We start from the raw sequence: 113,094 nt of genomic DNA, 5'->3' as shown, positions 1-113,094 counted from the left end.
TATGGGGCGCGGAGGGGGCGGACCGCAAACCGGCATTTTAACACTGAAGCGATCCGATTGGTTAGTCTGCACAGACTAACCAATCGGATCGATTGCCGGCAAGGGGCCACTCTGATTGGTCCCTTGCCGGCATTACTGAACTGTATGTGCAGCTATCACGTATATATACGGTTTCCGGTCGTGAAGGGGTTAAACAATAAAAGCATTTTTGAAACAAAAAAACTATGTTTTTATGTCTCCATTTTCTGAAAGCCATATCTTATTTTTTGAGCGATTGTCTTGCCTCTTTGTGGGATGAGATGACGGTTTGATTGGTATCATTTTGGGGTACAAACAGTGGCATCGCCAAGGGGGAGCCACGGCCCCCCTACATCACGCTGTGCCCATCTGAAATGCCCCCCCAACTGAGCAGCCCGGGGGGGGGGGGGCGGCGGCCACTTCAGGGAGATGAGCGCTTCCATTGCGCTCATCTCCATAGTCATCTGTATCGCCGTCCTCAGGACAGCGATACAGATGCCTGTGCTAGTGCGGCTGGGCAGGGGAGGGAGAGGAGTGTCCCTTCCCCTTCCTCTCATAAGCTGCCGGCCTAGTGCCTAAGCTCTTGTTACTGGGCTGGCACATTATGCGGGGCTCTTACTGGCACATGATGGGGGCTCTTGTTACTGGCACATGATGGGGGCTCTTGTTACTGACACATGCTGGGGGTGCTCTTATTACTGGAACATGATGGGGGGCTTATTACTGGCACATGATGGGGGGGCTCTTGTTACTGGCATATGATGGGGAGGCTTATTACTGACACATGATGGGGGCTTATTACTGGCACATGAAGGGGGGCTTTTGTTACTGGCACATTATGGGGGCTCTTACTGGCACATGGGGGGCTTATTACTGGCACATGATGGGGGGCTATTGTTACTGGCACATTGGGGGGGCTATTATTACTGGTATATGATGGGGGCTTAATACTGGCACATGATTGGGGGCACTTATTACTTGCATACTATTGGGGGCACTTATTACTGGCACATGATTGGCGGCACTTATTACTGGCACATTATTTGGGGCACTTATTACTGGCAAATTATTGGTGGGCACTATAGGGGCATCTACTGAGGCCACAAAGAAGGGTATTTTATATGGTATTGATCATTTGGTATTACACCATAATGTAATATTATGTGATATAATGTGACAAAAATTCGATTTTTTGGCACGGTTTTTATTTATTTATTTTTACGATGTTGACCAGACGGGGTGGATCATGTAAAATTTTTATAGAGCAGGTTGTTATGCACACAGCGATACCTAATATGTCTGTGTTTTTGTTTACTATTTTATATGTCTCTTTTTATTTAAAAAAAATTATTGTTAAAAACACTTTTATTTAATTTTTATTATTTTTTATTCTAATAAGGGGGCACTAATATTGGCATTATTCTAACTGGAGGCACTAATGGGGGGCATTATCTTTACTGGGGGCATTATTCTAACTGGGGGCACTAATAAGGGCATTATTATAACTGGGGGCACTAATAGGGGGCATTATTCTAACTGGGGGCACTAATGGGGGCATTATTCTAACTGGGGGCACTATTCTAACTGGGGGCACTAATGGGGCATTCTAACTGGGGGCACTAATGGGGGCATTATTCTTGCGGGGGGCATAATAAATGACATTAATTCTGGGATGCACTAATGGGTGCATTTTTCTTACTGGGGGGTACTAATGGGGGCATTATTTTTACTGGGGGGGCACTAATGGGCCACCATATCCAAATCACTTTTATTATCAATTCTGCCATAAATGCCATTTCATAGTTAGCGCGACTCCACATTAGCAGTCGCGCATTTGACAGGAGCCAGCGAGAGTGTCCCGGTCACCCAGCAACCAGGTCATGAGGATCTCGCAGTAACTGATGAGATATTTGGCTGCGCATGCGTGGGCATGACCCCTAGCGTCATGCGGAGGAGGCGTGTCACCAGCCAAGCCTCATTCTAAAGCTGGCGTTTTAAATGGTGGCGGTCTTTACTGCCCCATAGACTACATCAGGTCTTTGCGCTATTACTCTTGTAGAAGGAGGGGGGCCTATATCTGTTGTCCTCTTCCCTTCCCATTGCCAATACTGTATGTCCAATTGAAGCCTTATCAGGGCTCTGGACATATCATACTGGTATCCAGGTGACACGGTTGTTATCCTTTTCTGTGTCCTAGTTAACCAAGTAGCCCTAAGCTCCCTTATGTTTCCCCTGATGAGCTTTACACTCATCTCAAAGTGAAACGTGCATGTAGGGATCAGGCAGGAGAGGGCTCAGTAGGGCGCAACAATTCTAGGGTTAAGTTCCTGATTGCACCTGGTCATGGGGCTCCGTGACTAGGACATTAGGACTAGTGCAGTTATCTTGCAGGGCATCCTTAGGGCTAGTTATCCTAACCCTTCTCTGCAACTTTTTCTAGCCTCGGTGGACTGCAATCCTCTATTATCGTCGAGGCAATCGTTGCACAAGGAACGTTTCCATTGGAGCGGTAGGACCATAGTTTTACACTTTTGGTGCCGCCGAGCACTTTCCTTATTCATCTAGAGTGTTTTTGGCCATCCAGTCTTACTATCAATTGTGGGGTGAGCTTCCTATGCTCCAATGTTGTATAATGTGGTTAAATTTTGATTATACATTTTTGGGGCCAATTGTTCTTATTAGATGATTAATAAAGGTTAAGTTTTATATTGATCGTACTTTCGCTGTACAATTAAGGTGGTCTATTTCCATTATCTAGCTATCTCTGCTGTGTATTTGTATAACATTTATATCAAAATATCCTAGTTAGATTTGATATACAGTACAGACCAAAAGTTTGGACACACCGTCTCATTCAAAGAGTTTTCTTTATTTTCATGACTATGAAAATTGTAGATTCACACTGAAGGCATCAAAACTATAGGGAGTGCAGAATTATTAGGCAAATGAGTATTTTGACCACATCATCCTCTTTATGCATGTTGTCTTACTCCAAGCTGTATAGGCTCGAAAGCCTACTACCAATTAAGCATATTAGGTGATGTGCATCTCTGTAATGAGAAGGGGTGTGGTCTAATGACATCAACACACTATATCAGGTGTGCATAATTATTAGGCAACTTCCTTTCCTTTGGCAAAATGGGTCAAAAGAAGGACTTGACAGGCTCAGAAAAGTCAAAAATAGTGAGATATCTTGCAGAGGGATGCAGCACTCTTAAAATTGCAAAGCTTCTGAAGCGTGATCATCGAACAATCAAGCGTTTCATTCAAAATAGTCAACAGGGTCGCAAGAAGCGTGTGGAAAAACCAAGGCGCAAAATAACTGCCCATGAACTGTGAAAGGTCAAGCGTGCAGCTGCCAAGATGCCACTTGCCACCAGTTTGGCCATATTTCAGAGCTGCAACATCACTGGAGTGCCCAAAAGCACAAGGTGTGCAATACTCAGAGACATGGCCAAGGTAAGAAAGGCTGAAAGACGACCACCACTGAACAAGACACACAAGCTGAAACGTCAAGACTGGGCCAAGAAATATCTCAAGGTTTTATGGACTGATGAAATGAGAGTGAGTCTTGATGGGCCCGTGGCTGGATTGGTAAAGGGCAGAGAGCTCCAGTCCGACTCAGACGCCAGCAAGGTGGAGGTGGAGTACTGGTTTGGGCTGGTATCATCAAAGATGAGCTTGTGGGGCCTTTTCGGGTTGAGGATGGAGTCAAGCTCAACTCCCAGTCCTACTGCCAGTTTCTGGAAGACACCTTCTTCAAGCAGTGGTACAGGAAGAAGTCTGCATCCTGATTTTCATGCAGGATAATGCTCCATCACACGCGTCCAAGTACTCCACAGCGTGGCTGGCAAGAAAGGGTATAAAAGAAGAAAATCTATTGACATGGCCTCCTTGTTCACCTGATCTGAACCCCATTGAGAACCTGTGGTCCATCATCAAATGTGAGATTTACAAGGAGGGAAAACAGTACACCTCTCTGAACAGTGTCTGGGAGGCTGTGGTTGCTGCTGCACGCAATGTTGATGGTGAACAGATCAAAACACTGACAGAATCCATGGATGGCAGGCTTTTGAGTGTCCTTGCAAAGAAAGGTGGCTATATTGGTCACTGATTTGTTTTTGTTTTGTTTTTGAATGTCAGAAATGTATATTTGTGAATGTTGAGATGTTATATTGGTTTCACTGGTAAAAATAAATAATTGAAATGGGTATATATTTGTTTTTTGTTAAGTTGCCTAATAATTATGCACAGTAATAGTCACCTGCACACACAGATATCCCCCTAAAATAGCTAAAACTAAAAACAAACTAAAAACTACTTCCAAAAATATTCAGCTTTGATATTAATGAGTTTTTTGGGTTCATTGAGAACATGGTTGTTGTTCAATAATAAAATTAATCCTCAAAAATACAACTTGCTTAATAATTCTGCACTCCCTGTATGAATTAAAACATGTGGAATTATATACATAACAAAAAAGTGTGAAACAACTGAAAATATGTCATATTCTAGGTTCTTCAAAGTAGCCACCTTTTGCTTTGATTACTGCTTTACACACTCTTGGCATTCTCTTGATGAGCTTCAAGAGGTAGTCCCCTGAAATGGTTTTCACTTCACAGGTGTGCCCTGTCAGGTTTAATAAGTGGGATTTACTGCCTCATAAATGGGGTTGGGACCATCAGTTGCGTTGTGGAGAAGTCAGGTGGATACACAGCTGATAGTCCTACTGAATAGACTGTTAGAATTTGTATTTGCAGCTAAGTAAAGAAAAACGAGTGGCCATCATTACTTTAAGAAATGAAGGTCAGTCAGTCCGAAAAATTGGGAAAACTTTAAAAGTGTCCCCAAGTGCAGTCACAAAAACCATCAAGCGCTACAAAGAAACTGGCTCACATGCGGACCGCCCCAGGAAAGGAAGACCAAGAGTCACCTCTGCTGCGGAGGATAAGTTCATCCGAGTCACCAGCCTCAGAAATCGCAGGTTAACAGCAGCTCAGATTAGAGACCAGGTCAATGCCACACAGAGTTCTAGCAGCAGACACATCTCTAGAACTTGATATGAAAGCACAATGAAATTCCAGCACTCACGATTTTGGTAGCTAAAATCTTCGTCTTTTATTCAGGCAGTAGACATATAAACAGGACATCCACCCACAAGTGCAGCAACCTTGACGCGTTTCGAACAGTAGTTCTTAGTCGTAACAATGAGCAGTGTCTCCTCTGGCACCTTTATACCAGTCTGTACCAAAATGTAATTGCTTTTCCCCTCCACCTGAGGGGTGGGGGAGTGTAGGAGGCAGGGAACATTTTAACCTCTTGTTTTCCAGGTGAGGCACTGCTCATATGTTTCACAATAGAAAATTCATGCATCTATACAAAGTCACTGATTATTACAAAAATTTGTGTTGAAAAATAACCATTGAATAAAAACAGTGAACATATTAAAATTGTCAAAGAATGTCAATTGTCAGGATAGCATCAGAACACCATATTGGTTATATATAGCCAACTTATTTGTATGGATCCACATATATTAGTGCTGTGTTGCTAATTCTGGCATGGATCCCTTTTCTCTATTACTGCTCTTGATTGAATTGAAAAAATGCATGCATACATAGCTATGATGAAAGGAAATGTGAAAAAACAGGAAAGTCATGAGTTAGTAGAAATACATAAGTTCATTTTTCTTATTGAGGCCATTTGGATGTCTGGTATTCAACTTAAAAATCCAAAAAGCCTCTCTGAGTCTCACTAAACGTTTAAAATCTCCTCCTCTGTTAGGTAATTTCACCTGTTCAATTGCAAAGGCTTTGAAATTGCGCACCTGGCTTTCGTGTTTACTAATAAAATGTTTAGCCGCATTGGATGTGTTCACACTATGCGGATTTTTTATGTAGTTGAGGTGCTCCAGAATTCGGACCTTAAATTTTCTAGTGGTACATCCCACATATAACATGTCACAGGCTATACATTTTATGATATATACCACCCCCATAGAATTACAATTAATATAAGATTTGATTGGATATATGTGTGAATTATTCGCATCGTGAAAAGTTTTGGTATTTACTGCGTATGTACAAGTGCGGCAGCGCAAACTTCCGCATTTAGTGAAACCCTTGTATATAAGCCAGGGATCCCGTTTATATTTGTTTCGATGTATATACATGGAGGGTGATAAATCATTCCCTATAGTTCTTGGCCGTCTTGACACAATTCTACAACCTTGTTTTAGCGCACAGTGCAATATTTCGTCATCATGAAGAATAGGTAAATATTTTTTAATAATTTGTTGAATTTTTTCAAATTGTTTACTGTACGTCAAAACAAGTGTAGGTAAATTATCTTTTTCAGTTTTTATTTACATTTATATCTGAACTCTCACTTTTTGATATCTGTTTAGAGATATTTTTATTTTTAGGAGTTGAAAAGAGTAAGGCTTCTCTATTTTTCTTTTTAGTTATAGCTAGGCCTCTGGATATCATCCAGTTTGGATATGCTCTTTGTTTTAATCTATTTATAATAGTTTGAGCCTCTATTTCAAAAGCCGCTGCGGTACTGCAGTTTCTGTAGGCACGTGTGAATTCTCCCACAGGAATTGATTTTATTGTGTGTAGGGGGTGATGGCTAGTTTGCCCGTAAGTAATGTATTTCCTGTTATTTCCTTATGGTAGGTTTTAGTTTGTATAATCTGGTTCAGTTTTCCTGTAAGTGTTAGATCAAGAAAATTGATACTTTGCGGATGTTCCGTATATGTAAATTTTAAATTATATGTGTTATTTTCCAGATATTGCATGAAGTGTTGTATGGCAGGTACATCACCACTCCAGATAAGGAGCATATCATCGATGTACCTGCCATACCACACCACATGGTCCGCAAATGGATTTTTAATATTATATACATATGCCTCCTCCCAATAGGACATTGTTAGATTGGCCAGGGAGGGTGAGTACTTCGCACCCATTGATACACCAGATATCTGTACATAGTATATAGAGTTGAATGAAAAATAATTGTGAGACATCAGAAATTGAGTAACCTCCAGAGTATAATCTATAAAATCCTCAGAAAAATTGCTGTATTTGTGCAAATGGAATTCAAGTGCTAGCATCGCCACATGATGTGGTATTGATGGATAAAGCGATACCACATCAATGGACAACCATCTGTAGTTTTCAGCCCAGGTCATGTCATAAAAAGATTGCAGAATTGATGTGGTATCTTTAATATACCCTGGGATTCTTTTGACAAGGGGCTGTAAACTACAGTCTAGCCATTCACCCAGCCTCTCTGTTAGGGATCCAATCCCGCTGACTATGGGGCGTAGAGGGGGAGGAAATTGGCCCTTGTGGACTTTAGGGAGGGCATGCATTATAGGTGTAACTGTAAATTCTACATTTAAATAATTAAATTGTTTTTGGTTAATGTGATTATATTCCAAACCTTTTCGCAAAATCTCAAGAAATTCCCCTTTATATTTGGGTAAAGGGTCAATATCTAACTTTTGATATACTGAGAGATCAGAGAGCAATTTATTCATTTGTTCACAGTACATGTCACAATCCAGGACGACGACGGAGCCTCCCTTATCGGCCATTTTTATAACAATACGTTCATTATCTGCTAGTTCCTTGATTGCTTTTTTATATTTCATAGGCAGGTTGGTATATCCCCCCTCGTCCTGGATGTGACTATGTATTTCTTTTAGCTCCCTCTCTATGATATCTTGAAAGGTGTCCATATTGGTAGTTCTGGACATGATAGGATAGAAATCCGGATTAGTGATTTTAAATTTCTGAGCATCAACACATCTATCATATTCCAGTGATTCCCCTTGAAGATCGGTGAGACATGTTAGGGCCAATTGTTCTTGGAACGATAAATGAAAATATTCATTTTCAATTCTACTTTCCGAACATGTCTGATCGATATTTCGTATGGGCTCATTCATATCCACATCACTGAAATGTCTGGTCACTGTCAGTTGTCTTATAATCTATTTATATCTAATAAAGTAGAAAATAAATCAAAATTGACAGAAGGTACAAAATTTAAACCTAATTTGAGAACTTCAATTTGTTCAGTTGAGAGGATTGTGGCAGACAAATTTATAACATCTAATTGTGCACAGTCAGCTATCTCTGTTGGTAGCGTGTTGACCTGGTTTGGGGCGTTTTTGTGTTTACGTCCCGCCCGGCGCACTCGTTTTTTGACAATTTTAATATGTTCACTGTTTTTATTCAATGGTTATTTTTCAACACAAATTTTTGTAATAATCAGTGACTTTGTATAGATGCATGAATTTTCTATTGTGAAACATATGAGCAGTGCCTCACCTGGAAAACAAGAGGTTAAAATGTTCCCTGCCTCCTACACTCCCCCACCCCTCAGGTGGAGGGGAAAAGCAATTACATTTTGTACAGACTGGTATAAAGGTGCCAGAGGAGACACTGCTCATTGTTACGACTAAGAACTACTGTTCGAAACGCGTCAAGGTTGCTGCACTTGTGGGTGGATGTCCTGTTTATATGTCTACTGCCTGAATAAAAGACGAAGATTTTAGCTACCAAAATCGTGAGTGCTGGAATTTCATTGTGCTTTCATATCAAGAATATACGGGCTTGCCGGCCTTTTCCGTGCACGCAGGTGGTGGAATAATTGGGTGAGCTGGACTTTTCTTTGTGCATATTCACACCGCTGGTGTAATCCGTGACTCACCCATACACCTGATGGTTGAAAAGCTACTTCGTATCAGGCAACACAGCATGATAGCTGTGAGGATTTAAACCCACGCAAAGTGTTATGCAACTTGTTTCACAATGGCCTTTTCTCTATTACCGGACCGCATGTCCAAAGCTGATTTGGTATTTTCTGAAAGTGATAAAAAGATGCAAGATGTCTATGATGTGAAAAACAGGATGTCCGAGTTGGAAAAGTTATTACTACAGGAAACAAGAGTATGGTGGGATCATACCACCCTGGTCAAATATCTACAAAAATCTATGATTCCTAGAGGCCTCAGGATCAAAAAAATACCTACAACGATTTATTCTGCTGATTTTATATCCCAATGGAATCAATTACTCTCAAATTGTTCATTACAACTCATGTCACTCATTGTAAAGTGTGAAAGTGAAAAGCTGCTACAACTACAAGATGAAATTGAACTTTGTAAATTATCTTTAAAACCTCTTGAATCTGGGGCAGATTTTGAAAGTTTGCAAACAGAAATGCTGAATAATATACATCATATGGAAGAATATATCACGGATATTAAACACAAAAAATTCCAGAGAGATCTATATGATTACAAACAGGATCAAGTATATGAATGGGGTAGAAGGGAAAACCTTTACTCGACCCCCAGATCCATTTTGAAAAATAAAACAAAAATAAATCAAAGCAAGATAACCGCAATTATAAATCAAAGTCCCAAAATAAATCACCAAGAGTGAGCTTTTCCTCTGAACTGGATACCGCTGACACCTCTGATGGCTCACAGGATTTACCACAAAGCCCTCAGCAAATCATGGAATATGGAGCGAAACCCAAACTGTCATACTATAGAAAATCTAAAAATATTAACCTGGAGAACAATAAAAATAAAAAGGAGGATACTGCAACAAAATCGTCAAAAAACGAGTGCGCCGGGCGGGACGTAAACACAAAAACGCCCCAAACCAGGTCAACACGCTACCAACAAAGATAGCTGACTGTGCACAATTAGATGTTATAAATTTGTCTGCCACAATCCTCTCAACTGAACAAATTGAAGTTCTCAAATTAGGTTTAAATTTTGTACCTTCTGTCAATTTTGATTTATTTTCTACTTTATTAGATATAAATAGATTTATAAGACAACTGACAGTGACTAGACATTTCAGTGATGTGGATATGAATGAGCCCATACGAAATATCGATCAGACATGTTCGGAAAGTAGAATTGAAAATGAATATTTTCATTTATCGTTCCAAGAACAATTGGCCCTAACATGTCTCACCGATCTTCAAGGGGAATCACTGGAATATGATAGATGTGTTGATGCTCAGAAATTTAAAATCACTAATCCGGATTTCTATCCTATCATGTCCAGAACTACCAATATGGACACCTTTCAAGATATCATAGAGAGGGAGCTAAAAGAAATACATAGTCACATCCAGGACGAGGGGGGATATACCAACCTGCCTATGAAATATAAAAAAGCAATCAAGGAACTAGCAGATAATGAACGTATTGTTATAAAAATGGCCGATAAGGGAGGCTCCGTCGTCGTCCTGGATTGTGACATGTACTGTGAACAAATGAATAAATTGCTCTCTGATCTCTCAGTATATCAAAGTTAGATATTGACCCTTTACCCAAATATAAAGGGGAATTTCTTGAGATTTTGCGAAAAGGTTTGGAATATAATCACATTAACCAAAAACAATTTAATTATTTAAATGTAGAATTTACAGTTACACCTATAATGCATGCCCTCCCTAAAGTCCACAAGGGCCAATTTCCTCCCCCTCTACGCCCCATAGTCAGCGGGATTGGATCCCTAACAGAGAGGCTGGGTGAATGGCTAGACTGTAGATTACAGCCCCTTGTCAAAAGAATCCCAGGGTATATTAAAGATACCACATCAATTCTGCAATCTTTTTATGACATGACCTGGGCTGAAAACTACAGATGGTTGTCCATTGATGTGGTATCGCTTTATCCATCAATACCACATCATGTGGCGATGCTAGCACTTGAATTCCATTTGCACAAATACAGCAATTTTTCTGAGGATTTTATAGATTATACTCTGGAGGTTACTCAATTTCTGATGTCTCACAATTATTTTTCATTCAACTCTATATACTATGTACAGATATCTGGTGTATCAATGGGTGCGAAGTACTCACCCTCCCTGGCCAATCTAACAATGTCCTATTGGGAGGAGGCATATGTATATAATATTAAAAATCCATTTGCGGACCATGTGGTGTGGTATGGCAGGTACATCGATGATATGCTCCTTATCTGGAGTGGTGATGTACCTGCCATACAACACTTCATGCAATATCTGGAAAATAACACATATAATTTAAAATTTACATATACGGAACATCCGCAAAGTATCAATTTTCTTGATCTAACACTTACAGGAAAACTGAACCAGATTATACAAACTAAAACCTACCGCAAGGAAATAACAGGAAATACATTACTACGGGCAAATAGCCATCACCCCCTACACACAATAAAATCAATTCCTGTGGGAGAATTCACACGTGCCTACAGAAACTGCAGTACCGCAGCGGCTTTTGAAATAGAGGCTCAAACTATTATAAATAGATTAAAACAAAGAGCATATCCAAACTGGATGATATCCAGAGGCCTAGCTATAACTAAAAAGAAAAATAGAGAAGCCTTACTCTTTTCAACTCCTAAAAATAAAAATATCTCTAAACAGATATCAAAAAGTGAGAGTTCAGATATAAATGTAAATAAAAATGAAAAAGATAATTTACCTACACTTGTTTTGACGTACAGTAAACAATTTGAAAAAATTCAACAAATTATTAAAAAATATTTACCTATTCTTCATGATGACGAAATATTGCACTGTGCGCTAAAACAAGGTTGTAGAATTGTGTCAAGACGGCCAAGAACTATAGGGAATGATTTATCACCCTCCATGTATATACATCGAAACAAATATAAACGGGATCCCTGGCTTATATACAAGGGTTTCACTAAATGCGGAAGTTTGCGCTGCCGCACTTGTACATACGCAGTAAATACCAAAACTTTTCACGATGCGAATAATTCACACATATATCCAATCAAATCTTATATTAATTGTAATTCTATGGGGGTGGTATATATCATAAAATGTATAGCCTGTGACATGTTATATGTGGGATGTACCACTAGAAAATTTAAGGTCCGAATTCTGGAGCACCTCAACTACATAAAAAATCCGCATAGTGTGAACACATCCAATGCGGCTAAACATTTTATTAGTAAACACGAAAGCCAGGTGCGCAATTTCAAAGCCTTTGCAATTGAACAGGTGAAATTACCTAACAGAGGAGGAGATTTTAAACGTTTAGTGAGACTCAGAGAGGCTTTTTGGATTTTTAAGTTGAATACCAGACATCCAAATGGCCTCAATAAGAAAAATGAACTTATGTATTTCTACTAACTCATGACTTTCCTGTTTTTTCACATTTCCTTTCATCATAGCTATGTATGCATGCATTTTTTCAATTCAATCAAGAGCAGTAATGGAGAAAAGGGATCCATGCCAGAATTAGCAACACAGCACTAATATATGTGGATCCATACAAATAAGTTGGCTATATATAACCAATATGGTGTTCTGATGCTATCCTGACAATTGACATTCTTTGACAATTTTAATATGTTCACTGTTTTTATTCAATGGTTATTTTTCAACACAAATTTTTGTAATAATCAGTGACTTTGTATAGATGCATGAATTTTCTATTGTGAAACATATGAGCAGTGCCTCACCTGGAAAACAAGAGGTTAAAATGTTCCCTGCCTCCTACACTCCCCCACCCCTCAGGTGGAGGGGAAAAGCAATTACATTTTGGTACAGACTGGTATAAAGGTGCCAGAGGAGACACTGCTCATTGTTACGACTAAGAACTACTGTTCGAAACGCGTCAAGGTTGCTGCACTTGTGGGTGGATGTCCTGTTTATATGTCTACTGCCTGAATAAAAGACGAAGATTTTAGCTACCAAAATCGTGAGTGCTGGAATTTCATTGTGCTTTCATATCAAGAATATACGGGCTTGCCGGCCTTTTCCGTGCACGCAGGTGGTGGAATAATTGGGTGAGCTGGACTTTTCTTTGTGCATATTCACATCTCTAGAACAACTGTTAAGAGGAGACTGTGTGAATCAAGCCTTCATGGTAGACTATCTGCTAGGAAACCACTGCTAAGGACAGGCAACAAGCAGAAGAGCCTTGTTTGGGCTATAGAACACAAGGAATGGACATTAGACCAGTGGAAATCTGTGCTTTGGTCTGATGAGTCCAAATTTGAGATCTTTGGTTCCAACCACCGTGTCTTTGTGCGACGCAGAAAAGGTGAACGGATGGACTCTACATGCCTGGTTCCCACCGTGGAGGAGGAGGTGTGATGGTGTGAAGGTGCTTTGCTGGTGACACTGTTGGGGATTTATTCAAAATTGAAGGCATACTGAACCAGCATGGCTACCACAGCATCTTGCAGTGGCATGCTATTCCATCCGGTTTGCGTTTAGTTGGACCATCATTTATTTTTCAACAGGACAATGACCCCAAACACACCTCCAGGCTGTGTAAGGGCTATTTGACCATGAAGGAGAGTGATGGGGTGCTGCGCCAGATGACCTGGCCTCCACAGTCACCGGACCTGAACCTAATCGACATGGTTTGGGGCGAGCTGGACCGCAGAGTGAAGGCAAAAGGGCCAACAAGTGCTAAGCATCTCTGGGAACTCCTTCAAGACTGTTGGAAGACCATTTCAGGTGACTACCTCTTGAAGCTCATCAAGAGTGTGCAAAGCAGTAATCAAAGCGAAAGGTGGCTACTTTGAAGAACCTAGAATATGACATATTTTCAGTTGTTTCACACTTTTTTGTTATGTATATAATTCCACATGTGTTAATTCATAGTTTTGATGCCTTCAGTGTGAATCTACAATTTTCATAGTCATAAAAATAAAGAAAACTCTTTGAATGAGAAGGTGTGTCCAAAATTTTGGTCTGTACTGTATATATATATATATATATATATATATATATATATAAACCAAAAAAGAATCACAGCAGCACAAGACCAAAAAACTGCGGGTGCAAGTCCTCTCAGCCGTAGGCTCAGACGGCTATAGATGAGTATAATGTCCAAAGAATGAGGCAGCACTCCAGATAAAGTGAAAAAAGTGGATCCTTTATTCCCCTCTGTGCAACGTTTCAACCGTCTCAATGCGGTCTTTCTCAAGCATGAGAAAGACCGCATTGAGACGGTTGAAACGTTGCACAGAGGGGAATAAAGGATCCACTTTTTTCACTTTATCTGGAGTGCTGCCTCATTCTTTGGACATTATATATATATATATATATACTCACCTAAAGAATTATTAGGAACACCATACTAATACGGTGTTGGACCCCCTTTTGCCTTCAGAACTGGCTTAATTCTACGTGGCATTGATCCAACAAGGTGCTGATAGCATTCTTTAGAAATGTTGGCCCATATTGATAGGATAGCATCTCGCAGTTGATGGAGATTTGAGGGATGCACATCCAGGGCACGAAGCTCCCGTTCCATCACATCCCAAAGATGCTCTATTGGGTTGAGATCTGGTGACTGTGGGGGCCATTTTAGTACAGTGAACTCATTGTCATGTTCAAGAAACCAATTTGAAATGATTTGAGCTTTGTGATATGGTGCATTATCCTGCTGGAAGTAGCCATCAGAGGATGGGTACATGGTGGCCACGAAGGGATGGACATGGTCAGAACCAATGCTCAGGTAGCCCGTGGCATTTAAACGATGGCCAATTGGCACTAAGGGGCCTAAAGTGTGCCCAGAAAACATCCCCCACACCATTACACCACCACCACCAGCCTGCACAGTGGTAACAAGGCATGATGGATACATGTTCTCATTCTGTTTACGCCAAATTCAGACTCTACCATTTGAATGTCTCAACAGAAATCGAGACTCATCAGACCAGGCAACATTTTTCCAGTCTTCAACAGTCCAATTTCGGTGAGCTCGTGCAAATTGTAGCCTCTTTTTCCTATTTGTAGTGGAGATGAGTGGTACCCGGTGGGGTCTTCTGCTATTGTAGCCCACCTTTCTTTCCCATTCTGACATTCAGTTTGGAGTTCAGGAGATTGTCTTGACCAGGGCTACAACCCTACATACATTGAAGCAACTGCCATGTGATTGGTTGACTAGATAATCGCATTAATGAGAAATAGAACAGGTGTTCCTAATAATTCTTTAGGTGAGTGTATATATACACACTCACCTAAAGAATTATTAGGAACACCTGTTCTATTTCTCATTAATGCGATTATCTAGTCAACCAATCACATGGCAGTTGCTTCAATGCATGTAGGGTTGTGGTCCTGGTCAAGACAATCTCCTGAACTCCAAACTGAATGTCAGAATGGGAAAGAAAGGTGATTTAAGCAATTTTGAGCGTGGCATGGTTGTTGGTGCCAGACAGGCCGGTCTGAGTATTTCACAAGCTGCTCAGTTAATGGGATTTTCACGCACAACCATTTCTAGGGTTTATAGGGTTTTTTGTTATGTATATAATTCCACATGTGTTAATTCATAGTTTTGATGCCTTCAGTGTGAGTCTACAATTTTCATAGTCATGAAAATAAAGAAAACTCTTTGAATAAGGTGTGTCCAAACTTTTGGTCTGCACTGTATATATATATATATATATATATATATATGCTTGTGGCAACAGCTACGTCAGTCCCCAATATATACAATGGTGCCAATGTACCTTTTTCTCAAGATCTCGCAGGCTTTAACACTAACCAACGCTGATTTTAATCATGGCAATCGATTAATTAGTAGCAATTTTTTAAAGTTTTTTTTACTGAATGTTTGGGCATGTTCTGACTCATGCACAATTTTTAAATTATAAGTTAATAATTAAATATTTGAATTTTTTTTAAAAGATTGATGGAGAAATCACCTTCAACATGAGGACTTAGAACTAAGAATTAACACAGACAATTCTTCTATTCATGTCAATACAAACCATGACGTGTTGGCTTGTTATGTCCTGGATGATAGTTTCAACTTAATGGTAAGCTTACTTTTACACAAGCGTTACCATGATACGGCAGGTTGACATGCTAAGCGGAACATCCAGCCATATCTATTAGTAATGGACTCCACTGTTGACACCCGGCAATCCATATAAACTTCTGGCAAAATAACGTAGAATGTGGGATATACGGCCACAACCTGCCAAGTATAGCAAGAAGGAAAAAGTAGTATAGACAAACCGCTCACTCCCCTTACAATTCTGGATTGGGTGCTCTAGTCTCAAATTGATTTACTCAAATCAACAAAGGCGCAATAAAAAGTATATATTCTGTAGTATGAGACTGGCACTCCCTCGCATGGAAATAGAGCAATAGTAATAGTGTTGTTACACAATATTTAATGGCAAAATATATTAAAATACAACATCACAATAGAATATTAAAATAACAATCGCTGCAGCGAAGACAAAATCATTCCCTAAAAATACCTAAATTCTAAAACTTCAATAAAAACTCAAAAAAAGTCCAAAAAGAAAGGGACCATACGTCCTGAATGTGCAAAAATATCGCAAGCCAAAGGTGTCAGTCTATTCCTTATAATAGTATTGGAAATCCTTTCTTGTATGCAATATAACATGCAAAATCCATGCAAGGCACCTTTTCAAATATTCGGAATTGTCCGATATAAATATTCAATAAAGTATCCAATCGGACACCAAGTTGTTACTCCCAGGTGAATGTCGATTATCCTGCAGTCCCAATATTCAATCCTTTTGATTTTTACTCACGGTATTTATTCACGTGGTTCTCAGTGTTGAGCGTCCCACCTGGTTCGTTCGTCTCTGGTCTCTCTCGATTGTTATCCACAAATCTCAGATCCGGTTATACGATCAGGGTGTAATATCGCGAGAGGGGAACTTGTACTTGTACTGACCAGTTTCAATAGCTGAAAATCCGGGTCTTTATCTTTGGAGCGCTCCAATTTCTTTGTGTATCTCTGGATATTAGTAGACGAACTTCCAGTGGGGGTCACTTGTTGGGGATGTCTTTGAAGAGCACCAAACGCGTTTCGGGGATCTCCTTTCCCCTTCCTCAGTGGTTCATAAACTTCTGGCAAAATAACGTAGAATGTGGGATATTCGGCCACAACCTGCCAAGTATAGCAAGAAGGAACCACCTACGTCAGGCTGCACAAGTGGCTTTTCCTCCCTAAACCTCCCAGCATATTTGGTGGGTTGTGGCCATAACTACGCCAGTCTCTATTTTATTTTTGTGGTTACTTGGACTATGTTTTACTATGTAGAATGACAAATTATTATCTTTTTCCATAAGAACTATTTGAATATGAATATATGATTACACCAACAGCAACACTAAGGCCCCTTTCACACGGGCGAGTTTTCTGTGCGGGTGCAATGCGTGAGGTGAATCAGGACCCATTCATTTCTATGAGGCTGTGTACATGAGCGATTTTTTTCATGCATCATTTGTGAGTTGTGGGAAAATCGCAGCAAGCGCTATAGAAGTGAATGGGGCTCCGTAAAAATTGCAAGCATCCGCAAGCAAGTGCGGATGCGGTGCGATTTTCACGCATGGTTGCTAGGTGACGATTGGGATGGGGACCCGATCATTATTATTTTCCCTTATAACATGGTTATAAGGGAAAATAATAGCATTCTTAATCCAGAATGCTAAGTAAATTGGGGATGGAGGGGGTTAAAAAAAAAAATCTGCTTGTCTTCTTTCTTCTTCTTTGAGGACCTGGGAGAAAAGGACCTTTGATGACGTCACTGTGCTCATCACATGGTCCATCACCATGGTGATGGATCATGTGATGAGCGCTGTGACGTCACCAAAGGTCCTTTTCTCCCAGGTCCTCAAAGAAGAAGAAAGAAGTGGATGAGGTGAGTTAAAAAAAAAAAATGTAACCCCTCCACCCCTATTTTACTTAGCATTCTGGATTAAGAATGCTATTATTTTCCCTTATAACCATGTTATAAGGGAAAATATTCAAATCTACAGAATACCTAACCCAAACCTGAACTTCAGTGAAGAAGTCCGGGTTTGGGTCTGGGTACCACATTTAGTTTTTTCTCACGCGCATGCAAAATGTATTGCACTTGCGCGGAAAAAAAACTGAAGAACGCAATCGCATACAATACTCACCCCACTTGTAGGCAAAATCGCACTATTTTCCCGCGACGTACCCGCATCCTATCTGGCCCTCACACGCGACGCCTGTGTTAAAGAGGCCTAATTGTAACCAGCCATCATTATTGCAAAACATTGCAACTCCAAATAGAAGTGAATGGGATGAGGAGGTAATTTAACCACTTTAATTTCCTGATAATTTTATTCATTTAATTATAATTGATTAAATTAATATAAACTTCAAAATAAGTAATCTTTTTTTTTTTTTTCTTATGCTGACCTTGTTACACAAACCAAGGCTAACATATGCTGGTGGTGCTCCTGACATAGAATGTTTTTGATCAAATCCACTATTGAGACAAAATTCCAATTACATTATGCCTCCCTGCCATTGCCGCTGCCTATGCTTTTCCATGCATTTTCTGTCTTTAGCGCTCTGTAATCCAAGTAAACGCTCAATTCTGTTCTTTGGACTGACTGCTATCATATCATAACCGCTAAATTGCACAGGTAACGTATTGGGGCAGGTTTACACTTGCGTTACATTATTTCGTTATAGGTTCTGTTTATAACGGAATATAATGCAAAACGTAAGCCTTTTTGAGACATTCCGTTTTGAGCTAACATAATTGAATTCTATGGGCAAGCATAACAGATCCGTCTATTTTCCATTATGCTAGAGGGAAAACAGAGTCCTGTCGGCAGAAACAGAATGATCCATTATGCTGCCCATATGCTTCTTTTAGACGGATGGAAACGGAATGCCTCTTGAAGGCTTCCATTTTGCATTCCGTCTTAGAATTTTGTTATAAACAAAACCGATAACGGAATGACCTAATGCAAGCACAAACTGGCATTGTTTGCAAGGAGATTGGGAAAGGACGGTGGAGCTGACAGGGGGTGCAGTTAGAGCGTGGAGGCAGTTCATCAGCTTGTGAGCTGCAGAACTGCCTAGGGAAAGAGTTAACGCAGACAAACAGCGCAGGTGGAGGATGTGACCCTGCTAGTAGCTGTTATAAAGGGTGAGGGGAGTTATGCATCTTTAAAAAAATCATTATGATTACAAATTAAATTTTATAATGGTCATAGTGGTGTTAACATCCCTCCTTCGTTTTGATGATTCCACACACAATATTATTTTCTCTTTTTTTCATAGACTTCAAAGAAAGGCAGCGTACAGGTCATTCACAGCCTGGATACATGGATACTTGGGGATTGGCAACCGGCGTCCAATTCCATCATGCGTTGTGAAAACAGTACGGAATAGTTTTCCAGACCCAGACCAGGAATACATCCCGACAGCCCTTCCAAGTTCATGGCCTTCGAATGAGACAAAACATTTTTAATTGCTTTCTTGCATTTTGGCTCTTTTGATTGAGCAAATCACTTGCGGGAATCCTGCTCCATGTTTATGAAGCCAGTTTATTGAATGCTGGAGCCAAAGGCAGTTTAATGATTTATAATGCTTTGTGACTCTGCTTGACCTTATGTATACTGAAAGTAAAGTAAAAAAAAAAAAAAGTGAGGTGGCAGTGCTTGCTTACCTACCGTATTTTTCGCTTTATAAGATGCACCTGATTATAAGACGCACCTAGGTTTTTGAGGAGGAAAATAAGAAAAAAAATATTTTGAACCAAAAGGTGTGCTTTTGGTGGATTTTGAACTAATGGTCTGGGGATGGCACTGTTATGGGGCTCTGTGGATGATGCACTGTTATGGGGATCTGTGGATGACACACTGTTATGGCGGGGAATCTGTGGATGATGCACTGTTATGGGGGGAATCTGTGGATGATGCACTGTTATGGGGGGAATCTATGGATGATGCACTGTTATGGGGGATGTGTGCTGTGACACATAGGGCCATGAGGGGGGCCAGCATAAGATGCTATATGTGTGGGTGACACACATATAGCATCTTATGCTGGTTCCCCTCATGGCCCTATGTTTCACAGCATTACAGTACTTTATTTTTTTGTATGTAAAATAGAATCAATCGCTCTCCTTTTGATAAACTAGCTGACACTGATATATCGCCGGCCGCCATGCTGGACAGTGTGGCCGGCGATACATCAGTCACAGTGCGGGGAGGGAGGAGGGGCTGGAGGCAAGTCACAGCGGGGCCCGGTGCAGTCACTGTATTACACCGGGCCCAGCGCACAGAAGACTCTTTGTATGTAAAATCTTTCATTATTCCTGAATCCATCGCTCTCCTATTGATAAACTACCCTAATCGCCTGCATCAGTACTCACTATGAATGTAGCGTGCGGTCCCTCCGGCGCATGACTTCATCCTGCTCTTGCTTCATTAATGAAGTGGGAGGAGCGTGACGTCAGTCACACGCTGGCCGGACCGCACGCTGTATTCATAGTGAGTGGTGATGCAGGCGATTAGGCTAGTAAAGTTTATCAAAAGGAGGGTGATTTACGGTATAAAGGATTAATGAAAGATTTTACATACAAAGAGACTTCTGTGCGCTGGGCCCGGTGTAATACAGTGACTGCAGCGGGCCCCGCTGTGACTTGCCTCCAGCCCCTCCTCCCTCCCCGCACTGTGACTGATGTATCGCCGGCCACACTGTGCAGCATAGCGGCCGGCGATATATCAGTGTCAGCCCTGTAAAAAAAAGTCAACATTCGTTTTATAAGACGCACTGTCATTTCCCCCCCTCTTTTGGGGGAAAAAAAGTGCGTCTTATAAAGGGAAAAATACGGTATATCCCATATTATACAGTCCTGATCAAAAGTTTAAGACCACTTGAAAAATGGCAAAAATTCATATTTAGAATCTTGAAGTCTTTTAACATCTATGTGGTTTTTGATTATGTATATCAATCGACTTTAGATTATTCATTCGATCCATCCATTGGATCTATTACCTACTAACTGATTTTTGTCCGATCATTCACCTGATTTTCTGGTATATTAACCATCCATCCTGGTATATCAACCATCCAGGTTTATACTTGATTTTCTGGTATATTTACCATCTGATCATTCACTTGATTTTCTGGTACATCAACTATCTGGGACTGTCATATTTTTTAGTATGAAGGTTTTATGTTTATTAAATGTAACAATTTGATGCAACTCCCTATGCTTTGAGTGCCCATTACACACACATATTCGTTTTACATTTATTTACAGGGGTAAACATACACATGAGCACCTTACTCCATTTAGGTTGTAGGTGAGCCGCCTGTCTACTCTTTGCCTTTATGTTGACACTTAACTTTTAGGAAAAAAATGGAATTTTCTATCACTGACAATGGTGAGTTTGTCGTTTGTTTCGGAAGATAATGGTGGCAGCTTCATGAGCTCGGGAAAAAGTGAAACACAATCATGGAGGTGCGAAGTATCCATACTGGGCATCTGTAGAGCGTAGCTTTCATCATCTTTATCCGTTAGAATTACTGAACCATTTTGGGCTGAGTCTTTAGAATTATTTTCTTCAACGATTTGGTTGTAAGTGATTGGAGAAAGTGGCTCAATTCCTTCTATAGTAAGTTCTTTGTCACGAGTAGCTAATCCAATAGTCAGATGTGGTCTTTTTTTGTGTGAAGAATCAAAAAAGTTCTTGTTAGTTGAACTGGTTGGTATAATCTTTTTCCAGTGGTGTTGATTGCATAGGTTTTTTCTAGTACTTACCTGGGATTTCAAATTGTTCACTAAGATTAGGAAGGATTATTTCACCATCGGTCACAGTAACAACTACATTGAGTAGTAACAATTCAGTTGGGGTACCAGAATCCACAAACTGTGTAATGGTATGTTGTTCACAAATGTCTTCAGCCACACTAGGAATATTTTCTTCAAAGTCAATCATTGTCGTGTTTTTTTCTGTATTGTTTTTTCTCCTTCAACCAGTGGAAATATAGTTGGAACAGCCTCAGGCCTCAGAGTTCGGCCACCCACATTGATAATATAAGATTCAGTGGTAAAGTGCTTAGAGCAAATACAATATTTGTTTTGAAAGGTTCCTTTGAATATCCTCTGTGCCAAACTCAGAAGATCTTCAAATGTTTGATTCATACTTTGTAGCCACAAAGTTATCCTTGCAAGACCTTTTGGAAAACGGTGTAATTAGATATCTTCATCTTGACCTCTTTTTCCAGATTTGCTAAGACACATATATTATGCACAACGGCATTTTCTACCTAAAAAAAGGGAAAATAAACTTAAATTAGAAGAAATTCCTTAAACGTGAATTAAACTATAATATAGACTGTACGTTCCGATTAGGGCAATTGTATAGATGAAATCTTCTTTTCCTTCATTTCCTCTCTTCACCAAATGGAATCCATCATTACATTTTGCTGCAAACTTGGTTGTAACGGAGGAAAATGTTACTTACCCCAATCTAGTGTTTATAGAAAAAAAATAACAGATGTATAATCCCTTTCATGTCAACCTGTATGATATATAAAATAATAGATTTTAGATGAACAATCCCACTAGACCAAAAATAACATAGGAAGCTTTAATTTGTTTTTGTTTTTTTAGTTTTTTACTTAAGTTATTATTTTCAAAACCATCTATCAAGATGAAATAAAAAAATTAAAAAAATCAATAATATGACAAATAAAAGTTATGTTTTGTCAAACTTTCTGAAACTATAATGAAATTCTTATAAAATATATTGTTTTTCAATAGTTGTTGTCTGACCCACTTTACCATCTCAAACTTTGAAGACACTCTCTAAGTACTGTAAAAGTACCTTGATCCATGTCTCTGTGACACCGCCACCACCACACTACAGTCCATGTGACATTGCCCCAACACTTTGATGCATGTCTCTATGTCACCCCCAGAGTACTTGTGACATTGCCCAAAAACCTTGATGCATGTTTCTGTGCCACCACCAGAGTCCATGTGGCATTGCCCCCCCAGGCCTTGATGCATGTCTGAGTGACAGATGGTGCCACCCCTCTTGTCACTTTGATCTGTGACTTGATTTTACAGTAGCCTATATGCAGCACAGAGTGCACAAAGTTGTATTGTTCCAGGTGCCCCCAATCTTTTATGGTGTACATGATCACCTGCCCTGAATGTGTTTCAAAGGCCTTGATTTATTTAGGATGAATGACCCCCATTATGGCCTTTCTTTACTCCATCTATGTAATGAGTGCTCCTCTGCAGTTGAAGAACTGTGTACCTTTTTTTTTAATAGGGTTGCAAATTTGCCTACTCAGAAATGACCCATGGCAGTAAGACTAGTATATATATTAAACTAAATCGAGGAGACTGATGTGTTGATGCGAAAAGCTCTATCACTAAAATCCTGATGACAGAATCCCTTTTAAGGGGTTATCCCATCTCAGACAATGGGGACATATCGCTAGGATATGCCCCCATTGTCTGATAGGTGCGGGTCCCACCGCTGGGACCCGCACATACAAGGAGAACGGAGCCGGGGAGAGCTGTGGCTGGAGGACCCCGGGGGTCCGTCCACCACCAGGCGCAGCTCCCCGCCTCTCCCATTGAAGTGAATGGGAGTGCACCGTGTATGCGTGGCCAACGCTCCCATTCATTTCAATGGGGCCGACGGAAATAGCCGACCCAACGCATGGCTAGAAACGCACGGCTCCATAGAAATGAATGGAGGGCGGGTGCGCATGCGCCCTCCTCAAGTTTCTCCGCTCCGTTCTGCTTGTAGGTGCGGGTCCCAGCGCTGGGACCCGCACCTATCAGACAATGGGGGCATATCCTAGCGATAGGCCCCCATCGTCTATGATGCTAATCCCTTTAAAGGGGTTCTTCACTTTCATTTAACTGATGATCTATCCTCTGGATAGATCATCAGCTTCTGATCGGCCGGGGTCCGACACCCAGGACCCCCGCCGATCAGCTGTTTGAGAAGGCAGCGGCGCTCCAGCAGCGGCGCGGCCTTCTCACTGTTTACCGCCGGGCCGCCCGCCCACTGACGTCACGACTTGTATCAACTACAGTGGGCGCGGCTAAGCTCCATTCAAGTGAACAGAGCTTAGCCGCGCCCACTGTAGTTGATACTAGTCGCGACGTCAGTGGGCGGGCGGCCCGGCGGTAAACTGCAGCGCCGCTGCCTTCTCAAACAGCTGATCGGCGGGGGTCCCGGGTGTCGGACCCCGGCCGATCAGAAGCTGATGATCTATCCAGAGGATAGATCATCAGTTAAATGAAAGTGAAGAACCCCTTTAACGCCCTGTGTTAAGCCACGCCCACAACCTATTTGGGGTGTGGCTTAACTTGGTCGGTATTTTTTGTTGGGAAAGGCGGCAACCCTACCCTTCTCTGAGCCAGTTTGTGAAGTGCAGCCATGCCAGCCTCCAGGGCTGCAGCACGCTCAGTTTTCACAGGCTGCATTACTCTCCTTATTTTCATCTCACGTTCTCATCATTTTTATGACCCGTCATCCAGCACCAAACAGCCAGTGTCCTGCAGTAACCCCTTGCCTGCCCCCAGCCTATCTGCAGGAGGTGCCACCCGTCCAGACCGCAGCAGCTGGGAATGTGCCCTTATGTAATAAGTCCCCGCACACACACCGTCCACTTCCCCTGTGACACACGATGACGTCACGCCGCGAACTCCTTGGCTCGCACATGCTCCTAGCCGGCCAATCAGAGGCAAGTTCCGCCCACTCGCCGTCTTCCCCTCAGCTAGAGCGTCTGCCAGCCTATCGCCAGGGGAGTTCCTGACAAGTGCCTGATTGGTGGATCGCTGCCGAGTAGGAGGCGTGCTCTGTTGACGTCACGCTGTGCGTCGTGTCGGTTGCCGCAGCCGCTGCTCCTGCGTTGCCTCCATGTTGCCTTGTTGAGCCGCCTGTGTCCCGAGGGAAGCAGCGGAGAGGAGCCCGCCGGTGCCCGGTACATGTTGACGAGCGCTGGGCACGCAGTGTACCGGGGAGGCTGGTTTCCAGGCACATTGCGGCTTTCCTTGTGATGCCTCCTCCGGCGCCCACCATGATCCCGTAGGAAGCGGCGGTGAGGCTCAGCCCTGGCATGTCCTCGTCCAGCAGCCGTCATATCCTCTCGGCGGGCTCGGCTCCGTGTCTGTGTGGTTAGTGTAGCGCTGGTGACTCCGCGGACTGTGACATTTCTGCTGACCCCCTCCTCCTCCTCCTGCAAGCATGGCCTGGGCATTAAAGTTACCTCTGGCTGATGAAGTCATTGAATCCGGACTGGTGCAGGACTTCGATGCCAGTTTATCTGGGATTGGGCAAGAGTTGGGTGCTGGCGCCTACAGTATGAGGTAAATATATGTTACCAGGTCAGGCCGGTGTCTCTCCAGCATGGCGCTGGTGGGATTACCGGATTCTTGGCGCTACTATAAAACCGCAAGATCGTTTTCTGTATAAAACTTCAAAAATGTTCTGTCATGGAAAAAGTGAAGCCATTGCTTCTAGGAACCAATCAGATTGTGGCTCTTATTTCAAGTCGCTGCTTGGACGATAAGCGCAATGACCTGATTGGCCACTTAGAAGGAACCCGTCATTTCCAAAATGTATCCCAATGTGCAGGCAGGGGGATATAGCGTGTTGAGAGTGACTTATAATGTATCCATCTAAATCTCTGCGCATTCTGTCAATGGGAGTCCAATGGGCGGAGCTAATCTGTAATGTCTATGCACACTCATACTGGGAAGGCTGCCAGTCAATGTGTAAGGGCCGCCTCACTTGTGTCAGTTGTGGCTGGGCACAGCGCATGTCACCGTTCTGGCGTCTGTCCACTGACAGCATCGGGCAGGAGAACTGAGCGCCCAGCGTTCTTGTGTTTGACGCTGTTTCATGTATGAGAACAATTCCGTAGAAAGCTATTGGGTCAGTTGTGGCGCAGCTCACCTCAGGGGTTTTCTACTTCACGCTGCAGAGGAACTGAGCCGGATCGCCGGACATTTCTTGCGGTCCGTATGCAGAACCATTCACTTAAAAATACGGAAATGACTCTACGTGAGCATTCTGTCTCCGTATTTCCGTTCAGCAGAGATCTGCGAATTGAACACCGCCAAACAAGGGTTGTGTGCATGATCCCTTAGACTGCCTACAGGACTATTATACCCAAAATGAGCAGTGGTTTAGGTCTTTCTCTCATCCGTGAAAAGGCGGTCAGTGGTTCATCCGTAAAGATGTCCGTGTGTCATCCGTATTACACGGGCGTTGCTCAGCTGAAAACTTCCAGAGCATCTCCTGTCAATGGTTCATGACCCTCTGACAGAACACGGATGTTGCCACATTTGGTCCACATCATAGACCAAAGTAGTGCAGGTCTCTCTGACCCGTGGTCAGTGGAAAATCACTGATGTGTGAATAACGGCCTCGTGCACAGGACCATATCCGTGTTTTGCGGTCTGTGTCCATCCTGCATTTTCCACTTCCTCGGGTCCCGCACTATGTTACAAATGCTTATTCTTGTCCATTAACCAGACAAGAACAGGACCTTTTTTTTTTTTTGGCGGGGCCATGGAACGGAAACACAGATGCGGACAGCATGCAGTGTCCACATCCAATCCACAAAAAAATAAACGTGAAAGAGGCGTCAGGTAAATTAAGTACACGTTACATTGAATCTTTTCTTGCATAACCGTATATCGCTCTGCTCCGCTCTTCCTGCTCTATAACCTGCAGAGCCGACTGCAGTTTATGGTGACCGGTTCTCTTTAATCACAACGACCCCTTTCTTTTTTGCTCCATAGCCGATTTGGTTGCGTGTACCATCACATCCATTCAGCACAGATTAAGGTTTCATGCGCAAGGTTTTTAGTTTTTTTTGCAAACCATTCACTTCAATGGGGCCGCAAAAAAAACGGAAATCACTCTGTGTGCGTTCCATGTTCATTCTGCAAAAGAATAGAACATGTCATATTATTGTCCGTATTACAGACAAGGATAGGACCGTTACACAAAATGCGGAAGGCACACGACCGGTATCCATGTTTTGCGAATGTGCAATATGCAGTCCACAAAACAGCGGTTGTGCGAATGAACCCGGCCATAGACTTATAAACAGGCCATCTGTAGACTGTGCTTGATGGGCCCATCTTCCAGGTACTTATCCTGCAGTTTCACTAATAACTACCGGTATATTGCAAACCTGACATGTACTATATGACCTCATGTATAATATAGCTGTGTCCTTAAATCAAGTCAGCGACGGATCCACAAAATACGGATACTCTCAATGTGCGCTCCACACTTTTCTCACTCCCATCGATAGAAATGGCCAGGAGAGGACATGTTCTGGTAAATGTGGGTGCATGACCCCATAGAAATGAATGGGTCAGTGTGCTAGCCGTGTGGAGGTCTTAGGCAGCCCATGGTCGTCGTCCCCCTCACACTTTTCTGCCATGTCGGTTTAGGTGATCAGTCCACCTGGTTGCACTTGGGCGGCATAGTCCTCTGCTGTGCACATTGAGAGGAGCTCTTTACACCAAGTAATGTGAGCCTGTATGGGCCGACAGTGCGGTCATGTATAGCCGGACCTGCTGCGGCCCTGAAAAAAATGAGCAATAGGCATCAGGTATGAAGTTATTGTTTAGCCAAGGTGGGTACCTGCCCTTTATAACAGTGCCAAGAAGCTACGATTACTCAAAAGCCTCAGCAGTTGGCATTAGTTCCAGCCCTGGGGCAGTGTATGAAGAGGAAATATCCGTATCCCATAATATACCTGCACGGATAGAGGAAGCAGCCTGTGCGCACCTTGTGGCGCTACTTGCATCCGGCCCGTTCTCTTGTAAACTGATGGGGCAGTTTTATACACCCTACAATTGCCATGTGGCATTGGTCCAGGTAGGTGATGCATCTAGACATTTTGGGTTGTTTTCCATTGATCTCTATGGAAGTTCTTATTGTTTGGCTCCTACAGTGAGTGAAAGCTGCTCATACAGATTTGTTAGGTCTCGTTCAACCCCCCTCTTCTTAGCCAAGCATGCTTGTCTATTACGAGGTCAGGGCTATCTTGTGTTTTCTACCGTCTTCAGTTATCTTTCTCTATTGTTCTCGTACAGTTTACTGCAGATATTGGGGGTAGTTGGATCAGACCCAGCACGAAGGAAAAAGCAGGGCCTGCAGAAAACTCTGCCATCAGAGTCGGAGAGGTGGGGGTCCTGCTCTGAGACCCGCTCTTTTTTCCAGAATGAGGCCCCTGAAGTAAAGGAGAGCACACCATGCATAAGCGGGTGCTCTCCATTAACTGTTATGGGAGTACCAAAAATAGCTGAGTGAGTGCAATTGGGCATTTTCAGAAGCACCATAGCGGTGAATGGAGAGCGTACTGCGCATGTGCTGCCGCATCTATGGGACTGCCAGAAATAACCAAGTCAGCACTCCCATAGCAGTGAACAGAAGGTGACCGTGCTTGCGCGGTGTGCTGCCCATCACTTCAGGGGTTTCCCCGTTCTGGAGATAGGTGCAGGTCCCTACCTAGCTATATGTCATCAATGTTATATATTACATATAGGTGTTGTCCAGAGAGGAAAAATAATAAAGGAAGCATTACTCGCCTCGCTGATCCGCCCCCCAGCCCATTGCGTGTGTCCCCGTTTCCCGGTCCTGCCTCGACACCCTGCAGAATGATTGGTTGCTGACTGTTTCTTGCCATTTCTTGTATGTTGAGAGGTCAATTTCTGTGCATACAAAATACGCACAGTGTACGTAAGATTTGGAAAGTCTCATTCATTAACTTTGCTGGCTTGTATTAAATTACTCAGTGGACTTTCTGCACTAAAATCTGGATTTATAAACCACATGTAATCTGCACCGCACGGATATACGCGCACGGCAGTGTAGTCTGTACCCGGTTTCCGCGCTAAATCTGCATCTATTGCTTGAGTATTTTGTTGCTGATTTGGTCCAGATCTCTCTGCATTTGAAAGGGTAAAATCTGCACCACTGGTGCCTGCATGGAGAATATGTGCCATGTACCTGGATTTTTTTTGCACCCTTAAGGCTACTTTCACGCTGGCGTTTTGGTTTCAGTTTCTGAGATCCGTTCAGGGCTCTCACAAGCGGTCCAAAACAGATCAGTTTTGCCCTAATGCATTCTGAATAGAAACGGATCCACTCAGCATGCATCAGTTTGCCTCCGATCAGTCTCCATTCCACTTTGGAGGCGGACACCAAGACGCTGCCTGTACACAGCGGTAGCTTCTGTTTCGGGGTGCTGCCACATACAGGCTCCAGTAATGCCTGACTTGAGTTTTTGTTTCATGATGTCTTTTGTATGACATATTTTTTTTTTAATAGATACAAATCGGTACAAACAACCGCCATGCATTTTTAAGCTGGACAAACTCTCCGGACAATGAGGGAGAAAGACGTCAGACCCAGGGCACATTGTTTAAAAAAAATAATACATTTTTGCATTCAGTCCATTGTATCCACCCCAGAGCCCACAGGTGTCTGCCTTTTTATAGATCTGTTGGAAACAAATTGTGGCCCAGTTCTCCTGAAGTGACGAGCGGACATTCCTTCGGCCTGGGCCATGCTTCCGTTACTTCATGGAGACTGTGATGTCACCCTTTCCACATGAGAGCGTATAACGTCTTATGAAGTGCTTTTACAGATCCCGAATAGATGGGGAAGGCACCAAGTGGATGGCATGAGCCGTAGCCCATATGCCTGGCATACACCAGGGCAAGGCCCTGGTTACTAGGGCAGTGTACGATCATTATTCTCTACGTTCTGCCCGGGCCTAAGACGGATGTAGTGATGGTGGGGAAGATTTGTGAAAGCTTTCTTAGGCCTCTTTCACACGTCGGTGAATTGTGGACGAGTGCTGTCCATGGTCTCCGCGGGCAGCTCACGTACCCATTGACTTTAATGTGTCTCGCACCTCAGTGGTGACACCACGGGAGCGTGCCCTACTTTGTCCATGATTACGGATCCCTCACACACTATAGCTCTGTGAATATCATGGGTTCAACACGGATGTTTGGTCTGTGGTTGACACAGATTAAGAGATGCCATTTTTCAGCCAAGCAGTGTCCATAGAATATGGGTGATACATATGGGCCACAAAGACCGAAAACGGATGCTTCCTGGGCATCTTCAGACGTGTGAAAGAGGGGGTGCGCAGTTATAATTAGACAAAGATCACGTGCAGGTAATTTTAAAGAGAAAGTAGCGCTTGCTCTAGCACTGCGACCCTATAATCCCGCCTATTCGGAGGGAAGGGGTGTGCTGGGAGTCAGACCCCGCCAGTCTTTAATTGACGACAAATCCTGAGGATAGGACCTCATATAAACCCACTGCACAACCCCTTAACCATTCTTTCACACCTGTGGCCGGGTATTCTGGTTTCTGGATGGCGGACAGGATCTCTGCTGGCCCCATTATAGTCAGTGAGTTCCAGCGGTGATGGTATCTGCCTCAGATGTGAAACTGCTGAAGACAAGTATAGTGCTTGGTAGTCTCCAGCAGTCTCAGAGATAAGTGGGGTGCTAGCACGCTTGCTCGACCACCACTCCATTCATACAGAGGGGCACAGGGTCCATGTTCTTTTGATCGTGGGGGCCAGCGGTCACCTTTCTGATATCCAATGGAAAAAGGATAACTTTAAATTAGGCCTGTACAATATATCGCCAAAGCAATCGCATATCGCAATCGCTAATTGGCCGACCCAAAAATGCTGCAATTATATTACCATATTTTTCGCTTTATAAGACAAACTTTTCCCCCCCAAAAGCGATGGTTGACTTTTTACGTGGTTGACACGGATGTATTGCCGGCCGCTATGCTGCACAGCGCGGCCGGCGATACATCAGTTACAGTTTGGGGAGGGAGGAGGGGCTGGAGGCAAGTCGTTATTTTAATGAACAAATGTTTTTATTTATTCTATTTTATTTATCTGTTTTGTGCAGTGCTATTAAGAAAATGGCAAGTTTTGTATTTTGTACTTTTTCAGTAATGCAAATATGTTATTTAAGTTAGTAAAAGATGTTTTATTTTGAAAAACACTGTGCATTTCAGTTCTTGAGTTAAGCATAACTACATTTCTGCATTATCAGTAATTTGTGTGTGCTTTTGCCTTGAAAATCCAAGCAAATAGACCTCTAGCACAATTCCCTTTAAAATATCGCAGCGCATACCGTTATTGCAATTTTTAGGGCCCTAATCGCAATCGCACAAAATTCCCATATTGTGCAGCCCTACTTTAAATCAGGATCCTCCATTCACAGTAGGTGATTGTCAGCGTACCGGTATCTCTTCTTTCCTTGTACAATGACCTCTGCACAGGGCACAGAGCATGCCCAGAAAACTCTCCCATAGAAGTCACTGAGGTCCCCTCCTGACCATTGTGTCTATGGCCCATGGGGCTGCCGGAAAGTAATTTTTTAATGCTGTTAAGAACAACTCGGGAAAGATGGCCACCCCCATATCTGATCACAAAATATATATATATATTTTTTTTAATGGAAATTCCTGGATGGTGATCTGCCGCTTGTGGTATGGCCAAGGCCGTCTCCATTGAATCCAGCAAAGCTTTTCTTGTGTGTGTGTGTGTTCAGCTTTAAGAGGACTGGCTAGTAAAGGTTTTCTATCAGATAATGTCTGCTGTTTGTGGTGGCTGAACTACCCTTCCCCCAAGATAAGCGGCACCAGAAGTGTCTTGCAGCAGTTTGTCTCCCAAGCCTGCATAGGAGTGCTGGTCACGATCAGGTCTTGCCGTGGGTATATGACGGGACGGGCTCGCCATGCTGTGTCTTGTCTGCTCTGGCGGCAGTTTCAGTCTTCAAGTTGCTTCATCTCTTCTTAGTTTGTTTCCATAACAAACATGAAGAAATCAGAAGACGTCTTGGTTCTCGGTGTTTACAGTACAGATGTTCCTTCCTTGTCGTGCCAGTCATTGGGAACATTCAGACTTGTTACTCCGGTTAGACATTTGGGTGACTTGTTGTGTGTTTTTTGTTTTTTAAATTAGGTTTCTAGTAAAACATGGAAATCTGCTTTCTAGATTTTAAATAAATAGTGCAGACTTGGCATGTTGTAGTGTCTGGAGTCTCTGCTGTTCCACTGACACCACAGCTCTCGCCTGTCGTCATGAAGCTTCATACAGTTTGGAGCGATACATTTATGTTGTCTTTTATTGTGTGTGAAACTGTCATGCAGTACTGTATTAGGGCTCATGCACACTAACATTTTCCTTCCGTGTCCTTTGATGGGTCCGCAAAAAAAAAAAAAAAGGGAAGTTGCTCCGTTTCTGTATGTCTCTTCCACATAAAATTAGAACATGTCCTATTACTGTCCGCATTACAGACAAGGATAGTACTGTTCTATTAGGGGCCAGCTGTTCCAGTCCGCAAAATACGGAATGCACACTGACTTCATCCGTGTTTTTTGCGGACAGAAAAATACATACAGTCATGTGCATGAGCCCTTAATCTCAGATCTGTCTCCAGGGAATTCACTGATAAACCAGACACACTGTCTTGTAGGGCTAGCTCAGCTGAATGTAATGCTACCTTTCACTTACAGATAAATTGCTTCATTCTGGAGAAAGTCATGCAAATGAGTAGTTAAGTGCACCGAGGGTGGGCCCAAGCTACTCTGTGCACTCCCGCTCCTCCTGCTTCCTCCACCTTCCGCTCCCTCTTCTTGATTGACAGGACCAGATTTCTGCATAGTCATCTCACCTGGCCCTATCAATTAAGAATGAGAGATGGCAGCAAGGGTGCACAGAGTGGCATGGACCCGCCCTTGGTGCACTTGACTGCTCATTTGCATATACATTTGAAGTAGTTTTTCTCCAGAATGAAGCAATGGATCATGAAGTAAATGGTATCTTTACATTCAGCTGATCTAGTCCTGCTTACGGTGTACCTGGTTTATCGATAAATTTCCTGGTGACGCACTCAATTTAGTATAAGTTGTGGGGTTAAATGGCTGGTTATCTCACTGGTGACACCCAGTTGTCAATTTGCTTATAAATATTCAGGAGGAGTAACAGAGGAATGACACCAGGCAGAGTTCTAAGAAAAGCTTGCTCCAGAATTCTGGATATTATGGGGAAGAGCATAGACTTAACCGCCTTGTGCAGCACAGACGGCAGCTAATGGGCTGGTATTGGCTCAGTAAGGTCCTGGTAGGTTGTCATCGGTATCTGGAGCCACCCTGACTGCAGTGCATCCCACAGATGCTGGAGGGTGCGAGGGGGAGGATCCCTAGAGCAAACATGAGGATCGAGGTGGTCCCACAGATGTTCAATTGGGGTCAGGTCCAGGGAATTAGGGGGCCAGGGTAGTACTTGGAAGTCTCGGTCATGCTCTTCCAACCAATGTCAGACATTTCTAGCCATGTGACATGTAGCATTGTCTTGCTGGGAGATCCCATCCACCCAAGGGAAGACAATCGGCATGTATGGATGTACATGATCTGAAAGGATGGATTTGCACCCAAATTGGCTGAGAGTGCCTTCCACATGGATGAGAATGCCATGAAAACCTTCCACAGACCATAATGCTGCCACCACCAGCTTGTGTTCTTCCAGGGTGTTCTGTGATGTTTCTCGTCCTTCACTCCAACTATGAAGAAGAAAACGTGAATCATCGGAGAAGGCAACCCTTTGCCAATTAGCTGAGGTCCAGTTCCGATACTGCTGCTAAAATTGAAGCCTTTTGTGCTGTTGTAACTTGCTCCAGAGCCCCATACGCAGTGGGGTTCACAACGAAGGATATGTGTGCAGACAGCCTATCACACACTTTATATACCCACCAAGCCAGCTCACCACACGTGACTTCCTTCATGAGCTACGCGCCTCTGACAGCAGAAGTGGCCATAATAATGTGACTCATCCAAGTTTCACAGCAGGGGTGCCAGGAGTCTGACCTCCTGTGGTCAGATATTGATGACCTACCGAAGGATATTTAATTCTGGGCAAACCCCTATTGCTTCAGTCTCCACTGGCGTATAATTGCTGAACATATGATATATGGTGTATGCCTGAGGTGTTCAGATGACATCATGGAGCGATTTCATATCTACTTTGTTGGTTTTGGTCCTGCATCAACATTCATCATGATGTACCTCATGCAGGTACAGAAGAACGCAGCCTTTAATACGGTGTGCTTACACAAAGCCAGCAGTTGTCTCAAATGGGCACCAGGGCAAACAGCATTGTTTTGACACAAGGTCATCCAGGTCCCTTTGGCATTGATTCTCTTCATTCATTGTACTTCAGGACGGTGCCAGGATATGTGGGATTTTGCAGTTTCAGCATCAAAAGTATTTTCCTGGCATCTGGCGGTGGACATGCCATACCGTAGTGATGGATGGAGAGATTACGTACAGACTTGAAGATCTAAAGATCAGAAGTCAAATGCTCCTTTGTTCTTGGGATTGGTTACTTTGTGTGTGAAGTTGTTGTTTTAAAGGTAATCCTCGCTGCTCAACACATTGGCTATATGACTAGTCTGCAGACTAAATGCCTCCTTAGAAATGCTTGAGTAACACTTTCCATTAGTGTACAACACGTGCATGAAGTTGCTTTGGGTGCACAAGTTGCACCAGTTGTGTTGCTTGCACGCAAAGTAGATCTTGGACCAAGGCAGTCGTGTGACTTAAGCTGGCTATACACGGGTGTAGAGTATTGCTGGCTTCTCCTCAGGATAGGTCATCAGTATCTGATTGATGGAGGTTTGACTGCCGGCACACCCACCAATCAGCTATTTGTAGAGGCTGTTGCGCTCCAGTGAATGATGATGCCCCCTCACAGCTTACCAAGCGCATTGTATTGTGGTCGAACCTGCCAATTTCGGCATGACCGACCAACCATCCAAGCATGTGTATGTAGTGGCATCAGGAGGAATAGTTGACAGCTGACGAGTGTAAGCCAAAGGCCATCTAAGGCACATGGCCTCCTTTTTAAAGCTCAGTTTTGCCCACTTTTGTGTTAAAGGGTTTGTGCAGCCTGTTAGTATTGATGACCTATCTTCATGTGAATGGTGCGAGAACTTGTGATTACATTCGCTTCCGAGACAGGCAGTATATAGTAAAGAGAAGCAGAGCTCTCATGGAGCGTATTCTCTTATTCATACAGCTGATTTGGGGGGGGGGGGTTTGGACCCCCTCCAATCAGATATTAATGACCTCTCCTGAGGATAGGTCATCAATGCAAACTGGCTGCACAGCCCCTTTAAGTGTTAGTAAAGCAGAGAAAATTTGCCTCAAACCGTACTAGAGGCACATCTTTTATGACCCTTATAGCTAGGACTGCACCCTCTGACATAGGCTTGAATTCTTCGCAGTGGACTGCTTGTTGCTGAGAGATGTTACATGCAGTAAGGAATGCAAAGCTTTCTTTCTCAAATCCACCGTAGCTTAGTCCAGACTGTCTTACAATAACAGAGGCTGCGGGTGAAAGCTTCCTGAGGTGAACCAGTCTGCTTTATCAGCTAAATGACCAGCGTGGATGTCTTTACAGGAAGGTCCATACCGTCTGATGTGTTGGTGCCAATGTCTGTATGCAGTGTTGGCAGGATTCGGCTGCTGACCCAGAGTCATCTAGAGATGCAAGTGACTCCACCTTCTCCTCCATACCAGGTGGAAGTAAGCATGATGTGCCTTTCATCTGCTGCATTGTGTCCTACGGTCCTCAGCGTTGCTTGTTTCTTTGTGCTGAGAAATACAAGCAGATACTTATCCATCATGTTATACCATCGGAGAGGTGTCTGATTGGCTCCAAATTTACTCTGCAGCAAGACAACTATCCGAAACACTTGACCAATATCATTATGAACAAGGACTCCTAGTTCTTCTTTACACTGAGATCGAAGTGATGATTTGGCCCCAACAGAGCCCTGATCTCAACATCATCAATTCTTTCTGGGATTAGATGAATTGACGGAAGGATTTTAGCAAGCCTACCTCCACAGAACATGTATGTTTTTTTTTTTTTTTCTCCAAGATGTTTGGAATCACCTTCCTGCCAAGTTCCTTCAAAAACTTTGTGCAAGTCTACCTAGAAGAAATGATACTGTTTAGGCTACTTGCACACTAGCGTTCGGCTGTCCGCTTGTGAGCTCCGTTTGAAGGGGCTCACAAGCGGACCCGAACGCTTCCGTCCAGCCCTAATGCATTCTGAGTGGACGTGGATCCGCTCAGAATTCATCAGTCTGGCGGCGTTCAGCCTCCGCTCCGCTCAGCAGGCGGACACCTGAACGCTGCTTGCAGCGTTCGGGTGTCCGCCTGGCCGTGCGGATCCGTCCAGACTTACAATGTAAGTCAATGGGGACGGATCCGTTTGAAGATGACACACTATGGCTCAATCTTCAAACTGATCCGTCCACCATTGACTTTCAATGTAAAAGTCTGGACGGATCCGCTCAGGCTACTTTCACACTTCGAAAATTTTATACAATATAATGCAGACGGATCCGTTCTGAACGCTAGTGTGAAAGTAGCCTTAGAAGGCAAAGGCTGGTCGCACCAAAAAGTGATTGGATTAGATTCCTTTTTTTATTATTTATTTATTTTGTTCACTTTGCATTTTGTTAACACCTTAAGGACCCAGGACGAGAATGCTCGTCCTAAAGGGCTGGTACTTTGTGCCCCAGGACGAGCATGCTCGTCCTGCGGTCCTTACTCTCCCCCACGTGTGGTGCCGCGATCAGCGGCAGAGAGCCAGCTGTTACTGACAGCCGGATCCCTGCTGCATCCACCAGCATCGGTGATAACGCAGATGCCCATAGATTAACCCCTCATGCCGCGGTCATCGCTGACCGCGGCATATGGGAGGTTTGAGCTCCCTCTCCTTAGCCATCAGGTCCCGTGCTGTGGTGGCGGTGACCCGACGGTTGGGTCAATGGGAGGACAGGGGACAAGAGAAGGGGAGGGGCTGTGGCCACTGCGCCACCAATGAAGAGAAATCTCTCATTCATTCAAATTGAACAGGAGGCGGGAGCTGCAGAATGACATAGCCGGCTCCCGACCTCTGAGCTGTAGCTGCGATCCTTGGTTAACCCCTCAGGTGCCGCGGATCTCAGCTACCGCTCATATTGGTCGGGAGCCGGCTATGTCATTCTGCATCCAGCTCCCGCCTCCTATATATGAATAAATGAGAGATTTAACTTCATTGGTGGCGCAGTGCGCCCCCCCAAGCCCCCAGTATATTACTCATTGGTGGCGCAGTGCGCCCCCCAGTATATTAATCATTGGTGGCGCAGTGTGCCACCCACCCCCACATTAAAAACATTGGTGGCGCAGTAAGCCCCCCCCCCCGTATTAATCATTGGTGGTGTAGCGGATCCCCTCTCCCCTGCTCCTCCGATCGGAGCCCCAGCAGTGTAAGCCTGGGGCTCCGATCGGTTACCATGGCAGCCAGGACGCTATTGAAGCCCTGGCTGCCATAAGCTCCATGCTGCTGTGTACACAAAGCACAGAGCAGCAGGGGCAGTGAGCGCTCCTATTCACCCTCATAGAGATTTATCAGGGTGAATAGGACAAGGGTTCTAGTCCCTAAGGGGGTTAAAAGTTAGAAAAACAAAAAAAGTTAATAATAATAATAAAACACCAAAATATTAAGTATAAATATAAGATTTACAAAAAAAACTACACATTAACAATAAACATTAATTTTCAGCAGATTTGTGTAGGAATTTTATTTTTTTCAAAAATGAAAATTCCCAGAATATCGGTATAAATTATCGGCTATCAGCCTGAAAGTTCACAAACTATCGGTATCGGCCCTAAAAAATCAATATCGGTCGATCCCTAATATTGGGTATCTTCGCGTCCGTATCGACCGGCTCTATAAAAATATCACATGACCTAAAAAAAACTTGCATCGCTAAAAGTGCAACACCAAGCGATCAAAAAGGCTTATGCCCCCCAAAATAGTACCAATCAAACCGTCATCTCACCCTTCAAAAAATGAGGCGCTACCTAAGACAATGCCCCCCCCCCCCCCAAAAAACAAACAAAAAACTATGGCTCTCAGACTATAGAGACACTAAAATAGATTTTTTTTGTTTCAAAAATGCTTTGTGTTAAATGTAAAAAAAAAAAAAAAAAAAAGTAGTAGACATATTGGGTATTGCCACGTCCGTAACGACCTGGTCTATAAAAATATCACATGACCTAACACCTCAGGTGAACACCTTAAAGAAAGAAAAAGAGAAAAAAAAACGGTGTCGCCTTAATCGCAAAAAATGTAATGGCAAGCGATCAAAAAGTCATATGCACCCCAAAATAGTGCAATCAAACGGTCATCTCATCCCGCACAGATGATACCCTACCTAAGCCAATCGCCGAAAAAATAAAACTATGGCTCTCGGACTATGGAGACACTAAAACGTGATTTTGATTTTGTTTAAAAAATGCTGTTATTGTGTAATAAATAAAAGTACACATATTAGGTATCGCCACGTCCATAAGAACCTGCCGTATATAAATATCAAATGAGAGGTGGACACCGTAGAAATAAACTGCCAAAAAATTCAATTTTTGGGTCACCTACATCACAAACATTGCAACACCAAGTGATCAAAAAGGCTTATGCCCCCCAAAATTGTACCAATCAAGTCATCTCATCCTGCAAAAAAATGATATCCTACCTAAGACAATCGGTCAAAAAAAAAAAAAAAAACCTATGGCTTTCAGAATATGGAGACACTAAAAAAAAAAAATTTTTTTTCAAAAATGCTTTATGTAAAACTGAAACAAACAACCCCAAAAAGTTGTCATATTTGGTATTGTCGCGTCCGCGACAACCTGCTCTATAAAAATACCACATGATCTAACCTGTCAGATGAACACTGTAAATAACAAAAAATAAAAACTGTGCCAAAACTGCTATTTTTGGTTACCTTGCCTCACAAAAAGTGTAATAGAGCAACCAAAAATCATATGTACCCTACGATGGTACCAACAAAACTGCCACCTTATCCCTCAGTTTCAAAAATGGGGTTTTTTTTTTTTTTTTTTGTGTTTCTACATCAGGGGGGCTTCAAATGGGACATGGCAGCTTTATAATTATCCCAGTGAAATCTGCCTTCCAAAAAAGTATTGACGGAACGATTTTTCTTCAACATGCCCTTTATGATATGAGCCAAATTATTAGGATGTATTCTCATGGTGCAGAGTTGTCGGAGAAAGTTGTGAGACTGTCCCATTTGTCAGAACATACACATGCTGCAGAAACCTCTCCTTTCAGATATATGGAACATGTTTACAGTGTCAGAAATGTCTGTAGGCATTGCATTGTATGTGTGAATATACCCTTAAGCTGGCCATACACTTCAGATTGAAAGTAAACTATTTTCCACAATCATCGTTCCGAAAACCTTACAGCTATCTTATGCGCATGTGTCCGCCTGTGTTGATTCGCTCCGGCTCTTCTGAAGTGTCGGCAGCATTTTTTACAGCAGACCCGAAGATTATCGAAAACTGCAAGTGACCCAGCCTTCTCAACCATACTAGGTGGACATTTCCAGACTCCTGCTGTTGGCCATAGCTTTAATTGGCATATGGTCCCCCATACCCCCCCCCCCCTATTTATTTTCAAAATATGGCAGATTTTTCACCCTCAAGTTGGATGGCAAATCCACAATGTATGCAGTGATGTTCTCCGCCTTTGCTGTAGGTCTTTGTTCCTAAACTATATCCACTTCTATACATCCTGCACTCAGTGATTTGTACATAGCCTGTCTGATGGTTAAGGGCTGCTCCTCTGATGTCTTGATAGAGATTTGTGTTTTTTGTTGTTGTTGCTAACGATGGACTTTCGATCTGGTCTACGCTCATTTGTTGACCGCCTGCAGCTACATCTTCAAAGAGCCAAGTGGATACCGTGCAGATCTGCCTCTTGGTGTGGGCTGTGTCACTAATAGCCGGGCAGTCACACATGGCTTCTTCTTCTTGATGTTCTGTTTAGCTTCGGTGGCACAATTTGCTAGGGCACCTTTTTTTAGTTCAGCTGCAGACAGATTATTTGCTCTTTTGCAGGACCTCATTGTGGGGTATGAAGACTTAGCATGTACTATTGGGAGCTTGACATTTCTGGTTTGTAGCTATCTAGTAACAGAGTTCATCTTTTAATAAGTGTCATTAGATAATGTATCATCTCAAATTAGGTCTGTGCCTCCCACCTCTTTGGTCTCATGATGTGGAGATGTTCTGGTTCCTCTTGCCTCCTTCTACAAGGAGTGGTATTATAGCATTGCCGTCTGTCCAATAATCAATAGAAGTGCAATACGAAATACTTTACATTATAAGGGTCCATTCACACGTCCGTAACGTGTTTTGCGGATCCGCAAAACACGGACACGGCAATGTGCGTTTGCCGGCACTCATAGAATATGCCTATTGCTGACAAGAATAGGACATGTTCTATTTTTTTCGGGAACGAAAGTGTGGGTCCGCAATTCCGTATCCGGGCAGCACATCGCGCACTGCTCCATAGAAATGAATGGGTCCCCAATTCCGTTCTGCAAAATGTGGAACGAAATTGCAGAAGTGTGAATGGACCCTTATAGAAATCTTATTCCAATCAGCTGATTGAAGGAACAGCAGCGCTCTAGCAAGTGCCACCTCATGGAGCTGCGCCTGGTAGACAATGAAGAAGGGCTGAGGCTGTGGCCTCTGAAGTCAGCTGAGTGGCTTTGTGATGGGACACCTACCGATCTGTTATTGATGTATCCCAAGTATAGGCCATCAATATTACAGGTGACATGGATGGCTTTGAAGGGGTTCTATCAAGTTATCCCCTATTCACCCACTGATAACAGGGGCCCTGTAATGAACCCCTTAAAGGAACAGAGCAGCAGGTAGAGTATGTGCATTGCCACTTCATTCACTTCCATGGGACTGCAATGAACACCTGTGGCAGTACAGAATGAATCGCTACACGCAATTATTCTAATCTGATGATCCGTTCATCTAGAGGTTTGCCCCAGTGCACCCCTTGCTTTCATTCCAGTTTGTCGTCGTTCTCCCAACCACCGTAGTGCTGACATCTCGGCGTAGACTCGTAGCAGTCTGCTGGAGTGATAAACCAAGGGCTCTCAATTAGGCCTGTTTCACTCTTGCGTTGTGGTATTCCGGTTTCACATCTGGCGGGGGATCTCAGAAATGGGCCAAAATGGTTCTGTCATTGTCAATGGGAACAAAACTGATAAGGATGCATTCCGTTCTGCTGCAAGCTGCGGTTTTGTGTCCGGTCTGCAAAACGGAACAAACCGGATCCAGCAGCAAAATCAATGTAAGTCAAGGATGCCAGGTCCCATATTTATTTAAAAAAAAACATTCTTGGATCCGAAAAAACCTGATGTGTCACCCATTGACTTAAAATTATTTTAGTGCCGGATCCGGTTTGTTCCGTTTCAATGTAACATAATTGCATCCTAATGGAACGGATGCATCCGGATGTGTTGACATCAAATGGAAACGTTTTGGTCCGGTTTTGAGATCCTGTCCGGAAAACAAAATGCAAGTGTGAAACAGGCCTTAACGGGTTCTGTCCCTTTCAGTTTGTGACAAGTGGCAGTAACTGGCATGTAGATGAACTGGAGGCATTGCACAACGCACATCCCACACGACTTGATCCAATTTCTGAGGTTTCATGTTACTAAAACACTTTGCTTTCAGTATGGCTTTTATGCCCCTCACACATGCCACAGATTGGAGCTAGGTGCTTGAAAATTTGATCATCTGCAAATCTTGGTGACACCTGCTATTTCCCCCAATTTACATGACCGAAGGCTCATTCTTCTTGGTGCTGCAGTTTCAATGTTTAGGAATTTCTAATAAATTATATATAATTTATTACATTATGGTCCGTTTTATGTGGTGAGAAGTCTCTTCATATATAATGTGTACTACTATTGCACAGTGCAGTGCAGAGCAGAGCATGGTTTATTCTACATGAGGTGATGTGGGCTGCATCATTTCAGTTACTGCCAGATCGGTTTACTAGGTGTCATTTTACTTGATAGAGCTTATATTTGGAACATTTGTCTGTTACTATTGCTCTTTATTGTAATCTATGTCCTATACCTCAATGATGGTTGTTTTTTTAATTTTTTTATTATAGATACACAAAGGCCTTGCGCCTGTTACACGTTCCTTTTTACGTATAATGTTGCACATCTGATGGATATTGTGCTGACAGATCAGTCATGCCAAAAGACACCTTAAAGGGGTTATCCCATTTTAGACAATGGGGGCATATCGCTAGGATATGCTCCCATTGTCTGATCGGTGCGGGTTCCACCGCTGGAACCTGTACCTACAAGGAGAACGGAGCGGAGAAAGTTGAGCATGGAGCCACCGAAAATAGGCTTTTTCCGTCAGCCCCATAGAAATGAATGAGAGCGGTGGCCGCGCATGCGCGGTGCACTCCCATTCACTTCAATGGGAGAGGCGAGGAGTGGTGGACGGCCACAATTCTCCCCCGGCTCCGTTCTCCTTGTAGGTGTAGGTCCCAGTGGTGGGACCTGCACCTGTCAGACAATGGGGGCATATCCTAGTGATATGCCCCCATTGTCTAAGATGGGATAACCCCTTTAATGGGATCTTCATAAATAACGTATACGCAGCGGGCAGAAAATCTGTCCCCAGTTCATTAGAAGCAGGGTTAGTGCACCACAGAAGCAAATAGTTAATTAACGCCAGTTGTGATGACCCATGGATGGTTCACAGTTTGGTCCTTAAACGAGTTGTCTCATTAGACTTTGGTGGCATATGGCTAGGATATTCCACCAATGTCAGATAGGTGCAGGTCCCACCTCTGTAACCCACAACATGAACGGCGAGAACACTGCGCATGTTCGACAACCTCTCCATTCACCTTCTATGGGAGATCCAGAGATGGCCAAGCCAGCGCTTGGCCATTTTCAGAACTCCTATAGAAGTGAATAAAGGATGGCCGTGCGTGCGTGGTGCACCCCCATTCACTTTGGGGGCCCGTTGTATCATTCAATCTCTGGGAGGCACGCTTACTTTGGTTGCATATCCTAGCGATATGCCACCAGTGTCTGATAAGACAACTCCTTTAATTTGGCCAGTTGAAAGCAGCCTTACCCTGACTTTTGTGTGCAGTCTCCTTGCTTGTCTCCTCAGTGGCTATTGTCTTGCTAAACCTTGATTGTCTCGTTCCAGTGATGTTCTCGCCCTGCCTATCTTCAAGCAAGAAGAATCAAGTCTGCCTTCAGAAAACGAAAACAAGATCCTACCTTTCCAGTATGTACTGTGCACGGCTACCTCCCCCGCTGTGAAGCTTCACGAGGAGACCCTTACCTATCTCAATCAAGGTGACCTTTCAGGGCTTTCGTAGCTGGACATTCTCTCTGCATGCTGACCAGACCTCGCTATTATCAGGTTCAGTCAGATGGACTATAGTGTCGTCCGTACCTTGTTATAGAGTTATGTTCACTTTACCAGTAAAGTGTGATCAACTAGTTAAAAAGGTTTGCGCTATGCCTTATACCGCCATGTGTCGTCTTGTGATGTTATTAGTGGATCCCACCACACAGGGGGCCTGCACATCACCACGATTGTGTGGTTTTTCTGTGGAAAAAAAACGCAATGTAATAAAAGTACCAGCCAAGTGAATGCCCTTCCTTTTCTCTGGTAAGTCAGTTTGTATCAAATGCTACTGACAAGAAAGGTGGAGAAAGTTTTCTGTTGTACAAAGCCGCAAAAGTGACATTTTGAACAAAGTGTTTGTTTTGTTTTTTTGTCACTGCTCCTCTTATTGGGAAAAAAGTGGGTGTCTTTGTGCATGTGTTGCGGAGGGGGATTCACAGCAACTTAGGGGGTCATTTTGTTAAGGAATATACAGATCGGATGTGGAACTGTTAATTTCAATAGAGCCGCAAAAATGTAAACAAAACAACGTGTGCTGTCCTCTTCTGTATGTCTGTTTCAGTCCTGCAAAAAAGATAAAACTTGTCCTAATTTTGTTAGTTTTGCATTTTTAACATAGGGCAGGACAGGAAAATGTGGGACGCACACAGCCGGTATCTGTGTTTTGCATATACAGGAGTAGTGTCCATGAGGCTTTATGGAGCGTGACCACAGATATCAGAGGAAAGGAGACTTTTCAGTTTAATCCTTTGTTGCCCCGTGATCCCCCCCCCCCTCCTGCCTGATAGACATGTTCGTTTATGGGGGAGTGGGAGATATCGGTTACAGACTGTTAGGTTTTCTTTAGCTTTCCTCCGTCCAGAGATCCTGTGCACTGGTTTCTCCGTGACTTGACAAATGAGTTACTTACCAGCAGTCTCCCTCCTGTGCACATATGTTATGATGGAAGAGCCGGCCATCAGGAGCTGTCACATTCTTTCCTTCCAGGGGATCATGGTCTGTAAAGCATTATGTGTAGGAAATATTACCTGTCCCCTCCACCCAGTGCATACATCCTCCTCTTCACATGACTGGCATGTAGGTGTTGATATACTTCTATGCAGTCAGCTGCACTATGTCACCACATGTAAACATTTAGCGCACGTGCGAGCCCAGAGCCGGGTGCAAATGTGTTAGTGTGGATTACACACCAAATAAATCTGTGAAAAAAAAAAAAAAAAGTAATGTGGAAGTTCAGATTGGATTGCATGCAACGATGGGGCTGAAAGCTGCACCCCCTCCCCCTATATTATGTATATTACTTTCTTTTTTTTCCCCCGCCATGATGACAGGTCACAAAGACTGAAAGATACAGCGCAGGCACAAGATGACAGGGCTAGATGAGAAAGCTTGCCCTGTCAATCCAGGAAAAGAGGGCAGGGTCTGAAGCTGAGAGGTTATAACAAATTGGTGCTCCGAGGGCTCTGACCAGCTCCTTGGTCCTCTAGTTAGTCCATTTGAATACAAATGCATTTTTCTCAGCCACAGGACCATGGATAGTCATAAAGAGTATTGTTTTTAATCAGTATGATCGACCCTACCAGGCTGTATGCCTGGCTTAATAGGGTTGATCATGCTGACAGAGGCTCTTTCAAGATACCAGAATTATTAAAGTATTAATTACCTGTTGAATTGCCCACCGTTCCAGCGCTGTCCTCACGTGAACACTGCAGCAAATCACTGGCCTTCATCCTCATTGTTGAGGTCATGTGAAAATCTACCTGCCCTTTGAAGGGTTGTCAGATTTCTCACCGATACTTGTGTATGTGTGTGGTAAGGTATAGTGGGTTTCTAGAAGCTGTCTTGTGGCTTCCTTCATTCCCTTTACTAGAGCTGCTCATTAATCCTGGGCAGTTTTCCATATTTGCTCTTAGTATGGTGGCCATTGCTTTTTAACGGAATCCACAGTTTTCTACTCGTGTCTAGACTTTCACCAGGTTTCTAAAAGTAATCGAAAACCATTTATTCTTCCTCACAGGCCAGTCCTATGAAATCCGGATGTTGGACAATAGAAAACTAGGGGAACTGCCTGAGCTGACTGGCAAGCTAGTTAAGGTAAGTGTCCTTAATGCATAGTGTATATTATACTCCCACCACGCCTGCACTTTATACCAAGGCATGGCATTCCATATGGGCTTGGAGGTCTCTTCAGCCTCTACACATGTATATGTGTGAGGGTTGGAGGGAAGTAAGTGGAGATACATAGATATGTCATGTGCTTCTTACTAGCATGTGCCCAGTGCTTGGGATGCTGTATGTCTTCAAGTAGTCTCCTCGTGTCTCCCCTTGTAGAGCATCTTCAGAGTGGTGTTTCATGACAGACGCCTGCAGTACTCGGAGCACCAGCAGCTGGAAGGCTGGCGATGGAACAGGCCTGGAGACAGAATACTTGACATTGGTAAGAACACCTCATTATAAGTATAACTCTCTACTTTTTCCTCAAAGTTGTATTATTTTATTTCTTTTTTAAATCACCCTCATCAACTTTATGTTGACCTCACTGAGGGCAGCATAAAGTAGTGGCAGAAATGCTGATTTCAGCGGTGTGTCACTCATGAGCTAAAAGTAAGAGGTTGCTGAGAACCAGCCTCATAATCATTGCAGCCCAGGCCTTGAAAAGTCAAATCTACCTGAGAAGAGTCATAGTTGTTCATGAGCTCTCACCTTCCACCTGCTGATGATTGGCAGTTCTCTCCTAGAGAGAAAAGGAGAAAACTAGGTAGAAACCGGTCAATCATTAGCAGGTGGAAGGTGAGAGCTCATGAACAACCATGACTCTTCTCAGGTAGCAGGACTCTTCCAGGCCCAGTCTGCAGTGATTGTGATGTTGGTTCTCGTCAAACACTTACTTTTAGCTTATAAATGACCACTGAAATCAGCTCATCTGTCACTACTGTATGCTGCCATTGGTATGGGCCTCATAAAGTTGATGGACAGGTTCCCTTTAAGGATAGCTTTTCTCTTGCATGGCATTGGGGGACACAGCACCATGGGTATATGCCCAGCTGCCACTAGGAGGCTGACACTAGAAACAAAAAAAAAAAGTGTTGGCTCCAGCCAGGTGGGCTATACCCCTCTACCAGAGCCGAGAGAGATCAGTCTTGTTCTAGTGTCCGTAGGAGGCAGACATGACCTATCTTTTTTTCGCAGACCATCCTGCAAAAAAAAAAAAAATATATATATATATATATATATATTTTTTTTTCTTCCTTTTTTTTTCTCTGCAGGTTTCGGCCTGCTGCAGGGGTGGCTCCATCGTGTTCCACTTTAGTTGCCCCCCTGCGGGCGCGTACTCAAGTACCTGGCAGCCACCCAGTCCCCACTTAAAGCTGCTTCCGCAGTGGAATTCCGTGTTGAGTCCGCCCAAGGGGTGGTCACTGCTGTGCCTGAAGACTTCGGAAGGTAAATGGGGATCCATCTGTTGCAGGGGCCCTGTGATTTCCCCCATCCCTCCCTCCTTCCTTCTTCCCTCCCCTCCTTGATCTCTTGGCTCTGACCGATCCGGGCTCTGTCATTGGAGGACAAACCTGTCCAGCCTACGCATCACCCTCTCGGCTCTTGCCCAATTCGGGTGGCTCATAAACCATTCCAAGTCCTCTCTCGTCCCATGCCGGAGGATGCCCTTTCTGGGCATGATCTTCGATACTCTCCTCGGGTGTTCCTTCTCCCAGAGAAGATTGCCTCTCCTCATTCGGGGGTGACTCGTCCCCGCGACCTGTTCCCCTTGACCATCAGGATGTGTATGCGCATCCTGGGCAGGATGGTGGCCTCTCTTTTCCCAATTCCACTCCCGGGACCTTCAGTTGTTCATCCTATCCAGGTGGGACAAGTCCCCGGCAGGCCTCGATCGCCGGACCAGTCTCCCTCCCGAGCTTTGCCAGGATCTCTCCTGGTGGGCTGAATCCTCGGACGGTGTCCCTGGGCCGGTCTTTCCTTCCCCGTCAGTTGGCGGGTGATCACCACAGATGCCAGCCTCTCGTGTTGGGGAAGGGGGTCTTCGAGTCCCTCACTGTCCAGAGTCTTTGGTCTGTTCAGGAGTCTTCCCTGCAGATTAACGTACTCGAACTCAGGGCAATTTTCCTGGCACTGTCTCACTTTACTCCCTGTGTCTGCGGTCTCCCGATCCGGGTTCAGACTGACAATTCCACCGCTGTGGCCTATCTGAACCACCAAGGGTATCCTGCGGTGGGCGGAGAAGCACGTTCCGGTCCTCTCCGCCGTACACATTCCCGGGGTCGACAATTGGGCGGCAGACTTTCTCGCTCGTCAGCTCGTCGATCCGGTCGAATGGTCTCTCCACCCAGAGGTGTTCCTCCAACTTTGTCACCGTTGGGGAACTCCGGACTTGGATCTCTTCGCGTCGCGCCTTAACCGCAGGCTCCCGTGCTATTTTGCGTGGTCCAGGGACACTCAGGCTCTTGCGGTCGATGCCCTAGTTCTGCCTTGGTCTCGGTTCGACCTTCTGTATCTTTTTCCCCCCATTCCTCTCCTTCCCCGAGTGCTCAAGCGTCTCAAGGCAGCCCGAGTTCCGGCGATCCTGGTGGCTCCGGATTGGCCCCGCAGGGCGTGGTACTCTGATCTGGTGTTTTTGCTCGCCGACGTTCTGTGGCGACTTCCTTCGCGCCACGATCTCCTTTCACAGGGCCCTCTGTTCCACACGAATGTACCTCAGCTTCGTTTGACGGCGTGGCTGTTGAGACCGCAGTCCTGAAGTCCCGTGGTCTCTCGGAATCAGTCATCCGGACGATGCTTCACGCTCGCAAGCCCCATTTACTATCGGACCTGGAGAGCGTATTTTGCCTGGTGCGAATCTGGTAGTTTTCGCCCTCTCCGTTTCTCAGTCCCTAACATTCTGGCTTTCCTTCAGGCCGGATTTGATAAATGTCTTTGCCTGGCTCCTCTCAGGGGCCAGATTTCGGTCCTCTTCCAGCGTCCAGGTTAGGACTTTTCTCCAGGGTGTTGCGCGCTGAGCCCCTCCCTTTCGCTTTCCGGTGGAGCCATGGGACCTGAATCTCATCCTGGACGCCCTTCAGTCATCGCCCTTCGAGCACTTGGCAGAGATCTCTCTGTCGTTTGTCTCGTGGCTGTCACCTCCATTCGCCGGGTTTCCGAACTTGCGGCGTTTTCTTGACGTTCGCCTTTCCTGGTGTTCAATCAGGACAAGGTGGTTTTGCGTCCTGTTCCCTCCTTTCTCCTCCCGAAGGTGGTTTCCTCATTTCATATTAATGAGGAGATCGTCCGTCCTTCCTTCTCCCCCAATCCTTCTCACTCTAGGGAAAAATCCCTCCATTGCCTGGATGTGGTTCAGGCTCTTCGCCTGTATCTTCGCCTCATGGAACCCTTCCGTCGTTCGGACTCTCTTTTTGTGGTCCCGGCGGGTCCTCGTAAAGGTTTGCCTGCCTCCAAGGCCACCATTTCTTGCTGGGTTCGGTCGGCCGTCAAGGAGGCCTATGTCGCGAAGGGCCGGGCTCCCCCTTCCAGGTTGACCGCACATTCAACTAGGGCGGTTGGGGCTTCTTGGGCGGTGCGTCATCAGGCATCAGCTTCCCAGGTCTGCCTGGGCGTCGGTTCACACTTTTTCTAAGTTCTACTATATTCATTCCTTGGCTTCTGCTGATGCCAGTCTGGGACGCAAGGTTCTTGCAAGCAGCTGTGCTTTAGATTAGTGGCATGGCGCTTTTTTTCTTCCCTTCCTCGGGGGACTGCTTTTGGACGTCCCATGGTGCTGTGGTCCCCCAATGCCATGCACAAGAAAATCGGATTTTTTGTACTCGCCATAAAATCCTTTTCTCGTAGTAGGCATTGGGGGACACGGATCCCCCCCCCCCCCCCTCCTTCTTGAGTTTCTTTTCTTGTTTGAGGTCCCGGCTTTTGCCTAGTTTGGTTGTCGGGTTTCCCCAGTTGAAGACTTGTTGGCTTTCAGTTTTTTTTTGGTTCAGGTGTGACATTCCTACTGCTTTTGTACCGACTGATCTCTCTCTGCTCTGGCAGAGGGGTATAGCCCACCTGGGTGGAGCCAACACTTTTTTTGTTTTTGTTTTTTTTGTTTCTAGTGTCAGCCTCCTAGTGGCAGCTGGGCATATACCCATGGTGCTGTGTCCCCCAATGCCTACTACGAGAAAAGTATTTTATGGGGAGTACAAAAAATCCAATTTTTCCCCTTAGGCCCCTTTCACACGGGCGAGTTTTCCGTGCGGGTGCGATGCGTGCGGTGAACGCACTGCACCCGCACTGAATCCTGACCCATTCATTTCTATGAGACTGTGCACACGAGCGGTGATTTTCACGCATCACTTGTGCGTTGCGTGAAAATCGCAGCATGCTCCTCTTTGTGCGTTTTTCACGTAACGCAGGCCCTATAGAAATGAATGGGGTTGCGTGAAAATCGGTGCGATTTTCACGCATGGGTTCTAGGTGACAGTCTATTCACTGTATTATTTTCCCTTATAACATGGTTATAAGGGAAAATAATAGCATTCTGAATACAGAATGCTTAGTATAATAGGGCTGGAGGGGTTAAAAATAATAAAAAAGTTAACTCACCTTCTCCTCTTGTTAGCGCAGATGCCGGTCTGTTCTTTATCTGTGGGCTAAAGGACCTTTGATGACGTCAGATCACATGCTCCATCACCACGGTGATGGACCATGTGATTGGAGCATGTGATCTGACGTCACCTCAGGTCATTCAGTCCACAGCTAAAGAACAGACCGGCATCTGCGCGAACAAGAGAAGGTGAGTTAACTTTTTTATTATTTTTAACCCTTCCAGCACTATTATACTAAGCATTCTGTATTCAGAATGCTATTATTTTCCCTTTATAACCATGTTATAAGGGAAAATAATACAATCTTCAGAACATCAATCCCAAGCCCGAACTTCTGTGAAGAAGTTCGGGTCTGGGTACCAAACATGCGCGATTTTTCTCACGCAAGTGCAAAACGCATGACAATGTTTTGCACTCGCGCGGAAAAATCGCGCATTTTCCCGCAACGCACCCGCCTCTTATCCGGGCAAAAAACATGACGCCCGTGTGAAAGAGGCCTTAGACTTCAACAGGGTTGTTAACACGAACAGAAAATCCACCACATAGTAAGGCCCCAAAATAGATAGATATTGATATATAGATATTGATATATAGATATTGATATATAGATATTGATATATAGATATTGATATATAGATTATATATATAGAGAGATATATATATATATAGAGAGATATATATATATATAGAGAGAGAGATATATATATATATAGAGAGAGATATATATAGAGAGAGATATATAGAGAGAGAGAGAGAGAGAGAGAGATCTCTATATATATATAGAGATAGAGATAGAGATAGAGATAGAGATAGAGATAGAGATAGAGATAGAGATAGAGATAGAGATAGAGATAGAGATAGAGATAGAGATAGAGATAGAGATAGAGATAGAGATAGAGATAGAGATAGAGATAGAGATAGAGATAGAGATAGAGATAGAGATAGAGATAGAGATAGAGATAGAGATAGAGATAGAGATAGAGATAGAGATAGAGATAGAGATAGAGATAGAGATAGAGATAGAGATATATCTCTAATTCTTTTTTTTTAATGCTGTTTTGCTGTGGATTTCATGTGGGTTTTCGCATTCAAATATGTAAGGTGTGTGTAGGTAGTCTAGAGGTAAAGGTAGACACGGTGTAATACTTCCATGATACATCCAAAACAATTCTGCAGCACAGTTTGTGGGTGGCATAGAGATTTTGTTGCAAATTGTGATGAAGTGTTTACCCCTATAGATTTTAGGGGCATACTAATTTTTCCACGCGGAATATTCCTACTACTTGCGGAAAGCGCTTTCAAAACCCACCTATATGAATTGTACTGCAATTTGCTGCAGATTTGCAGTGCAGACCCAGCCATGTCTAAGCTTACCGTAAGACTGTTCTCATCTGTGTCCTGGAGACCACAACATGGTGCCTGATTCGTTGTGTGATAGACCCTTTTGACTTGTGGTGGTGTCCATAGGTTTGATGATTAAGAATAGCACTGCATGCTGTGCCATGAAATGCACTACAACCTGCAATGGAGCCTCTGATGCATATATGAGCACAATTTTAAAGGGGTAATACTCATCTGGACATTTATGGCACATTCTGTGAATATGCCGTACAGATAAGTGTAGTTTCCACCTGTGGGACCCGTTCCGATCTCAAGATTGGCGCCTGGTCTCCTAAAGCTAGTATTTATTTTTACCTGTTCTGTTTAAAGGTATTATCCCCCCTCTCCTCTTCTAGATGTCCCCATGTCTGTGGGTATTATTGACCCAAGGGCGAATCCAACGCAGCTGAACACTGTTGAATTTCTCTGGGATCCTTCCAAGAGAACATCTGTCTTTATACAAGTAAGCAGATTCTTCTGTTAGTGGCGGATACACATCTCGCTTCATTAGTACTTAAAGGGGTTGTGCCAAGTTTAAAACTTCTGTCCTGTCCACACTGATGGTGGGTGGTCTGACCGCTGGGCTACCCACTGAGAATAGAGGTCCCATTCCCCTGTTCTGATGGATCGGCGGGTCGGGGCTGTGCCCTGCTGCTAAATTCATTTTGTTTGGAACCGCCTAAGAAAGCAGCTTACAGCGCTCTATCTCTGACTGTTCCATAGAGAATAATTGGAGCGGCAGGGAGTATAGCCGACCTGCCGATCCATCAGAAAGGGGGAACGGGACCTCCATTCTCAGGATTTTGGGTGCCCTGGCTGTGACTGCAGACTGCTAGCAATTCATTCATAACTTCTAGTAGAAATAGTAAAGGAATGGTACAGCATACAGGCATAAGAATAGATGCTCCAGAATTGTTATTACATGGGGAATGCATGAAGCTATTATAACAGGCATGTCAGGAGCGGTGACAGGTCCTCTTTAAGCCTGTATTATACTGGCCGATGGAGTAAGCTAGTGTCTGGAGGGAAACCGCTGGTATTACATGCAGTGATCTCCTCCGCAGCGTGGGGAGGAGCGATATCTCTGTGCCATCGCTCGTCCCCATGCTGTCTAGTAGTTTGCTGGGGGCAGATCGTTATTAGACATCACGTGCTTAAAAATCAGAATTGCTCTTTCATCAGGCAATTGTTAGTATTACACTGCAAAATAGTCGCTCGTCGGCAGCTGTAATACAGCCTTTACAGTTGTTTAGATGGATCTTCTCACTAGAGCAGGTTTAGTTCCCTTTAGATTAGGGAATCTGTGCCCATTTTCACAGTCAGTTCCAGCATAAGAGGAGAGCATTAATCTTCTGTTATACGTCATAGGCAAATTTAGTGTTTCTTTTCACACACCCCAAACCGGTTTTGTTTGACCCCTGCACATTTGAGGTCATTTCTGGGAGATGGCTGGAGAATTTAAGAGGACCTTTCACTAGAATAAAACATCTAAACTAACCATTAAGGATCGACCGATTATCGGCCGATATTGAGGATTTTAACTGTTATCGGTATCGGCATTTATTTTGCTGATATTCCGATAACTTATTGGGAACACAGATCGCGCTGTTGACAGCGCTCTCCGTGTTCCCTCTGCAGCACAGGGGAGAAGGAAGCAGTGTCTCCCTCCCCACCTGTGCTGCTGCTGCTGCTGCAGCCAATGGGAGGACAGGGAACAAGAGGACGGGAGGAGCTATGGCCACTGCGCCACCAATGAAGATAAGTCTCTCATTCATTTATATACAGGAGGCGCGAGCTGGCTGCAGAATGACATAGCCGGCTCCCGGCCTCTATAAGCAGTAGCTGCGATCTACGGTAGTTAACCCCTCAGGTGCCGCGGATCGCAGCTACCACTCATAGAGGTCGGGAGCCGGCTATGTGATTCTGCAGCCAGCTCCCGCCTCCTGTATATGAATGAATGAGATTTATTTTCATTGGTGGCGCAGTGTGCCCGCGGCCCCCCACCCCAGTATTGACAACATTGGTGGCGCAGTGCGCCCGCGGCCCCCCACCTCCACCCCCACCCCAGTATTAACAACATTGGTGGCGCAGTGCGCCCCCCACCCCCGTCGGTATTAATCATTGGTGGCAGTGGCCACAGGATCCCCTCCTCCAACGATCGGAGTCCAAGCAGTGTAATGCTGGGGCTCCGATCGGTTACCATGGCAGCCAGGACGCTACTGAAGCCCTGGCTGCCATAGTAAGCGCTATGCTGCTGTGTGCACAGAGCAGCAGGGACAGTGTGAAGTCCTATTCACCCTGATAGACAAGGGTTCTAGTCCCTAAGGGGGCTAAAAGTTAGTGTAAAAAAAAAAAAAAAGCCTCTTGCACACAAACATTGGGGGCCGTGTGCACTCTACATCACTGATGTGGACCTGTTCACTTGAATGGGTCCTCTATCGCGGATATGCGGAACGGAAGCACTACGCAGTGCCTCCATGGTGTTTCTGTCCATGCCAATTTTTTTGCGGTTCGGACGGATTTGTTACAGCCGCCGCATGAACGATGCCTGTGCTTTGGGGACTGCAAATTGCCACTATAAGAGACCTTGGCGAGGTGCGCAGGCTCTGGTATGTTCTTGATATAAGAATATATTGGGCAAAGTCTCATTTTTAGCCATATATTGTCAATTGCAATGAGCGGTTAGAACCTAGCAGCAGAAAACTGGTGACAGATTCCCTTTAAATATGTTATGGTCAGTCTTCTGACAGGTTCCCTTTAAAAAGGTCCTGTCACCTCTCTTGACATGTCTATTTAAATAATTGTATTCCCCATCCCGTAATGACTTTGGGGCATCTCTTCATACAACTTGGTGTTCTGTTCCTCAGTTATTGTCTCTTGGAGCTTATTAATAAATCTGAAACTGGTTGTGTTATGCCAGGAGGCGTCCCTGCACTGAATGGACAGTGTGAGTGCGTGCAGAGCCAGTACAAAACCAGTTGTAGATTATTAAACTGTTAGTAGCAATAACTGAGGAACGGTCTAATATAGTTATATGAATAAAATGCTCCAAAATTTAGTTTTTGCATAGGGGATATAATTATTTAGAAAAGAAGCTATTGAAAGTGTATAACCACCTCTAGAAATGAGAGTCAAGACCATGTAGAAGCTGGACTTTCTTCATTTATTGCAGGGATGACCAACCTGCGGTTCTCCAGCTGTTGTAAAACTACAACTCCCACCATGCTCTGCTGTAGGCATCGCGATCATGCTGGGAGTTGTAGTTTTTCAACAGCTGGAGAGCCTCAGGTTGACCATCCCTGATCTATTGCATCTAGTATCAATTTCGTTGCTTCCGTTTTGGCAATATTAGGGGTCATCCATTTTGTTTCTCGAAGGAAACGATCTGATTTGTAACTGCGGGCAATACTGACTTACTGTGTATTGTATCCATTCAGGATAATGAGGTGTTTTAGTAATGTCTGTGTTTTCTATTGTTAGGTTCATTGCATTAGTACAGAATTTACAATGAGGAAGCACGGGGGTGAGAAAGGTGTACCTTTCCGAATCCAAATTGATACCTTCAAAGAGAATGAGAGTGGAGAGTATACGGAGCAGCTGCACTCTGCCAGCTGTCAGATTAAAGTGTTCAAGGTATGTTGGGTTTTGGAGCTTGCAGCTGCTGTACACAACATTTACACCTCTTTGGTATAATTCGTGTTAGGACATTTAAATGACAACAGTGGGCAAAAATCTGCATCTGTGTGGATCAATTATGCAGTTCTGCATTATTATAATGAGGCAGGTTTATACTTTTCAAGTGTCTTATTCTCGTGTTTTTTTATTTTTATTTTTTTATGGTCTTTAAAGGGGTTGGTCCACAAAATATTCTACATTTTTATTTTTTAAACCGGCACCTGAATCTTTTGTAACTGCATGCAATTAAAAATGTTGTTATAGCCACTAAATTATTCGATAAAATGTATAGCACTACGTTCTGTTTGTTCTTTTCCACATATTTGTCTAGCAAAGGTGGTCGCACATGCTCAGTTCCATCTTCCAACTGCACTATATACTGTTAGAAGCTGTGACTGTTACAGGACACGCCCTCTAAGAACATCCCCCATGAGCTGCCAGCACGTACTATATTATCTCTAGTTTTTTTTTTTTTTACGTTAATCGTGGGGTAACATCTTAAAGGGTACATCCATACTGGATGTTGGAGGACAGAGGGGGACGGCTCCCCTCTAAGTGCTCAGGTGTCATGGTCCCTATCGACCCTGGTATCTCATGTTAAATGGCCAGGATCGGCGTTCCCTCCGAACCTGGTCATTGCAGTCAGGTGTAACAGCTAGCACCTGCTAGGTGAGCCTGATCCATACATTCACAGTGCACCAACAGTTTACAGTTACAGTACGGCATGTTGCCTGTGGTTAAGGCAGATGATTGACAGCTGTCAGTCACTATCTTTTTGGGCAGAGAATAAAGGTTCCTTTCTAGCATTTTAACAGTTTTTTACATGAAGATTCTTGCTTAACTCTGGAACCCTCCCCCATCTTTCCTGCGCTGTCCTTGGATAAGGCAGCATAGGGGAGCTGACAGATCTACTGTAAGCAAAATAGTACTTTCGACGAGACCAATTTTGAAAACCGTTAACATGCAGAAGATATACATTTTACATTCATCTCTCGTGCTGCACAGTCTCTGGTTTAAGCTAGGGTTTGGGGGAATTCTTGGTTCGGATCCTCACCATTACAAAGTAAACCTGCGTATTTCTGTACAAAACAAATTTGATATTTACCTAACCATTTATCCTTTATTGGCTCCATTATCATCTAGGTAAGGCTACTTTCACACTAGCGTTGTTATAATCCGGCAGGCAATTCCGTTGGCAAACTGTATGCAAACGGGTATTATTATTTTTTTCCAGATCCGTTAGATGGATCCGGTGATATACCGGATCTGTCTCATCCGTTGTTTTCCGGTGTCAAACGGAATAACGGATCCGGTATTTAAATTTTTTCAAAGATCAAAAGCAAAACTAGCTCCTCCTATATCCCAACGCAGACTAGAAAACCGGATCCGGTGACGCGGCAACACTTGGTACCGGATCCGGCATTAATACATCACTATGGAAATTAATGGCAGGTGCAGCAAGCTGATCGCAAGACATTCTGAACGGATTGCTTTCCATTCAAACTGATGCGTTTTTTTTTCCGGTATTGAGACTCTTTACCGGATTTCAATATCTGAAAAGAATAACGCTAGTGTGAGAGTACCCTAGGTTAGAAGCACACAATGGCTCATTCTGGGAATCTCAGCCATCTACATGGCCACAACTGGTTTGACTGCTATTCTGCTACAAAGACTCTCTTTTCGTGCCAGACGTCAGGTTTTTATGCCTCAGGTGGTTTTCCTCTATTTAAATATAAATGGAATTTCTCCAGTTGTGAACCTTTAGCTGCTCTTGGCTCTAGTAGGTTGACTCTTTTGCACCAAATATTTGGAACAAAGGCATTGTACAGGAATGTGTAACAGGAGGTCGTCTTATCATCGTCTCTTCATTTTATGCTGTTGCGGTAGCAGCGGTGGCTTGCCGTGTTAGGTTTAGTATAAACAGGTCCAATTTTTCATTTTCAATTGGTGAAGATCCTACCTTGACTTCACATTGCTATAAAAAGAATCGAAGACACTACCACCCAGCATTAATGAGAAGCTAAAGGCGATTGTCAGAAAGGAAGCATTACTTCCCGACAGTCGGCTGCTCGTTAAGTGGAGGAGACCGAGGCATTTACAAGCTGTGATGTCCTTCACAGTATTAGGCCGAAGCGGTCAGTGGTATGCCGGCCTGGATTCCTGCTGACAGCAGGAGCGCACGGTGTCTGGTTGCTATGATGCCGTGGGCTTCATGCCGCCGCTGCACTACAGTAATACACTCGTATGATCTATACCAGTGTATTACTGTAGTGAAGCGGTGGCATGAAGCGCACGGCGTCATAGCAACCAATGACGCCGTGCGCTCCTGCTGTCAGCGGGATGCCAGGCTGGGATACCACTGACCGCTCACGGCCGTGTGCATTCGGTCTTGGGGTGAGGGATGGGTATTACGGTCCCTCGTCCTCTTACAGCTGTGTTTCTGGGCAGCAGATTGCTGTTTAGACTGCATGATCTCCTGCCCACAAATTATAATTTAGGTACCTACATGAATGGCGGTTTATCCGGTGACCAGCGGCACCTTTTACACGGGCAGTTTGTCGGGACTGAAGGTTCACGATAATCTGCCTGAATATCTCCTTGTGTAAATCCACCTTAAGGCTCCGTGTTGCATGCAGATTTTGTCCTGATGTTCACTGTAGAGTTGCCTTGCAGAGGGTTAAACTCATGGAAAATCAGCAACATATTGAGCTGTGGCCGTGAGAATGTGATGTGGCAGAGGGTCCAAGATGAGAATTGAGCAGTTTGGTATTGACACCCCAGATCTTTTTGTACTCTGAGATAAGCCCCCACTAGAGGAGTCTGCCAGCTGCGTACTCCCCTCTCTTCATTCAGAACACATGCACGCTTGGTAAAGGAGAGTTTATAAACTGTGTGACCATCTTGAGCATGCCCTTGAATCTCCATAGGAAGAATACACTGTGTGTGATTGAGGTTTTGGCAGAACTCCATTCACTAGCATTGCACTGTACTTTCTGCAACAAATCCACTACGGGCTGCATGGTTTACAGCGTTCAGATCTGTTCCTGAAAGTACATAATGGTACCCATAAAATAAACCCCAGCCTTAGGTCATGTTGTGGCTTCTGCAATACATTTTCTTTGATGCCATAGGAAAGGTTATAAGAATGTAGGCGTTTCTAATTGAACGTAAAGGGAACCTGTCACCTGGAAAACGCATATTAAACCAACCACAGTACCTTAAAGTATCCCCCAGTGTGTTGCTAATCATGATTTTCTTTCCTCATATTTGTTAAAATCACAGTTTTCATGTTTGTTGGCGCCTTCTCCAAGTCAGGCTTGAAGTCAAGGGGGCAGCGGCCTCCTTGCTTCAAGGCACGATAACCCCGCCCCTTACCCCTCCTCTCTACATTGTGATGGACATCTTGCCGTGATGCTGGGACCGCGATCTTCTCGCGCATGTGCCGTGCGCTGCCTGTTGCAGCGCGATCCCGGCTCCCTCACTCACTGCCTTCATTTTGCAGGCTGCGCATGCGCCGTTCAGTTCCATCGCGCTTGCGCCCCGCCGTTGCTTCTCGTCTTTAGCGTGAGCGTGATCAGAACGCAAGCCAGTGATTACACTAAAGACTAGAAGCAACGGCCAGGCGAGAGTGCAATGGAACTGAACGGCGCAGTCTGAAAAATGAAGGAGACAGAATGAGGAGAGAAAATCATGATTAGCAGCACACTGGGGGATACTTTAAGGTACTATGGTTGGTTTAATGTGTGTTTTCCAAGTGACAGATTCCATTTAATAAAATGTCTATCTATTAGTAAAGCAGTAGCCAAAGCTTGTAAACTACACACTGTTCACTAAAGCGCTGGGAAAAGCCAGCTGCGCGCCCACCTTCTGACTGGCCAAGCAGGCTTGATGAGAGGCATTCTCTATGGAGATGGGTATTTTCACATTATATTCTGTGGAGGGCGAGGGCTTCTGCAGACTGCAGGCCGTCACTTATGGAAGTTAGTAACAGGACCACGCAGACTAGGCAGAGCCCTTTCCAGAATGATTAATTATAACTTTTTATATCCTGCGTCATTAGGACTCTTCTCCTTTAAAGTGTAACAGTCATGTTTTCATCAAAAAACTTATTTTAGCATATTCGTACTGCTGCTGCAGCATTCTACATAAAGCACTCTTTAATTCCTTCACATACCACTGTTTTCCTTGATTTTTTTTTTCCCCTTAGTTACTGCTGTTTTAAACCTTAGAATGAGGATCATCTCAAGATGGCTCCTCTGCCAGTTCTCTGAGGCCAAAACTGCCTTCCCTCAGGTCACATACACACTTGCTGTAGCCAGCAGCTTCCTGCCAGCCAATCAGATTGGATTACTGAGAGACACGCCTCCGCACTCTGAAGCCTAATGCAGCCAGTGCAATGTGGAGGACCTGCCCCTCTGTCTTCTGTTCTATCCTAAAGAGAAGGCAGACAAGTCATAGCAACAGTCTTGTAAGGGAGCAATGGATAGGGACATGGGACATTAAAGGGGTTATCCCATCTTAGACAATGAGGGCATATGGCTAGGATATGCACCCATTGTCTGATAGGTGCGGGTCCCAACTCTGGGACCCTCACCTACAAGGAGAACGGAGCCGCAGAGAGTTGTGGCTGGAGGACCTCGGGTTTCCCTGGGGTCCGTCCACCACCAGGCACAGCTCCCCGCCTCTCCCATTGAAGTGAATGGGAGTGCACCGTGCATGCGCGGCCACTGCTCCCATTCATTTCTATAGGGCCGACGGAAATGGCCGAGCCAGCGCTCGGCTATTTTCGGCAGCTCCATAGAAATGAATGGAGGGTGGCTGCGCATCCGCAGTGTGCCCTCCAAGTTTCTCCGCTCTGTTCTCCTTGTAGGTGCGGGTCCCAGAGGTAGGACCCGCACCTATCAGACAATGGGGGCATATCCTAGCGATATGCCCCCATTGTCTAAAATGGGATAACCCCTTTAATGAAAGCTGTTAATTATCGGGTATTTACAGATCTTGTGATACATACCTAGCTCTAATAAACCTACCAACTTAAAAACAATATACCGTATGACGGTTAGGGTACTTTCATACTTACGGCAGAGTGATCCGGCAAGCAGTTCTGTCGCCGGAACTGCCTCTCGGATCTGTCAAAACGTAAGCCAACTGATGCCATTTGTAAGACTGATCGGGATCCTAATCCGTCTTACAAATGCATTGAAATGCTGGATCCGTCTTTACGGCATCATCTGGAAAAACGGATCCGTCGTTTATTTTTTTTTCACCTTTTTTTTGCGCAGAGCGTAAGGACGGATCCGGCATTCGGGCAAGTGTTCAGCTTTTTTGGCCAGAGATAAAACTGCAGCATGCTACGGGTTTATCTCTGTCCTGATCAGTCAAAAAGACTGAACTGAAGACATCCTGAACGGAATGCTCTCCATTCAGAATGTATGGGGATAAAACGGATCCGTCTTGAACACCATTGAAAGTCAATGGAGGACAGATCCATTTTCTATTGTCAGTGAAAATGGATTAGTTTGGCTCGGTTTCGTCAGACGGACCCCAAAACGCTGCAAGCAGCATTGTGGTGCCCGTCTCCAAAGCGGAATGGAGACTGAACTGATTCATTCTGAGCGGATCCTTTTCCATTCAGAATGCATTAGGGCAAAAACTGTTTTGGACCGCGTGTGAGAGCCCTGACCGGATCTCGGTGCTTTCTAAATGCTGTTGAAAACAACTCGGGCGAGATGGCCGCCCCCATAATTATGTTCAGGAAAAAGAATAAATACATATGCAATCAGAAAATGAAACAGATTGGAAACAAAGGATATGTGTTATGATCTGGTTTTAACTGGCAAAAAAAAATATTGAGGACCCCTTCTCTTTAAGTAGTTGGCTGTTTCTTCACTTCAGACTCGCAGGAAGGCTGTATGCCTAATACAAATATTTGGGGGTCATTTATTATTCTGAAATATGCCTATATTAGGAGTATTTCAGGCCCGTTTCATTCAGCATTTGGTCTAAATGTAAGCCAGCAAGGAAGCTGCCTTACATTTAGACTCGGGGGTGAGGCCGGCACCTCTTTTATAACTTTGCTGGATCCAACACCATATATAGGGGGGATTAAGACCATAAGACCAGCGTCTAAAAAACGCAGTCTTAATAAATGACCCCCTTGTTGCTTTAAGAACTTTTTTCATGTTTGTCTTAAGATTGTGACCAAGATATTTCTGTCCCTGAGGGCTTCAGTGACCTTGGGTCAAGGACAATGTTAGCAGTTCCTTGACAAATTCATTAAGCATGCCTGCAGTTATTAACCTACAGCATGTGTGTTCTCTTAGCTGCTTTAGAGATCATAACATTGAACCGTGAACCTGCTTTGGAAATGGTTTAACCGTTCAGCTGCTTCACCGTTTCCTATGTGGCGCCGGCAAATGAGTAATAAAAATACCTAAAACCTTAACAAAAGTCAGTGCACAGACCCCCATCATTATATATACTCTGGATTATTTAATTTTCAAGATAATTTCATTTTTCATTAAAAGAACGAAAAAAAAACTAGCAGTTACTTTCACACTTGCGTTGTTAATTCCGGTATTGAGATCCGGCAGAGGATCTCAATACAGGAATTAAATGGACCCGTTTTGATTTTGCACATCAGGATGTATCTGTTCCGTTAGGATGCGGTTTTGTAAAATAAAAATGGGGAAAAAAACCTGATACATTACTAAATACATTGAAAGTCAATGGGTGACTGACAGGTTTTTTTTTTTTTTTACGCTACATAAAAAACGGATAAACTGTTTTAGTGCCGGATCCATTTTTATGACCGGACACACAACCGCAACTTGGAGCGGTTTTGTGTCTGGTCACAAAACGGTATGATGACAGAATGTAAGACGTGCTGATGCATCCTGAACGGAAAACGACAACGCAAGTGTGAAAGTAGCCTTACTTGGATGTGGTAAGATAGTATATTCTGCACTCAGACACTGGGAAGTCTGTATAAAACTTCATTTCATTAAAACATCCATAACATCTGATCAAACCTCTAAGGCCGGTCACACAAAGTGCCTTCCTTTCAGCTTTACTAAAACATGTCATTATCGCTTGTTTGTTAGCCAGAGTCATCTTATAATTGTTTCTCTCTACAGCACGGTGGCTAGTGGTTAGCACTGGTGCCCTGCAGCAATGGAGTCCCAGGTTCGAATCCGATCGGGGATAACATCTGCATGGAGTCTGTATGTTCTCCTTGTGTTTGGATGGGTTTCCTCTAGGGCTGGGCGATATGGCCTAAAATCTATATCGCAATATAATTTGAAGCATGTGCGATATATCGTGATATATTTTCTTTTGTATATATACAAATTACAAAACTTCATCAGCCCCGTGCCGTTGCCACCATCATGTCCCAGTGCCATCATCCCCATGCCATTGCAACCATCATCATGTCCCCCAGCCAGCGCCATCAGCCCCATGTGCCATTGCCACCATCATCATGTCCCCCAGCTAACACCATCAGCCCCATGTGCCATTGCCACCATCATAATGTCCCCCAGCCAGTGCCATCAGCCCCATGTGCCATTGCCACCATCATCATGTCCCCCAGCCAGCGCCATCAGCCCCATGTGCCATTGCCACCATCATCATGTCCCCCAGCTAACACCATCAGCCCCATGTGCCATTGCCACCATCATCATGTCCCACAGCCAGTGCCATCAGCCCCATGCCATTGCCAATCACCCCCATCCCCGGTAGATTCGGGTCCCTGCTACTTACCTTTCCTGCACGGCTGGCTGATGGAGTCCGCAGGAGACTGGCCGAGTCTTCTTCCCAGCATGCATTGGGAGGGACCTGACGTCACAGTGTCAGCCAGCGCACTGAAGATCTGTGAACGAAAGGCCCTGCAGTGCGGTTCAGAGTCGGGAGGCCACGGAGCGGTGAGAAGCTTCTTCAATTCACTACCGCTCCGTGGTTATCGATCGCGATATGGCGATATAACTAAAATCCATATCGTCGGCTGAATTGATGACGATATTATCGTATATAGTTTATATCGCCCACCCCTAGTTTCCTCCCACACTCCTAAAATATACAAATAGGCAAATTGGCGTCTTGTTAAATTGACCGTAGTGTGTGTTGGGGTTTAGCGGCTACATGGCAGCCACTGACTTCCCAGGGAGACGCCCCAGCCACACACCCATCCCTGAGCTTTGAGTCCTAAGTCTGTGCACTGTTAGATACCAGATTAGAGGAAATCTTCCATGTAAATGTACATCTTCCTTTGCTGTCTGATACCTTGTTATTATTTAGGTTAGGTGCAAATCCGCAGTGGCGGTTCAGTTGTAGAATCGGGCAATAAAAAAAGCGCAGAATACCGCAGCACGCAGCAGTATTTCATCCAGCAAAATGCCGATATTAATTCTGGAAACCCGATGGACCCCATTCTAGTGAATGGGATTCATGTGAGGCCAGCAGTGTCCAGCATATGCCAGATCCGGCGGTTATGGTATTCTGTTCTTACGCTGGAGCACAATCATACAGAAAGTGTGCACCTAGTCTATTAAAAAGACTGTTACGATTGTGTAAGTGTCTGTGGGACACTACTTCTTCCCTTCACTTGTCAATTATTAATGGGTATTAGGACCTGCCTATTTAGAACGTCAATGACCATCTCCCCATCGGAACGACCCTTTATCAGGTCTAATGTGATTATTATTTTTTATTACTGTTTGAATGTTATTAAATGGTTTCTCTACTCTTGTAGCCTAAAGGAGCAGACCGAAAGCAGAAAACGGACAGAGAAAAGATGGAAAAGCGAACGCCACAAGAGAAGGAGAAATATCAGCCCTCCTATGAGACCACCATTTTAACAGAGGTAATTGACTGGTTTAGTAAAAAAAAATAAAAATAAAATCCTGACACAGTAATACAGATTACTGCCACCATGCCTTTCGATTTTAATCTCTGTGATCTTTGCTGGTCAGCAACCAAAGACGATGTTATGGAATATTAATGATAATTGTATGAGCCAAAAGTTTTGGGCATGCGTGAAGGTCACGAAAATACACTACTTACCTGGGAGGATCTCTGCTCACCTTTATTTTGTGAGGTGAAAGAGGTAACGCTAAACATAGAAAATATGCACAGAAATAAAATCCCAGCCGTTCCTTCCTTGATATCCTTTAATCCCATTTTCTCATTTTACTGTCAAAACTAAGAAATAAAGACTTATTCTATGGTTGAGGGTACATGGCGATCTTTGCCATGACGCCCATCACACAACCGAAGATTGCGGTGTAGCAGTGCACTGAACTGAATGGGGTCACACTGTCATTTGCAAGTTTCCATGACTGCAACCTCAATCGTAAAAAATAAAAAAAAACTACTGGATTTTTTGTGATTATGTGGGCGTAGCAACTTGTGATCCACGCTGCAACCCCATTTAGTTTGGTCAGTGCTGCAGACTAAGAAAAAATACCCAGAAGCCAACGGCTCCTAAACTGAAAAAATGTAGGAGCTAAATTTAATTTTTAGTTGCCAAATTTAAAATATCGTAAATATATTCTAATATATAAAGCTGAGAGTATGTGTGTGTGTATGTCCGCTACAGGAATCCGCACAGTCGCATTTACAATCATGAAATTTGGCAAACGGGTACATCAGGTGTCCGGGAAGGTTTTAGACCGGGTCTCGGCTCTCTAGGACGAGATATTCCCCAAAAAAAAAATTTGCCAATAAAAGCCTGGTCACATGACCCTTATCAGCCAATAGAAGCTCTCAGGTCCTTCAGTCTCCACATACAGTTTTACTCCAGGTTTCCATAACAACCCAGCCATTTATCTTCACTGCTGTAGGAGAGCTTTAAAGGAAATCTGTCACAAGGATAATCGCTATTGAAGTAAAGCCATGGCCTAATAGCACTTAGTACCTTATTTCAAGATGTGCCTTTGTTCCAGCAATAGATGGTTTTATCCTCTGAAAATCCAGTTTATTTGGTATGCAAATGAGCCAGTAAGGTGCCCAGAGGGGCGTTGCTCTTGCAGGAAGGAGCCCAGACACGCCCCCTGCCACAATGTGTCCACCCCCAAAAGACTTAAAACCCTGCCCCCAGATATAAGCCACGGATCCGTCCTTGCGCAGACCGAAAAAAAAAGGTGGAAAAAAAAATTTGCTGGATCCGTTTTGCCGGATGACACCGGAAAGACGAATCCGGCATTTCAATGAATTTTTCTGACTGATCAGGCATTTTTAGGACTACCGTATTTTTCACCCCATAAGACGCAAAAGTGGGGGGAAATGCCCCTGCGTCTTATGGGGTGAATGCTGCCATTTTGCATCGCAGACTGCGATGTATCAGCGGGAGGGAGGAGGGGCCGGTGTCATGCAAGTGCGGCGGGGGGTCGGTGCGGTACTCCGGCCGCACCGCTCACTCACTTCCTTAATGCCTAAACCTTTTATAATAACTTTAATTGAAGTTCCAATCCCCACCCCCTATCTGTACTACTTACTAAATGTCCTGTGGCAGGGCAGGCGGCCGGCCGTAACTCGCTGATGTCACGTGACTGCACCACCTACTTCATTCATAAAGTAGGCGGCGCAGGCACGTGACATCAGTGAGTTACAGCCGGCTGGCCGCCCGCCCTGCTCTGCCTGCTACAGGACATTTAGTAAGTAGTACAGATGGGGCTGGGGATCGGAACTTCAATTAAAGTCATTATTATTATTATTATGAGGTTTAGGCAATAAAGCAGTGAGTGAGCGGCTGGGCCGGAGTACAGTGACCGCATCGGCCCCGCCGCATTTGCATGCCACTGGCCCCTCCTTCCTTCCCCCTCCCACAGGTTTAGCTCCGGTATATTAGGGCATATGTGGATTCCACTGTTATGGGGTGGGGGATATGTGGATGGCACTGTTATGGGGTGGGGGATCTGTGGGTGACACATATATAGCAGTGCCCTCCTCAGATCCCCCCCCCCCCCCCATAACAGTGCCCTCCACAGATCCACCCCCCCCTCATAACAGTGCCCTCCTCAGATCCACCCCCCCCCATAACAGTGCCCTCCCCAGATTCTCCCCACCTTCATAACAGTGCCATCCACAGATCCCCCATAGTAGTGTCATGCACAGACCAGCATTAGTTGAAAACCCACCAAAAGCACACCTTCTGGTTAAAAATATTTTTTCTTATTTTCCTCCTCAAAAACCTAGGTGCGTCTTATGGGCCGGTGCATCTTATAGGGCGAAAAATACGGGTAATCAGAATCCTGATCAGTCTTAGGCTACTTTCACACCTGCGATAGGTGTGGATCCGTCTGGTATCTGCACAGACGGATCTGCACCTATAAATGCAAACGATGGTATCCGTTCAGTACAGATCCGTCTGCATACACTTAGTCAAAAAAAGTCTAAGTGTAAGTCGAACGGATCCGTCCTGACTTTACATTGAAAGTCAATGGGGGACGGATCCGTTTACACGTGCACCGATATTGTGTCAATGTAGACAGATCCGTCCCCATTGACTTACATTGTAAGTCAGGACGGATCTGTATGGCTCCGCACCACCAGGCGGACACCAAAACGCTACAAGCAGAGCGGAATGGAGGCGCAACGGAGCAAAACTGATGCATTCTGAATGGATCCGCATCAGAATGCAATGTGGCTAAACTGATCCGTTTGGGGTCGTTTGAGAGACTTGAAACGGATCTCTTAGGCGGACCCTGAAACGGCAGTGTGAAAGTAGCCTTACAAATGCCATCAGTTGGCATACGTTTTGCCTTGCAGTAGAGTGATCCGGCAAGCAGTTCCTACAAGTGTGAAAGTAGCCTACCACTCTTAAAGTGAGCTGTTTAAAAGGACATGCCCCCGATAGGCCATGCCCCCTCCCACTCCTCAGCCGACAGGGGTTGAAAAAATGAAGGTAAAAATCAACTACATCTGTCAGCTGCAGGGGTGGGAGGGAGGATCAGTGCTCCAGACAAAAAAAAATACCTAGTAGCCATTGGCTCCTGAACTGAAAAATTTAGGAGCCAAATAAAATTTTTAGTCGCCAAATCGAAACAGAATCAAAATTTTGGTATTGTGAAAACGCTACGCTAAGCCATGTGCGTTTCGCATTTTATAAAATGCTCGGCCCATAATAGAACAGTTCTATCGTATTTTTTGGGGTGACAAGGTGACAAAAAAATGGCGAATTGCATGGTTTTTATTTATTTCTGTTACGGCGTTCACCGAATAGGAGAAATTTTTTCATAGTTTGGACGCAGCGTTATGTAATATTTATTGTTTATATATTTTATATGTAAAATTGGGAAAGGGGGGATTTAAACTTAATATTTAGTGTGTTTATTTTTTTACTTACTATTAGCCCCCTTAGGGGCTGGAACCCTTGTCCTATTCACCCTAATAGAGCTCTATCAGGGGTGAATAGGACTTCACCCCTCTCACTGCTGCTCTGTGCTTTGTGCACACGGCAGCAGGGAGCTTACTATAGCAGCCAGGGCTTCAGGAGCGTCCTGGCTGCCATGGTAACTGATCGGAGCCCCAGGATTACACTGCTGGGGCTACCACTGAATCACCAATGAAGAGGGGGAGGGCAGCACCTGAGGGATTAACTGCCGCTGATCGCAGATCCCTCTGGTAGAGGTCGGGTCCTGGCTATGTGATTCCGGCACCCGCCTCCTGTATTTGTATTAACAGGTCAGTTATCTTCATTGGTGGCGCAGTGGCCACAGCCCCTCCTCCTCCAGTCTCCCCTCTTATTGGCGGCAGCAGCACAGGGGGAGGGAGAGACTCCTTCTCCACTGCGCTGCTGAGAAGAACATCGGCGGTGGGGCAGAGAGCTATCATCTCCTGTGCCCCGCCGCTGTATTCAACTGTGGAGCTGCGGCGGGTCTAGTCGCAAATGGCGACAAGACTTTTGTAAATTCTAAGTCGCTTTGACCATTTTGGTCGCCATTTGGAGCACTAAGGGAGGGTGACTTTTTCCCTGCAGCTCACACTCACAGTACTGTGCTACTGTCTTAGAGTGAGCTGTTCAAAAGGACACGCCCCTCCATCTGGTTAGGCCACGCCCCCTCCCACTATGCTGTGAAAGTCACTGTTAAAGGGGAAGGCTGCTGTAAAGGTCAAAGTTAAGTGGGTGGGCTGCCGTGGAGGTCCAATTTTAAGGGACGGGGCACTGTGGGGGGCTGTGGAGGTCACTGTTTTTTGCTGTAGATGTCACGGTTATAGTGGATAGTGTTTATCTTTTAACGACACACACAAACATTAAATTAAATATACCCGAGCAAAGCCGGGTCCTTCAGCTAGTTTATAATAAAAAAGACTTGGAGGAGAAGATGAGACGCAGGTCACAGTAGTGAGCCAGCTCTACATATAGGAGAATACAGCACCACATACCTGTTGCATCCAGTGACATCTCCTCCAGTCAGACGTTCTCTTTCTTCCTCTCCTCCTTTTGACCCAGACCGCCATGACTAATTATTTCAGCCACATCTCGTCTCTACAGAGTTTGTTTACACAGACACGATAGATTTCTCAATTTGTCCAACCTCGCCATCCTAGTGTCCCGACAAGGTCATCCTGCTGCCACTCCAATTACTGTGCCTGTTGTGCTCCCCAATGCCCCAGGTACTATACTGCTGAAATAATAGTGACCCGGACTGGTGTAAAGTAGAACTGGCTTAGATGCCCATATCGACCAATCAGATTCTACCTTTTATTTTCCACAGGAGTTGTCAAAAATTAAAGGTGGAATCTGATTGGTTGCTATGGGCTACTAAGCCAGTTCTACTTTACACCAGTTTAAGTACCCAAAATGTCCCTATAGTGTCTACAGTAAATATAATGCCCCCTAGAGTGCCCCAGTAATAACACCCTATATTGTGCTCCAGGTAATAATGCCTGTATAGTGTCCCCAAAAATGATGTCCCCCAGGCAGTAACTTTCCCCCACACTGTCCCCCTTAGTTAGCGCGCACAAAAAAAAAAAACTGTTAAAAGCGAATACCTGTGTCCCGGTGCTCACTCACAGATGGGACGGGCCAGGATGGTGAGGCAGGTGTGCACACGACACTGCACTGCGTCCCGTCACAGGCGCGCAATGACGTCATCATGTCCACCTGCGCCAGGATTTTATTACCGCTTATGCCTCAGGCCTACTAGGTATTCTTCTGGTGATAAATTCTATTGCCATATGAGTGCTTGTTTTTTGCGAATTGTAGTTTTTATTGACGGCAACACAGAACGACACCATAGGAGTGTGCGTTTTTGCCCTGCAAGGGCAAATTAATTGAATGAATTCTGTTCATCGCCCAGCCCTACTTCCAGTTGAAAATGGATGAAATCAAATGAACGCCTTTGTTCTTTGCAATATCTTTTACATAACTGTGTCAGGGCCTTTTGGAAAATCCTGCAGACTGACAAACTGTGTGGGTAGGCTTATCATATGTTTACTTTTCTCGATAGTTTTTAGTTTTAGCATAGCTTTAATTTAAAGGGGTATTCCAGTTATATCAAGTTATCCCCTCCCCACAGGATAGGGGATAACTATTAGATCGGTGGGATCCCACCAATCACGAGAGCCCTGTAGCCTCCCAAAATAAATGGAGCAGCCGGTTGGCCTTGCACCCAGAGGCTCTATAAATTTCTATGGGAGTTCTGGATATAGAGGAGAGCTGTACTTCGGCACTCCCGTAGAAAGAATAGAGCAGCCACGCACATGCCGCACCGCCCACTCCGCTTATATTGTTTGTGTGTGGGCGGTTCTCGTGAATGGTGGGGTTCCCACGGATAGGACCCCCATCGATCTAATAGTTATTCCTTTATACTGTGGACCAACCGGAATAAACCTTTCAGGGTTGTAGAGGTTTAAAAGTTAGTACAGTTTGGGCAAAAAAGTGTTTTTGTATAATGAAATGTTATACAATTCCCGAAATACTTTCTGTATGAAATCAGTGAAGCTTCCCATTAAATGACTGGACTGAGACTTCGAAATCCATGAGGAACTGATACAAGAATCATTCCAATTGTGATAATTTTCTTCATTGTTTGTATCTTTGTTGTTTGCAGTGCTCACCGTGGCCTGAGATCACGTATGTCCCCAATGCTCCTTCCCCCGGATTTAATAGTTCACACAATAGTTTTACAATTAGTGAAGGGTAAGTGGTCTCCTGCATTCATACAAACTATACTTTAAATGGGTTTTCCAGGAATTCTATATTAATCTACCGTCAGGATTGGTCCTTTATAATCGGAACTTGGGGGGGGGGGGGGGGGGGGTGACTTCCGGCGATATTGCCAGTCAGCTTTTTGACGGGGCTGTGGCACTTTGAGTGCTGCAGCCTCTTCATAGACCTGTGACATCATGTCCATTTGTCATGTGGCTTTTCAGCAAGTAAATGGAATTGAGCTGCAAAATGAAGCAGAGCCGCTGAGTGGGAGCGCGGTGATTTGTGTATTACAAAGAGGCCACCCTGCTGATCCATTGGGAGTCGGGCTCCCCACCAGTCTGATAATGGAGATCTATCCTAAGGATAGATCATTAGTAGTTAAGTCCTGGAAAACCCATTGACATTATTTGACCTGGTTGGAATTGGATTATGCTGTATATAGGGATTTGGCTGTTTCCTTGTCTAGATTTGTGCTCCATATCGTGGAATCCAGTAATTTCAGACTAAATGCTGAACTCTTCATGAGCTGAGAAAATCCTGATTCTTTTTCTTTGCAAATGAAAGGGGTTTTTAGATTGGAGAAAACAAACTTGCTAAGGCCTCTTTCACACTTGCGTTGTCCGGATCCGGCGTGTACTCCACTTGCCGGAATTACACGCCCGATCCGGAAAAACGCAAGTGAACTGAAAGCATTTGAAGACTGATCCGTCTTCAAAATGCTTTCATTGTTACTATGGCAGCCAGGACGCTATTAAAGTCCTGGTTGCCATAGTAGTAGTGGGGAGCGGTATACTTACAGTCCGTGCGGCTCCCGGGGCGCTCCAGAATGACGTCAGAGCGCCCCATGCGCATGGATGACGTGCCATGCGATCACGTGATCCATGCGCTTGGGGCGCCCTGACGTCACTCTGGAGCACCCGGGAACCGCACGAACGGTAAGTATGCTGCTCCCCACTACACTTTACCATGGCTGCCAGGACTTTAGCGTCCCGGCAGCCATGGTAACCATTAAGAAAATGCTAAACGTCGGATCCGGTAATGCGCCGAAACGACGTTTAGCTTAAGTCCGGATCGATGCCTTTCAATGGGCATTAATTCCGGATCCGGCCTTGCGGCAAGTCTTCAGGATTTTTGGCCGGAGCAAAAAGCGCAGCATGCTGCGGTATTTTCTCCGGCCAAAAAACGTTCCGGTCCTTAACTGAAGACCTCCTGATGCATCCTGAACGGATTTCTCTCCATTCAGAATGCATTAGGATAAAACTGATCAGGATTCTTCCGGCATAGAGCCCCGATGACGGAACTCTATGCCGTAAGAAAAGAACGCAAGTGTGAAATGGCCCTTAATGGAGTAAATTTGCTTAAAATTGCATACCTGTTCTTGCCTGATAAATCCCCTCCACTCCAGTGCCGCTCCTCTGGTGGTCCTTGTTGGAGAAGACATGCTCGTCTACCAGTGTGACCCTGCAGCCAATTAAACATTGAACATGGTGTCTGCGCTCCTGCTCTAGAAGGGTGGGTTCACATCCCATTTTATGCCCCTGTTCGAGGTATACAGTTTTTACAGTGGTACTCTATGGTGAACGGATGCTACTGTATGGCATCAGTCTGAGGCATCCGTTTCATGTATACTTTTTTGTATACGTTAAACAGAGGGGGGAAAACTGTGAAGTGAACCCAGCCTAACATACTGCTTGCTATTTAGTATGCATTTTCATGGTGATGGGTTCCCTTTACTGACCTTGATGGTATACAGCTCGAGACAGCTAAGTCTTGTTTCATATTTGTGTTTGCCGATCGGCATATTTGCTGGAGGCTGCCGTCTTGCCCCATTAACCTATAATGGGGTCCGACAGTTATCCGGCCACAATCCAACAAATATGCCGAGTAATGCCCTGTCAAATGCTGCTGCGCACAGCGTTTTTTGTCCAGCTGGTGCAGCCTGTCGGCTTTGTAAGACAGGCCTAAGGCTAGTGATTGGCTGCAGGGGTCACAGGGTTAAACTGCTTTTGCGCTAACGACTACACCAAGGTAAGCGCATAAACAGGTTTATCAGGTGAATATCGGTTCTTTACTTAGTTTATGGCATTTCAGCCATTTAGTAATTTTTCTTCTGTTCTCAGAAAACCTTTAATTCTTAAAGGGGTTGTCTGTTTTCAAGATAAAACGGGGCAATGGCAAGCAATGCAATAAAATAAGAGCATTTTTTTTTTTTTTTTTATGTATAAATTTCTTTACCTGGTTATAGCGATGAGGTCACATCGACAACATGTGATTTCTGCAGCCAATCAGTGGCTCACGAGGGGATCGAGAGTTATAGCATCCTTGATCCCTGTGATGCTGTTAGTTTGGGTCATCAGGTCCGTGGTCAGTCTAGGATTTACAGCTGTAATACAGCCACTAGTATGCACCCACATTATGGCCATCTGAATGAGGCCTGACCTGTTTGTAGGTGTCACGTGTTTACCACGGTATGTTTATGGCCACATGTATTATCTTCACAGCTTTATAGCCGATGCACCATTTTAAATCCTTCCACCCAGCACAATTTCTTCTCTATACCTACACTACATAGCTGTACCACAGCATGATTTCTGGCCATATTAATACCAGAGGTATACAGTCGGAAGCTCCCTCTATGGCAAATCCTTCACACCCTATAGTAAATGTAAGGATTGCCTTTGGTTAGAAATAAAACCGCAGGGGACTTCATGTTCGGCAGGTTTTTGGTTGGTGGGAACCCTTGCAGTGTTGAGGCACTGCTATATACCAGGTATGGCTAGTTTACATAAAAATGGTGTCTCGTTTGATTAATATTTAAGGATAATTTCTTCTGTTTTCCAGTAATGGTTCTCCAAACCACCAACCTGAACCACCCGCACCCATCATTGATGTAAGTGCAGCACTGACCTCCGTTCAGGTACTTGTCTCTCTTCTGTTTGATCAGGCCTTGAAAGGTACATGTGCCCACCCCATTACACTGCACTTTTGGTGCAATTCATTTTGAACATGAGGCCTGTAATAGCATGCCTATGCCCAAAGCACAAAGGTCTATGTTGTCTGGTGTCACCACTGTGTAGGTCTTCCGCAATGCCATCAAAATGTCGTCATGGGTTGAGGCCCCCTACCCAAAAATCTACTTACCGTATGGTCACCTATATACATTCATGGAGACCCTAACACCTAGATTCAATGTAGAAAATGCCAGTCTTCTTCCCTAGTACTGTTGATGTGTAAGACTAAGGCCTCATGCACACGACCGTTGTGTGCATCAGTGTCCGTTGTTCCGTTTTCTGTGATTTTCTGAGGACCCATTGACTTTCAATGGGTCCGTTGAAAACTCGGAAAATGCACCGTTTGTCATCCGCGTCCGTGATCCGAGTTTCCTGTCCATCAAAAAAATATGACCTGTCCTTTTTTTTTTGACGGACAACGGTTCGCGGACATTCAAGTCAATGGGTCCATGAAAAAACACGGAGGCACACAAGATTGTCGTCCGTGTCTGGTTTTTTTTTTTTTTTCACTTTTCTGGTCTGGTGATTCTCCAAAAATCAAGAAAGACACACGGAAGAAAAAACGGACACGGATCACGGAACAACGGAACCCTGTTTTGCGGACCGTGAAAAAAATACTGTTGTGTGCATGAGGCCTAAGTGCTAACCTTTTCTCTGCCGTGTGGGGCTGTGTCGGAAGAAGCAGGCACATACACTTAATGTACATACATGTGTCTATATAGATTTGTTCTTAAAAAGAGTCTCCGATATAAAATTGCTTTCAGACTAACCCTCATGCCCTGTAGGGCTGGCTCCTTATATTGTAGACCGGTTATCAGGTCTGACACTGCAGTTCGGAGAAAATCATCTTTTAATCCATAGGCAAATTAAGATTTGAGGGCTTCGAGGGTGGTCCCTGAGCCGCTCAGTGACCCATAGCTGCTAAATTTTTTATTTTTTTCCCTCCAAGCAACTTTCCCAGTCTAATTTGATTGACAGGGCTATGCTTCCTCACTGTCAATGCACCTGGCCCTGAAATCCCGCGCCTGTGCTGTTAGCTCTTAACTTGGCACATGTGCAGAATACTCTGTCCTGGCCTCAATAGATTTCGGAGCTAGGCATTGTGATTAGTTTGAAGGCGACTTTGCAGCAGATAATTCACATAAAAATACCAATTGTGCAATCAAAAAAAAAAAAATTATATATATATATATATATATATATATATATATATATATATATATATATATAATTTATTTATTTATTAAAACCTACATATGCAGTATGTCATGTAATAGCAATTGTAATCACAGTCCCTCTTTTGGTTCCCGTTGCGGAGCTCACGCAATGCTCCGCAACACGAACCAAAAGAGGGACTGTGATTACAATAGCTATACTATACGCGATTACATATACTGCATATGTATGTTTTTATTTTTTTAGATTGCACAGTTGATATTTTTATGTGAATTATTTTATAAATAAAATGATATGCATATTATACAGAGCCGGCCATTAATGAAACATTACAGTATTTGCAGCTAGGTGGCTATAGCAGGCTGGGCTGTATTCCAGTGAGCGCTTCCCAATAATTGTAGACTTTGCAGCAGACTCTTGTTAAGGACACGTGCAGTGTGAGCACCGTTGGGGCTTTGGTTTGATCACCTCTGCGTATGTATACCAGTTTTTAGCGCTGGACAAATTTTGCATAAGACATGTAGCGAGAAGGTGTGACGGCGCACACAAGGACCTCATTGCAGGTTCAGCACAGTCTTCTAGAAGAGGAAATGCCCTACTTATTTGTTACCTTAATGTACAGAATGGAGTTTTGTGGAGCTCTCTTTATGCATTTCTCTTGTAGAACCTCTTGCCTACATCAACCCCTCAGGAGGCACAACAGTGGCTACATAGAAATAGATTTGCTGCATTCTCGCGGCTATTCACAAATTTCTCAGGTAATTCCCTAGGAGGAAAAGTGTTAATGCAGTGCTGTTTCACCTTCCCTCAACCTGCAACCTACTTTCTCTCCCTCCCCAGCTCCATATACTTCAGTATACTTCTCTCCCACATGGGTGAAAAATGGCTGAGCATGAAAAAAAATAGTGCTCTGGGTGGCAAGGCAAACGGTGGAACCATCCTGACTGTAGACGCGGCTCCTGCCAGTTGTGGGTTACAGCTAGTCATTGCCCTCTGTACCTGGACGTGGTGCGAATGTCAAGGCAGATGCTTATTGGCTTTTACTGTACAACGGGATAGTTCAAAGATGTACCGTATTTTCTCTCATGTACCCTATATGCTAGATGTCCTATATCCATCCTGGCACACTTACATTCTAGCTTTAAGTTTTTGACTTTGGTTTGGCATAAGAGGAGATTCATAAAATTGTCCTAAAGGAAAAATGATGTTGCCTATGTCATCCACCTACAGTGCAGCTTTTATTACTTATAGTCCTCTTAAAGAGGACCTTTCACCATTCCAGACATGCCTGTTCTAATAGCTCCATGCGTTTCCCAAGTAATAATAATTCTGAAGCATCTATTCTTATGGCTCTATGTTGTGCCGTTCCTTTATTATTTCAACTACAAGTTAGGAATGAATTACTAGCAGTCTGCAGTAAGGGTACAGAGGGGGGGTAACAAGTTGGGGGGGGGGGGGGGAGGGGTGTACCTGCACAGACTGACAATGGCAGCACTGGATAGAGTGCTACAAGTTAGGAATGAATTGCTAGCAGTCTGCAGTAAGGGTACAGAGGGGTGGTAACAAGTTGGGGAGGGGGGGGGGGGGGGGGGGTCCCTGCACAGACTGACAATGGCAGCACTGGATAGAGTGAGTCTGTGCAGGGACCCCCCCCCCCCAACTGGTTACCACCCCTCTGTACCCTTACTGCAGACTGCTAGCAATTTATTCATGACTTCTAGTAGAAATAATAAAGGATTGGCATAACATACAGACGTAAGAATAGATGCTCCAGAATTGTTATTACACGGGGAATGCAGGTAGCTATTAAAACAGGCGTGTCAGGAGTGGTGACAGGTCCTCTTTTTAAACATGGAAGCTGCATAGTAATGGGTTGCTGTGGGCAGGAAAGACCATTCTGTTTTTTTAAGGCCTTTACATGGGACATCCATCAGGGTAATTATCGGGAAAGGGCATTCGTAAGAACGCTCGATTCCAATATTTTTCCTGTGTAAAGGTGCTGCCAATCCCCCAATTAACAAGCAAATGATCGTTCATCAGGTGAAAGCATCGCTGATGTGGACACCTAAATGATTCTTTGCGTAAACAAGGCTCTGCTATCTAGAAACAATGATTTTTCTATGGGGATGAGCGATAGCAGTAGCCATCCCTCTTCCCTGTATAGCGGAGGTGATTGCTGCATGTAAATGCAACCCTCACCCCCTCTGATGAACAGGCAATTATCAGGAATGAAAGGATTGGATTGTTCCTGATAATTGCCCTCTTTGTCTGCCTGTAAGGGAGCCTTAAGCAGTTTTCGGAAAGCTGTCCGATACAGCATCTTTGCCCGGTAAAATTAAACCGTCTGCCTGGTTGTGTAAGGGTACTTTCACACTAGCGTTTAAGTTTTCCGGTATTGAGATCCGTCATAGGGGCTCAATACTGGGGGGAAAAAAAACGCTTCAGTTTTGTCTCCATTCATTGTCAATGGGGACAAAACTGAACTAAACAATACAGAATGCTCCAAAATGCATTCCGTTTAGTTGCGTTCCCAGACCGGAGAGAAAACCACAACATGTTGTATTTTGCTTTCCTGGGAAACTGATCAAGACCCCCAATGCAAGTCAATGGGGACGGATCTGTTTTCTCTGACTCAATCGAAAGCTGATCAGTCCCCCATTGACTTTCAGTTGGCGTTAATGACAGATCCGTCTTGGCAATGTTAAAGATAATGCAACCGGATCCGTTCATAACGGATGCAGATGGTTGTATTATCAGTAATGGAAGCGTTTTTGCTGGACCCTGCCGGATCCAGCAAAAACGCCATTGTGAAAGTAGCCTAAGCCTCTGCTGTCAGGGCCATCAAAATTGCAGGTAGTAGGGTATTAACATCAAGGTTACTTAAAGGTTAAGAATACCTTTTTAAGTATTTATACGGTTTTGTTTTTACGGTCAGTAATAGTGCCAAAAAGAGATACATCTACGTAATTGGTTTTGAAGGGACCTTGAATATTTGTGTAGCCAGTTACATGAACTGTTTGCCCCATAAGGGTCTATTCACATATCCGTGTGTGTTTTGCGGATCCGCAAAACACGAACACCGGCAATGTGCGTTCCGCATTTTGCAGACCACACATTGCCAGCACTTAATAGAAAATGCCTATTCTTGTCCGCAATTGCGGACAAGAATAGGATATGTTCAATTTTTTTCGGGATCGTGATTGCGTACCCGGAAGTGCGGGTCCGCATTTCCGTATCCGGGCAGCACATAGAAATGAATGGGTCCGCAATTCCGTTCCGCAGAATGTGCAACGGCATTGTGGACGTGTGAATGGAGCCTAAGGTGGGCCGCATTCTGATCCTATTCCAGCCCCTCTTTTTCTTTGAGAATCGTCTAGTGGGCACTTCCATGCTGCTGTAGATCAGTAAGTGAGGGGATATCCAGACTGCCGCTTTTTTTGTGCTCAGCCTTTTCACTCTGAAGTGTACGTAATCAGAGCTCTCCACCTCTGGAACACACATTTGCTTAGCAGATCCAACCAAATCTCTTTCTACACTTCTAGACTTTATATTCTCTTGTGTTATTTCTGTGTAAAGCCTCACAGTCCACACTTTTATTTTGTGATAACCCCTCATCAGGCATAGCTTGGCTAGTTGCTGTTAATTGTGCTGCAGGTATAATGTTCTGTCCTACAGGAAATTGCCATTGACTTCAGTCCCAGGAGAAGTGTCCTACATGACTGGCCACTTCTGTAGAGACTAAAGCTAAACCAAAGAAGATCCACTGCACAAACCTCACGCTTAGGCTGTGTTCACATTACGTTTGTGACGTCTGCTTAGCCCGTACATTGGGAAATCTTCTCGTGTACACGCTAAGCATAGTCTGAGGGCTCCCAGTATATGTCGGGAGCTTTTCCTGCCATATGTCAAATTGAGCCAGTTAACGTCATTAAATAGGGCCTTAGAGCAGGGGTGGCCAACCTGCGGCACTCCAGCTGTTGTGAAACTACCATTCCCAGCATGCTCCATTTATTTTGATGAGTTCTGAGAAGAGCAGAGCAAGTATGCATGCTGGGAGTTGAAGTTTCACAACAGCTTGAGTGCCGCCGGTTGCCCTCTCCCGCCTTAGAGGGGGTGTATAGTTTGTGGAAGAAACTGGACAACACTCAGGATGTGCATAGACCATTACATACCTAGCAGATCCCACGCTACTGCTCCAACTCTGTCAGATGGCCCTCATTGACCCAGCCACATCGGGGATATTTCGTCAGCAACATGTAACCACTGCAGCCAATCGCTAGCCTCATAGAGTGCACTGCATGAGGACATTGATTGGCTGCAGCAGAGAGGCGGCATGGCATCTGCTAGGTACGTATTGATCTTTTTCTTACTTCAGGCATGCATTGAGTGTTGTTGTCTGAACCTGGACAACCCCTGTAATCTACCCCTCCATGTGCAGAACGGCTTTCCTAGTTTGAGAATTTAGTTATATGCTGTTTTAGGTAAAAATGTCATGGCTCTTGGGCAGTGATTGTCTGATATCTTCTCAAACATGAAAACCCTGCAGTGAAGGGCAGATTGATTACATCATACCTATGTAATGTCACCGCTGCTGATCATCATTGGTGTCCTCTTACATGGTGAAAGTATTAAGTCTACTGGGCCATGTGTACCTATTTCCCACCAAGGCTGATTCACACATTTAGCTGTTGGGGCAGCCTACCGAGGTGTACTGGACGCGGCTGTGCACTGCCAGACTCCATTGACTATGATGGGATCCTACAGGGCTCCGGCCACTTTCTGACAAAAAGCTGTGCACGCAGGAAAGCAGCCAGATCCCATTCTAGTCAGTGGGGTCTGGCAGTACCCGGCTGTGCTGGATCTAGTGAGCTCTGGCAGGCTGTTCCTATGCCAGATCAGTTAAATGCAGATGTGAATCAACCCTTAAAGGATCCCAGTACATATTTGTGACATTTGTCACCTGCATGGATCAATCACTTGATTTATTTTTTTTCAATTTCCTGCAATGTTCAGAGGAAGTATTCATACAAAGGGCAGAGTAGCAAGCCAGTAGGACAGGGGGAGCCCCACATTGCCAGACCTCCACATAATTAAGATTTGTAATATTTCTAATTTTACTTGTGGGAGATTGTTCTCCCAAGATTTTCATTTTAAAGGGTTTGTCTAATATATTTTTAGACTTTTAATGAGCTGGACTATAGGCCTCCATACACATTACTGTATTGTCCACCAACAGTGCAATGTGTACAGGTAGCTCCCAACATCATCTGTCGGGGGGGAAGGAGGATCGGGCTATCATTTTAGTAAGCCCCCGCCAGAAGTGTCCGACAGCCACTTTCTTCTCTCTCTCCATTGAATACACATGTATGTTTGGCCGATCAGAACGTATGTGTATGAGGGAGTTAGGACAGCTGCTGAATGTGTATGGGCGGCATGAGGCTGCTTTTGTACAGTCAGTGTTTGGTCAGTGATTTCCATGAGTAATTGTGAGGCAAACCGGGTGCGGATCAAGAACACAGAACGGGAGCAGATCTTTCCCTTAAACCTTGTGTCTGTGGAGGCTCCAATCCTAGTTTTGGCTAACAATCACTGATGGAAATCTCTGACCAAACACTGACGTGTGAAAACAGCTAAGGCTACTTTCACACTTGCGTTCGGGGCGGATCTGTCTGGTATCTGCACAGACGGATCCGCACCTATAATGCAAACGCTTAGATACGTTCAGAACGGATCCGTTTGCATTACCATGAACAAAAAATCTGTTTTGACTTTACATTGAAAGTCAATGGGGGACGGATCCATTTGAAAATTTAGCCATACTGTGTCAACTTCAAATGGATCCGTCCCCATTGACTTACATTGTAAGTCTGGACGGATCCGTTTGCCTCCGCATGGCCAGGCGGACACCCGAACGCTGCAAGCAGCGTTCAGGTGTCCGCCTTCTGAGCGGAGGACAAATGGTGCCAGACTGATGCATTCTGAGCGGATCCGCTTCCACTCAGAATGCATTAGGGCTGGACGGATCCTTTCGGGGCCGCTTGTGAGAGCCTTCAAACGGAACTCACAAGCGGAGCCCCGAACGCAAGTGTGAAAGTAGCCTTAATGGTGGATAACGGGGCAGATGATCGGGATGCTCGTTCCTGACAATCTGCCAGTCTAAAGGTGCAGCCGATGAACGAGCAAAACTCTTATTCATGGGGTGAAACGGTTTGTGCAGGTAAGTAAAATATCGTTCCCGGGCAGCAGATCGTGCAGTGTGAACAGCGCTCTGCTGCCCAGAAACAATGCAGCTGTATGAGGACGGGGGATAGCAGCAGCCATCGCTCGTTCTCACTGTGGAGGTGATCTCTGCATGTAAATCCAGTGCTTCACCCCCACTGTCGGGAAGAAACGCTTCCTTCCCGATAATCGGCTGCTCCTTGGCCCATGTAAATCTACCTTAAATATGAGAAGTCTCAAATCCCAGTTAGGCTGGACTGTCATGCAGCCACCAAATGAATGGGATCCATGGAATTAGCGGCGCGCTCCCTTTTACACTCAATCTAATTGATAGGTCATGGAAGTAAAAGAATAAAAACAATAGGGTCATCATTGGACAAACCCTTTTAATGAAACAAAAGCATGGCATCTGTTATGTGGAATGCCTGAAATACATAAAAATATACTAAATAAACTGTGGGCTCCCAGCTTCCTAATAAAAAAGAGCCGTGTCGCACAGTGGCACCTAGTGTAGCAGCCTAGTGTAGCAGTCGTGGTTTTTTTTTATTTATTTTTTTCTACATTTTTTTATTTTATATAAATATAGGTTTTGTAGATAATGGACCCTGCACCTTTTACAAACTATGCGATTTTATAGCTGATGCTTAGCCACCATAACATTTTCCGTTTGTTTCAGGTGCAGATTTATTAAAGCTAACTAGGGATGATGTAATTCAGATCTGTGGACCTGCTGATGGGATCCGGCTCTTCAATGCACTGAAAGGGAGGTAAGCTGATCGTATCTGACTCCTTTACACGTATCTGTTTTCCTTGTGGCTGGTGTTCACTTATAGCCTTACATTCTACTTACAAGTGACAGAGAAGTAATGGGAATGTGATCCTGATGAGCTGAGCCAACAAATGATTAGCAGTATTGCAGCTCGGCTCCATCCACTTTAATGGAACGGAGCTGTAGTAGCGGGCACAACCTGTGAACAGGTGCGGCACTGTTTGTGGACACATTTTTCTGATAGTGGCCGTTGCCAGGATCACTAATTTGCATGACGGAGGTTTGTCGCAAGCATTAAATCATGCTTTCTTTTCTTTACTCATTAGGGTGGTACGGCCAAGGCTCACAATTTATGTCTGCCAGGAGTCACAGCAGCTACGGGAGCATCAGCAGCAGAAACATGAAAATGGGGAGCAGGGAAATGGTTCCTTTTTTGGTAAATATATAACGCATTCTGATGAAGTGCTAATGTCTGTTACCGCTGTGACTTCTTACAATGTGAGTGTGAATATGGCCTAAGTTGCGCCGTATTTGAATTCGTGATGGGTACAATGTGTGTCAGCTAAGTGCATTAGGCTTAGTATAAACAATCTTTATCATCTTAACCCCTTACTAACCCCCCAACTTAAATTAATGTAGACGGTCAAGCATTTAAAATGGAAAATTGGCATTTAAAAATGGCAGCAACTCGCACCATAGCCCCCGGGAACCTGCTGTTTTAAACAGCAGGCATCCGGGACTAATGTATTGATCAACGATAACGTCGATTGCATACATTTAACCTCTCAGATTCTGCGGTCAATCGTGACCACAGCATCTGAGAAGTTAAAGACCGGGTGCGTGCGCTCCCGGCCGTGCTCCTGCTCCCCCCTCAGCGAGGATCAGGGAGCCAGATGGTAGTGTGCAGCAGCCTCTACTCTGGAGTAGTACAGGGCTGCAGCGCACTAGTTACTCTAGAGAGCCTGCCTGTGGCAGGGTTCCATAGGAACCTAGTGTAATTCTCCTAGACTCCAATGCTAATGCATTAAAAGCAATCCAGGGGGACTATTAAAAAGTGTAAAAATAGAAAAGTGCAAAAAATAAAAATTATCCCCCGTTTCTCCCAAAATAAAATCACATAAATTAAAATAATTTGCATGTGGATGCCCATTATGTTAAACTGCCTGAACTATTAAAATATAAAAATATTTATCCCATATGGCAAACCTGGGAAAAAAAAAAGTCAAAATGGCCAATCTGCCATTTTTTTGTCCCTTTTACTTCATACAAAAAATAACATAAAATCATTCACACCCCAGATGGTATCAATGAAAAGTACAGATCATCCCGCAAAAAATGAGGCCTCACACAGCTCTGTACACAAAAGTAAAAAATTTATGGGGGTCAGAATATGGCAATGGAAAGGGGGAAAAAAAAAATAATTATATATATATATATATATATATATATATATATATATATATATATATATATATATAATTTTTTTTTTACTTACATTTCCACCCCATTTTGATATTTTTTTTTTTTTTTCCTCCACTTCCCACCACATTGTATGCATTTGTAAATGGTGCCATTTAGAAAGTACATCTTGTTTCGCAAAAAAACAGACCCTCATACGGCCATGTGAATGAATAAATAAAAAGGTTATGGCTTTGTGAGGATTGGGAGTAAAAAGTGAAAACAAAAAAAATAAATATTAAAATCACTCAGTCTTAAAGGTTGTGCTAAGTTATCAACTTCTTCCCTATCCACAGGGGGTAAGTATCTGATTGTTAGGGCTCCGACCCTTGGCTCCCGCACTGATCATGAGAACAAGGGTCCTGTTCTCCGCATGAATGGAGCAGCAGGACGTGTATGACCACTCGCACTTCATTCTCTAAGGGACTACCAAAGATAAGTTAGTAACTTGGCACCGCCTCTTTAAGTTGAATACTCTCTTCTCATCAGTGTATCACGCCATTTACCTGGAAGACCTGACGTCTCTGGAATTAACTGAGAAGCTTGCCCTACTTTTCAACATTTCTCCTCATCAGATTAACCAGATTTACAAGCAGGGGCCCACCGGCATTCATGTTCTTATAAGTGATGAGGTAAGTCACACACACGGGAGAGAGAGCTTATTGCCTAATTGTCAATACCTTTACCACCAGAGGCCGCGCTACTTCTCTTACCATTTTTGAGGAGAGTTTTTAGCGAGGAGGGGTACGAATAGTTGCCGTAATTTTAAATACATAATACGAAGCTGACATTTGGAGGCTGCGTTTGGGGCTTCTGTCACAGATTCTGTCAAAAAGACCAGAAAAAAAAAATTCCTCTCATGCAGGACTTTTTGGGCTGGTAAAAAAACAGGATCCTGAACGGAAACTGAAGGTACTCCCATCATAGACAGTGGAGTCCGTTCAGCTCTGTTCCTGTCATTTGGGCTGAGTTCACATCACGTTTTTGGTCATACGTTTAATGTACACAAAAAAGAACTTTTAACAGATGCCTCAGAGAAATGCCATACTGTGGTTCCATCGTAGAAAACACGTATACGTTTTGGCCTAAGAGAAGGGTATGCAGGGAACCATTAGTAATCTAAATAACATTAAGCAATTATAGTCAATTACAGTCCAATATGGCGGATCTTCCCTGTTTCATCACTTGGCTATAACATCCTGCTTGCATTCAGCACGCCCTGCCCTCCATGCATCGCGGCCTCCTTGTGGTCACATCAAACTGGATGTCCAGGCTCGGCTGCAGTTGTCCGCTGATTCGCGGGCACAGCGCTCCCCCCTACTCTCCTGATACTGCAACTCCCAGAAGCCAGCCTCTCCTCCTTACAGCTCCCGCCCGCTGCAGGATGCGATACGACTCCGGCAGCCCGTTGTCGATTATTGCAGGCACAGACATCACTGCCTGTGCCCTTCACTTCGCTCACTGCTAGATAGCCTGATTACGCTTCTAGGACGCTTGTACAGGTGTTATTACCACTTATATGCACATAAAATAAACCAGCTCTGACCACGCGATCCTTTTGCGGTTGTGCAGCAGGCTCTAATTAAACTAATAACGACTGCAGTGTTTAGTCTGCCTGCCTTGTTAATGGCCACGTGATATTGAAGGTGCTGCACAGCCATTAACAATGCAGACAGAGTAAAGAGTGTGGTCTTAATTAGTTTAATTAGAGCGTGCTATAGCCGTATGACTAGCTTAATCTGCCGTCAGTCTGCTTTCTCTGGAACATCTTTACTTTAATAGAAAGCGACTGCCCATCTACTGGGCTGAGACTAACCAGTGCTCAAGATGGGTGCAGACCCGACAGCGTTTTCACATGTCTAGATGTCCTTTCTCTATCCTTTATGTGACAGGCAGGCCTCCATTGGCTGCACTATTATAGTCCTTATTAAGCTAGTTTCATACCTGCGGCTGTCCTCTCTGGCTGTTCCTGCTTAGATTGTTACGAGCAGCGGTTTTTATCTAACCGATTTCCAGCATATTTGTCAGGTAGTGGCCTGATCACTACCAGACACCATTCTAGTCAATGGAGTCCCTCTGGCAGACTGCAGTATCCGGCATAAAACAGACAGCCACAGATGTGAAACTAGCCTTGGGCCACATTCACACGAACCGTATGCTCTTTGCGGTCCACTAATTGCGGATTCGCAAAACACTGATATTGGCTGTGTGCATTACGCATCTTGCAGAACGCACATGGCTGGCCCTATGATAGAAATGTTTACTCATGTCCGCGATTACGAGTAATAATAGGACATGTTCTATCTTTATTGCTGGGCATCGGAACTACGGATGCGCATAGCACACAGGTGTGCTGTCTGCATCTTTTGCAGCCCCATTGAAATGAATGGGTCCGCACCTGTTCTGCAAAATTGCAGGAACAGATGCGGACCCAGAGCTCCGTTTTTTGTTTTTTTTCTGCATTCTTGGTTAATTTTAATTCTTAAAAATAAAAAAAACGTTTTTTGCTCATATATTCTACAGAAAGGGGCTTGCTCGGACTAACCACCTAGAAACAGTATATGGAAATTCCGCTTTTTTAGTCACTCTTGAGCCCTATTGAGACTATTGCAGGACATATATAAAATGGGTTACAATTTGTTCTAAAAAATTAAAAATAAAATGATTATTGTTTTTTGGGGATACTTGTGTCTGAAATGTGAGAAGAGAGGGCTGCCATCTTATCTGAGCACATGACAAGAAGATTTACAAGAAGACAAAACAAACAGACTTTTATACGGGTTTCCCTGCAGTCTATAAACCAACTCTTCCTGACCATGAACCTTAAGACAGCACCTGAGTACAAAGCATTACATGAGTGCTTTTTAGAGCCCATGAGAGGCTGCTAGGAAGAAAACAATCGCCATCTAGTTTGAAGGTCACTTTATCGCAGTAAACCCTGCTAATGTGTCTGATTTATGAGCTTCGTACATGAGAACGCGGAGCTATATAGGCTACTTGCTCATCTGTTAGTGGTGGCTGTAAAATCTCTAATGCACTTCCTAGACACTCGGTAGTAGAGGTTTTTCCTGTGCTACAGTTATATTTTATGCGTAATTAAAAGTTTTATGACCCTTACTCAAATAAAATGTTTATAGGATCTCAAGATTAAAGGGGAACTAAACCTGGAAAAAAAAACATAAATAACACAAATACTTGTATTCATAGTATCCTGCAAACAGAGCACTTTGCCTTTCCCCCAGTTCCCTCCATCTTCGGCTACAGAACGGCTAGGTGACCATGCCTAATGTCATACGCTGACCATGCTGAAATGCTGGCAGATCGATCTGCACTGCTATAGGCGCCCCTGCCCTTGGTCCCCATAGACACTTTCTCTCCCACTCCCTTGAAATCGATCATCTTCCTCCCAGCCTTTTCCTCTTTAATATTCCCCCTTCAGCCAATTGTTTTTCACACCATTTACCTATTGAGACTGAGCTCAGCAGTGCAGGGAGTCAGTGAAGGACCTGTTTGATGTCACCATGTGGGCAGAGCTCCAGTGCTGTGTGAGAGGTTAGTGGTGTCCCTCTAGAAGTTGTCAAATACTAGGAGTTCTATACGCACTGTAATGTACACTGATGCCCCATAATAACATCCTAGAGATGCTGGGAGTTTTAGTTCTCTTCTTATACCCCTATCCCTATTATGTCAGTTGATGCACTGTAATAGGAGAACATGCTGGGATTTTTTGTTCTCTTCTTGTACCCCTCTCTGTAATGGCCACTAATGTCCCATAATAACAGCCTAGTCATGCTGGGAGTTGAAGTTCTCTTCTCTGATATCCCTCTAAATGTAATGGGCACTGATGCCCCGTAATAGTCTGAACATGCTGGAAGTTGGGCAGACTAGATGGGCCAAATGGTTCTTATCTGCCGACACATTCTATGTTTCTATGTTCTCGTTCTCTCCTCTTATACCCCCTTCCCTATAATGTCCACTGAAGCCCCATAATAACAGTCTGAACATGCTGGGAGTTGTCGTTCTCTCCTCTTATACCCCTCTCTATGTAATGGCCACTGATTCCCCATAAGAACAGCCTTACATGCTTCAGTAACCACTAGAGAAGATCTGATTGAAACCTACCTTACCTGTCAGAAATCTATCAAAGCAGGCATTTTCTCTCACTGACTGCCGCTACGACCGATGTTTGCGATATATTTGAATGGGGAGAAGGATTTATTTTAGTAGATTTAGCATCTATTCTTGATTCTGTGTTGTGCCGTTCCTTTATTATTCCTGCTAGAAGCTATAAATGATCTGCCAGCAGTGCAGTGAAAGTCCAGATGGGTGTTATCAGTTTGGGGTAGGTGTCCCTGCACAGTCTGATACTATTCAATCAGTGTTGCCAGTACATTCACACACACCTTTTTTTTTTTTTTTTTCCGGATCGGATGCAGGCCCATTCATTTCAATGGTTCCGCATAAAATGCGGGCATTACACCGTGTGCTATCCGCATCCATATGTCCGTTCCGTAGCTCCGCCAAAAAATGTCCTATTCTTTTTTGTTTTGCAGACAAGGATAGGCATTGTTACAATGGATCTGCAAAAAAAAGAAAATGCCATACGGCGGTCCGCAAAACACATTTGTTTGTGTGAAATGTAGCCTAAGGGTACTTTCACATTAGCGTTTTTCTTTTCCGGCGTAGAGTTCCGTCACAGGGGCTCTATACCGGAAAAGAACTGATCAGGCAGATCCCCATGCATTCTGAATGGAGAGTAATCCGTTCAGGATGCATCAGGATGTCTTCACTTCAGTCATTTTGACTGATCAGGAAAAAGATAAAACCGTAGCACGCTACAGTTTTATCTCCGGCGGAAAAAAACTGAAGACTTGCCTGAATGAATGTGAAAAAAGATAAGACTGATCCGTCTGTCCACATGACAAACAGAGAGATGGATCCTTTCTTGCAATGCTTTTGCGAGACTGATCCACATCTGGATGTGTCTTACAAATGCTTTCAGTCACATGCAGATCGGCGCAAGTGTGAAAATAGCTTTAGACTGTGCAGGGGCACACCTCCAACCGGTAACGCCCATCTGATCATCATAGTTGTCAGAGTAGAAGCTCCAGAATTTCAGCAGAGGTTCTAGGTCCTCTAAGGCCTGGTTCACAATTGAGCGTATTTGATAAGCGCGTTTTCCGTGCGTTTTTGTCAGACGTTTTTGGGGCGTATTACAGCACGTTTTTGGAAATGGGAAACACGCGTCGTACGCACGTTCTTGCGATTGACCACAGAGGCGTCCAATGAAAAACAGCCATGTCTAGAATGAGGTGTCCAATAAAAGAGACTTCCGTTGAAGTCTATGGGCACGAACGCGCGACAATACGCCCCAAAGAAGCTCCTGTACTTCTTTGGGCGTAGGGTGTTTTACAGCGCGTTCATATGCGCTGTAAAACATGCAGGTGAGAACCATGCCCATAGGGAAACATGGGTTTTCGCCTGTTAAGTTTTTTACAGCGTGTAGGAACGTGCTGTAAAACGCTCAGGTGTGAACCAGGCCTAAGTGAGACTCTGCGGTGCTAATACTCCAAATTAAGAGGTACTTAAAGACTCTGGACTGGAAGTAGAGTACAGGACGTGACTTAAAGAGGACCTTTCATGGGTTAGAAGTAAGGGAGATAAATATCTGTACCTGCGGGGTACCCCATCCCGCTGTGCTGCCACCCTGCCTGTTTTTTTTTTTAAATAGCGCTCCTGTGCCCAGTTACGGCTAATATGCTAATACTGAGCATCGGAGCAATGGGGAGGAGACGCAGTCTTTCTCTGTGGGCGTTCCTTCTCCCCTGGCTGTAGCGCTTGTCCAATTGCAGAGAGGTTTTTTTCTGCTGCAACCCTCTCCCTGTAAGTCCTCATTTACATGTCTGTGTCCGTGATGGAATCCAAGATAAGATGGTCGGTGATTCATCCGTGAAGATTTCTATGAAGAATCCGTGTGCCATGCCTGTTCCCCGGACACGGCACAGCTGAAAACTAAATTTCAGACCATCTCTTCCTAATGATGTGTGAAACAAGGACCCAAAAACTATGTGCACGCTTCCTTGCTAAAATGAATGGGGACGCGTGCTGTCCGTGGAGAACATGAACATCACACGTCTGTGAATCACTGACATGTGAATAAGGCCTAACTGCCACAGCTTCTAGCCGAACATATGGCTTGCGGCAGTCAAAGATTTAAACTGAGCAGGTTGAACAGCAGGTGGCGCTATACACATACATGTTATTCAGTAGCTCACTGGCTATTCCATGGCTGGACATGAAATAGTGACACACACAGTCCACACAGCTATGTTTGGAATGTGGGGCAGCGCTGTTATATTGGTGAAAATGACATGACAGGCTCCCTTTAAAGTCTAGACATGCTGCACGTCCGTACTGAAGTGTATGAGACTATTTCTGCCCTACCACCGTTCTGACAGGGGCTGAACTTCAGCACAGCAGATATTACAATTTAGATGCACCCGGGTATCATTGCGATACTTTTTCCATTTTGGATTTTATGGCTGTCACAAGTATTCCGATAGAACAGATGACGGCTACAGTAGCATGCAGAGCTCTGGATTGGGCTATACTTTCTACACAGAATTAGAAAGTTGGTACTGAACTGTTGAACAGGAATTTTAGTCCAATGGACCCCTTCACCTTGTTATACAGTGTGGGACCTGTGAAGTTCTGCACACTGTAACGGTTGTAGGAAAAGTCCTGTGTTATTGGGGTATGCGGGACTTTAGACATGTCACTTAGGGTGGCTGCACACAATGTAATACAGTACCAGCAAAGTGAAGGAGATTTGACAGATCTCATGTACACTTTGCTTTTTTCCCTTAGGTGTGAAGAGATCTGATGTGCGGATTTTAAAATCTTTACACGTCAATTGGTTGTGCGATTCTGCACCTTTTGTAGAGTGGTTTTCCCCATAGACTTCAATAGGGTTGTTAACAGTAAATCCGCATAAAAAAAATGCACCGAAACCTGCAATCCAAATGGCATTTTTCAGCAGGGTAATGCTCGCCCACACACAGCAAGGGTTCCTCAGGAATGTCTGTCACGCATCCTTGGCCTGCCCTGTGGCCAGATTTACCCCCAATCAATCATTTATGGGACCACCTGGGGCACCAACTTCAGGAGGCCATGAGTGTGCAGGATCTACAGGCCCAGATGCAACATCTGTGGGTAAATGTGCCGCAGGATACCGTACAGAACCTCTATGCCTCCATGTCCAGCCGTATCTCGTATTGTACCCAGGCTGGAAGTTGCCCAACTGGGTCCTAGAGCTCCACATCAAATACACATTTTTTTGCAGATCAGATGCAGGCCCTTTCATTTTAATGGTGCAGCAAAAAATGCAAAGCACAACTTTTGCCGTCCGCATTCGTATGTCCATTACTTGCTCCCACAAAAAAGATAGAACTGTTTTCTTGTCCGTTTTGCAGACCAGAATAGGCAGTGTTAAAATATGTCCGCAAAATACATACAGTTGTGAGAATGCACCCTTATGATTGAAATTCTGCGCCACTAATCCGTAAGAAATCTGCGACGCGTGAACTTGGCCTGAGTGCTTTCACATTGGCTTTGACTCAACACACTGCATGAAATCCAGCCACGAAAACTGTTGTTTTTCTGAAAAACCAACGACAGCAGCTTTATTACACATGAAGTCTATACAGCTGCGTTATGCTGTATTTGGCATACGCCGTGCTTTTCCCAGGAGGGGGCGCTCCTGTTCTTTTCTTGACCTCTTAAAACATTATTTAATTATTATTATTTTTTCTCTAGATGATTCAGAATTTTCAAGACGAGTCATGCTTTGTGCTGGATACAATGAAAGGTAGGTAGAATGCGAGCTTGGCATTGTTTCTGGCATTTACCCACCTCTCCCGTATTGTAGTGGCCGCTTTTCATCTCTCTGCAGCCGGTTTAATTATAATTTCCAGAACACATGACTATAAAGCCGATTAGCCGGCAGTAGCTATACTGCTCTGACTGTAGTAGGCTGTTTTATATTATGCTGTGGGTACAATTTTCAGAGATTTGTTAAAAAGATGCGTAAAATTTTCTTTTTCACCAGAAAATGTGAGAATCTCCCAAGTTTTCAAGCGTATTTACAACCTTAAATCAGTGATCAGGTCGCACTCCCTTTAATCTATAGCAGTATAAATGCTTGGCCTACAGAGGCCCGATCCTAATGGCTATCCCTCCACTTCTGAAACACAGGCCTTAAAGGGAACCTGTCACTGGGATTTTGTGTATAGAGCTGAGGTCATGGGTTGCTAGAAAAATACCGATTTGATACATATGCAAATTAACCCGAGATGAGTCCTGTCCCTGACTCATCTCGCATACAGGACTCATCTCAGGTTAATTTGCATATATATCAAATCAGTTTTTTTTACACAATAAAAGCACACACAGCTATGGGGACTGGGTATTGCGGATGTGCTAGCGGCCATCTAGCAACCCATGTCCTCAGCTCTATACACAAAATCCCGGTGACGGGTTCCCTTTAACTGAATGGTGGTAACTACAGTACCTGTAGATAGGCCGGCGCCAGGAATAGTCACACTGGATGTGATCCACTCCTGCAAGTGGTGATGTCCCCCGCTAGGTAGCTGTGCTTTTGCTTTTCATTGTGGAGCATGCCACCGGCGGAGGTCGCTTCACGTTTCGACTCTCTCCAATGTTCATCTACCAACAAGCCCCACTATACCACCGCACAGAGCTCCAGTGTCAGAGTTGATTCCAAGCAGTGACGATCCCCTGAACACACCCGGTGTGACTACTCCTGGCGCAGGCCTATCTACAGGTACTATTCTGTAGCCTGAGGTAACCCCATTCAGATAAGGCCTGTGTCTCAAGTGTCGGGATAGCTATTGGGACCGGGACTTGGTAGTGCAAGCATTTATACTGCTATAGTGTCTGCAACAGTAAATGGCTTCCAGGGAGGGCGACCTGGTTATTGATTTGTATTTGTACATTTATAGTGCCCTAGATTGCAGCACCCACCTACCTCTCACCCATTGGAGGTCAAATAACGCCAATGCCGTCTTATGCTTTTTACACCTACAACCTTTGGTCCATGAGTTCTGTGCTGAATTGCAGCGAAGTATATATGTATTGCTGTGCTCAAATGAAGGCTATTTTCACTCTTCCGTTGTTTTGCGGTATTGAGATCCGGCAGAGGATCTCAATACCAGGGGAAAAAAATGTTTTAGTCCTCATGCACTCTGAATGGAAAGAGAACCGTTCAGGATGTCTTCTGTTCAGGTAGCATTCAGTTTTGTGACCGTGCACAAAAGAGCTTCAAGCTGCGGTTTTGTGTCTGGTCATAAAAACGGATCTGCCACTGAAAACAATGTAAGTCAACGGTGACGGATCCATTTTCTTAGGAGCCTAAAAAAAACTTGACTTTCGATGTATTTAGTGATGGATTGTTTTTTTTCCGTTTTGATTTCACACAACCGCATCCTAACGGAACGGATACATCCTGATCCGTCACCATTGATTTACATTGTTTTCAGTGACTGATCCGTTTTTATGACGGGGCAGCTTGCAGTGGTTTTGTGTCCGGTCACAAAACGGAATCCTGACAGAACGGAGGACATCCTGCTCAGATCTCTTTCCATTCAGAATCCGTTTAATTCCAGTATAGAGATCTCAATGCCGGAATTAACAACGCAAGTGTGAAAGTAGCCCAAGGGCCCTTGCAGATGAGCAAGTGTCTCTCTGCGGACTCTCAGCGAGGCACCTGGCCTGAACTCCCAGCACTGGCGGGGTCACATAACATTATATTGATTTATGATGCTTTGTAACCCTTAGGCCCCTTTCACACGGGCGAGTTTTCCACGCGGGTGCGATGTGTGAAGTGAATGCATTGCACCCGCTCTGAATCCGGACCTATTGATTTCTATGGGGCTGTGTACATGAGCAATGTTTTTCACGCATCACTTGTGCGTTGCATGAAAATTGCAGCATGTTCTATAATCTGCGTTTTTCACGCAATAAATAATAGAAGTGAATAAGGCTGCGTGAAATTCGCATAGCATCCGCAAGCAAGTGCAGATGCTATGCGATTTTCATGGATGGTTGCTAAGGAGATGATGTGGAGGTCCATTCACTTTATTATTTTCCATTATATCATGGCTATAACGGAGAATAATAGCATTCTGTATTAAAAAATTCTAAGTAAAAGGTCCCTTGAGGGTTAAAAAAAAAACTAAAAAGTACTCGCCTCATCCACTTGATCGCGCAGCCGTTATCGTCTTCTTTCAGGACCCGCGCTGATGTCATCGCGCTCACCACGTGATGAGTGCAATGACGTCAGAGTAGGTCCTTTTGCAGGTCCTGAAAGACGATAACGGCTGCGCGATCAAGTGGATGAGGCGAGTACTTTTTTTTTTTTTTTTAACCCTCAAGGGACATTTTACTTAGCATTCTTAAAGAATGCTATTATTTTCCATTATAACCATGTTATAATGGAAAATAATAAAATCTACAGAACACCAAACCCAAACTTCAGTGAAAAAGTTTATCACGCGCGTGCAAAACGCATTAAAACGCTTTGCACTTGCGCCCCAAAAAATATAACTGAACGCAATCGCAGACAAAACTGACTGAAATTGCGTGCGCTTTCCGCAACGCATCTGGACAATATCGGTGTCGCCCCTGTGAAAGGCGCCTAAGGGTTAAATGGCATCATAAATCAACATAATCCTATGTGACCCTGGCAGTGCTGGAAGTTCAGGCCGGGTGCAAGGGGCCTAATACATCGATGCAGGTAGTTAAACAACCTTTTTAGGCGACACGTTACCCCTGTGGGTTTTGCCTAATATGTCTGTGGGTGCCCCTGAGAAGGTACGAAGCTGTACGATGGAACGAGCACAAGCATTGTGAGCGAGGATATCCAGTTTAACCACTTGTAGGTGTGTTGGCAGTATTTGCAACTTGATGAGGATCTTTTTGGGGCATTGCATCTTTCACTCACAGGCCAATGGCCTGGTATAGCTTCAGAAGTCAAAATGAGCTCGTGCTGGATGAGGATTTGGTAGTGACTGTAGAGGAGCAGAGTTAGCGGTATCTCCCTTTATGCTGATATCTACATTAGGACCTTTCAGACGGGCAATAGGAAACTCATCAGTGTCCCAGTGAACACAAGTTTTTAAACCGGCCGCACACGGGTGGTGTCATTTTGTGGTCTGTTTTTCTCGCAAACCCATTCACTTAAGTCATCCGGGAAAATCTGAGCAGGAAGGTGCATGCTGCAATTTTCTCAGTGCTCCGATGGTCTGGTCATGCAATCACTCGTGTGCAGATACCTATTCAGTTGAATGGGTGATTGTTAGTCTGGGTGCTGTCTGGTCTGAACTCGGGCAACACCTCGACAGAAATATCGTCTGTCTGAACGGGGCCTAAGTTATGCATCAAAATTCTGCTGCAGCCATCACATGGCAAATACAGAATTATGTTATTTCCAATGAATATATAATTTTGCTTTCATAGTGGAAACTGGAAATGTATATTTAACACTAAGTAGCACAGATGATTCAAAGCCCTGTATCAGTGGGGTACCGGCTCTGACTCTTTATTATGCTCTACAGAAATGAATTGTATAAGGGCTCATTCAGGCGACTGTATGAATGGGTCAGCATCCGTTCCGCAATTCTGCGTAACTGGTGCAGACCCATTCATTTTAATGGGGCCGCAAAAGATCTGGACAGCACACTGTGCTGTCCGCATCCATAGTTCCGTTCTGCGGCCCGGCAAGAAAGATAAAGCATGTTCTATTCCTGTTCGCAGTTGCGGACAAGAATAGGCATTTCTATCATAGGGCCGGCCATGTGCGGTGGGCAAATTGCAGAACACACACAGGCCGGTACCCGTGTTTTACAGATCTGCAATTTGTGGACTGCGAAACACTATGGTTGTCTGATTGAGCCCTAAGGCTGCGTTCACATGGCCATGTGCTGTCCGTAAAGTGCAGTCTATGTCACGGCCAAGTTTCCTGGACTGACCACGGCTCCTGTAAGCTAGATTCACTGCATCATAGTGATTGCTGCGAGTTCCAACTTAACCATCCCTTTTCGCGTACACAGATGATGCTGAGAGTACTGGACGGTAGACATGCGGTTGGGCTGGAACTCACCGCCTCATAGATTGCTATGATGCAGTGAGTTTTTCTGACATTGTTGATGCAGCCATGTGAATGCAACCTCGATATAGTTACTATGGGCACTAACTCTTTTTTTTTTTTTTTTCTCTCTTACAGCTGAAACCAACGATAGCTACCACATCATTTTAAAATAAGGTGCCGCACGAGAGCCACCCTTGTCCGCTAATCAGAGAAGACCCAGAACTGGTCTCTCGGTGCCCTCCAGTAGGCTCGCAGGACTTGAATGCACTAGAGACAAATGAATCTTCAGCGTGTCGCCGCCTTACCTGGCAGACTCTCGCTTCTTCCATATTGACAGGCCGCTCCTGCTTGTGCAGACTCAAATCATATCCAGCAGGCGAAGAGCTTATTGCAGTGATCGAGCACCTAAGTGGATCACGTTTGATCTGCACAAGGACGAGCCCTTCTAGTTCACATTGTAATGTGGACCTGGATTATGTATGAACTGGCCACTCCACTCCATTGGCTGGCATCATCCTTTTTATACTTAAGAAAAAAATAAAACATTTAAGCTGATCTCACAGGCTGCTGGAGACGCAGATACAATATTCTTGAAGCATTTGGTGTATGTTATTGGTTACCCCAAATGTACTGTCTGGTATAGATGGTAATGGGGTTAGTATTTTTTTATGTAGCATGTGTCTTTTTGTATGATGCTTTTTGTAACACCAGCCATCTTCCCCCGCTGTGCCCGTTCTTCTCTAGCCTCAGATTTTTACTTGTCTTTATACATAATTTTTTTTTATGGATTTCAACAGAAGATGACTCTTCTTATGACTGCGGAACAGGTCCAGTTCCTGTAACCGATAACACGATTGCTTTTCAGTGCTCTATGTAGGTGATCTCATTCATTATCAGTGCTACCAGTTGTCCCAAACCACCCCCACCCGTGACGTGATTCTCAAACATCCTGCATGCAGCAGCTTGTAGGGCAGGGACTGATGAGACTTGCACACGATGGCCAATCCAATGCAAAACTACTCGAATCAACGCAACTAATAGTGTATCCTTTTATCCCCCCTCTGATATCTCACTATTGGATCTCTCGTCTTTTGTACTTTATTTTTATTTTTTTTCCTCCCTTTTAAGCCTTTTAATTTCCAAGAGATTTGCTCCTGTTTCTGGAGGCATCTATGGCATTCTGCAAGTCTTGTGGGGCAGTGAATACCTCCAATAATAAAACCGACTGCTGGCTCTTCAAGAATCCCCAGATTCTGCTGTGTTATCAAAGGTGTCAGTTCGTTCTTCTAAACTGAATCAGGACTAAAACCAGGAGAATATGTTGGGTATGAATGAAAGCGATATGATGTGTTCATTTATTTCAAATAATTTTAAAGCCACTTTGTATTTTTATTTTTTTTTTTTTTGCGTGGGTTATTTCCAATAGTTGCTTCTACTGATGACAAGCACGGAAATACGGTGTGAATGGCTTGAAGAGTCCATTAAAGGACCATCTCCTGTCAGCAGATCTGTATCAAAGAAGGAAATAAAACCCTTTATTTCTAACCTTTTAAGTACCGTATAATGTATTTCATAATAAATGGCTAAACGTATTTGGTCTTTAAAGCAATGGTTATTATTTTGTATTTTTTTTTTCTATAAGATTTAGAGACGGAAAATATTTTTAATCAGACCTCCAATTTAGACCCCAGTCCAAAATAACGAAAAAGAACTTGCCTCTCTGCCACTCACAGATCCAGAGCACTCTTCCTGATGTCGCACAGTGTCAGGGCATGGAGACCTTACTATGTCCTGACTCTGTACGCAGTCAAGACCGGGAGCGGTACATTCACCGACCCTGTGCCTACTGCATACTAGTGAGCGATTCCATAATGGAAGCGTTCACTAGTATACGCTTCATAAGACGCACAGCCATTTTGTCCCCACATTTGAGGAGAAAAAAAAAGTGCATCTTATAAAGCAAAAAATACAGTTTTTCATCACTTTGGAGACTACCACTCACCTAGCACTAAAGCAGCAATAGGTGGGGTTCCCATTTTACCAATATGTCATATGGAAATGACCTTTTAAAAATAATGAATGCTGACAGTGTGAAGGTAAGGGCAGACAAAATAATCCAGATCTCATGATGTCTGAGGATTTTGCAGCCATGCTCATGTGTTGTGGATTTTGTCAGGATTTAAATACAGAATTTCAGCATTCTGCCAGCAACGTGTGTGAACAATAGCTACACCTCAGATTTTACACGTTGAAGAAGGAAATGTGGATTAGGTCCACTGAATTTCGGTGGATCGAATCCACATGTGGATCTGCGTGAAATCCAAGTTTCAGCTGGGGATTTCTACCACCAATTAAACTCCACTCGGTACAGTGAACAGAGGTAAGAGGGGCAAGGGTTCCTCTACATATGTGCCAAACTTAGAACAATCAGCACAGAGATGACGTAGGGGAAGCCTCACACTGTCATTTGAGTGGGGGGGGATGGTTCCCTTGATTTGCATTGGCATACTAATTTGGCATCCCTTGCTGGTATTTCAGGGCCACAAGCAAGGCCCTGAAATCAGTAAGGAGTACATGCGCTAACAGAGATGACTGACTCTACAAGGCTTCTACACCGCTGACGTGACTCCAGGTATCACATTTACATACAAGTGCTGGGATTAAACGTATCCTTCCAAATAAAGGGAAATCAATGGAACATAACTGGCATGGCTGCAGTGGGTGTTGAACAGTTCTATCAGTCCTTTTTTTGTGTCCAAAACCTGCTGACAGGGTTCTTATAAATGAATGCATGTGAGAGGCTTGGGGTGCGACCACATAGTGTGGCCGAGTACAAGCCACAGCAGGCGCCACGTTGTTCACACTGTCTTCATTGGCTGTCCAGGCTGACTAAACAATGCGGTCTTAATCATTTGGAGCCCGCTGCACTGTGCGCTCATACCCTTAGAATTCCATTGACATCTAATTGAGGAAATCAATACTAATTTAGGCACATACTGTGGGTTTTACCAGCTGCAGACGTCACCGCCTCTGTTTTGAAAGGTTATATGTGTGGATTTAGGTCTTTTGCATTTGGACCATTTACAGCTTTATTTTGTATGGTTAGATTCCAATAATTTTTCACGGTAGTGTTTCCTTGCACTGAGGAGCGCTCCGACTGGCACAGCGATGCTGCTGGTGCCCGACGTGGCCAATACTCCTTACTCACTGGTAAATGGGGCAGCGAGTGAGGAGCTTGTTACTAAGGAGGGTGCAGCAGAACCGGAGGCTTGTGGAGGAGGATGCATCGGTGCTGGCTTTTACTTGGCAGTCCCTCTTCGTCATTGCCAGTGACATGGTGATCAGACTAAAGGCTGCCATACAAATTGAATAGCGGTTGGCCGACCGCTGGCTCTCACAGATCTCGTTTGGCTAAACTTGTATATCTATTCAATGGGAAAAGGGGAGAAAGCTGATGCCAGACTTGAGTATCAGGTGAAAATATTTGGGGGAGAGTCAGGAGGCTCCCCCCCCTACGCATTAAACAGTGTATTGAAGGCTGAACTTGCCAAGATCGGATGACAGTGTATGGGGGCCTCAAGTGGTGAACAGTACTGGGAGCCTGGGGTTAATGCACAGCAGCCAAGTGATAAAGTACCTTCCGATGTACTGGACTATCCACAATAGTATATCGGACCCTGGAGTTTACATTTTGAGTTGCTTAAATTCTCATTTATGCATGGACGAGAGTCATATTAATGGCGTTCCTGCTCATATATGCCCACATATTATTTATTTGAATTACTGCAAGTTTGGTCCTGTTCCTGGCATAAGGCTCAGTAATTTGCATTCCTTGCCTTACAATGTGCCTGATTTACAGCCTTCTAACCCAGAGCTACGTTCACAGTGCTAGAGGCTTCAGAGCAGAACTCTCACTGTTCCTTACTGACTTGTAGTCCAGTCCTTACAACAGGTACCGTACAAGAATTTAAAGAAGTGAACATTTTTACAAGTTTATCTTAAACTGTTCTAAATAGCCCCAAAATCATTTTTGTAATATACTTTGCTGTTTTCCATCTTATAAAGGACCCCAAGTTCTGGATTGTACCTCTTCTTAAAGTCGTCATTCCCTTACAGTGCTGGCTTGTCAGCCGTTATTATTTATTAAATCCACACATTTTTGTGGCGTTTATTTTTTATATCCACAAAGAAAAAAAAAACACTTGCAGTTCATGGGGCTACATTTACTATCTGAATTCTCACATAAGAGCTCATTTTAGACTTATAAAAAACTAAGACCTGTTTCACACTTGCGCTGTGGCATTCCGGCAGAGAATCTCAAAACGGTTCTGTTTTGTCCTCATTCATTGTCAATGGAGACGAAACTGATCAGGATGCGTTCCGTTCGTTTTTTTGACCAGACACAAAACCGATTCAAGCTGCAAATTGAACAAACCGAATCTGGCGTAAAAATCAATGCAAGTCAGTGGTGCCGGATCGTTTAAAAAATAAATAAAATTTAAGCTATTTGAATTGGGCTACTTTCACACAGTCATCCGGCAAGAAGTTCCGTCACCAGATCCGGCAAAACGTATGGCATTTTGTAGGACTGATCAGTCTTAAAAATGCCTAATCAGTCAGAAAAATGCATTGAAATGCTGGATCGGTCTTTCGTCCGGAAAAAACGGATCTGGCATTTTTTTTATCCTTTTTTTCGGTCTGTGCAGACCAGAAGGACTGATCCGGTATTCCGATATTTTGAATACCTGATCCGGCACTAATACATTCCTATGAAAAAAAAAAATGCTGAATCTGGCATTCAGGCAAGTCTTCAGTTTTTTTTCCACCGGAGATAAAACCGTAACATGCTGCGGTTTTATCTTTTGCCTGATCAGTCAAAATTACTGAACGGAAGACATCCTGAACGGATTTCTCTCCATTCAGAATGCATGGGGATAAAACTGATCAGTTCTTTTCCGGCATTGAGCCCTTTTGATGGAACTCCGTGCCAGAAAAGAAAAACGCTAGTGTGAAAGTACTCTTAGGGCTATGCACACTAACATGTGCCGGCCGGGCCCTTGAATGCGATCCGCATCCAACTCTGCACTGCAAAAAATAAGTGCATGCATTACTTTTTTGCGGTGCGGGGACACGGACAGAAAACTCACGGAAGCACTCCGTAGTATGTATTAAATGGCACGGATCGGTTTAATTCCAGTTTTAAAATCCTCTGCCGGATCTCGAATTAATTGCAACAGGCCTAAGCTAAAAGGAATTCTCCACTGTGCTTTGGTCTCCAAGGGGCCGCGGCAAAGGGCTGTGGGTTAAGATGTGCCTTTTTTTTTTTCCCCCAAAAGAAAAAAAAAAAAAAAAAAAAACAGTGGCCAGGTGTTACATGTTGGCCATTAGGAAATTTATAAATAGCTGTACAAACACTGTGGCAGACCTAGTTCTGTGCAGGAATTGTTGTGCTTTTATTTCAGGTTCCACTCTTCGGAGGTTTGGATGCTGTCTGGTCTGTAGACAACTCTCCATAATGCAGCAGGAAATTGCATTTTTGTAATCTGAGATTTGTAAATTAACTGTTAAACAAACTCAGGCTGGGAATGTTGCAATGCCACTGCCACAGAGGCCCCCTAGAAATGGAAGATGGGTTACTGCAGGTTCTGGTAGACAGAGTTGTTGATAGAAGACATGTCCCATTTTCATTTGCAGCACTTTCAGAGCGCAAGAGCAACATGGAGGATTGCTCAGGCACAGTGGGTGAGGAACAATCATCGTCCATGCCTAAAGTATGCAAGACTGCAGCCAAAGACAAAAAGGAGGAGGTGAGGACTGATAGTAATCAGCTGTTGGTGGGCGAATCTATCATAAGAGGTGTGAAGTTTGAGGAAAATGGTGTTGAGATGTCTCCCTGGTGCTACCGCTAGCAGGGACAGACCTCGTATCCTTAATATTGTTAGGCAAGCAAAGCAGGAAAGGGAGGTGGATGTTATTGTCCATCTTGGGACAAATGATCTGGCTTGCAATGAGGTTTTCAAGGGTGAAGGAAGCTTTTCACACACTTGGAAATGATATATGGGAGGTTGCATCAACTGTTTCATTCTCTGCAGTTTTGGCTGTGCATAACAGGAAGATGCGCATTAAGGAATTCAATGTATGGCTTGGTGAATGGTGTCTGAACCAAGGGTTTGGCTTTGTGTCTCGTGTTAGCTCTCGTTGGAATGGAAAAGAACTGTACAAGAAAGATGGTTTGCATCTTTCTCTCAAGGGAACGAATGTCCTCAGTGAACAGTTCAAAGTATTTGCTAAGGAGCATTTAAACTAGGAAAGGGGGGCAAAATAGTTATAATCCAGCAGTCCGACTGCCCCCCTGAACAATGCCAGAAGATGCCAGTAGCACATAGGTTAAGAAATGACAAGCTCAGAGTCTTGTCTACAAATTCTTGCAGTTAAAGGAATAAATCAATGAACTTGAGTCTATAATGGCATCTGAGAATATAGATTTAGTGGCAGTTAAAGACATGGTTCAATTGGAGTAATGACTGGGATACAACAATACAATTCAGTAATCCGCAGCACTCGCCGGTAAATGATGAAAATAGTGGTGATTTATTCACTCAAGCAGCCAGTATACAGCGACGTTTCGACCTCAGTTGGTCTTTATCAAGCTTGATAAAGACCAACTGAGGTCGAAACGTCGCTGTATACTGGCTGCTTGAGTGAATAAATCACAATTGTCATCATTTACCGGCGAGTGCTGCGGATTATTGAATTGTCTGGATGAGTTGGGACCCCCCAGCCAGGATCCCTATCTGCGTGCACCATTTGGCTTGTAAGCCATTTCCTGGTCAGTACCCAAATGAGTGGGATGAGTAGTGCTGCCAACCCCTGAATTTTCTACATTGTGGGATACAACAATACCAGGGTTCTCTCTATATAGAAAAGACAAAGAAGGCAATAAAGTGGGAGGGGTGGCCCTGTATGTGAAAGATAGCATAAAATCTAATCTAATATAAGTTAGTGAGACCAATTTAGAGTCAGTTTGGGTTACCTTGCAGCTTGATCATAAGGTAACTCGTGTAGGTGTGATATATAGACCACCTAGTCAAGTCAAATAATTAGATTATCTACTAGTTGAGGAAATAGCTAAAATGACATTGAAAGGGGAAGTTATCATTATGGGAGACTTTAATCTTCCTGATGTAAACTGGAAAACCAAAATAGCTAGTTCTTTCAGAAGTACAGAGATTCTAAATTCCCTACTGGGATTATCTCTACAGCAAGTAGTGGAGGAGCCAACCTGGAAGTAGGCCATTTTAGATTTAGTATTCACAAATGGGAATTTGGTATCTGATCTTACTGTAGGGGAAAGCTTGGGATCTAGTGATCACTAGTGAGTGTGGTTTACTATAAGTACAGTGACTGAGTCACACCAAAGAAAAGTTTTCGATTTTAGAAAAACAGACTTTTCTCAAATTAGATTAGTGGTATACGAGTCCCTATCAGATTGGAACAGTTTCAATTGAGTCCAGGAGAAATGGGACTACTTAACCACCTCCGGACCGCCTAACGCAGATGTGCGGTTCGGAGGTGGCAGCGCTGCGCACAGTCACGCATATACGCGTCATCTCGCGAGACGCGAGATGACGCGAATATGCGCGCGCGCATGCGCAGTTCACGCTGGCATTTCGCACAGCAGTATTTCGTCAGCAACCTGCCAGCCAATGATCGTGGCTGGCAGGTTGCTGATTTTTAAAAAAGCCAAAGTGCCAGATATCAGATCATATTAGTAAATATGATCTGATATATGGCTGCCAGCTCCTCTGCTGGTTCTTTTCGTCGGTTGGATCCAGCAGAGGAGCAGGCTTCACAGTGAGTACACCAAACACTACACTTTAGCCCCTGATCACCCCCCTGAACCCCAATTAACCCTTTGATCACCCCTGTCAATCACAAGTGAAAAGAAAAAAGTGATCAGTGCAAACTGTCACTTTTTTTTTTTCACTGTTATTGACCGTTAGGTTTTAGGTATAGTTTAGGTCCCTTGGTTAGGTAGTTAGCGATCAGTTAGCGCCCAGCCCACCGCACCGCACTCCGTTATTCGCTGATTAGCGTATCGCTAATCAGCATTTGTACTTTTATAGTATCTGGAAGTGATCAAAACTGATCACAGTCAGATCTATAATAGTACTAGTGTCACTTTAGTTCACCCTCCACCCAAAACGCAGTGTTTGCCCGATCAGGCCTGATCGGTCGCCCACACGTGCGTTCGCCCACACCCGCCCCACCGCAGTGACAAAAAAACTGATCACTGCACATTCACTTTACACGCACTGCGGCGATAAAAAAATCTGTTTTGATATTTTTTATCAACCGCAGCGGCCTCCGGTACTTCGCTAGCCTCCCCTTTGTAAGACAGGCTTGCTTTTTTTTTTCTTGGGTAGTCTCAGGGAATACCCCTAAATTTAGTTGCCCACATGTCTAACAGGGGGTATTCCTCTGAAGAGGCCTACAGGCTTCTGACCCAGTCGGATGAGGAGTGGGAACCCTCATCTGATGAATCCAGCGGGTCAGAATACGAACCTGTAGAAAGCAGTGGCTCTCTGACCCAAAGTTCGGACGAGGAGGTTGAGGTCCCTGATACCACCAGGCGTACCCGGCCCCGTGTCGCTAGACCGCAGGTTGCGCAGGATCCGCTTCAAGAGCAGCAGAGTGGGGCTGGTGCTGTCGGATTACTGTGGTGAGGCATACACCAGCAGCCCAGCCCTCCCTGGACCTAGTACCAGCACTGCCGTACAACCTGGTGAAGTAGCGAGCACCAGAAGGGCAGTTGAAGCTGGTACGGTGGCACGTGCAGTAGTGACCCCGTCGCAGCCACCGCAAAGACGTGCCCGTAGAGCCCCTAGAATCCCAGAGGTGCTGGCAAACCCTGATTGGCAGTCCCCAACTTCAGCCGCACCTGTAGTTTTCCCTTTCACTGCCCAGTCTGGAGTTCGGGTTGAGACGGCTCAGGTCGGTTCGGCCCTGGGATTGTTTGAGCTGTTCTTGACTGCGGAGCTTTTAGACATAGTTGTGGCCGAAACAAACAGGTATGCCACACAATTTATCACCGCTAACCCGGGAAGCTTTTATGCCCAGCCTTTCCGGTGGAAACCAGTCCAAGTTTCCGAACTTAAAACTTTTCTGGGCCTCCTCCTCAACATGGGCCTGACAAAAAAGCATGAATTGCGGTCATATTGGTCCACGAACCCGATTCATCACATGCCCATGTTCTCTGCTGCCATGTCCAGGGCACGTTTTGAGGCCATCCTGCGGTTCCTGCACTTTAGTGACAACACCGCCTCCCGTCCCAGGGGCCACCCTGCTTTTGACCGGCTCCACAAAATTCGGCCCCTCATAGACCATTTCAACCAGAAATTTGCAGATATTTATACCCCAGAGCAAAACATCTGCATAGACGAGTCCCTGATACATTTTACCGGGCGCCTTGGCTTCAAACAATACATCCCAAGCAAGCGCGCCCGGTATGGGGTCAAATTGTATAAGCTCTGTGAAAGGGCCACAGGCTATACCCACAAATTTCGTGTCTATGAGGGAAAAGATCAGACCCTGGAGCCGGTCGGTTGCCCTGACTACCTGGGGAGCAGTGGGAAGACAGTTTGGGACTTGGTGTCACCCTTATTCGGCAAGGGGTACCATCTTTATGTGGACAATTTTTACACAAGTGTGGCCCTCTTTAGGCATTTGTTTCTAGAACGGATTGGCGCCTGTGGTACCGCGCGAACTAGTCGCGCGGGCTTCCCCCAACGGCTCGTTACCACCCGTCTTGCAAGGGGGCAGAGGGCCGCACTGTGTAACGAAGAACTGCTCGCGGTGAAATGGAGAGACAAGCGTGACGTTTACATGCTCTCCTCCATTCACGCAGACACGACAATACAAATTGAGCGAGCAACCCGTGTCATTGAAAAGCCCCTCTCAGTCCACGACTATAACCTCCACATGGGAGGGGTGGACTTCAATGACCAGATGTTGTCTCCGTATTTAGTTTCCCGACGCACCAGACGCTGGTATAAGAAGGTGTCTGTATATTTAATTCAATTGGCTCTGTACAATAGTTTTGTTCTCTACAGTAAGGCTGGGAGAACTGGATCCTTCCTCAAATTTCAGGAAGAGATCATCGAGAACCTCCTGTATCCAGGAGGTTCCGTGGCCCCAACCACCAGTGTAGTTAGCCGTCTACACGAGCGACATTTCCCCAATGTCGTTCCTGGTACCTCAACCCAACAGTCACCCCGAAAAAGATGTAGTGTCTGTAGCAGGAGTGGAATAAGGCGTGACACCCGCTATTTCTGTCCTGACTGTCCGGACCACCCTGCCCTATGCTTTGGAGAGTGTTTCCGGAAGTACCACTCACAGGTACACTATTAGCATAGGGATCATCTCACCAGGACAGGCACACAGGGCTATTAGGGCCCATTCACTCACTGCTGCTGCAAACGTCTCCTTTCACCTGGGACAAAGTGCATAACTCACTTCGCCACATCTTTGGGCGATTTGCGCTTTGCACATTGACCCATGGGGAAGGAGAGGTTTGTTCTATAAAGGTAAAAAACCAAAAAAAAAAAAAAAAAAAACACACCAGTAAGCAAACAGGTTAATGTTCAGTTAAAAAAGTTAGTTTATATGTTCTGTTGCAAAGTTAATAAAATTATTGCGTTGCGGCCTGGTTTTTTCTTCTTTTTTTTTTTTCTCTTTTTTTACCTTCCAGGTGGACCAACCGATCTACTAGCTGCAGCACCGATGTGCATTCTGACAGAAGCATTGCGCTGCTGTCAGATTACACGCAAGTCGGTGTATGCGGCGCTGCAAGACGGGATTTTCTCCTCTGCAGTAACAGATATGTTTGCCGAGGCATACGAGCTGAGGAGGAGGCGGCGTTCCTATGCTTTGGCAAACACTTTGTATATATATATATTAAAAAAAAAAAAAAATCCCGGCAATGATTTATTCATCCACATCGATTGATGTGAATGGAGAAATCTGGTTTGCCAGGGCATACGAGCTAAGTGGGTATGGATGTAGGGCGAAGCTCCTATGTCCTGGCAGACGCCTTTCCCCTCCATTTTTTTTTTTTTTGGGCAGAGATTTTTTCATCCACATTGATCGATGCGAATGAAGAAATCTGTGCCGTTCATTTTTTTCTTTCAGCCCAGAGGCTGAACGGAAAAAAAAAATCTCATTACCTGTATGCTCAATATAAGGAGAATAGCAGAAACTCCTAATGCTGGCCATACATGTAATGATTGCGGAGACCCTCAAATGCCAGGGCAGTACAAACACCCCACAACTGACCCCATTTTGGAAAGAAGACACCCCAAGGTATTTGCTGAGGGGCATATTGAGTCCATGAAAGATTTAAATTTTTGTCCTAAGTTAGCGGAAAGTGAGACTTTGTGAGAAAAAAAAATAAAAATCAATTTCCGCTAACTTATGCAAAAAAAAAAAATTTCGATGAACTTGCCAGGCCCCTCATTGGATACCTTGGGGTGTCTTCTTTCCAAAGTGGGGTCACATGTGGGGTATTTATACTGCCCTGGCTTTTTAGGGGCCCTAAAGCGTGAGAAGAAGTCTGGGATCCAAATGTCTAAAAATGCCCTCCTAAAAGGAATTTGGGCCCCTTTGCGCATCTAGGCTACAAAAAAGTGTCACACATCTGGTATCGCCGTACTCAGGAGAAGTTGGGGAATGTGTTTTGGGGTGTCATTTTACATATACCCATGCTGGGTGAGAAAAATATCTTGGTCAAATGCCAACTTTGCATAAAAAAAATGGGAAAAGTTGTCTTTTGCCAGGATATTTCTCTCACCCAGCATTGGTATATGTAAAATGACACCCCAAAACACATTCCCCAACTTCTCCTGAGTACGGCGATACCAGATGTGTGACACTTTTTTGATGCCAAGGTGGGCAAAGGGGCACATATTCCAAAGTGCACCTTTCGGATTTCACCGGTCATTTTTTACACATTTTGATTGCAAAGTTCTTCTCACACATTTGGGCCCCTAAATTGCCAGGGCAGTATAACTACGCCACAAGTGACCCCATTTTGGAAAGAAGACACCCCAAGGTATTCTGTGAGGGGTTTGGCGAGTTCCTAGAATTTTTATTTTTTGTCGCAAGTTAGTGGAATATGAGACTTTGTAAGAAAAAAATAAAATAAAAAAATCATCATCATTTTCCGCTAACTTGTGACAAAAAATAAAAAGTTCTATGAACTCACTATGCCCATCAGCGAATACCTTAGGGTGTCTACTTTCCGAAATGGGGTCATTTGTGGGGGTTTTCTACTGTTTGGGCATTGTAGAACCTCAGGAATCATGACAGGTGCTCAGAAAGTCAGAGCTGTTTCAAAAAGCGGAAATTCACATTTTTGTACCATAGTTTGTAAATGCTATAACTTTTACCCAAACCATTTTTTTTTTTGCCCAAACATTTTTTTTTTTAATCAAAGACATGTAGAACAATAAATTTGGCGAAAAATTTATATATGGATGTCGTTTTTTTTTGCAAAATTTTACAGCTGAAAGTGAAAAATGTCATTTTTTTGCAAAAAAATCGTTACATTTTGATTAATAACAAAAAAAGTAAAAATGCCAGCAGCAATGAAATACCACCAAATGAAAGCTCTATTAGTGAGAAGAAAAGGAGGTAAAATTCATTTGTATGGTAAGTTGCATGACCGAGCGATAAACGGTGAAAGTAGTGTAGTGCCGAAGTGTAAAAAGTGCTCTGGTCATGAAGGGGGTTTCACCTAGCGGGGCTGAAGTGGTTAAAGGTGGCACTATTGAAGGCAACAGATAATGGCATTAGGCTTGTCAGTAAAAGCAAAAAAAAGGAAGAGACCACTGTGGTACTCGGCAGAAGTGGCCAAAATCATTAAAAACAAAAAGATAGCATTTAGTAATTAGAAAAACAAAACGAGGATGACAGGCAAATTTATAAGATTAGGCAGAGAGAGGCCAAACAAGTTATAAGAGCTTCTAAAGCACAGGCAGAAGAAAAATGAGCTCGGTCAGTGAAAAAAGGCGATAAGACATTCTTCAGATACATAAATGAAAAAAGGAAACTAAAACAAGGAATTAACAAATTAAAAACAAAAGGAAGGTATATGGAAGAAGACAAAGAACTAACTGACTGCCTCAATGAATACGTCTGTTCAGTTTTGCAAAGGAAAAGGACCTCAGTTAGGAAAGAAGATTAATGAATCTTTTGATGCATGTGTCTTTACAGAGGAAGAGGTTCTAAGTCAGCTGTCTAAAATAAATACAAATAAGTCACAGGGGCCTGATGGGATACACCCAAAGCTATTAAAAGCTTAGCGGTGAACTAGCAAAACCATTAACAGATTTATTTAACCAATCCCTGGTAACAGGAGTCGTCCCAGAAGATTGGAAATTAACAAATGTTGTGCCCATTCACAAGAAAGGTAGTACGGAGGAATCGGGCAACTATAGGCCAGTAAGCCTGACATCAATAGTGGGGAAATTAATGGAAAACATACTTAAAGAGGACCTTTCACCGTTTATGACACTGTGAACTAAGAATACAGACATGGAGAGTGGCGCCCGGGGATCTCACTGCACTTACTATTATCCCTGGGTGCCGCTCCGTTCTCCTGCTATGCCCTCCGGTATCTCCGGTCACAAAGTTATGGTTGGCGGAGTCTGCCCTTGTTCTTCTGTAACTCTGGCCAATCGCATTGCAGAGCTCACAGCCTGGGAGAAAATAACCTCCCAGGCTGTGAGTTCTGCGCTGCGATTGGCCAGCGCTAGAGCAGAACAAGGGCAGACTCCACCTACCATAACTTAGTGACCGGAGGGCATAGCGGGAGAACAGAGCGGCGCCCGGGGATAATGGTAAGTGCAGTGAGATCCCCGGGCGCCATTCTCCATGTCTGTATTCTTAGTTCAGAGTGTCATAATCGGTAAAAGGTTCTCTTTAAGGAGAGTATTGTGGAACATCTAAAATCGCATGGATTGAAAGATGAAAAACAGCATGGGTTTACTTCAGGGAGATCATGTCAAACTATTCTTATTGATCTTTTTGATTGGGTGACTAAAATAATAGATGGAGGAGGTGCAGTAGACATCGCTTATCTAGACTTTAGTAAGGCTTTTGATACTGTCCCACATAGAAGGCTTATCAATAAATTGCAGTCTTTGTGCTTGGACTCCCATATTGTTGAATGGATTAGGCAGTGGCTGAGGAACAGACAACAGAGGGTTGTAGTCAATGGAGTATATTCAGACCAAGGTCTTGTTACCAGTGGGGTACCTCGGGGATCTGTTCTGGGACCCATATTGTTTAATATCTTTATCAGCGAAATTGCAGAAGGCCTCGATGGTAAGGTGTGTCTTTTTGCTGATGACAAAAAGATTTGTAACAGGGTTGATGTTCCTGGAGGGATACACCAAATGGAAAAGGACTTAGGAAAACTAGAGATATGGTCAAAAATCTGGCAACTTAAAATTTTATGTTAAGTGCAAGATAATGAACCTGGGGTGTAAAAACCCAAGAGCAGAATATAAAATCCGTGATACAGTCCTAACCTCAGTATCTGAGGAAAGGGATTTAGGGGTCGTTATTTCAGAAGACTTAAAGGTAGGCAGACAATGTCATAGAGCAGCAGGAAATGCTAGCAGAATGCTTGGGTGTATAGGGAGAGGCATTACCCCAGTAGAAAGAGGGAGGTGCTCATGCCGCTCTACAGAGCACTAGTGAGACCTCATTTGGAGTATTGTGCTCAGTACTGGAGACCATATCTCCAATAGGATATTGATACTTTGGAGAGAGTTCAGAGAAGAGCTACTAAACTGGTACATGGATTGCAGGATAAAACTTACCAGGAAAGAGTAAAGGACCTTAACATGTATAGCTTGGAAGAAAGACGAGACAGAGGGGATATGATAGAAACTTTTAAATACATAAAGGGAATCAACAAGGTAATAGAGGAGAGAATATTTAAAGGGAGTCTGTCACCTCCATATGGCCATATACAGCGCTTACATGGCTCTGTAGCACACCTATACAGGATTGTAATGGTACCTTTGTTCTTTTCTTTAGACTTGCACAAGCAGGAAAAACTAAGTTTAATTCATATGCAAATGAGCACTCGCAAGTGCCCAGGGGCGGCGTTCAGTGTGTAGGTGCCCAGGCTGCTCTGCCGCCTTCTCACTTTACTCCTCCCCAGTCTCTGCCTTTGCCCGCCCTCCAAGTCTCTTGCCTCATCGATAGGTCAAAGGAAGAGTCTGGCGAGTGCTCATTTGCATATGAATTAAACTTCATTTTTCCTGCTGGTGCAAGTCTAAAGAAAAGAACAAAGGTACCGTTACAGGGCTCCAGATGGTGACCAAAATGGTCGCCAATGCGGCTTAGAATTTAAAAATGGCGACATGACTTTTTAGTCTTGTCGCCATTTGCGACTAGACCCCCCCCCCCCCCCCCGCCGCAGCTCTGCCGTTGAACAGCGGCGGGGCACAGGAGCTGACAGTTCTATGAACAGCTGCCGATGTTCTTAACTTCATTGGTCGCGTATTAAAGGGTTTCTACCACTTCGTTGCACATATTTAGCTGTCAGACACTAGCGATCCGCTAGTGTCTGCTCTGCCCAACCATCCTAATATAATTGCTTTTGGGGCAGCCGTTTTGCTAAAAAAATAACTTTTATTAATATGCTAATGAGCTTCTAGGTGCTATGGGGGCGTCATTAGCACCTAGAGGCTCCGTCTACCTTCAGAAACTGCCGCCGCCCAGCGCGTCCCTCCAGCCCGCCCATCTCCTCCTGAATGCGATCCTCCTTGTGAGCGTATGTATTCTGCGCATGCGCAGTGAATGTCTGACCGCTTCTTTGCTCAGACATCTCCACTGCGCCTGCGCGATGACGCCATAGTGCTCCGAGGAACAGGCGCAGTGGAGATGTCTGAGCAGGGAAGCTGTCAGACATTCACTGCGCATGCGCCGAATACAGGCGCTCACAAGGAGGATCGCATTCAGGAGGAGATGGGCGGGCTGGAGGGACGCGCTGAGCGGCGGCAGTTTCTGAAGGTAGACGGAGCCTCTAGGTGCTAATGACGCCCCCATAGCACCTAGAGGCTCATTAGCATATTAATAAAAGTTCTTTTTTTTTAGCAAAACGGCTGCCCCAAAAGCAATTATATTAGGATGGTTGGGCAGAGCAGACACTAGCGGATCGCTAGTGTCTGACAGCTAAATATGTGCAGCGAAGTGGTAGAAACCCTTTAAAGAATGCCAATATTTTCCCTTATAACCATGTTATAAGGGAAAATAATACAGTGAATAGACTTTCATCCTAGCAACCATGCGTGAAAATCGCACCGCATCCACACTTGCTTGCGATTTTCACGCAGCCCCATTAACTTCTATGGGGCCTGCGTTGCGTGAAAAACGCACAACATAGAGCATGCTGCGATTTTCACGTAACGCACAAGTGATGCGTGAAAATCACTGCTCATGTGCACAGCCCCATAAAAGTGAACTGGTCCGTATTTAGTGTGGGTGCATTCCGGTATTTTGAATGCCGGATCTGGCACTAATACATTCCTATGGGGAAAAATGCTGGATCCAGCATATCTTCAGTTTTTTTCGCCGGAAATAAAACTGTAGCATGCTGCGGTTTCATCTTTTGCCTGATCAGTCAAAATGACTGAACTGAAGATATGCTGGACGGATTGCTCTCCATGCAGAATGCATGGGGATATACCTGATCAGTTATTTTCTGGTCTAGAGCCCCTAGGATGGAACTCTATGCCGGAAAAGAAAAACGCTAGTGTGAAAGTACTCTAAAATATAAAGTTTAAATCCCCCCCTTTCCCAATTTTACATATAAAATAAATAAACATATTACATAGCGCTGTCCAAACTATTAAATTATTTAAAAAAATATCTCCTATGCGGTGGGCATTCGCCATTTTTTTTTTGTCACCCCAAAAAAATAGGACTGTTCTATTATGGGCAAAACGTTTCATAAAATGCGAAATGCAAATTGTGCTTTTTGGCGTTTCTTTTTGCGCGGTATTGAGTATCGCAATACTTTTTTATGGTGATGAAAGCGAATCCATATTTTGCTATTACAACAACCCTACGCCGATCAGATCAAAATTTTGATTCTGTTTTGATTTGGCCCCTAAATTTTTCAGTTCAGGAGCCAATGGCTACTAGTTTTTTTTTTGTCTGGAGCACTGCTTTACAATCCTGTATAGGTGTGCTACAGAGCCATGTAAGCACTGTATATGGCCATATGGAGGTAACAGACTCCATTTAAAAGAAGAAAAACTGCTACACGAGGACATAGTTTTAAATTAGAGGGGCAAAGGTTTAATAGTAATATCAGGAAGTATTACTTTACTGAGAGAGTAGTGGATGCATGGAATAGCCTTCCTGCAGAAGTGGTAGCTGCAAATACAGTGAAGGAGTTTAGGCATGCATGGGATAGGCATAAGGCTATCCTTCATATAAGATAGGGCCAGCGGCTATTCATAGTATTCAGTATATTGGGCAGACTAGATGGGCCAAATGGTTCTTATCTGCCGACACAGTCTATGTTTCTAAGAGTTTCCAGGCATTTATTTATTTTGTTACTTTTAGGCTAAGTGCACATGATTGTATATGTTTTGCGGTCCACCAAAAAAGTCAATGCGTCTGCACCTGGAGTGCACACAAACAGTGCTGGAATTGCAGACAGAACGGAGCCTTTATGTTAGTGGACATTAGACCACAGGCCGAGGATCGGGACAAATGATTGTGTTAATTGTCCTGTGTAAAGATGCTGCCGATCACCAGACAAATAAGCTCATTTCTCAGTTGATCACATCTTTCATGTGGCCCTAAAGTCATCATTTGTGGGCAGCACATCAACCTGTGAAGCAGGGATGAATGATTGTAATAGTGGTATGACTGCTGCATGTAAATTAACGACTTGTTCCCGGTCACTGCCCTTGTGTAGCGCACCACGTATTGGACAGGATTAGTAAATCTGCCCCATGGTGTGGGCCTAACGTCTTGTGTAGATTAGGGCGGCTCCCATGGGGTCATAGAGAATGACATTTCTAGATGGCGGCCAGCAGGGCCGGTGCAAGGACTTTTGCCAACACAAGCGAAGCTACATTTTGGCGCCCCCCCCCCCCCCCCCCATGCTTCTCCTCTCTGTGGTCCTGGTATCTTCTCTCTGCTTCAGACAATCGCTGGTTTTAGGACCATATT

General features: G+C 44.3%; 1 protein-coding gene across 4 annotated transcripts; it reads left to right on the top strand.

Moving 5' to 3' along the window:
• Positions 1-24,701: 24,701 nt before the first annotated feature.
• TFCP2 (transcription factor CP2) lies at positions 24,702-95,418 on the top strand. 4 transcript variants are annotated; one of them, XM_044284679.1, is made up of 16 exons: positions 24,702-25,198; positions 43,035-43,186; positions 45,259-45,335; positions 45,573-45,678; positions 51,562-51,668; positions 54,686-54,838; positions 63,630-63,740; positions 69,934-70,022; positions 72,876-72,924; positions 74,886-74,979; positions 81,117-81,207; positions 81,536-81,645; positions 82,964-82,966; positions 83,157-83,299; positions 90,483-90,534; positions 94,969-95,418. In XM_044284679.1, the coding sequence occupies exons 1-16, from the start codon at positions 25,077-25,079 to the stop codon at positions 95,004-95,006; spliced, it is 1,497 nt and encodes a 498-aa protein (XP_044140614.1). In that variant the 5' UTR covers positions 24,702-25,076; the 3' UTR covers positions 95,007-95,418. The 4 variants fall into 4 exon arrangements, with proteins under 4 accessions (XP_044140614.1, XP_044140612.1, XP_044140615.1 ...); XM_044284677.1 differs by having other exon boundaries at positions 72,876-72,951; XM_044284680.1 differs by lacking the exon at positions 82,964-82,966.
• Positions 95,419-113,094: the final 17,676 nt, after the last annotated feature.

The sequence above is a fragment of the Bufo gargarizans genome, chromosome 3 (genome assembly GCF_014858855.1).
Source record: "Bufo gargarizans isolate SCDJY-AF-19 chromosome 3, ASM1485885v1, whole genome shotgun sequence".
Lineage (NCBI taxonomy): Eukaryota > Metazoa > Chordata > Amphibia > Anura > Bufonidae > Bufo > Bufo gargarizans.
Note: the sequence above shows the minus strand (reverse complement) of the source record. Positions and strands in the feature narration are given on the sequence as shown.

Coding starts and splice junctions, on each gene's coding strand:
- TFCP2 (XM_044284677.1), top strand. CDS start 25,077: ATGGCCTGGGCATTAAAGTTACCTCTGGCTGATGAAGTCATTGAATCC. Junction 51,669..54,685: donor GAACATCTGTCTTTATACAA/GTAAGCAGATTC, acceptor TTCTATTGTTAG/GTTCATTGCATTAGTACAGA. Junction 90,535..94,968: donor TGTGCTGGATACAATGAAAG/GTAGGTAGAATG, acceptor TCTCTCTTACAG/CTGAAACCAACGATAGCTAC.